Here is a 144,179-nt window from a genome sequence, read left to right as displayed (position 1 = left end):
TCAGAGGTGCAGCTCTCAGCCTACACCACAGCCGCAGTAACGCGCAGCTCATGGCAATGCTGGATCCTTAACCCATTGAGCGAGGCCAGGGATCAAGCACACAGCCTCATGGATACTAGTTGGATTCATTTCTGCCCTGTCACAACAGAACTTCTGAGAAAACTTTATTGCTCCAGTTACTAACAGACAGAAAAATGAATAGATGAGGATTGGGGCACATTTATCAAAAGAAAATTATTGTTACAATGTTAGCACATGAAGTTCTGCATTTATACTTTCATCAGTAAGACACAGAGAGGAGTTCTCATTATGACTCAGAAGGTTAATATTTTTCTTTTCACTTTCACATTTCTCCCTTTATGCTACTGCTCAAAAGTAGTCAGACTCCTTAGAAAGTGGGCACCATTTTGTAACTATATTCAAGGTTCTTGCTGCACTAAGCAAAGGTGACTCTATTTTTCCTGGAGCTGGGCCAGTGGTAATAGTCTATTCTGTTCTGAAAGGAAAAAGAAAAATCAGATAAAATCATTATTCAAAGCATTTATTATTGAAAATTCAGGAGCATTAAATCATCTCAGCATTTTTTTTTATTTCTGCTAGAAAATGAAATCTGAGACTAATACTTTCTGAATTATTTTTCCCTTGTACCTTCGGATTTCTTTTCTACATGTAATGAGTAATTTTGTGTGAGCCTTTATTGTTAACAAGGCAGTCAAATAGCCACATAGAATTGATTCAAACAGAGATGCATTCTTCTGCTCACATTCCTATTTTGAAGACAGAAAACTGTGTAAAGAAAGTGTCTTTTCCATTACTCCTTCTTTTGATAAGCCAGTATGAACATATGTTGGGAATGGAAACTCATATTGTATCAAAATCAGCATATCTGCTGTTTGATTATTAAATTTGTTAGAATTTTTAACGTGTCAGTAACAACGTCAGGTCTCAGAGTATGGTCTGGGCATGGATTTGAAAACTGAAAATATATAAACACAGTAGGAAAGTTGTAGAGGTACAGTAAAGAGAGGCCTGGATTCTAAGGAAAAACAGTCAACTTCTAAACCTGTAATATACTAATCACATGAGAAAGGGCTATTTTTTTTTACTTTTTACTGGATTCTGGAGGTAGTGAATAACTATATAATATCATTTATATAATATCATTTTTACTATTGTTTATTTCCACTTCCATCTATATAGGTATTTTATTGTTTTATTTTTTTAATTTTTACCAAAACATTGTCTCCAATTTCTGCTCCATGAGGAAAGGATGTCTTGGCTCCTTTTCTCATCACCGTCAGTGGGAACTCTGAGAAACCAGTAGCTCTCAGACGTTAGTCTGCCTAAGAACAACATGGGGTGGGAGGCTTCAGAAAATGGAGCTTCCAAGGCCAAGCCAGAGATTTCCATCAGGAGGAGGCCTGAGCCACACCCTGGGATGTGCTTGTTGACAAACTGCATTAGGCACCCCTGATTCAGGGGGTTTGCAGAGCACAAAACAATGCTGGCATCCCCCTTTTACAGATGAGGCAATATGGAAAGCTGGAATGGTTAGAACTCGTGATTAAAAGAAACGCAGTTGGGGTCCTCATAGAGGCTCAGCAGTGACAAACCCGACTGGTACCCTTGAGGATGTGGGTTCAATCCCCTGTCTCCCTCAGTGGGTTAAGGGTCCAGAGGGCCCAGTGATGTCATGAGCTGTGGTGTAGGCTACAGACACAGCTTGGTGTAGGCCAGCAGCTCCAATTCTGATTTGACCCCTAGCCTGGGAACTTCCATATGCCATGGGTGCAGCCCTAAAAAGACTAAAAGAAAAAAAAAGGAACACAGTTAGTTTTTTTTTTTCTTTTTATGGCCACACCTGTGGATTATGAAAGTTTCCAGGCCAGGGATCAAATAGGAGCTGCAGCTATAGGCCTACGCCACATCAGCACCAGATGCGAGCCACATCTGTGTCTGTGATCTGTACCACAGCTTGCAGTAATGCCAGATGCTTAACCTACTGAGCAAGGCCAGGATCCAACCCAACATTGCATCCTTAACCTGCTGAGCCATAGCTGGAACTCCCAGTTAATTATTTAAAGGTTAAAATAATTCCTTGCAAAACTACAAATGTTATTAGAAATCCAGTTCTGTCCATGGGACCAGGATCATGGGTCCAGCTTAAAACTTCCCCAAGTAGCCTCTCACCTTTATACAGGATCCAAGCCGTGTCTGTGACCTACACCACAACTCACAGCAATGCCAGATCCTTAACCCACTGAGCAAGGCCAGGGATCGAACCCACGACCTCATGGTTCCTAGTGGGATTCTTTAACCACTGAGCCACGACGGGAACTCCTGTTTTTTTTTTTTTTTTAATTAAAGTATAGTTGGTTTACAGTGTTGTGCCAGTTTCTGCTGTACAGCATAGTGTGTGTGTATGTATGTATATACATACATATTCTTTTTCTCATGCTATCTCCCATCATGATCTACTTACTCTGAGGAACCTTATTTTGTGTATATCAATTCACTTCAGCAAATATTTACTAAACACCTGTAATGTGCAGGGTGCTAAACCTAAAGCATCTACTTATTTTGTCATCTCTCTTTACACTTTCACGAAAATATTTTTCTTTGGCTATTTGTATTTTGTCTTCATCTACAAATGAGGGAATTATAGCTTATCAATTTTGTTATTAAAAATGACTAGTTATTTAATCACACTTCACATTGAACAATCTTTGTACTTTTCAATCAACTCAGTAAATTAATTAGCTACTTAGGCGATATAAAACCTTAATGTGAGGAGTTATGAATTTTTAATACAGCAATTTTTCTGTTCATGATTATAATATGCCTCTGGCAATAAGTTTTGCAGTTCAGAACATTTGTACCTAATTTCTCTGGTGCTGTTCTGCTCTAAATTTAGAAATAATATTTTGAATCCAAATTTCTAAAATAAGCTGGGCTTGTGGACATAATAAGCAAAAATCACAATCAAATGTATTGCTCAGAAAAAAAATTGAATATAATATATGGTGTGAAAATAAAGATGATATTACCTGCCATCTCTGCTGGCAGGTACATTCACCCTGAGGCACATTCATATGCCACTAATGGTTATAATGGACTAGCAGCACAATTACTTTGTAGGCAGTCTTGGGCATAGTAAGGATGTCAATTAATATGCCTTCTTTATCTGTTAATAGGAGCTGGCACATTGGACGTTTTCTGTATGCCAGACTTTGCTAGCACTTCAAGTGAGTTACTATCATTTAATTTTAACAATAAACCTATCATTACCTTCATTTATCAATAGGAAGCCTGAAAGTTGGAAAAGTAAATTTTCTTAAGGTGACACAGCCAGTTAGGGGCAAAGATGGCATTTGAGTTGAAGTGTCTGACTCTAGAATTTGCACTTTTAACCACAATGCTTAAAGGTTCTGATACTTTGAACTTCAACTCATTTAGAGGAATGAATGTTTAATTGGATAGATGATATATGTGCCTCAAGCTTAAAGCAGGATTGAATTTCAAGAAGGGTTTTCCATACTTCCCTTCTGTTCTCTTAAATAATTTTTCTCCTGGGAGTTCCCATCGTGGCTCGGCGGGTTACCAACACAACTGCAGTCTCCCTGAGGATGTTGATTTGATTTTTGACCTCACTCAGTGGGCTAAGGATCCAGCATTTCTACAAGCTACAGGGTAGGTCACAGATGCTGCTCTGATCCGGTATTGCTGTGGTTGTGGCATAGGCTACAGCTGCAGCTCTGATTGGACCCCTCGCCTGGGAATTTCCATGTGCTGTAGGTGTAGCCCTAAAAAGAAAAAAAAAAAACTGCAAAAAAAAAGAATATCTTCCATTACTTATAGTCTAAATACATTTGGGCAACAATTAATATAATCAACAAATGAATAAAAGAGTTGGTAATATCATAACTTTTCTTACCAGCCTCCTCAAACTCTACTGCTATGTCTCTCTATTTTTTGTGGGTTTTTTTTTTTTTTTGCCTTTTTTTAGGGCCATACCCACAGCATATGGAAGTTCCCAGTCTAGGGGTCTAATCGGAGCTGTAGCTGCCAGCCTACACCAGAGCCACAGCAACATAGGATCTGAGCCACGACTACTACCAATGCCACAGCTCAGGGCAATGCTGGATCCTTATCCCACTGAGCGAAGCCAAGGATTGAACCCACATCCTCATGGATCATAGGTTCATTAACCAGAGCCACAAAGGAAACTCCTCTCATATATTTATTGAAAAAAAAAAAAAAACCAAGTGACTTTATTACTTTATATCACGAATCTCTCCATTTGGCTTTCAACAAAATATTTCAAATGAAGGAGTTCCCGTCATGGCTCAGTGGTTAACAAACCCCACTAGTAACCATGAGTTTGCAGGCTGGATCCCCAGCTTCACTCAGTGGGTTAAGGATCTGGCGTTACCATGAGCTGTGGATGTGGTCACAGACGCAGCTCAGATCCCACGTTGCTGTTGCTGTTGCTGTGGTGTAGGCCAGCATCTACAGTTCTAATTAGCCCCCTAGCCTTCGAACTTCCACATGCTTTGGGTGTGGCCCTAAAAAAAAAAAAAAATTCAAGTGGAAATTAGATTTTTTAAAAGACAACTCTTATTTGGAGCAACACATTGAAACATTAATATCTGCACAGATTTGGTTTTAAAAGAAGTTTTTAGTTCTAAGACACATGTATAAAGATTTCAAGGAATATTTTTTTCTGTGTTTTATTTCACTCATCTCTAGAGAAGCTGGAGTTAGGATGTACAATAAGGATCACAGCCAGGGCTGATACCCCAGGACCCTCAGAACCACAGAAACCATTATGGATGGCAGAGGCTTCTCCTCATAACACGCAAAGATATGGCAACTCTAGGAAGTGTGAGGACAGAATGGTTTATAAATTAAGTTTGAGCTCTTCCAAAAACATTTTCACACTGTTGCTGCCTCTGTACCATTAATATGTCCTATCAAATCAAGAAGCAAACAAAAGAAGAGGAATTCCTTGAGGATGGATTGAAGCTCGAGTAAGAAAAAGATGAAGACAAGAAGCCCCTTATCAGTTTAATGTGGAGGCAAACACTCACCTCCAGCTGTGATTTTAAAATTTATTTATCTGGATAAGGCATTATTAGATCGTATAAAAAGCGATCCTCAATAGGGTAGCATTTCTAAAAGATAATCCAGTGGTGAAATCAGTGAAGACAAAGAGTTTTAGTTCTGATAGTGGATCTCAACATACAGTATCAGACCTTCAGTTTTAACTCTTAAAATGAAATAGTATTTTTGAACAAAAGCAACTAATTTTCAGCCTAAGGAGTACAACTCAAAAGGACAGATAAGAATTAGAATAAATAAGAATGCTATAATTTCTGAAAAGCATAAAAAGTTTAATAAATGCAACATATTGCTTTTTCAGTAGATAAGCAATGAGATCCTGCTGTATAGCACAGGGAACTATGTCTAATCACTTGAAATGAAACATGATGGAGGATAATTGAGAAAAAGTATGTGGTCACTTTGTTGCATAGTAGCAATTGACAGGACATTGTAAATCAACTATAATGGGAAAAAGTTAAAATCTTGTATATGAAAAAAGGGCCAAAGATCTTTTCACAATAAATAAGTGGAGGGGGCTTTAGCAGCAGTGAGTTTAGTAGTAGGTAAGAGAATGAGCTTTTCAGCTATTATTAATCTACCAGCACAGCTCAGTTTATTTTGATAATATCTATCAGGGGTATATACTGGAAAGTGTTTTTGTTTGTTGGAAAGAGATAGCAATGAAAATTACCAATAGATATACCTTGATGCACAGCCAGGTACACTAGACACCATTATGCCTGGGATCTGAGATTGGGCATATTTTCTTCCCCCCAAACACTATTTATATTCCCTTGACATAACTACTTGTCATCAGAATTCACTCCTGACATTGCCTCGTCTACAAAGCCACCTCTAACTCCCTCTCCCTGAGTCTGGCATCCATTCCCGAATTTCCCCTGGCAGCCAGTGGTGATCATCATTGAAACTCAAGCTGCGCTATGATGCTTGTTAACTGTCTGTGTTCCCTGGGGACACTGCAAGTTCCTTAGAAATAGAATTTCTTCATTGTTTGTCCAGGGTTTTGCATAACGCCTCACAGGTGTCCAGTCAGTGTCCCACCATGGGCCACGAAGAAATGAATACAGGATTTTCAATGTCTCCTCATGGCCCAACAGTTTCATGTTATATATTCCAGGAGTAGCTTTTGTAAATGATAAACCAAACACTTGAGGATTAGTAACAAATTGAATGCACTGAAATTCAATTCACAATGAGCATTATACATTTATCAAAATGTTTTCTTAATAAGGTCATATGAGACAAATTTTAAATGGAATACAGAAATACTTTCCTTTTTTTCTAGAAAAATAGAGTGGGAAAGATAGAGGTTATGGAGAAGGATAAAATTGCAATTTCAGAATGTGAAAATTAGTAATGTGGTCTAGGCACAATTACAATTTCAGGGCCAAGAGGAATTTTTGAGGTCATCTTGCCCAAATCCGTATTCTATGGAGAGGTAAAGAGATTTTTCCAGGGTCACAGTGCAATAAATAGCAGAATACAGATTAAATCCCAGGTGCTCTAACTTTAAATCCACTGCCTTTTTCAGGATATTACAGACCTCAACAGTGAAAGTAGAAACTGTGTTTCTGACTCCAATTCTGCAAGAGGAGCAACACATGTTTATGGCTTTGTATAATGTAAGCCAGGAAGAAAATGTCTGTTGCCATTTGTGATGCAAATTCCTTCTGCTGTAATCAGGCAGTGCCGTTGAAATCAAATGAATAACTCTTTCTACAAGATCATTTGCTAGCTAACTAGCAGAATACACAAGAATCTGGTTTTAGGGTAGAGTTAGCCTCAGAGTTTGTCAGGGGAGACAACCGTGTTTCACTTGACCCTGAAGGTGGATCATCAGGAAGTCTGGCCTGAATTAAATCTTTGGCCACAGTCAACAAATCTCAGTGTGTGTGTGTGTGTGTGTGTGTGTGTGTGTATGTTTGTGGGGGGGAAGGCAGGGGGGTTGGGGAGAGCTGAAGGGGCATTTGCTTTAGCTGGAAGAAAAGGACGATTAGAAGAATGTCTGAAATGGGTCAGAATCTTGGTTCTGCTAATGAAAATGCTGACTGGGAATTTTACTTGCTTTCTCCCATTTTTGTTTTGTTTTGTTTTGTTTTGTTTTAGGGCTGAACCGAGGTATGTAAGTTCCTGGGATGGGGGTCAAATAGGAACTACAGTTACTGGCCTACACCACAGCCACAGCAACACGGGATCTCCAACCCACTGAGCAAGGCCAGGGATCAAACCTGCATCCTCATGGACTAGTCGGGTTCATTTCCACTGGGCCACAACAGGAACTCCCTCTGATTTGTTAACGGAGGAAAAATAAAACAGGAATACTTGTCTTCTGGAATTGTGAGCTTTACATGAGAAGAGGCATGCAAAGTTCTTAGCAAAGAGTGAGGCATTGATAAGCAATCGATATTGTTGTTACTTGTTTCTGTGTTCATATTTCAGATTTGCAATTTAACCCAGCCTTGGCTGAGGTCTGTAACCAAATAAATACCTAACAAACAGAAGCTGAAGCAGAGAATAATATAAAAATTTGTCATCAACAAATCATAACTGTGTAGATTCTTTTCTTTCTCTTCTCTTGGGCTGCATGTCATAGAAAGAAACTGATACTGTTGGTCATGTAAACTTCTCTCTGAGTAAAGCTGGATTTTACATGATTTTAACCCAGCTCTTTAACATTTACATTTTGAGGATGCTATGAATAGGGTTATTTTGGGTAGTTGTAATGTCTTTTTAATTTCTACTGCACCTTTCTATAATAAACCTTATTTTTTTCCATTTTTTTAAAAGTTGTATTGAAGTATAGTTGATTTACAAGGTTAAGATAGTTTCTGCTGTACAACAGAGTGATTCAGTTATACATATACACATGTCCATTCTCTTTAAACCTTGGTTTAAAAGACGTGCTGAATGGCAATGGTTTTACATGTGATTTTTCGAAGGCTCAATGCATAGGAAACTGGTTAGGGAAAGTTTACAGGAAGAGTGTGATCCTTTAGGAGGTCTAGATTTACTTGCAAATTCTTGTTAGCTGAGGATAAAAGGAATTGAGGATTTTCCTATGAAGAGTAGTGGTTATACTCATTTGCTGATGGGCAGAGAAATACAGCGATATGAATTACAGTAATCTATTTACTTTTGTGTTTAGGGCTGCTAAAAAATCTGTATGCCAGGGAGGGAGGAATTCAGGCAATAACAATAATTGCTAATATTTATGTAAAACAGTGCATGCTAAAGACTGAACTGCTATGTATGAATTATATCATTTAATATGACTGTGATTGTCCTCATTTCCATTTTACAGATTAGGAAACTGAAATTTTATTCAAGTTATCCTGGGTCACTTGCTACTAAGAGGCAAAACTAGGAACTGAGGAGTTCCTATCATGGCTCAGTGGAATGAATCTGACTAGTATCCATGAGGACCCAGGTTCGATTCCTCAGTGGATTAAGGATCCAACGTTGCCATGAGCTCAGTGGATTAAGGATCCAGCGTTGCCATGAGCTGTGGTGTAGGTCACAGACGCAACTTGGATCTGGCATTGTTGCGGCTGTGGTGTAGGCTCGCAGCTACAGCTCTGATTCGACCCCTAGCCTGGGAACTTCCATATGCCACAGGTGTGGCCCTAAAAGACAAAAAAGAAACCCAAAAAACAAAAACAAAAAAACCCTGGGAACTGAAACTTTAGTTTAGACTTCAAACTCTTAGTTCAGAGCCATGTCCATAGATGCTAATTGTCGTATCAATTAAAAAAAAAAAGACAAATTTATCTTATGGATAAAACAGATGTGTTACTAGATAAAATATAAGATATGGACTTTATTCCTCGGGATTTTAAATGTTTATTTGTTTTTGGCCATGCTTGCAGCTTGTGGAAGTTCCCTGACTAGGACTCTAACCCAAGCCACAGCAGCAACCAGCACTGCAGCAATGAGAACAGCAGATCCTTAACCCACTGAGCAACCTAGAACTTCTTCCTCAGTATTTTTAATACCTATTTTTCTGACTCCTTAGGCAGTTTTCATTTCCCACAGCAGCATCTACATAGACTCACACCCTTCCATTAGTATATTTGCCATTATTCTGCTTTTAATTTTCCTTGAATATGATTTTCTTTCAGATAATCTTAATGTACCTTTCTCAAACATAATATTTTACCCAGACCGCTTTACACAGATTAATATATAGGTTACTAAAGAAGACAAAAATATCGTCACTCTAAAATGTTCCCCTTATTAAACGTAATTTTGTTTGCATTTTTTGACCTTACCAGAATTCATTTTGAATGTTTCTTGATATTTCTGCCTAATTCCCGTATTTCTTTCCTATAACATGAATGCTTTAAAAGTACAGTACATCTTTTTCATAGCACCTATTTTTCCTTAATTTTGTTAGCATTTTTATTTTTCAGAAAGTCACGAGGAATCCAAAGTAACTGAGCAGTCTGCACTTCTGCAATCTCTTTCATTTCCACAGAAAGCTTTCTACATATAGTGTATCTAAAGTCTCTTTCCACATTTTTTTTTTGGTCTTTGTCCACTTTAGGGCCGCGCGCATAGCATATGGAGGTTCCCAGGCTAGGGGTCCAATCCGAACTGCAGCTGCCAGCCTATACCACAGCCACGGCAATGCTGGACCCAAGCCATGTCTGCAACCTGCACCACTGCTCAAGGCAATGCTGGATCCTTAACCCACTGAGCAAGGCCAGGGATCAAACCTGGGTCCTTATGGATACTAGTCGGTTTCATTAACCACTGAGCCACGACAGGAACTCCCCTTTATACTGCTAACATACCTAAGTGATTTCCAAGATCAGCTCCATCTTCTTACATGGCTTGAATCTGGTATGACTGTGGCTGTGGAGTAGGCTTGCAGCTGCAGCTCTCATTGGACCTCTATCCTGGGAACTTCTATATGCCGGAGGTTCAGCCCCGAAAAGCAAAACAAAACAAAACAAAAAACCCAAAATTCTATGTAACTTCAAAATATAACTTTCCTATGAAATACTTTAATTTTCTCCTCAAATACAAATATTTAGGTAAAATAACACCCTTTGAGGAATAATTTTTATTATTTTATTATTACATATTTTTACAGTATGTAGTTTAAGGTATATTAAAAAGAGAGGTAACTCATAGTTACAAATCTTCCGTGTTCTCGATCTTCCCACTTTTCTAGAATGCTAAACTTTGAGATGTAAAACTAAGTGCTTTTAAAATATACTTCTTGGAGTTCCTGGTGTAGCTCAGCAGGTTAAAGATCCAGTGTTGTCTCTGTCATGGGTTTGATACCTGGCTCAGTATAGTGGGTTAAGGATCTGGTGTTGCTACAGCTGCAGCTGTGGTCTAGGCTACAGCTGGAGCTTGGATTCAATCCTTGGCCTGGGAACTCTATATGTTGTTGAGTGGGGCCAAAAACAACAACAGCATATACTTCTTATTTTTTTATACATTTAATGTAGCTTAATGGTCTTAAACACTTGGAAACTTTTATGGATTTCACTCTTCTTAAAGAAAAGATACCAGCCCTATTGACAAAAGTTGGAGAAAAGTGATAAAATGTCATCTGGACTATGCTAATAATTATGCAAACGGTATAAATTACTTAATTTGTATTAACAGTAATTCAACTATTAAAGATAAAGGTATTAGGGAGTTCCTGTCATGGCTCAGTGGTTAACGAATCAGACTAGGTACCATGAGGTTGCGAGTTGGATCCCTGGCCTTACTCAGTGGGTTAAGGATCCAGCGTTGCCGTGAGCTGTGGTGTGGGTCACAGACGTGGCTCAGATCCTGCATTGCTGTGGCTGTGGTGTAGGCTGGCAGCTATAGCTCTGATTAGACCCCTAGCCTGGGAACCTCCATATGCCACGGGAGCAGCCCTAGAAAAGGCAAAAAGACAAAAAAAAAAAGATAAATGTATTAGGAGTCTGTGGAATAAAGTCAATTGTAATGACCATGAGATCATCATCTGCTGAAAATTATGTTAGGCTGTTAGATCAATTGGATGAAAATATGGGCAATGGAATAGTGAGTGATGACAAATACAGATATGAAATCAAAGCCAGTATGAAAGTTATCAGGTAAAAGTCTAACCAAGAGACCTAGGTCTGAGAAGTCTGATAAACAGTTTAAAGCACTGTAGAGCTCACTGCCTTAGATTCTACTGAGAATATTAAGATACTGTTGGATGGAAAACCTTGCATAGGGACTGGAGTTAAAAGACAGCAGCTCAAGAGAGACCTAGCTGGCTTCCTGGATGTGCTAGAGTGAAGGGATTTAGTTTCTGCACTTTGGAGTAAGTTGGAGTGGGGTGGGAGTCCTAGCTTCACCATTTTCTATCCAGATGTCCATGGATGATGTAACCAATCTAATTTTTAGTTTCTTCATTGTAAAATAAGGCTGCAAAACAGTACTTGGCCTCTAAAAATTTTATAACAATTAAGCAAAACAAATAATCTACGATTATCTGAGTGTGCTCAGTTTTCCCTAGTTTATTATTATCTTTTTTTCTTTTTCTTTTCACAGCCACACTTGCAGCATATGGAAGTTCCTGGGCTAGGGACTGAATTAGAGCTGCAGCTGCAGGTCACTGCCACAGGTTGCAATGACACCTGAGAGAGGCCAGGGATCGAACCCACATCCTCACAGACACTATGTTGGGTTTATAACTTGCTGAACCACAAGGGGAACTCCAGTTATTATTATTTTGATGGTAAAATTTGACTCCTGTACCACACAGCAAGATCATTGAGGACAAGGAGTTTCTCATTTATTCTTAGTCCCTAACAAAATAAATCTTTTCTTGAACTACTGAATTGAACCCAAAACTAATAATTTTGATAATTTTCCCCTGCGTAAATGGATGCTGGCCTAGGGATTATTGATGAAGTTTCTGTTTCTTGATGGAATAGTTTACTACCATTTCTGCAATTTTTTAATTAAAATAATGCAATCTTTTTTTGTTTGTTTGTCTTTTTAGGGCCACATCCATGACACATGGAGGTGCCCAGGCTAGGGGTTCAATCAGAGCTGTAGCTGCCGGCCTACACCAGAGCCACAGCAACATGGGATCTGAGTCATGTCTGCGACCTTCACCAGAGCTCAGGGCACTGCCGGATTCTTAACCCACTGAGCAAGGCCAAGGATTGAACCTGTGTCCTCACGGATAGTAGTCGGGTTCGTCAACCACTAAGCCATGATGCGAAATCCACAAATCTTTTTTTAAACAAATAACATTTTTAATAATGAGGCTTTTAAAAATATAATTTATATTTTCATTTGACATTTTACCAGATATTCTACTCTCTGCTCTTTGTGGTTAAATAACTAATCTAAAATTAGTATTGTTTCTTGATTACATTTTTGCACTTATTTTGTTTTATTTATTTATTATTTATCAGCTGTACCTGTGGCTTGAGGAAGCTGAACCCAAACCGTAGCAGTAACAGTGCTGATTCCTTACCTATTAGGCTATCAGGGAGCTCCTATTTTCCTCATTTTAGATTTACATTACACTGGCTAATCATAACTTGGTATTCTTCTCCATCTAGGGTTTTATATTTTGCAAGGAGGTAAACTATTTTTGTTATTATTTGGACCCTTTAAATTTATAGACACCATTAACAATGAACAATTTATATATAGAGAGATTGGTAATGGATGAATTTGCAGGCTTAAAACTTGACAGATGTATGAGTTCTAAGACACTCTATTCTACTCAAGCCTCCTCTCAAATATGTAACAAACAAGAAGAGCTAAGAGAATGTAGGTGCATCTCTGCACATTTTCACCTGATTTTGGTCTTTATAAACTTCTTTAGAAAAGTTGTGAGGGCCCTGATACACACAGCCAGATCATGATATTTTTAGAAAAGTAGTTTCTAAAAGGGAAAAATTAAATATTTTAAGATCCTGGGAATCCAAATTTCTTTATTCAACAAACATTTATTGATCACTTATATGCTCCCATTAGGGATGTTTAAGGCAAAAACTATGAAAATTTGTACAATTTTCATGAAAGTTTTTTCCGTTACACATTTTTGTAAAAATCCAGAATTACTCCATTTTCAGAAGCTCAAATAAAACTGTAAATGTTACTCAGATTAATAGATATTTACCTAAGGTTTGATGAAAAAGAGTAAGATTTTAAAACTGACGTTGCAGTTTTCCAATACGATTTCACTGCTTGCACTGTATTTCAATAGCTCCTTTACTCATTTGTTTTAATTACCAGACTATGCAGTTGTAAAGGGCAATGATCATGCCTCACTTAGTGCCTGGCAAATAGGAGTTCAATCTAATTTGCATAATGAATGAATGAGCAGAATTGAAATGAACTTCACATGTAGCAATACTGACAATTTTGCAACATTTTTCCATTAGTTCTGAGATTATCTCTGTCATCAATGAACTATGATTAGATTTTATGTTTCTCAAAAATAGCAAATACAGTAAGCTATTAATCTAATGTTCCTTGATTTGGGTAAGATAATTCAGTCTTGGTTTACCTGAAATGTACAATTTGCCTCTTCAGGATTAATGAAGAATGAGATATTAAACAAATTACAATAGATTTAAAACCATTGATTCTCTTTAACGCGCAGATGGCTAGAGCAATGGTGCTTAACATTTTAAAGAAATTTGCAATAGCGGATTGGATGCAGATGGATGTCTTAATAAAGAAGGTTCATTCATTTAGTAAAATAAGCCAAATACATCTCCATGTAGAAATGCTCCACATTTTATTGTATAAATATATGTTGAGAGTTCTACCCAAGAGCAACCAAATACTGTGCTTAAGAAGCCTACAGGCGATCTGCAGTCAGATTGCTAGGAATCCAGTTGGGATTCTAAAGGATGAAAGAATTTTAGAACAAATTTTAAAAAAGATAATAATAATAATGATAAAAATACGATGTGCAAGGTGAAAAGTGAGCACACTCTAGAATAATCACATACAAGTCGTTTTGGAATTCGTCTTTTCTTCGCCAAGTTGTCCCCTCCCCCGCTAGAATCGAAGCATCTCTTTACAGGAAGACTCTCCCCAAGGCCTTTTTTTTTCCTTTTTCTTCTGTTTCTTCAAGGCCTGGGTTTCACCTTCGGGGTTTAAGGACGAGGGGGCGCCCTCCCCAGGAAAGCAACGCTGCTTTTCCTCTTCCTCCGTTCTCGCGGCGCCTTCCTGGAGCGGAGACCCGGGCGCACATGCACCCACGCCGGCGGGCGGCGCTCTCCCGGCCGCCGCTCAGCCCCGCAGCCCCGCAGCCCCGCAGCCACCCGCGCCGACGGCCGAGCGCGCCGCGGGGCCTTGTGGGCGCGTGGCCGCGGGTCCGCCCCGCGCGCTGCCAGTTCCCTGAGGGCGGAAGGCAGGTTTGGCTCTGGGCCCGCGCTCCCCTCCCGCCTGCATGGACTCCCAGCCAAGCGCACCCTCCATTCTTAGCTGGAGCACAGAAGGTAGGTGGGGAGGAGCCCTGCCCCCTATCTCTCCCTACTCCTCCTTTTCCTCCTCTCCGCCTTTCCTTCCCCTTCCCCACCGCGCCCCGTGTTCCTGCCTGCTGCGCGAGTGGCCTGGGTTCCCACGGATTTCGTGCCCTTCGCACCGCTGCGTGGAGCTCCGAACGTGCTGTCAGTGGGCATCTATACCTGTTTGCTATTAAATCGATTGCACCTGTGCGAGAGCTTCTGGAAGTTAGAAGGGGGCCTTGGCCCAGGAGTTGGTGGGTTTCTCCCGTGTTCCTGATTCCGGGCAGGTTCCAGCCTGTCCTGACCAACAGCACGGTTCCTTCCTAGAGAAGGATAGGATAGGCCTGTGCCTATTGAGGCCATCGGTGGGGTTGGATGTGTTCATTGAGCAGATGTTTTATGGAGCCCTCCATTGCACTGGAGAAACTGGGTGAAGTGCTGTAAGTGTCAGGGATGGGACACGTGCCACCTTCTCCCTCCAGGACCTCACAGGCCCGGGCTAGAGATGTATGTGGAGATACTAGGAAACACGCCAGGAAAGGGCAAGCTTGCGGGAGGGGGATCTGATAAAATGCTGTGGGACAGAGAAGCTTCATGGAGAAGGTGGCCCGTATGGAGGCATAAATGCCAAATATTTGAGGAGTAGGGGCAGAAGCTGGAATACTTTACAGATGAAAATAGCAAGAGTAAAGGTGAGAACCCAGAACTCTGGAGGAAACAATGTTTTAGTGGACTAGAATGTCTAGTGGCAGGAAACAAGACCAAGGAAGCGGTTTGGATTGAATTATGAAAGGCTTTGAATAGCCTTGTAATCTGGAAGTGCAGAAATGCATTTTGGACTTGAATTCCGGTTTGGATTGACTTATGAAAGGCTTTGAATAGCCTTGTAATCTGGAAGTTCAGAAATGCATTTTGGACTTGAACTCCATCAGGATCCGTAGATTATAAAGACATATACTATTGTTTAGTATTTATAAAGTGCTCATAATATAGAAAAACTCCATAGTAACACACTGACTTTATGAATAGGACGTATTTTTTTCAGGTGCAATATTCGTGGCCACTCATGCACACATCAGTCACTTTCTTGGGATTGCTTGCATTGCCTTTTTTCTTTTTAAGATCCAGGGATTTGCAGTGTATCATGTGGCTGCCATGAGACTCAGTCACTTGGCAGAGGTTTCTGTGTTGTTATCTACTATTTTACTTGTTTTTACTTGGGAAGAGTGACTGCTCTAGAAGGGTCGTTGATTAAATGGAATGAAGAGTGTGTATAATTTGGAACATGCATAATCTGGATGACTTGTAGAGCAAATGACAAAATACTGAGATACAACTTGGGGATGAAGGTCAGGAGCACACATTGATGACTCTGAGTAAGATTTTTATTCTTTTTTTTTTTTTTTTCGTGAATGATGGTGAGAATACCAGTATTTGGAACCAGTTTTCCAAAACAAGTATTTCAGAAGCCTTGTTAAGGTTTAGAAAATGGTACCTTAAATATGTTTTAACATATAAATATGTTAGGAGTCTGCTGAATATTGTGGTGAGGATCAGACAGAATACTTCTGGATTTTTAATGGGACGTGTGTATGTCAAGTGTACCTTAAGCTCTGCTGTGCAAAGGCACTTGAAGCTGAGGGTCAGAGTCACAATTTAAATTACTTTGGAGCATTACTGACTGAGGTGAACATGTGACTTCAGTGTGAAGAATGGATTGAAGGGGCTTCAAGGGCTGTCAGAAGGCTGGTACAGTCCTAAAGACAAGTAGTGTTAATGGTTTGGGGGAAAACTGGACATATTTTTAGATATATTAGGTTGTAGGAGTGAGAGACATGGCGTAGAAAGGTAATCAGGAATAGAGGCAACAAAGTCCGAGATCCAGGGTTTTTAAGAATAGAAGAGTGGTCATTTGGGTCAGGTGTTCAGAGAAGTGTAATGAGAATTTCCAAGTATGCATCAGGTTTGGTAAGTATGATGTCATTTTCAACTTTAGTAAGAACAGCTGGGGGTGGGCTTGATGGGGTAGTTTGTTTTTTTTTTTTTTACATCTGGGACCAACCTGAGCATGATGATATATTGAGAGAGAGAAGTCAGGACAGAGGAGAGATGGAAAGAGAAGAGAGGAGATGGTTGGTGGCAAAGCTTGCAGGAGCTGGTGTGAAATTATTGCATATTCCTAGAGTTTAACTCATGGTCTATAAGGACAGGAAGGCACTGGCCATTAGTTTTGAGGAGCATATCACAGAAGGACCAGGGCTTTCTTATATGCTAGCAGGGGGCCCAGGATCCAGCTTGCTTACTTGTCCATTCATTTGTCAGTTCAGTCAGCTAATATTTTTTTTTTCAGTGCTCATCCTGTGTTTGCAGTTGGATTTCTGCTCTGCAGAGATAGGTCGTGAGCTCAGTGGAGTTCTCTTGACACTGCAGACCATCAACATCAAATGACTGATGAAATAAGGAATTATACAGCTCTATCCATTGTGATGCAAGAGTATGAACATTAGAGCATATGTATTACAGGGAACTGACATGGTCTCAGGGTATAAAGGAAGGTGTTTCTAATGATAGAATGTTTAAGCTTGTACCTAACAGAAGCCTCTCTTGTTACCATATTATCTGTCGCTTCCCTATACTGCCTCCTGTCATCATCTCATTCCTGGTTCTCTATTCATTGTTGGGCTCAGTCTTTTCTCTTGAGCATTTGAAGTGTATAGTATCAGTGGTTAGTGGGGTGGGAAAATGTTCATGAACCAAGGCTTGGCAGGGATCTTTCTCAAGCCTGCTATTGCTTCATTGTAGAGACTGCATAGGAACTAAATGGCCGTTTAATTTTATTCATGCTACAGTGATTCCCATTAGGGAACGAAAAGGGTTTTGGGAATGGCAGATCGATGGTCAGCCACAGCCACAACTGATTTAGCCTCTTAACATCCTTTGGTGGAAACCACAAGCAGCCCAGATCCTGTCACTTCTTATTAGGAATTTTTGGTAACAGCCAATGAAAGCTAGTTGTTTTTTTTTTTTTTTTCTTTCATTTAAAATTTTAATACTGTCTGGGTCAAGTGATTGGGGAATAAACATCCACTCATGTTTCCATCTGCAGGGAAGTGAAGGTACTGTTGCTGCTATGATTTTGCATTTATATAGCACTTGAGTGTTGGCTAAGTGCTTTTACAATCGATTTTATTGTTCAGTTTAAAAGATAGCCTAAAATCACCCATGTCAGAATTTGTTTGATATGATTCAGTGAAAAGGTCCTTTGAAAAAAATGGACCTTATGTTATGTGGAAGAACTCTGATTAGTCAAAAGACTAGATATATGACAACATGAACGTCATCTAGGAGTTCCCATTGTGGTGTAGTGGAAACAAATCCAACTAGTGTCCATGAAGATGTGGGTTTGATCCCTGGCCTTGCTCAGTGGGTTAAGGATCCGGCATTGCCATGAGGTGTAGTGTAGTGTGTAGGTCACAGACTAGGCTCGGATCTGGCATTGCTGTGGCTGTGGTGTAGGCTGGCAGCTGTAATTCATCCCCTAACCTGGGAACTTCCATATGCCCTGGGTGTGACCCTAAAAAAAAAAAAGGCTAGACAATATGAACATCATCTGAAGAGACTTAGCTGTTGATAGAAGACATTAACCACATGATACATTTTTTACTGTCTGTCTTTACAGTGAAAGGTGATTAAAAAAAAAACAACAACAACTTAGAGCAGTAGAAGTGCAACCCTGCAGGAAGCCAACCCCCATCATGGCTTGGTTTGTGACCAGGGCACACAGGGATGCTTTATGAGTGACAGTATGTGTCCTTTAATATATTTATCCTCAAAGCCTTAGCTTTTATTGAGAGCAAGCACTGGCAGAATTTATCTGTACAAGACCAATTAGTAATATATCAGGTTTTGAGGGTCCTGCTCTTTCTTTAGCAACTATGCAACTCTGAAGTTGTAGCACTGTAGTAGCTATGGACAATACATAGGCTAAAGGACATGGCTCTTCAGTAAAAAAAAAAGTGGTTTTGGGGAGAAGGCCACCCAGATTTGGCTTGTGTGCCACAGTTTGCCAATGTCTGACCCACAGTACTTCTGAGATTCCTTTACTGAACAGAGGGTGTTTCAGAAGGCAGTGCTTAGCAGTCAGCTGATAGCTCTATGAAACCAGAGATGGACTTGTCTTGCTAACCGTTGCGGCTCCAGGTCTAACACAGCACCTGTCAGGAGATAATTAAGCATCTCTGTTGAATAAAGGAATGAGTAGCACGGATCTCAGATGGAGAATTACCTGACGAAAGGAGGATGGTTGCATAAACAGATTTTCAGGTTCTATAGCATGTATTCTATGGTGCTACCATGTAAGGTAGAGCAATTCTATGTCAGCAGAGAGCTTAGTTCAGAGAACACACACGGGGGCCATCTGAAGAATGAGAAAGGGCCAGTGCTGTAAATGCATAATGAAGAACAGAGACCTATGATGCCCCAGGGGCTGGATGGAAAAGGCAGTCCAGCCTCTTCCCCAGCCTGGGGCTTTCCTGTTTGTCCCATTTTCCGTGGTTTCACTCGCATTTGTGCTGGATGGTTCCCTGTTGGCCTTTGGGATCTTTTTCTGTCCCTCCGCCTCTCAGGTTCACACCGGTCCCTGCTCCCTCTGTGGTCCTGAAGGTGATCCTGGAGAATGGAAGGTCACAGCTCCTGCCACCCCGTCCTCTGCTTTCAGGGGTCTCTCTCTGTTCCAGTCCCTGCTTCTTCTTCTCATCCCTTAAGGCCCAGGGAAGTGAAAGACACCCTGGCCCATTCTGGTGTTACTGGCCCCCAGCACATTGTCTTACCCCCCTTGGGTTTCAGACGCCTTTAAAATTAGTCTCTTTATTAAACTCTCCTCACATTACCCAAATTGAGGTACCAAGAGCTTTCTTCCTTCAGCCTGATGAATAGAGTATCCTTAACATTTTTTCAAAGACGCCTATTGGAATTCCCATCGTGGCTCAGTGGTTAACAAATCCGACTAGGAACCATGAGGTTGCGGGTTTGATCCCTAGCCTTGCTCAGTGGGTTAAGGATCCGGCATTGCCGTGAGCTGTGGTGTAGGTTGCAGATGCTGCTCAGATCCTGTGTTGCTGTGGCTCTGGCGTACGCCGGTGGCTACAGCTCTGATTCAACCCCTGGCCTGGGAACCTCCATATGCTGCAGGGGCAGCCCAAGAAATGGCAAAAAGTCCCAAAAAAACCCCTCCAAATCAAAGACACCTATTGTATGTCACTGTGACTGAATGATGTTTAAGTCCCCTGAAGTCAGTGGCTATGGCTTCTGTTTCTTAGCATCACAAAATCTCAGGAAGCAAGTTATTCTGGAAGGTGATCTAACTCTTCAGAGTTTGGGTGTGTTCTGCTCCATGTCTTTCATTTTTCACTCTACTTGAATACCTTCTACAGCAGGGAACTCAGTACTCCTAAACTTCCCTCACAGGTCTTCAGCCACATCTGCCTGATAGAATGGTAGAATATGTAGACACAACTTCCACCCTCTGCCCTCATCCTGTCCCCCAGGGTTTCATGAAACAAGTCCAATTTGCATTTCACTTCTCTATTCTTCAGAGGGCAGGGTTTTGAGTTCCTTTACCAGCTCAATCTATTTAAAAGCTGGGTGCCTGGAGCAGAAGCTCTTTTCCTCTGCATTGTCCGATCATGCTGAGTGAGCACTGGCATGGTAACTACTCAGAAGGCTTACTGCCCTCATGATTTTGAGAAGATCCGTACTTCCTCCTTTCTCGCTTGGAAATGCAAGGGGAACAGGTCTGACCCCACTCTAGTCCCTCCCCACCTCCGCTGATTATTTTTTCTATATTTTTAAATTATTTCTTTGTGGCCACCCCTTTGGCATATGGTAGTTCTTGGGCCAGGGATCAAATCAGAGCTGCAGCTGCAACCTATGCTGGATCCTTTGACCCACTCCACTGGGCCAGGGATTAAACCTCCCTGGATTGAGCCTCCACACTGACCTGAGCCGCTGCAGTGGGATTCTTAATCCATTCTGCCACAGCAGGAACTCCTTATCTCCATTGACTTAAGCATCACTTGTATGAACAGTTGCTTTTGATGATGGCTAAATTTTTTCCCTGAATTGGATTTATCTATACCTACAAGCTATCCTCAAGGGAGTAAAGTAGTTTATAAATTACAGATCTTTAGAGGGCTAGGTCTACCATCTGGTTTTCTTTTGTTTTTCCTCAGATTTTAAGAGTACGTTTATTTTCCTTTAAGTACTTTTGGGGCACTATTTAAAGTATTTGGCTGAATTTTTTATTGAGGTTTTAAATCTGAACATCAGATATAAGCAGACTCATAGGTTTTTTAGTATTTTGTTTGTTTTATTTTGGGGATGTTTACTATGTATATGCCATTACTGTACCTCTTGCATTTTGGAAATATAAAAAAAATATTGAAATGCAATATTTTGGGACTGATAATCAAGTTGACTTTAAGGAAATATTCTGAAGTAGGTTCTTAAGTGTATCATTCAAGTCCATTTTTATAATGAAAGTCCAATTTCTTTTTTAATAAGCCTTCAAAGTATCTGTCAGCTTCTTTAATTCTTCCTTCCAATTTATTCAGTGAGCTCATGCCCCATTTGGTTTTTGATTAGATTGCTTTCACCACAGAAGAATTCTGGAAAATAAATCCTTTTGTACTTAATGTGTGACTTGGTTTAATCTGGGTGAATACAACAATGAAAACAACCCATTAAAAAATAATTTTGATTTCTGGAGAGAGAGATGTGGCTTTCTTAATCTTTAATAATTGCTAGGAATTATATGCTGGGGATCTTTGCTGATGGCTCCTTTTCCTATGCCTTCCTTCTACTTTCATGAATTTTTTTCTTGCAAGATTAAAAAACAAAACAAAACATACTTAAGATTCTTTACAATGACTTCTCCATTGGTTTGTAATAGCTGATGGTTTATGATCTTTTTCTTTTCAACTCTTTTTTTTTTAAGTGAAATTGAGTTGAAATTTTGGTTACTTCTGAGGTGAAATGCCTGCTTCTTCTTCTTCCTTTCTTTTTTTTTTTTTTTTTTGTCTTTTCTAGGGCCACACTGGCGGCATATGGAGGTTCCCAGGCTAGGGAGTCTAATCTGAGCTGTAGCCGCCGGCCTATGCCAGAGCCACAGCAATACGGGATCCTCAAACCACTGAGCGAGGCCAGGGATCAAACTTTACTATTAGTTTACTTTATCCCAAGTTCTGTTATTCATGCATTAGTTGGCATTTTATTTATTTTCTTATTTGTTGGCTTCACCTGGTAGGAAAAAAAAACTAACAAACAAAAGATCATCCCTATTTACAGTGCCTGGCATAGCCAATAAATGATGTTGTATATTTGTTGGGAATGTACAGAATGTAAGTTTCTCATGACAATCTGCCTTTTTGTGACAGTGCTCAAAACTTTTATGTAGTCCCCAAGAAGTTGCTGCTTTCTGAAAAAAATCCATTTTTACAAATATGATGCCTAAAGCATCTATTCTTATAAGATTTCCTTGCCTTTTAACTGAAAAAATTCATCTACCATCTGTCATCCGTCTATTTATTTGATAATTACCAAGCACAATTTTATCTATATAGAATCTATAGATTTTTTAAATGACTTATGTTACCAATAAACTCTCTTCATCAAACTCAGTTTCCCCAAACCCAAATCATAGTGATTTAAAAAGAACTGTACAATTAACTATAATAGAGAAACTAAAAATCTTAAAATGATAAAATAAAATAAAAAGAGATGAATGCACTTAGGCAAGTAACTATAGCATCATTGGAGGTAGGGAGTGAAGCAGTGTTTCAGCTCAAAGTGAATGCCCCAAAGGGACATTTCATACTACATCGCTGATGCAGAATTCTTTAGTAATAAATAATAGACCAATTCCCCGTTTCCCAGCAAATTCCAAAAATATGGCGCCTGGATAAGATCACTGAGAAAGGCATTGATTCAAACTACTTGGCAGGAAGCTGGCTTCTTTAATTATTAATGTGCTTACCTCCTTTTCATCACTCATTGATAAAAAATGAAGATTCGGTAAAGAATTAAGGAAATAATTTCTGAGAATAGTTCCAGTGGTTTGAGTAAATATTTTATCAGTGTAATTTTGTACATTTTGATACTTTCCAGTGATTTTAGATGAGTTTCTGATTGGGGTCCGTCACGCCCTGGCCTAGTATCAGAATCACATTCGAGACTCTTCACTTTTTCCGAATCTGGCAGCAAGCCCAACCATTTCACAAACATTTTTGGATATCTTGTATTCTCTGGGCACACTTGAGTGTCCTAGCCTGCCTCTCCTTCTAGCCCTTATTTACAGTGTGGTGTCAACAGTCCTTGATCTCCTTCCCACCCAGTAGCATCCTCTTTCTAAACCACTCCCTTTCTCAGGCCATTGCTCTCCACTGCTCTGAAGACCACACCTGTTTCGAGCCCTCAGTGACAGCAAGTTCAGATGCCTCTGACCTTCATGATCTCAACCTTCCTGTCCTGTATTATTTCCCTTTCTTCCCCCAAATACCTTATTGATTCTTTCGTCAAGGTGACTGATGCACACTTGCACAAATATGCTCGCCTTTATCTGCTATCTGCTGTACTCTCCACCCAGCCCCCTCTTTGTCTCTCTGAGTTTTCTCATCCTTCAGATTTCCAAGGCTGGCTTCAGAGGTCCTGGCTCATCCTGATTCTGTCAGCCCACACAGCTCTCTTTCTCCAAGCTCCTACTCCACTTAGGAGACAGTGGGCCAAAGATGGACTCCTGACCACCTGCTGGTCTCAAGTCTTGCATCAAATGTTCACTGTGTGCCCGATAGAGTTCATAGGGATCACCTGCCTCAGTCACTTGACAAGTTGAGTTCTCTTTTGATTCCTACTTTACGGATTATCAAACTGAGGCACAGAGAGGTCCAGAAACCTAAAATCACATAGCTAGTAAAGGGCAGTGCTTGGAAGCCTGGCTCCTGACCCTGTTCTACTGTTCCTTCTGTTATTCTTTCCTCCTAAGGCATATTTGAAATGATTTCTGATGGTGTTTTTCAGCATTGATTTACATGAGGTATTGCTCTTTTCTGTCTCACCAGGCCATTTTGGTGGGTACAGATCCCTTATCTGGCAGTTCTTATGGAGTTGGCATGCCTGCCAGTGTGTGTGTGTGTGTGTGTGTGTGTGTGCATGCGCACGTGTGCACACGTGTGCGCGTGTGTCTGCTTTGGTGATCGATAAGCTGACATGCTCATCCAGGCAGACACAAGATAACCACAGGATGGTTGCAGGAAGCCTGTATCTAGGTGACATGCAATTACTACTCCCAGGCATAGGCACCATGTTGCAGAAAGAATGTGTGCAAAGAGATGATTATTAAAAAGTAGAGTTCTACCAATGGTTACCTGGATAGCCTGGAGAAAGTTCCCTCTGAACCTCAGTCTCCTTAGTCCCAAATAGTGCTACTATATTCTCCATCACAGAATTTGAAAGAGGTGATGACATGAGGCCCTGGAGCTAAAGTGAACACATCGTGTCTGGTGTGCAGAGGTGTTCACACTTCCTTCTGAGGCTTCACGCACCAGCCAGGCTGAGGCTTTCTCACCCCCTGCCCTTGCCTTATCCTTTCTCCATATATCCACACCGGCCCTCAATTCCGTTTTGTTAAGTCTCCTTCACATCTCCTGTCTTAGCTTGAATCCATCTCTCTCTCTGTGAGCTATTTCACTTCCTCTCCTTTCTGCAGTCATTCCTGTACAGCGTGGCCTAATCTTTGCCATGGAGCCCAGTGCTAGAAGTGATGGAAGATTAAGGCAGAGTCCAGTCTGATGATCTCACTCTGTCTGTTGGGGAGAGGGACCCCCGAATGGCTATAGATCCTACCTTGTTATTTATTTTATTTTATTTTTTGCTTTTTAGGGCCACACTCATGGCACTTGGAGGTTCCCAGGCTAGGGATCTAATCAGAGCTGCAGCTGCTGGCCTACACAACAGCCACAGCAACACAGGATCCGAGCCGTGTCTGTGACCTACGCCACAGGTCATGGCAACACTGGATCCTTAATCCACTGAGCAAGGCCAGGGATCAAACCCCCCAACCTCCTGGTTCCTAGTCGGATTTGTTTTTGCTGTGCCACAATGGGAAATCCTCGATCCTACTTTGTGATGGGAGCAAGTTTCTGGTGTGCTATGGAAGTGAGATAATGGAGTGGGGGATGGAGCCAGGATGAGAGAGGAAGGAAGCTGAGACCAGACAGCTGAAGAAGGCTTCAAAGGCTGGGAAGAGAGCCTGCAGGCCTAGGCTCAGGGCAGGGAGGTTCTGTCAGCAAACTTCGTGGATCACGGAGGCTCACGTTCCCGAGAATGTGTGGTCCATTTGGAGAGAGGTCGAGTTTTGGGTGCTCAGTAGAACTGGTCCTGTCAGTAGAAATCAGGCTTAAAAGCAGTTTTGGAAAAGAGATTTTAATTGTTTTTCCATGATGCCCATCTGAGCTGTAACTGAGACTTGAGGATTCAACAACTTAGTACCATCTTGGGTGGCTTTAAGAGGAAGGTTCAAGGGTCATAGCTGATTATATTCATCCTGGAATTGGAGGTTTAGTGCTGGGTTCATGAGGAGGGATTTTGACAAGTCAGAGAACAACTAGAAGATTCTGCCAGAATGGAAAAAGGCCTAATGTTATGATGTTATGAGAAATGGGTCTGGGGTGCTTTACGGTGAGGGAGAGAGTACTTGCTCATTTCAGATCCTTGGTGGGTGATTCAGGAAAGTGGACTTTATATTGTTTTGCTCTAGGGCTTGACCTGGATTAATATAAGCAGAAATTATGAGTGTCTGGCAGGAGTTCCTAAGGACTGATGGTTAGGTAATCACATTATTTTTCTTTGCTTTTTAGGGCTGTACCCACACATATGCAAGTTCCCAGGCTAGGGGTTGAATTGGAGCTACAACTGTCAGCCTACACCACAGCTACAGCAATGCAGGATCCAAGCTGCATCTGCAATGCCAGACCCCCAACCCACTGAGTGAGGCCATGGATCGAAGCCACATTCTCATGGATACTAAACGGATTAGTACCATAGTGGGAATTCACCATAGTGGGAATTCTGGGAATTAACATTTTCAGTGCTAGAATGTCCGGAGAGACTGCTTGCATTCCTGATGCTGTCTTTGGGTGACAGACTGGGTCTGACACCACACTCGCAAGAATCCATGACAAATATTCAATGACGTTTTGGGGCTAAATACATTTTACTATACTTAAAATCTATTAACGTAGGTTATCTTTACCAAAATATGCTAATTTAATGTGCCCGCATGGCCAACTATACAGAAAGATGAAAGGTTTTAGGGTAAAAGTGACTGCTTAATGTGTGGCTTTGAGCTAATTACTCCCTGAGCCCCCTGTTCATATACTGATGGAACAAGGATAATAGTAGTTATATCACAGGGTTCCTAGGGGATCAATGGATTTAAATCCATTCATATACTCTTGTATGGTAAAAAAAAAAATACTATTATTGGAAATATTTTTTCTTTCTGTAATGTGTCATAGTGTGACATCTAAAAGCGTTGAGCACCCTATGCAGAAGTAAAATACAGTGACATCACCTGAGTTCTTTCTAATGTGGATGCCTCCTTTTACCAGTCAGGTCCATTCTTGAATGTTTTTTCAATGAATAATAAATGTCAGTTTATCCAGAGTGACAAAAGAGTGATGGCAGATTAATCTCAAATTGTAACTTACTCTCCACCACCTGAAAGCATCTCTAGATGCTCTAGAATGCATGCACGTGCAACACTCTTGGGTTATTTCTCCTTTGTTTTCTGTGAATACACACATAGGTATAAAATACTTGACCCTGATAAGAAATACCTGGAATCATTTTGCTTATTAAGAAGCAACCTAGGCGTTTCCGCTGTGACACAGTGGGTTAAGAATCCAACTACAGCAGCCCAGGTCACTGCAGAGGTGTGGATTCCATCCCTGGCCCTGCTCAGTGGGTTAAGGAGCCCATGTTGCTGCACCTGCCATGTAGGTCGTAGTTGTGGCTCAGATTCAGTCTCTGGCCTAGGAACTTCCATGTGCCACACAGGTACAACCATAAAATTTAAAAAAAATTAAAAAATATTTAAAACAATTTAAAAAGGCTAATTTAAGAAGTAATTTAAAAGTAACCATGGGCTTAGTAGTTTATAATTTTGAAATAGAAAGCATGTGTAAAAGATGTGTGTGCAGGAGTTCTCATCGTGGTGCAGTAGGAAACGAATCTGACTGGGAACCATGAGGTTGTGGGTTCGGTCTCTGGCCTTGCGCAGTGGGTTAGGGATCTGGCTTTGCTGTGAGCCATGGTGTGGGTCGCAGAGTCATCTTGGATCTGACATTTGGCTCTGGTGTAGGCGGGTGGCAACAGCTCCAATTGGACCCTTAGCCTGGGAACCTCCACGTGCTGTGGGTGTGGCCCTAAAAAGACAAAAGACTAAAAGTAAAAAAAAAAAAAAAAAAATTTAAAAGTTGTGTATGTGTGTATGTGTATGCATGCACTTGTACACTCCAGTATTTGCACATAAATGTACAGTAAGTGCAGGTGCAGGTTGTCAGGAATTCCTTCTTAGGCTGAAAGACTGAATTTTTAATAGTTGTTTCATTTAAGAAAATGTTTCCTTTCATAAGTTTTAAATTGGCACTTCAGATGTTTAAAAGAGGAACTTTTCTGTACAGTTCTTGGTAATTAAAAGACATATAATATGAAATGATTGCACTGAGAAGTGGTTTAATTGCTTTGGTGAGTATTATCATGCTGTTATTTACTACACTGTAAAAATCCAGCTCTGGACATTCAAATTTTCTTATCACTGGGTATGAGTGAAAACAGAGATAGAAAAACACATTTGCACACTTTATATATGTGTATGTGTGTGTGTATATATGTATATAACATACATTATAAATATGTGTATATTTATTTTATGACATGCTCCCAAATACACATGCCTGTATAAGCTAATCTTTACTGACCTTTGACTGTGTACCAGGCACAGTGTTAAGTCCTTGTGCATGGATTAATATCAGTTCTCACAAGTACCAGTATGATGTAGTTTATATTATGTGCCTCCTTTTTCAGAGCACATGGAGGATTATAGAGGTTAACTGGGCAGAGCTTATAAGTGGTGGAGACTAGATTTTTCACCAGGCTGTCTGACTTCACAGCTACAACTTTTGCCTGCCACACTGCACTGGCACTTGTGCAATCAAGGACTCAGAATTGGAAAAGTCATTGGTCAGTCTGCATAGTCTTCACATCAGTGCTAAACTCTGTCTTCATCTCAGGCAGATGGCTGTTCAGCTTCTGCTTGAGTAATTCTAGTAATTGGAGTTTCTTTTTATTTTTTTGGTCTTTTTAGGGCTGCACCTGTGGCATATGGAGAGTCACAGGCTAGGAGTTGAATCAGAGCTGCAGCTGCCGGCTCATGCTATAACCACAGCAATGCCAGATCTGAGCTGCATCTTCTACCCACACCACAGCTCATGGCAATGCCGGATCCTTGACCCACTGAGCGAGGCCAGGGATTGAACCTGTGTCCTCATGGATCCCAGTCAGATTCATTTCCACTGACCCATGATGGGAACTCCCTGGTAACTGGAGTTTCATAGCTTCACAAGTCAGCCCCTGCCACCCTTGGACAGCTCCTTTTGCTAGATACTTTATTCATCTATTTATCAGAAATTTGTGCCCCTGTAATTTCCATGTTTGGGGCCCTGTTCTGCCTTCTGGAGAAATGTTGGATGCTTCTCTCTCCTTGTCTGGCAGCCTTTCAGATGCTGTGCTCCTCTGAGGCTTCTTTCTTTAGCAGTTCCACATGTTGTCTCCAGAGCCCTCATCATTTCAATTTCCCTTTTTGACAGTCTAGTTTAATGGGTTTTTTTCTGACAAGTTGCAGTGTACAGAGCTGGATATGGTAACGTGGCCATCGGTGCAGTAGAGAAACTTCTGGACTGAGCTTTAACACCTAGGTTAAGGTGCCAGCATTGCTGCATCCTGTGTGACCTTGGGCAGGCATTGACATGGCTGAGCCTCATACCCGAATCTGTGACACAGGCATAATGACTGCCCTAACAGCGCTATTCTGGAGAGGGGGCAGGTAGGATGGTGTTGGCGCGACTCTGTGTACCTTAGACCCTGTCCTCCTTGGCCCACTCTTTCATGCTCTCCTGCTCTCTGTAAGCATTCTGAGCTCCATCACCTCCCTCTGCATCTTTTCTCAATCAATAGTTATCTGCTGATGGAGGCCTTTCTGGACCACTGTATCTTCAATGGCAGCTCATCCCTTACCTGTGTTCTCCATCTTACCTGAAATAGTTTCCTCAACTGTGTTCATCATTTGACATGTATTTGACATTTATTTTTGTCGTGACCCCAGGAGAATGCCAAAAAAAAAAAATTCATCTATTTTAGAAGTTCCCATTATGACTCAATGGGTTAAAGGACCTAATATTGTCTCTCTGAGGATGTGGGTTCCATCCCTGGCCTTGCTTAGTGAGTTAGGTCACTGCAAGCTGTGGTGTAGCTGCAGCTCTGATTTGACTCCTAGGAACATCCATATACTGCATTAAAAAAATGTGGCCATAAAAAAAATTCATCTATTTTCATCACTGGGCAGAACAGGTCATCAAAAAAAAAAATACTTGGTGAATAAATGAATAAGTTACCATCAAGTTTATGTTTCTGATGTGGTCTCACCATCCACAAGTCCAGTGAGATGCTTCTCCGTATTTTCTTTTTAGCAGAAGAGAAGTACCTCTGGTGAATTTATGAATTGGTCTTTTAATATTTCAATTTCATAAATTAATTTGTCAGTTAATTTCCTTGTGCTTCAGGGGTATTTTCTCACAGAACAGTTATTTGAGCTGGGCTCCAGGAGTGAAATATTAAAACTCTTTTAAAAATGCTACTGAAAATGAAGAAGGTGTAGTTTGTCATAGGCTTCAATTTCTTACAATTCAGGGGCACAGTTTGGTGGGTAAATGCATACAAATTTTGACCTTTTTTTGCTTATTTATTTATTGATTTTTAAATTTAATTTAATTTTGGGGGGACTATACTTGCGGCATGTGGAGGTTCGCAGGCCAGGGGTTGAATCGGAGCTACAGCTGCCAGCCACACAACACCAGATTCAAGCCACATCTGTGACCTACACCACAACTCATGGCAACACCAGATCTTTAATCCACTGAGCAAGGCCAGGGATGGAACCTCCAACCACACGGTTCCTAGTCAGATTCATTTCTTCTGCACCATGATGGGAACTCCTAATTTTAAAGTCATATCAAACCACTAAATTTCTTGATATATGTGCTCACCGTGGCTGCTCGTCGTCCCAGTTTATGATTTCTGATGGTCAATGTATCTTACAGCTACAAGACCTTTGTCTCAAGATGATCACAGCCCCCACTCATTGGCTGTTTCTGTGTTAATGTGGTTTTTGGAGTTACTGGATGAAGGGGACTTAACAGGGAAGGGGAGGCAGACATGCAAATGCATTAGGTCCCCCAGTTAGGGCCAGCATCAGGGCTCGGGTCCCAGCTTACTTCCCTCCATGAACAGAGTAGAAACTGCCTGGGTAGAGTTCTCAGGGTTGGGTTGGGAAAACCTCATTCATCTTTGTGAAAGAAGTAATGGGGTTACAGTTCCTAGGAATGCAGGACTTGGCACATTTCCAGATTCATTGCTTCTTTTGTGGTTTAGAGACTTGCACATCGAGCTCCCTGGCTGCTCATAGACCAGCTCGCTGGTCATCATAGACCTACATCTGATTGTAGCAGGTGATCTGACTACTGGAAGGCTGAAGAGGGAAGAATTTCCTCACAGGAAAAAAAAAGTCCTGGGATCTACAGAAAAAAGTAAAAAGATCCACTTTCCTTCCCCAAGGGAATTGACTCTAAACCTATGAATTATTGACACATGCTTTTTGGTTGTTGAACGCTTGCACGTCTACCCAGATGAAATAATGCTGTCAGCAGTTTGTGCCAGGTCAAACTGTTCTGCATTTAAATCTGCAGAATCATGTTTGGTTGGAGTGCCTGAAAAATCCCATAGCTGCTTTTTTCAACTAATTTTTAATTTGCTCCTCAGTGTATTTTAATCACTGAGGAGGTTTCAGAAGAATGCTATAAATCTATCACTGCTAAATACCAAAGCATTGAAAATATGAATGGCATGGGGGAATAATGACTAAATGAATGAATTGTTTATTTACATTCTATTTTAAATGGGAAGGGGAATATATTATAGAAAAATACTTATTCGTGGTAGATGCATGAAAATGTCTATATAATTTTTTAATATATATTGTAATTAAAATAATTTCACAAGGGCCGTTATGAACACATGCTCAGTATAAACTTGAATTAATGATTGCAATCATAATAGAAGCTTTTGTTAAGTAAACAAATACCCAGTCTAGGGAAGTGAAAATTTGGGTACAGAATTGAATAATTGTTTTTTCTAGTTATACCTAAATTGCATTTGAATTCAGGCTAACTAATTAGGCATCAAGGAAGACACTGATCGATGTAATGGTTAAGTAAAATTGTGTAGGAGAGCACAAAATTAGGAGTTATGTGGTTTCAAGACTCACTTCTGCCCTCCACATAAATAGTAGTATGGTAGCAAAGTTCTGATAGTAGTACTAATTAGTACTAGTAGCGATAGAAATAACTAACATTCTTGAGTCCTACCATGTGTTTATTGTACTTTCTTTTTTTTTGGTCTTTTTGTCTTTTTAGGGTTGTACCCATGGCATGTGGAGGTTCCCAGGGTAGGGGCTGAATTGGAGCTATAGATGCTGGCCTAAGCCACAGCCACAGCAACGCTGGATCTGAGTCTCATCTGTGACCTACATCATAGCTCACAGCAACCCTGGATCTGAGTCTCATCTGTGACCTACATCATAGCTCACAGCATCCCTGGATCCTTAACCCACTGAGCAAGGCCAGGGATCGAACCTGCATCCTCATGGATACTAGTCAGGTTCATTAACCACTGAGCCATGATGGGAACTCCCTTATTGTGCTTTTCAACTTTGATTTGCTTTAGTCTTTAGAACAGTCTTGTGAGAATGTTACTAATACTAATTTCGTTTTATGGCTGCAGTGAGCTTCAGAAGTTACTGTCTTTAAGAGAGCAGAGGGCAGAGCTGCAGGCCCTCTGATTCTGCTGTCTGGCCCTTAGTCCCTATGTTATCTTACTCATTTGAGAAATAGGTACCCTCTTATTCAGACCTTCTCTGAAGTGTTGGCAGAGGAGGGAAGAAAGAGAAGTCAGCGTGGTCCCTGACCCCCAGAGAACTTGATCTGACCAGAGACAAAAGACAAGCAGATGGTTATTGATTCAGAGTCAGAATCAGTGGCTCAGGTGCTGATACTCCAACAGTTGTTGAGAAAAGGGAAAATGACTGTGGGCTGAAAAGATTTGGGAAGGCTTCCTGGAAGAGGTGGATTTGGCTTATCTCTTAAGAGCTGAGTAAGATTTTGTTTTAATGGTTTTGGTTTTGTTTGTTTTTTGCCATGACACATTGTAACCTTTAATGTTCAGGTTCTGTTTAAAATTTTATGAATTGTACCCTAATAGAAGGCTAGCCTTGTTTTTCTTTAAACAGGTTTTGGACACTTTTACAGAATAGCTCAAATGTGTATATGTTTGATGGTGCAGTTCATTTGTGAAAATGGGTATAATTTATTGCTTGTGCCTTCTAAAATGTGGGAACAGATAATATTAGCTTATTAATAGTGTCTTCTGTATAGATGTGGAAGAAGGAGAATTCAGAGAGGTGTTTAGGAAGAATGGAAAGACAGTTGTAAGGCTGCAATAGAGAATAGTACTTTACAAAGACAACTTTCCACGTTTCCTGGTAACACCCACAATAGATGCTTCCTTCCTTTAACAGTTGGGTTGATCTTGACTATATTAACTCCTTGAATTCTTTATTCAAATCTCATCTTTGAATCTTTGTTTTTAAATCACATGTAAGGTCATTCAGTTATTCCAACAGAAAATAAAATCTTTAAATTACATATAACCTTTTAAAGATATACTAAAAAAGCATAAAGAATTATATAAATGCCACTGCACTCAACTTCCGACTTAAAAAACTAGATCTTTGCAAGGCAGAAAAAGACCCCTTCCTCTTCCTGGTTTCACCTTTCCTTCCTCTGAAGAAGCAGACATAGTTCTACATTGGGGATGTATTGCCCTATGCATTTCTTTGTATTTTTCCAACATGTGATTATATTTCTGAGCAATGTAGGATATCCTTTTTATTAATTCTACCATACTATATGCATTTTTAGTCCCTGTTTTTTCTTTTAACTACATCATTCATTTTGATGTGAATTGGTTTAGGTCATTTGTTTTTTATTGCTTAAAAATATTTGATTGCATAAGTAAATCACAATTTATTTTTATATTAATAGATACCTAATTGGTAGTTTTTTATCACAGTGAAGTTATGAATAGTTTTGAACATGTGTCTTTGTGTATATACGTGATAGCCTTTCATATGTTTGCACACCATTTTCTTACCTTTTTTGTGACTTTTTTCAACTCTCGCCCATTTTTTCTAATGTCATCTTTTTTTTTAATTGGTTTAGACATTTTATATATTTTGAATATTCCCCCTTTATTGACTATATGTATTGAAAATATCTTTGTCTAGTTTGTATTTTTGGAAAAATACAAAGAACTTTTTGCTTTTTTGTGGTGCCTTTTGATGAACAGACTTAAAGTTTTCATGTAGTCAAATTTGTCTTTTTCTCTTTTATCATTTATACCATATGTGTTTAGTTTAAGAAGTCTTCCATATTGAGAGAATTAAACTTAATTTATGAGTGCCTATCATGGCTTTGCAGAAGTGAATCTGACTAGCATCCATGAGGATGCAGGTTTGATCCCTGGCCTCGCTTAGTGGGTTAAGGATCCGGCGTTGCCATGAGCTGTGGTGTAGGTCACAGATGTGTCTCAGATACTGAGTTGTTGTGGCTGTGGCATAGGCTGGAAGCTGCAGCTCTGATTTAACACCTAGCCTGGGAACCTCCATTTGCCATGGGTGCAGCCCTAAAATAAAAAAAAATAATTAAAAGATAAATTTAATTAAAATTACTCTTAAAATATAAAGATGAAAAGCATGATATTTTTACAAAGTTGAAAATCAAAATTGATTCACATGCAGTTATCTTTTATTAATACCAGTCTACTCAAAACAGAGCCCACTATTTTGCTGTAACTACCTATATGTACATCGTCTATTCAGACTCAGTAATTCAGTTTATAAAGTGAGAGTTTAGGGAGGGGAAGCTATGGATAAAATGTGAATATTTACAGAATTATCGGTGTATTTAAAAGTTAAAAAAAATTCATTTATAGTAAGGTATTCTTTCACACACGTGTATATTCCTTTCTGTACAGAAAGCTCAGAATGACCAATTCTGTTGGACCACTGCTAGCCGTAATGAAAGACGAGGCTCTGGATACGGTTTCAGTGGAGTGACCCTGAGGTGTTTTATTCTTATGGCTGTTCAGGCTTTTCTCCTTGATTGTCATCATCTTTTTTGGTAAGTTTGATCTAGCTGCATGATGATTTAATGGTCAGTGTCCAGAATTCCTGGAGTCTTGTCTTCCCTGAAACCACTCATAAGTGTAAGATCTTATAAGGCAAGATCTTCATAAAACCCCTTGGCTTATCTTTCAGTGTGTCTTAATTTATCTATCATCATGCCTCAATTATTTATTTCCTTTTTTTATCATCAGCAGTCATCATAGCCACAGTTTAGCTATGAAATGGTTGTAATTATTATAATGATTTACCATTAATAATAACAGTTAAACTACCTCTAATTTCAGAAGAGGATGAAAACCCCCAATAACGTCCTTAGTAAGATTCCCACATGATCTTGGCATGTTTTGTCATAAAGCAGTGATGCCGTTAGATGTTGGCTGCAGTATTCTGGGCATTCTCTTTTTTAGAGACCCACTGAGGATGAGTTTAAGAGCTTTTGTGTGGGGAGCCTGGAGGTTAGAATGACCTCATGGGTATTATCCTTTGTTCTCTGACTTTGATTAAATCTCTTAGATTAAATTTTGCTTTACTGTCTCTCCCTCTGACCCCTCACCCCCCCCAAAAAAATGCCCCACACATTATTACGAACTTTAAAAAAAACATAGAATAGGAGTTCTGATTGCGGCACGGTGGAAATGAATCTGACTAGTAACCATGAGGTTTCAGGTTCGATCCCTGGCTTCTCTCAGTGGGTTAAGTATCTGGTGTTGCCATGAGCTGTGGTGAAGGTCACAGACATGGCTTGGATCCCAAGTTGCTGTGGCTATGGCCGTGGCGTAGGCTGGCAGCTGTAGCTCCAATCTGGCCCTTAGCCTGGGAACCTCCAGTGTTACAGGTGTGGCCCCAAAAAGCATTAAAAGGAAAGAATACATATAATTCCTCTTTGATCAAATTCTAATGCACTTTTGGCCCTGAGTATTGTATACACTTACAATATATTCTTTTTTCACAATATATTTGTGAAACTGAATTGCTCTTAATTGAATTGCAACACAGAATGGTTATTAGAACGTTAATCGCATGCTTAGTCTTTGTGGCTAAAAATATAAGGTTAATGGCCTTGACAGTGGCAGATTGTTTGGGCTCATGATTAAGACCTTTGCATTGTTTCAGTTCACTTGCCTGAGAAAACTCCATGAGAAATATTATGAGGTTTATTTTAAGACTACTGTTGATTCTGGGGATGTAATGTACAACATGGTGACTCTAGTTTAAATTATTGTGGTGTATATTTGATAGTTGCTAAGAAACATGTAGGAAATGGGCATTAGATATTGGCTATTATCAGTTCTTGGGATGGGAGGAGTAAAAGTCTGCTTAACATGGGTGTTTAAGAAGTTGTGCATTGTGGGCTGTGATGGAGTCTCTCCTGCCATTCTAGTAGTTTAGTAAAATATGTATCATTCTAATACAAAGTGGAATTTGGACTTTTTGATATAATGGAGTACCTCTAGGTGCAGCCTGCATAGGAGGCTTGGTACTTGGGGATTTCAGGGGGTAACAGCCAGATACATAGGAAAAAACACGTGTTTTGATAGCAGATGGACTGTAGGATTAAGGATGAGTTCTTAAAAATATCTCTGAATTCTAGATTCTGTTCTAATGGAAAATAATATAGTAGAGAGAAGTGGAAGGTATAATTATTTTCAAGGTTATTGTGAGATGAACTCTGAAATTTCCTAAAATGGGACTTTTTTTATTGTTTGTTTTGTTCTTGTTTTGGACCTATGAGTCAATGCAGATTTGGAATGGACCATTGCTTAGAGGAAGTATTTATGGACTTTTGAAAGTGGTTTTATTCCCTGGATAGAGTATGGTAGAGATGCTCAAAGTGTAGTCCTCAGACCAGCAGCATCACTGTTACCTCGGACCAGGTAAGAAATGCAGATGATCAGGCCAACTGCAGACCTGTTACATCAGGAGCTGTGGTGATCCCAGGCATCTGTGTTGTAGGAGGCTCTCAGGTCATTCCAAGGCAGATTCAAGTGTGAGCACTACTGAAGTAGGATAGAGGAGGGGGAAGCACCAGTTCTGTTGTTTTGGGGACTTCTTTGCATTTGTGGCATGTCCATGGATTGCTTTTGCATCTATTGCCTTTTCTTGCTCTTCCTTTTCTCAGATGTTTTGCCCACTGTGATGGCCACATGTGGTCAGACTGGAGTGCAAGTGGTTAAGTTTTTGTCCAGCCATTCCTCCTGTTCTTCCCTGGAAGGATCTGCCTTTGATCCTTCCTGCCAGGTGGAGAAACTACTGGATGTTGAGGAGTTTGCTTTCTCACAGGTACCTAGCAGCAGATTTTCTCTGTCTCTGGAGCTCCCTCCTCTGTGGGACTGGCTCTGGCTTCTGAAGTCCAACCTCTGTCTTCTCAGTTCTCTGAAATACTCAGGCTATGTTTGAGTTCCAGCTCCTTGTCTTGTGGCCTGGAAACTGCCTTCAGGCAAGAAGCTAGTGGCAGCACCTTGTTGGTTTCTCTCCTCTAGAAAATTAGAATACTTTGTGCTTTCTGCCCAGTGTTTGAGAACTGTTGTTTTATGGGTTTTTTTGTTTGTTTGTTTGTTTTGCTGTCTAGTTGCTTAAGATGGAAGGTAAATTTGGTCCTTTTAACCTCCATCTTTGCTAGAAATCCCCTATTTTATGGAGGTAAAATTTAAATACAATGAAATGGAACATTATGAGTGTACCATTGGTGGCTCTGACACATTAACACACCTGGATATCCCACCTCATTTCAAGAGACAAAACATGACTTTGACCCTGGAAAATCCCATCATTCTTTCCAGTTAATCCCCTTTCCCATCTCCTGGAGGAAACAGTGTTATTTTCTCCACCATTGAGAAGCTTTTTCTAGAACTTCATTTACATGGAAACTTAAAGTATGTATACCTCTGTGGATCTGTGTATGTTTTTATTATTCATGCAGTATAGTGTTTTGAGATTCATTCATAATGGTGAGTTCATCTGTAGTTCTTCTACTTTTTTTTTTTAATGGCTGCACCCATGGCATACGGAAGCTGGCATATGCAAGTATGGCAGCTACTACCTACACCACAGCCACGGTGACACTGGATCCTTAACCCACTGCACTGGGCTGGGGATTGAACCTGAACACTTGCAGAGACAAAAATGGATCCTTAACCTTCTGTGCCATAGTAGAAACTCCTCTATTTCTTTTTATTATATGACTGATATCTCATTGTATGGATATACCATTCGGATACTAATGAATGCATGAGCTGTATTCATTTTTTTGCTATTAATATTATTATTTTTCTCTTTTTAGGGCTGCACCCATAGCATAAGGAAGTTCCCAGGCTAGGGGGTGAATCAGAGCTGCAGCTGCAGGCCTGCACTGCAGCCACAGCAAAGAGGGATCTGAGCCCTGTCTTTGACCTATACCACACCTCATGGCAACCCTGGATCTTTAACCCACTGAGCGAGGCCAGGGATTGAACCTACATCCTCAAGGATCTTTGTTGGGTTCGTTAACCACTGAGCCATGACACAAACTCCCTAATACCACATTGTTGGGATTGCTTTGTCTATATATTGTGCTGCAGTTAAGCAGTTTGATTAGTCCAGCTTTGTTCTCTTTCAAGATTATTTTGGTTATTCTAGATTTTTTAATTTCAGTATAAAATTTAGAATTAATTTATCAAATTCTACAATGAAGGTGATTAGAAGTTTGATTTAGGATTGTTTATTGTCAATTTGAGGATAATTAAGATTTTAATAATATTAAATCTTTCAATCCATAGATATAGTATATCTCTTGATTTGGTCTTTAATTTTACTGGACAGTGTTTTATAGTTTTCAAGGTAGAAGTCTTTCACATCCACTGTTAAATTTATTTATTATTATTATTTTTATTATTATAGCTTAAATGGATTTTTGCATATTGAACTTGTGTCCTGAGACCTAGTTAAATTCATTCATAAATTCTAGTAAATCTTTGTTCTCAGATTTCTGAGGGTTTTCTGTATATATGTATATATTTATTAATTTTTTTTTTGGTAGGGGGGCTTTCACCCATGGCATATGGAGGTTCCTGGGCCAGGGATTGAATCTGAGCCACAGCTGCAACAATGCCAGTCCTTAACTCACTGGACCTGGCTGGGGATTGAACCCGTGCTGCCACAGAGACAATGTCAGACCCTTAATCTACTGCACCACAGTGGGAAGTCCTCATGCTATACATTAATAAGTAGAATTTTACTTCTTTATTTCCAATCTATGTGTCTTCTTATTTCCTTCTGTGTTCCACTGCCTTTTATTCCCTAGTATTTAATAGAATTGAGAAGAGAAGATGTCCTTGTTGTATTTCTAGTCTTAGTGCTAAAGAATTCAGTGTTTCATCAAGTATAATATTTCCTGGGGATTTTTGTAGATCTTCATCACAGTAAGTTCTCTTCTGTTCTTTTGTTTGTTTATGAAGTTTCTTTTTTTTTTTCATTTTTTTAAAATCATGTATAAGTTGGAATTTTTAAAATGTTTCTTATGAGACTATTAATGATCCTATGTGGCATTGAAATTTGTTAATATGTTGAATGACAGTGATTGATTTTTAAATGTTAAAGCAATCTGCCATCGTTAGAAAAATTTTTCCTTGGTGATGATGATTACTCTCTTTATATGTGGCTGAGTTTAATTTGCTAGTATTGTGTAAAGGTTTTTTGAATCCGTGTTTTTTGCATATTTTGATTGGTGGTTTTTTATCCTTGGAAATATTTTTATAATTTTAATATAAGGGTTATACCAATGTACATATCAAATTATAAAACAAGGGGAGTTCCCGTCGTGGCGCAGTGGTTAATGAATCCGACTAGGAACAATGAGGTTGCAAGTTCGATCCCTGCCCTTCCTCAGTGGGTTAACGATCCAGCGTTGCCGTGAGCTGTAGTGTAGGTCGCAGACGCAGACGCGGCTGGGATCCCGAGTTGCTGTGGCTCTGGTGTAGGCTGGCAGCTACAGCTCCGATTGGACCGCTACCCTGGGAACCTCCCATATGCCTCGGGAGCTGCCCTAGAAACGGCAAAAAGACAAAACAAACAAACAAGCAAACAAAAAACAAATTATAAAACAAGGTGTGGTGTTTTCTCTTTCTTCTGTTTTTCACAAAAAGAGTTCGTGAAGTTTGTTCTACTCTCCTTCCTTTAGTTTTTGAAGGTTTTCGTATATACATGGTACAATTTCTTCTTTCATTGTTAACTAGAATCCAGTTGTGAAGCTGTTTGAATATGGGATTTTTGTATGAATGTTGGTGAGGTTTTTTTAAAAAATTGACTTTCTTTAATAGATGTAGAGCTACCCAGAGTTCTTTGTCTTCTTTTGCCAGTGTTGGTCAGTATATCTTTTCAAGAAATATATAATAAGTTATTAAATTTATTAAATTAAATTGTTCATAATTTTACTGTATTATTATATTTTGCTTTTTAGGGCTGCACGTGTGGCATACAGCAGTTCCTAGGCTAGGGGTCGAATCAGAGCTGCAGCTGGCAACCTGCCCCACAGCCACAACAACGCCTGATTGTTAACCTACTGAGCGAGGGCAGTGATTGAACCAGCATCTTCGTGGATACTAGTCAGGTTTGTTACAGCTGAGCCACTACAGGAACTCCCTAGAACCTTAATAACTTATTTAAAAAAATAAATTTCTCTTGATAAATTGTTTTAGCTTCCTCCTTCGAATTTTGATGTTATGATTTCATTATCATTCAGTTTGAAATATATTCTAATTCTATTTATAATTTTTGTCCCATATTTTATTTAGAAATGTATTGTTTGTTTTCCATCTGTTTGAAAGATTTTCTAGAAAATTTCTAATTTTTTTTCTTGTGTTTAGTAAACATATTGTATAAGATTTCTGTCTTGAAATTTAATGAGAATTGTTTTGTCTCAGCATATGAGCTGTCTTGCTGAATGTCCCATGTGAACTTGAAAAGAATATGCTTGCATCTGCAATTATTAGTTGTAATGTTACATAAATGCTAGTGAGTTCAAGATGGTAGGTAGTATTTTTAAAATCTTTTATATAATCTTCATTTTACTCAAGGTCTAACTATTCTACCAATTACTGAAAGAAGTATGCTAAAAACTTCAGGTATGGTTGTGGATTTGGCTATCTCTGCCTTGGGTTCTTACACTTTTTGCTTCATATATTTGCAATTTCTATTATTGTTTTTATGTGCATACAGATTTAGGATTGTTAATCTTCATGATTAATTGACGTTTTTAAAATAATTATGAAATGTTCCTCTGCACCTCTGATAATATTTTCTTGTCATAGTGTTTCTTTTGTGTGATAGTAACATATCCATTCCAGATCTTTTATGTTTACTCTTTGCATTTTTAGTTCCTTTCAACCTTTGTCTGAAGATAGTTAATCACTTTAACTTTCAGTTTAGCCCTTCAGACACAAATCAAAGAACTTAGGTAGAGTATCTAGATAAAAAGTTTTCTTCTGAGATAAATTGCCAAGTATGTATGTAAATTAGTGGTCTTCCTTTATTTTCTCTATTTCAGTAAAAATAGTATGGGAATGAAACCCAAATCTTACAATTTCCTTGAGTAATTGAAAGAACAAATGGCTTTAGACAGAGAAGCCATGATGAGTTAAAGATTGGGATTTCTTTCACAGCCTGAGCTACACTGAGAAATTCTTTTGGTTTTATTAAACAAATGATTTTAATTGATTACCCTGGAGTAAGACTGAACCTTTGATGTAGCTAAGTCTAACCTCTGTTGTTGGAATATTCCATTTATAAGATGAAATAGATTGATATTATTTTCTCTAAAAGACCTCTTTCACGGACATGGCATAGCTTGATAAGAAAAGGTTCTGATAATTCTTAGTACACATGGAATTACTCAGGAAAAAAAAAAAAAAGATACCCATGCTACTGCTCTTCTGCTTGTACTCTCCATGGACACCAAGGTTGGGACCTGGCCATGCTGTCATCATGAGGCTAATTTGTAGCCATCATGACATCGTTTGGGTTGGTTTTCTCAGGTTAGTCAGGTGTAAATTTTAAGGAGTTCTGGTGCATAGAATAAACAGGAAGTTTGGAAAGCTTGGTGTAGTTGCCTGGGAAAATTAGACAACAGTTGTTAGGCCACATGACTGCTGATGCTTTTGACCTTGAATGGTTCCTATTAATGAGTGGAGGTAGGCATTTTTTATTTAATTTAATTAATTAATTAATTTATTTATTTATTTTTTGCTTTTTAGGGCCACACCCGAGGCATATGGAGGTCCCCAGGCTAGAAGTCCAGTTGGAGCTATAGCTGCCAGCACAGCCATAGCAACATCGGATCCAAGCTGCGTCTGTGACCTACACCACAGCTCACGGCAACACCAGATCCTTAACCCACTGAGTGAGGCCAGGTATTGAACCCACATCCTCATGGTTCCTAGTTGGATTCATTTCTGCTGCATCTCAACGGTAACTCCTGGAGGTAAGTATTGATTGCAATGATGAGAGGAAGGCCAAGGACCAGTTCCTGCTCCATTCCCTCACCTGGCACCCAGAGACATGTGCTTTATACCATCTTTTATTCCCTTGGAAGGTACAAGCATGCTGATCTTTTGGAATGTTTCCTTGGTTGGTGAAGGGTTACAGTAGAATTCAAAGGGAGGGGGGGTAGGTAGCAGGGATCCTGAAAATTGATAGGTTCTTGGTAGAGAAAGATAGCCTCTGTGGTGTGAAAGTCAGTGTGCCTGTCACTGCCTGATTTTTGAGGATGCAAAGTAGGGAGAGTGTCTGGGCAGGAGCCAATGGGAACATAAAGTTGTAGAGGAAAGCATGAGGGCCAGTCTTGAGTCCAGCAATAGCTGTATTTCCTCTGTGTTTGTTGCCTTCAGCAGGTTGAAAGGCTGGGTTTAAAGGGACAGAAGTGCAGGGAATACCTTGTGCTAGAAGATGTCTAGAATCGAAGTGCTCAATATCTGTGAACCATTCCCCACTTTGGAGGTCATTTTAGGCTAGTAAAAATTTAGAACTCTAATCTATTTTAAATGCAAATCTAAGTCGAAAGTAGAACTACCAGTAACTTCTACTTAGTAAAGTATTTACTTGTGAAATGAAGCCTTATGAGAAGCCACGAAACCTTTTCCATTGCTTTCTGAAATCTGTGGTAGTCTCCTCAGTGAGATATGAATGAGGCAGATGAGAATGGGTTACTTCTTCAGAGTCCAAAATGAGCCTTAAAAAAAATGTTTCTGTGCCGCCACTTGTGCCTCCTTGAATTTCCATCTCAAGGCTATTCAGTAGTGAAGTCCAAGATGGCATAACATAATAATAGTTTGAAAACCCATCTTATTCTTAGTATGTCATTTACAAAAAAGGGCATCTTTGGATAGTCCTGTTTACCTTGTCCAGGGTACTCTGTGCCTCACCATGTCCTTTCGTCTTCTGTCTTCCTTGAAGCTCAGGCCCTGGCTTGGCTGGTCCCAGCTGTCCTTCTCCTCCTCCTGGGATTGGCTGAACCTCTCTGAGCTGCTTCTTCTGGTGGTTTCCTTGGTTTCTGGCTTCACCTTGTAGTCTTCCTCATTTTATGACATGTAACTTTTACCAGTTCCAGAGTATAGCCTTACAGGGATTCCAGATGTGTGGGGTTTGTGGATTTGAGTGATGTAAAGTGTCAGACTTTTTATAGAGGGACATGTTTGTTTTTGTGATAAGGATTATGGCTTTATCAGTGTGTGAAATACCTGTATAACTAAGCAATACCGATGATTCTTCCAATTTACTTTTTTAAAATAGCTGTTAACAGTAGTAGCAATTTGCCTTTCCTTCTCTGGCTTCACATCCTGGAAGATGATTACTGATTATGCTGAATGTGCATGACTCCACATTTCTGAATCAGTGTACTTTTTGCTGACTTTTAAAATGTGTGTGATGCAATTTTTTTCCATGTGAAATTCTGCAGTATTCTTTGCCAGAATCTAGAGAAAATCTTCCTTGGGACAAAAAAAGAGGCATTGAGGGGGCGTTCCCGTTGTGGCTCAGTGATAACAAAACTGACTAGCACCCATGAGGACATGGGCTTGATCCCTGGCATCGCCTAGTAGGTTGAGGATCTGGCATTGCTGTGAGCTGTGGTGTAGGTTGCAGACGTGACTCAGATCTGGCATTGTTGTGGCTATGGCATTGGCTAGTGGCTACAACTCCGATCAGACCCCTAGCCTAGAAACCTCCATGTGCTTTGGGTGCGGCCCTAAAAAGACAAAAAAAAAAAAAGATATATTGAGGAATCAAAAGGTGAGAGGTGGGAGGTTGCATTGAAAGAAAACAGTGTTAAGAAACTTTGTAGATAGTTAAAATCTATGTTTAGTTAACTTTTCCAACAAGGAGAAAATTATGGTATTTGGCCTGTTACGACGGGAATAAAAACAGAAAGAAAAAAGCGCAAGTATCCTTTTATCTTTCTAAGCTTCTTCTTCTGCATAGGTTCTTTTCTGGGAAGGCTTTTCAAGGTCCCCTTAATAATTAAAGTGAGAGATTGGAAATCTTGAGGAACTCTTGATTCTTTTATGTAAAATTTCACGTGATATTAATCTCCTGAAGTCTTCACAGTACAGTATGTGCTGAAACTATGCCATAATTAGTGAGTCAGCTGGATCTGATGTAAAAATTGCATGTTAGGCCTTGTCCAGACTCTACTGAAACCATCTAACAAGTCTTGTAATGTCTTATGGCCCTGGTAGTGCCTGAGCTCTGCTGTCCCAGGACTGGTATTTGATAAGTGCAAATTCCGCTATGGTCCTTGCCTTCTTCCTCCTGCATTTAGGCCTGGTCTTGCCATATTCAACTCAGTCATTTAGGAAATATTAAGCCAAAATTTTTCTTTCATTATAGGAGTCACATGAAATAAAATTTGGTATTTTCCCTTATAGCTTATCCTTTAACCTAAACATGTGTGTGAAATATGTGTGTGTGTGTGTATATATATATATATATATATATATATATATATATATATATATTTTATGGTCATTTTGTCTTTTTTTTTAGGGCCACACCCATGGCATTTGTGGGTTCTCAGGCTAGGGGTCCAGTTGGAGCTGTAGCCACTGGCCTACACCACAGCCACAGCAATGCAAGATCCTTAACCCACTGAGCGAGGCCAGGGGTCGAACCCATGTCCTCATGGATGCTAGTCAGATTCGCTAACCACTGAGCCATGACAGGAGCTCTGTGAAATATATGTTTTATTTCTTTTACTTAAGAATTATTTTGGTGAAAGTCTAAGGGTGTGCTGGAGAAAGGGAGTGTACTTATTGGAGGTAGTCGAGGAAAGATGTGTCATAAAGTGAAGAGCAACAGATGTGACCCTGAGAATAGCTAATGAAGTTCGCCTGATCCAGTCTCCCTCCAGCACCAGTCTCCCTAGTGTGTAATTGACAAAGACTTCCTGAGAACCAGGGATAAGGGCTGGCTAAGCAGCCCTGTGTTTAGCTGGGCCTGTATTGGTATATTCATTCACACACTCTCACTCATTCAAATACTTAGTAGGATGCCTGTATGAGCCGGTCAGCGATCATGGCATTGGGGAGACAGTGGCTAGTAGCTTGCTGCTTATCATGCTGGTAAGTTGTTCTGCCCTTTATTCCAAAATCCACTGTGTCTTTTTATTTTTTATTTTTTTAATAGCTGCACCTGCAGCATATGGAGCTTCCCAGGCCAGGGATCAAATCTGAGTCACAGCTGCAACCTATGCCACAGCTGTGATGGCAGATCCTTAACCCACGGTGGCACAATGGGAACTCCTCCTTTTTTGGTTTATCATTTTTTAAAGTTTCATCGATGTGTAGTTGATTTACAATGTTGTGATAATTTCTGCTGTTCCGCAAAGTGTTTCAGTTATACAAGTATACACATCCTTTCTCTTTCAAACTCTTTTCCACATCGATTATCACAGACTATTGGGTAGATTCCTCTGTGCTATATAGCAGGTCCCCAATGGCCATTCATTCCATGTACTGCACCGTGCATATGCCAATCCCAAACCCCCAGTCCATCCCGCCCCGACTCCACCTCTCCCCACTGGTAACCATAAGTTTTTCAAAATCTGTGTATGAGTCTGTTTCTTTTTTTCTTTTTTGTCTTTTTAGGGACTCACCCATGGCGTATGGTTTCCCAGGCTAGGGGTCATATCAGAGCTGTAGCTGCCAGCCTATACTGCCAGCCAGATCCTAGCAGCATCTGCAACCTACACTACAGCTCAGAGCAATGACAGATCCTTAACCCACTGAGTGAGGCCAGGGATCAAACCTGCATCCTCATGGATACTAGTGAGATTCGTTTCTGCTGAGCCATGATGGGAACTCTGAGTCTGTTTCTGTTCTGCAAATAATTTTATTTGTATCCTTTTTTAAAAATTTCATGTATGAGGGATATCATATGATGTTTGTCTTTCATTGTCTAATTTCACTTAGTATGATAATCTCTAGGTGCATTCATGTGGCTGCAAATGGCATTATGTCATTCTCTTTGATGGCTGAGTCCACTGTGTCTTTTGAATTAGAAGAAACACCAAAAATGTCTAATGAAGGGGCATGCGTCTGCTTCTGGACATGAAGAAATACGAAGTCCACAGGCTTGGTGTTACCAAACTGACCTTAGGTCCACTCAGCTGAAGTGAGGCAAAGCCGGTCTACTCACCTCAGGTTGTGGTGGAGGAGACTGCAGTGCTGATTGCAGGGTGCCAGGCAAAGGAGTGGGAGACAAGCCTCAGATCCTCAACAACTTGGTCTTTGAGTTAGGGATTTTTTTAAAGGGTAAGAACAAAAAAGCTGAAATTAATCATGATTGTATGACATTTTTGTGACATTTCTTAATCCTTAGTTGTAGTTTCGGGGGTCAGGGTGTCTCTGGGTTATGATTCTCTGGCCGAGTGGTTCATAGCTTTGGGGCCTGTTAGGAGAAACAACCTGAGTTTGTACATTAATGATGATACCTACAATAGCAGTTTTATTACCTTAATGATTTTATAGGTAACAGCAATCTTAGTCATCTGACTCTGATTGGTTAATGTTCAGTTAGCACAGGCTTGAGGTCATGGGATAAGAAAGGGACTAAAGATTTGGATAAAAGTATTAATCATAAACTTGGTAAAGGAACTCAGTTTTAGGGCAGTTCATTGTCATTAGTGCGGGGCAGGCTGATCAGGAAGGGAGATTAGAAACCCTAGGAGGCAGAATTCTCATCCCATTGGCTGTGCTTCCTCAGTTCTGAAAGCATCTGGACAGTCAGGCCTTTCTGAGTCTGTTGAATGTGCTGTTTTTCATTCCTGTCCTCTTCCTCCTCTCCTTAGCTGTCAATTAATCAATGGTGTGTCCTATAGTCTCAGGTGATGCTGTCAATGAACCGATGGTGTATTGTACAGTCACAGGTGATGCAGAAAAGGGGTTTGGGATCCAGGGTCTGCAGCTTCTCACATCAGTCATGAGGTGATGGGTGCAGAGCTCCGGGTCTTCACACAATACCTGTCTTGATTTTTCCCATAATCTCTGCTTTGAAGAAAGTAGAATGGGGAATATTTCTGGAGAATTAAGACTTTTTTCCCTACCTTATATAGTATGTTTTGTGATGTCTATTATGGAGAACTTGGAAACTGTAGAAACATATAAATAAAAAATTAAATCAGACATCCTCAGCTCATAGTCAATGTATTGTTTGCATTTTGGAGAATAACAGTAGTTGGTCTGTATCCCTCCTGCTTTCCCCCTTTCTTTTCTTCCCTTCCCTCTCTCCCTCCCTCCTCTATCTCTAAATCTATCAGAAATCAGTCTCTATCAGTAGACCTTTTTTCTGATTTTACTGTTTTTTTAACTTTAAAGCTATTTATTTTTATATAATTTTAAAGATTACACTTTCTATAAATTTTTGTGCATGTCTTACACCCAATAGTTTGTACCTCCCACTCCCCTACCCATGTGGTGCCCCCCCCCCCCCCCGCAACTGGTAACTGCTGGTTTGTTCTCTGCATCTGTGTCTACTTCTTTTTTGTTAAATTCTCTAGTTTGTTATATGTTTTAGATTTCATGTATGAGTGATGTCATACAGTATTTGTCTCTGACTTATTTCACTTAGCCCTCCAAGTCCATCTGTGTTTCTGCAAATGGCAAAAATTCATTCTTTTTTATGGCTGAGTAGTATTCTAGTATGTATATATTACCACATCTTTATCCTTTCATCTGTTGATAGACACATAGGTAGCTTCTGTGTCTTGGAAATTGTGAATAATGCTGCTATGAATATTGGGAGTACGTAATTTTTTTCAAATTTTTGGGCAGAGATTTTTTTTTTTTGGCTACATTTCAGGAGTAGGACTACTGGATTGTATGGTAGTTCTATTTTTAGTTTTCTGAGAAACTACCATACTGTTTTCCACAGTGGCTGCACCAATTTACATTCCTGTTAACAGTGTACAAGGATTCTTTTTTCTCTACATCCTTGCCATCATTTGTTGTTTGTGTTCTTTTGGATAATAGCCATTCTGACAGGTGTGAGATGATAATATCATTGTGGTTTTGCATTTACTGTTTTATGTTTTATTCTGTAGTTAACATGATATAGGAAGTATTTTCTCATACTTTAAAATATTTTCAAAAACATTTCCAATTCAATTATGTGACAATTTAATTAATGCCTTTCTATTGTTATTCAAACTGGTGACAGGGTTTTTTTTTTTTTTTTGTCATTTCTTGAAGATGAAATCTTAGAACTTGTATTGTTGGGCCAAAATGGGATAGATATTTTGAAGGTGTTAGGTACATGTTAGGAAAATAGTCTCCTGAATGGTTATTTAATTTAAATTTTCATTACTCTTATATATGAGTGATCTGGGGCTCGTTACTTCATGGAATTTTCATCGGATCATGGAGATGAACTAATTTCAAAATTCAGAATTATAGTTCAAAACAGTTTTGACAGTACAGAGAATTGGTTGGTTGACAACAGATTTAAGTGAAATAGGGGAAAATGAGGATAGCAGAAATAGGGTAGATAAAAATGACCAAAATACGATTTGCTGAGTAGCTGTTTCTGCAGGCATGCCTAAAGGAGAATAGTGGTCAGAGAGAATATGACTAGATTTTTCCATAGCCTGTGGGGACTTTGCCATGGTAAGAGCTGTTCCTAAATGAAAAAAAAAAAAAAAAAAAGACTCATTTGATCAAATGCACCATTCTAAAGACTATTACAATTTTATATTTTAAGCTATTAAGAATGCAAAGACACTAAATACCTTCTAGGGGAACATTAAATGTTCATTTTAATTATTTACTATAATTATTCCAATATAAATTGAATTTGAAAAATAATTTTTGAAAGTTATTACAGATTTTTTTTCTCAGTTAAGCAGAGAATATGTCTAGGAGGATCATATTTTTTGCCATGAAATTTTAGGGGAAACAGAATTGTCTTAATTTGCAAATGGCACTTTGAGGATAGGGATTTTATGCTAAAATAAAGAAGGTATATATTTATAATACACTCATTGAAAAAAAGCATGAGGAACGAATTTAAAAGCCTGTTCTGTTTAGGTGTAGGTTGTAGTTCTGTGTGTGTTTTGAGTAGGATTTATACCATAGAAGTCTGTACCAAAGACATCTGCTAGCAAACCAAGTTACCTCCTGGCTCAGCCTTTTAAGGACTTCACGTTATCACTGCAGTGGCTCTGGTTAGAGCTGTGGCTTGGGTTCTATTCCTGGCTGAGGAACTTCTACATGCTGTGGGCACAGCCAAAAACAAACAAACAAACAAACAAAAAAGCAATAGTATTCTGTTTATTTCTGATATATTTCTTTTTGATTCAGTGTTAGAAAAGTGACACTGGGATAGTTACGATCCAGAAGGACTTTATAATTTGATCTTTCTTCTGTTGACTGATACCATGGTTTTAAGACTATTAACAAGTAACATATGATGACTTAAAAGTGAGAACCTTTCTATCACAATTTGGGATGAGTAAATGCAAACTATTACATTTAGAATAGTCAAGCCATGAATCCTGCTGTATAGCACAGGGAACTATATCCAGTCTCTTGAAATTTGAGATAGACCATGACAGAAGATAATATGAGAAAAAGAATATGTGTCTATATGTATGTATGTATGTATGTATGTATGTATGTATGTATGTATGACTGGGTACTTTGCTGTACAGCAGAAATTGGCACAACATTGTAAATCAACTTGACTTTAATTTTAAAAAATCAGAACCTTTAATTAATCAGCTTGCTTAAGTCAGTTAATTCAATATCTCTACAACAAGACAGGGAGTGTGCTTTGTTTTTATTGTCCAGAAAACTCTGTCCTCTTATGATAATAAACTATTTTCTTATTTTCGTCTATTTTTTTTTAAAGCCAGGATTCCCACCATTCATAATTGAATGTCATATTCTTTTCTAACAGGATCGTTTTAAATAGGTTTCTTCTTATAATTATTACTCTTCCTGTCATTATCCATGGTCAACACTGTTGTGTGTAAGTGTAAGATTCTCTAGGGGAAGCCATCCATGTCTCTGTGCTCCCAGCACACAGTGTGCTCTCTGCCCTGCTCACAGGGTGTCTGTGCTCCCAGCACACAGTGTGCCCTCTGCTCTGAGCACAGATGGTGTCTGGCTCCCTGTCTCCCACACAGCAGATGGAAGCTCAACCAGCCAAGTGAAATGGTTGCTGCAAAAGCTGAAATAAGTGGAGCTATCTCTCTAATTAGTTTTTACATTTTAACAGCATCTAGTCCTTGGTGTTTTCTACAGATGTGAAGGGGTAAAAAAAATGGCAGCCATATTCACTTTTAGAAATCTACTTTTATAATTTTTTCTGAGTATAATTTGATATATAATCAACGTAGAAAATTGGGAAAATTTAGAGAAATATGAGAAAACATCAATAATGCTATAGTAGACTTACTTCCTGTTTACATTTTTTGTATTTCATATTTTTTTACATATTTGGGATCCTTTTATACAGATAATTTAATAAAATCACTGTTTTTCTCCTTGGCATGTCATTAACACTGCCCCAAGCAAATAAAAGTATCTCTGAAAATGCAGTGCTTAATGAACATGTAACTATCATTTGTACACTGGTTACTTAACCATTTGATTGTTGGTCTGAGTTTTTTACAAATAATCTTTTTATTTATTTATTTATTTTTATTTTAATGATTTTTATTTTCTTCCATTATAGCTAGTTTACAGTGTTCTGTCAGTTTTCTACTGTACAGCAAGGTGACTCAGTCACACATAAATATATACATTCTTGTCACATTATCCTCCATCATGTTCCATCAAAAGTGATATAGTTCCCTGTGCTATACAGCAGGATCTCATTGTTTATCCATTCTGAAGGCAATGGTTTTCATCTTTTAACCCCAAATTCCCAGTCCATCCCACTCTCTCCCTCTCCCCTTTGGCAACCACAAGTCTGTTCTCCAAGTCCATGAGTTTTTTTTCTGTGGAAAGGTTCATTTGTACCATATATTAGATTCCAGATATAAGTGATATCATGTGGTATTTCTCTTTCTCTTTCTGACTTACTTTACTTAGTATGAGAGTCTCTAGTTCCATCCATGTTGCTGCAAATGGCATTATTTTGTTCTTTTTTATGGCTGAGTATATATACCACATCTTACTAATCCAATCATCTGTCGACAGACATTTGGGTCGTTTCCATGTCTTGGCTCTTGAGAATAGTGCTGCAGTGAACATAGTGGTGCATGTGTCTTTTTCAAGGAAAGTTTTGTCCAGATGTATGCTCAAGAGTGGGGTTGCTGGGTAATATGGTAGTTCTACATAGTTTTCTAAGGTACCTCCGTACTGTTCTCCACAGTGGTTGTACCAGTTTACCCACAAACAGTGCAGGGGGGGTTTCTTTTCTCCACACCATCTCTAGAATTTGTTATTTGTGACTTATTAATGATGTCCATCCTGACTGGTATGAGGTGGTATTTCATGGTAGTTTTGATTTGCATTTCTCTAATAATCAGTGATGTTGAGCATTTTTTCATTTGCTTGTTGGCCATCTGTATATCTTCTTTGGAGCAATATCTATTCACATTTTTTGCCCATTTTTCAATTAGGTTGTTGGTTTTTTTCCTGTTAAGTTGTATACATTGTTTATATATTTTAGAGATTAAACCCTTGTCAGATGCCTCATTTGAAACTATTTTCTCCCATTCTGCAAGTTGTCTTTTTTTTTTTTTAATGGTTTTATTTGCTGTGCGAAAGCAAAAGCTTGTCAGTTTGATTAGGTCCCATTTGTTTATTTTTGCATTTATTTCTGTTGCCTTGGGAGACTGGCCTGAGAAAACATTTGTAAGATTGATGTTAGAGAATGTTTGCCTATGTTCTCTTCTAGGAATTTGATTGTGTCTTGTCTTATGTTTAAGTCTTTAAGCCATTTTGAGTTTATCTTTGTGCATGGTGTAAGGATGTGTTCTAGTTTCATTGATTTTACATGTGGCTGTCCAGTTTGCCCAGCACCACTTACTGAAAAGACTGTCTTTTTCCCATTTTATATCCTTGCCTTCTTTGTCAAAGATTAATTAACCAAAGGTGTCTGGGTTTACTTCTGGGTTCTCTATTCTGTTCCATTGGTCTGTATGTCTGTTTTGGTATCAGATAAATAATCTTGTAAAGAATATTTGTACATATATTCTTGTGTTCATGGATTATAATGAAGCAGAAATATGCTGCCTGTTAGATTGTATATGTTCAGGCAGAAAGTATAGGATATCTGATATGTACTCATGTAGAGTGTGGAAACACATCAGATAATATATAATACTGTGGTGTAGAAGGTCTATGGCGTAGGCCTTGGCAGCTAGAAGAAAATCAGGTGTCCCAACTGGGGAAATGTCAGGAGCAGAGATGTGAATGGGAAAAACTTAGCACTGTTTACATCTATTTTTTTTCTTGCTTTTTAGGGCCACTACCATGGCATATGGAGGTTCCCAGGCTAAGGGTTGAACAGAAGCTTCACCTGCCGGCCGAAACCACAGCCATCATGGGATCTCTGCTGCATCTGCGACCTACACCACAGCTCACAGAGACACCGGATCCTTAACCCACCAAGCAGGGACAGGTTTTGAACCCGCATCCTCATGGATGCTAGTTGGATTCGTTTCTGCTTTACCATGACTGGAACTCCTGTGTAGTCTATTTGTATGTGTGCGATCCAACCAGAGTGGGAGAATAGCCTTGATAAACTGAATGAAATCAAGTTTGAAATGTGGAATTGGAAATTGTGGGGAGATGTGGCGCCTGAAGGTCCTGAATTTTCTGCACCGTTATACTTCTTTTTTTTTTTTTTTTTTTTTTTTTCTCTTTAGGGCAGCACATGTGGCATATGGAAGTTCCCAGGCTAGGGATCGAATCAGAACTGTAGTTGCTGGCCTACACCACAGCCACAGCAACACCAGATCTGAGCCACATCAGTGACCTACACCACAGCTCACAGCATTGCGCTGGATCCTTAACCCACTGAGCAAGGCCAGGGATCAAACCCCAGTCCTCATGGATGCTAGTCAGGTTCGTTAACTGCTGAGCCAAGTTATGCAGTAATGGAACTCCTTCACTATTATACTTTTAACCATTCATAAAAACTGTCTGCATGGCACATTTTGTGTGCAAAGCCCCCCAATTCAGGGAAGCCTGGTGGAGGCCCTAAGGGGCTCATACCTCAGGAGGGGTGATGGTTTTAAGCCAGTGCAGGCAGTGGCCTATCATGTTGTCCTCGTAGTTGTCAGACTGCAGTGCAGTGTAGGTTTGGAAAGGTATGGTCCTACTGGCAGTTGGAAATCTTTGCCGGTGCTGCTTCAGAGAAGAATCACAGCTTAAATCATGCAAATATTTAAAATTTTGTTCTCAGTATAGATTGGAGGGGCCTGGTTAGAGGCATGAATAGTGGGTAAATTTCCACTAAGGTATGCAGGATTGGAAAGCTCAGGCTCCAGGACTTAGTAGAATGGATTAAAGGTGGAGAGGGGCTAAATATAAATGAAAAATTTAATGTAGTGGTTCTGAGTACACATTAAACACTTTACAAGGTATAAAAACCTCAGGCCTACCCTAGATTTGCTGAATAGAACTTTGGAGGAGTGAGCCTATATATATATATATATATATATATATATATATATATAAAAGCTCCCTAAGAGATTCTAATGTGTGTCTCTAATGTGAACCACTAAATGGGAGTTCCTGTCATGGCTTAGTGGTTAATGAACCTGACTAGTATCCATGAGGATGTGGATTTTATCCCTGACCTCTCTCAGTGGGTTAAGGATCTGGCGTTGCTGTGAGCTGTGGTGAAAGTTGCAGATGCGGCTTGGATCCTGAACAACCAGCAGGCAGCTGTAGTTCTGGGAACCTCCATGTGCTTAAGGTGCGGCCCTAAAAAAAAAAAAGAAAAAAAACAAAAAAAACCCCAAAAAACAAAAACAAAGAAACCATTAAATGCATTAATGTGTGCTTTTAGTATTCCACAAATTTGTTAGATTGTCGGAACCTACTTTTTGAATCTTAATTGCACTCAGTGTGCACATGTTTGCGTTTTCCTTCTGCATATTTTTTTTTTCACACTCTCTTCAGTTCCTGAGAATTTTTTTTCCACTCTTTGGCCTCAAGTTGTAAACTTATTAATTAGTGTTACTCTGCAAAATCAATTGTGAGCAAATGAAATGTACTGCACAGGCTAAAAGGAATTTCTCTGAACTTTCTCCTCTTGTTAACTGATAGGGAAAAAAGCCAGGATGGATGATCAAGCATGGTTTTTGAGAACTTCAAAGCTGGCCTTGGCTTTGGCAATTATCCGCTCGAAACCAGCAGACCAAAGCAGCAGAGAATACACGGAGCATCTCGCCAGGGTGGTGTCAGGGCAAGAAGCAAAGTGGAGATCAAAAGTCGAAGCCTTGGAAGCCGAGGTCCTGCAGTTACGTCAAAAACTTCTTCTGAGCAGGATTTGTTCAGGACCCATTAAGACTGGTGAGTGGATGAAACTGCCTGTTGGGAATATATCAGTCTATTTTATTTCAGCTTCCCAGTTACTTATAAATTTATTAACCAAAACAACAAATTGTTTAGTTTTCTAAAATTAGACTTCTTGTCTTGTCCATATCTTTTACTTCTAGTCATTCAGTAAAAAGCTCATTGCCACTTTCTAATGAATGGGGCTACACTAGACATGGGCGATGGAGTTGGAGAATGAAGACTGTCTACATGTGGAGGCAGATTGTTTTAAGCTTACTAGAGAAAATAATTTTAAAATCTCATTGTTCATCCATATGATTTGACTCTGTATTTTATGTTGCTCTTATAGTAACATAATTCCTCCTGCAGTCCTTTATCCAGTACCTGCTGTGGACCAGGCACCTGGTGGTGGGTAAGGACCCAGAAACAAGTGGGAGGAGATGCTGCCTTTACCATTAAGTGCGTACATTCTATTAGGGAAAGCAGACCTGGAGGCAGTTAGCTCAGATGTGATGAGCGTTATTGTAGAAAAGCTGACAGAGTTCAGAGGAGGAAGCCGTTCTTCCTGTCTGGTTTCTGGAAAGGTTTCTCAGGGTCTCTGCACTGGTAGGGAGATGGTCAGAGCTTGCAGCATCTGTGAGCTAGGGTAGCAGAATACCGTCCCATTCAGCAAGCTAGAGGGACCAGAACAGCACAAGGTGGAGATCCGATGGGGGAGGGGAAGAGAGGTGAGTTAGGACCAGGTTCAGAAGGGCTTTGGATGTCAAACCAAGGAAAATCAATCCCCATCAGTGAGTTGACCAAATGACATGTAGTCTCCATAGGACCCATAAGAGAAAGAAATGGGGACCACAGTAATTACGAGTAACAGGGAAAACCAGGACCCACTTGGACAGACTGGAGCCTAGGTGCACCTCATTCGTTTAGGAGGTGTTCAGCTTTTTGACTTAGAGCACTGGCCCTTCTGTCATGATTGTGAAGCATGTTCCTGGTGATGTGTTAAAGATAAGTATCAGATCATCTTACTCCTTTGCCTAAAACCTTCCCCAACTTCCCATGGAGCCTCAGGCTGGATTCCCACTTGTGAGGCTGTGGTGATTTCACCTCCACTCCCTGGATGCAGGTTCCCTCCCTCCAGGCATCATCCCCTTTGGCTTCTTTCAGCCTCTGCGGGCTCCTCCTCCCTCGTCTTGGCAGTGCACCTCCCATTGACTCTGTGGAATAGAGTGACCAGGTGTCACTGACCCCTGCACGCACCCAGAACCCCACAGTAATTGTTTACCCAAGTACCCACTATGGGTCATGCATTTACTGTCTTACTTGGCTGCTGCCTTATCCCCTGAGCTGGAATCTGGGTGTGCCGAGGAGAGCATCTGTGCTTTGCTCAGCACTTTCTACCTGTACCCACCCAGAGTCTGACTTGCAGAAGGTGCTCAGTGCATATTTGTCGAATGAAGTGGAGCACTGAGATGTCCTGGCAGTGAAAGGAGACAAGGAGGCAGGTTCTAAAACAGTTTACCAAAGCTCAGGTGAAGAGTGATGAGTTGGAACTAGGTCTGTGATGGGGAGAACTAGAAAGAATGACTCCAGAGTAAACATTTCAGACATCTGTGGGTGAGTTCAGAGGCGGGTAAAGGGAGTGAGAGGCATCTAGGATAATTGAGGTTTCTAGTCCTAGTTTATTAAGTTGATTGTGATAATGCTTGGAATCCAGATGGTGAGCACAGAGATAAGCTTCTCAGATAAAAGGTGGGGTCCGGGTTTGTCTGAATGTGGGCTAATCCCTGAGTTTACAGGTACTACCTAAAAGGAAGGTAGAAGTATGGTCCAAAAACTCAAAGAGGCAGAACTGGCTGGAAATATAGACCCAGAGTAAGGATTCACTGGTATTTAAGAAATAGTAACGTTATCACTGTCAAGGAGGCTCTCGGGGTGGATGACGCATTAATGAGGAGGGTGCAGGTTCTGACATCCCAGGGTTGGGCAGAGGAACCTGAGCCACTGGAAGGAGTGCAGCTGTCATGTTAGGGTAGGCAGGTGTTGGGGACCCAGGCCTGCCTTGGGATACACACTAACGTTAGGAAATCTCAACAGCCTGATTCCCAGCTGTGACTAAAACCTCATGATTGTGTGATCAAAATAGTGTCACATGATATAAGGCCACACTTGCCTCTCTGGAGGCTTTCCAGGAAATGGCCTCTTTGAGAATACCTGTGGGTGGCAAAAGAAATCAATTTTTCTTAATTTTTCTGTGCAGTCATATGATCAATATAACCACACCCATGTAAAAATGCCCAGTATTATTGAACTGTGACTGTCCCAAACAACCCTGATCCCCAAGCAGTTTTGGGCCATTATGGGTCTGTTTACATCCCTGATACTGTGGGGTAAGTGATTTGTTTGGGATGTGTGTACCTAACAGTGAGAACCTTGCTAATAACTTGCTCTTACACTGAAATTGTGCATTCCTAGTGCCTGTGAGAGACATTTTCAGATATCAGGTAATTAAAAGCTCTTTTACTCACAGTGGGGTTGCAGGTAAAGTGTTTCATTGCAGATGTTTGAAAGTAATCTGCATCTGCATCTGTTAGCTTACACTTAAACAATGAGGACTGCAGGGGTAGCTAAATGGAGTCACTGTTAAAGGGGAAAGAAAAGACCTAAGAAAGGGGGTATTCAATTGATAGGAAGAAAAAAGAGAAACATAAATGGCATTTAAAGATGGATCAGGAGTTCCTGTCGTGGTTCAGTGGTTAACAAATCTGACTAGGAACCATGAAGTTGCGGGTTCAATCCCTGGCCTTGCTCAGTGGGTTAAGGATCCGACGTTGCCATGAGCTGTGGTGTAGGTTGCAGACTCAGCTCAGATCCCATGTTTCTGGAGCCCTGGCATAGGCTTGGCAGCTACAGCTCCGATTAGACTCCTAGCCTGGGAACCTCCATGTGCCGCAGGTGCGGCCCTAGAAAAGACAAAAAGACAAAAATGATAATAATAATAATAAAGATGGATCATTTGAAAGATTGACACGCTTTGCTCTAAGGAAACTCCATCCCTGAAAGTCAAACTATTTTATAGATGTGTTTATATTATTAGAAGTTTCTTTCTGGAATTTTCACGCTTTTTTAACACATGCAGCTAGTTTCCATTGTTCAGAGATCACTGGCCTTCAATAAATGGTGACCAGAATGCTTCCTGACAGATTGAAATGCTAGGGAACTTAATTTACAGCATCAACTATCCATTGAAGCAGCAGAGCAACCCATAATTAAATAAAGCAGAATTTAAATTAAAAGTAAACAAATAAGGAAGTATTATATGGTTTATATAGCACTTCAAGAATTCCATTATTTCTTTATTCTGATTTATTTTTCCACAGCTTCTTAAAGAGAAATATTCTTCTTTATTGTATTTATTAAAGAGGGTCTAGATTATGCAGAGAAATGATAAATAGAACTTGTTTTTAGAATTATGCCACATTTTAATTTCACCTAAATGTTCCTTAGTAGAGGAAAGAAGAAAGGAGGGAAGTAGGGGAGGAAGGAAGGAAAGAAAGAAGAGGAGGGAGGGAGGGAGGGAAGGAAGGGAGGAAAGAAGGAAAGAAAGGAAAGGAGGAAGGGAAGGAGGGATGGGAGAAGGGCAAGAAGAAGGTTGGATCAAAGAAGCCCATATATTCAGTGCCACATGTCTCAAAACCTTCTTGGTGATCTGTGGCAAACAGGTTAGTTTTCTACTCAGTAGTCAGCTTCTTTCTTCCTTAGTAAAGGCACTCCAGTTTTGTTTTGGTAGACATGTGCCCATACCCAATGAGTTAATCCATTGAAAGGCTTAGACTTGTTTTGCTAGTATTTTTCTAAGGTTGGGCAGGGATCAATGAAAGATGCAAAGGAAACTTCAGAGCTTTTAATAAAAAGCGCCTTTTTGTGTCAAGAGATTGAAACCCATGAAGGCAATTTAAAAATGTTTTTGCTTCAGCCACTTCTTTGCTGTATGGGTGCTGCCACATGAAGATGTGATGCCTGGAACTGCAGTAGCCATTTTGCAGCCATGAGGCAGTATTGAAATATTAATGTCAACATACTAAGGATGATGAAGGAGGAGGATGAAAAGAACCTTGGTCAACCTTAACATTGCTGAGCAGCCAAAGCAATGCTAGGATTACTTTATGAAGAATTTTTACAAGATAAACAATGATCTATGCCATTGTTATCTACAAATTCTCTTCCTTCTATATGAGCACATCCTAACTTAAAGAATGGGGAAGTGGTGGGAATAATGAATAAATTATAGAGCTCCTTTTTCTCCCAAGAATCTACTTGATCTATAAGGGAGAACGTAAGAGAGAAAGGAAAAATACTATGTTCTTTTATCTAGCACAACTTCCTGTCAAATGATTGCCTTATAATGTTGGTGAGGATTAAGCTGGGGTCTGAGTGGTTTCCTGAGGGAGATCTAGAGTGCACAGATTGGCCAGGAAGACATTATTGGCTGTTCTTAAATGTTGACTAGGGTTTGAATGGGATATGATGATGACAAGTCCAGAGCCTTGTCAGTGGGGAAAATGGCCCAGGACTTCAGGAAGCAGATTGAGGGTCTAAGACTTGAGTTTGTGTGTATGTGTGAGTATAGGGCAGATGGGGGGAATCTGGACAATAGCTTTGATACTTACATAGTACTTTGGCTTTCACAGGAGGAGTGGAGGTATATGCTTTTCCCTACAATTTAAGCACTCAGTATCTGCATAAATGAGCAACTGGCCGAAGTGAAAAGAAAGTAAGAGCAAATCAAACCAAATCAAGTGATTGATTTACCTGTTTATTGAGTAAATGCACATTGAATCAGGGGCTCAGGAGTTGCACTGCAGGCCTGGAGTCGGGGGACATGATGGGCAGAACAGCTGTCAGTTTAGGTTGAACTTAGTTCTTTCTAGTTTGGGGTCCTGGGGAACAACAGCCTGACCAGAGGGCTGTGGAAGCTCCCCTGTCCTTCTAGCTGACTTGCTCAAGTTTGTCTGCACTCCTCTGCTATTCTTTTTACTGTTTCATAACCTGAGGAGCAAACTCTCACCACTCTGCTGCCCACCTGAGGCCCTGCTAATCTTTCCTGTAAGTCTACATTTGGGAAAAGCTTCTAGATTTTCTAACTAGACTGGTGTTGATGACGTGCAGGAGCAGGGCTGCATGTCATGGTGGTCCTGTGTGTAACTGTAGCACCCAGCCTGGAGCTGGTATTGGCTCCTGGCTCTCACAATTCTGGTCCCTGCTTCTCAGCTTCTGTCCCATTCCTTCCTTCTCAGCTGTTTTAGACCACATATGAGGAGACATTGCAAATACTAGACTTGTATTTGGTCTCTAGTGAAAGGCTATATAGTAATTTAAAGTAAACATATAATTGTACATTGAAAATGCTGGAGTTCACATTGTGGTGCAGCACAGTCCCGGAGCTCAGCATTTATATGCTGGGACCTTATCTGTTTTACAAATGCTGAAAGAACATGGAAAATGAATTCATAACACTTCCTTCTTCACCTAAGCTTCTATAGTATCAATTGTCAAATATAATAATAATGGAAATTTGACTAAAATTGCAGTTGAATTAAAGCATACATGCATAATGTATATAAACATGAGAGAGCATGTCCTTAATTTCATATGATCTCTAGTGAAAGGCTATATAGTAATTTAAAGTAAACATATAATTGTACATTAAAAATGCTGGAGTTCCCATTGTGGTGCAGCAGAAATGAATCTGATGAATATCCATGAGGACACAGGTTTGATCCCTGGACTCACTCAATGGGTTAAGGATCTGGCATTGCCTTGAGCTGTGGTGTAGGCTGAAGACATGGCTCAGACCCTCTGTTGCTGTAGCTGTGCTATAGCCAGCAGGTACAGCTCCAATTTGACCCCTAGCCTGGGAACTTCCACATACTGTGGGTGCAGCCCTAAAAAGCAAAAAACAAAACAAATAAAACAAATAAAAAATGCTTTACTTGTTATGTATAAAAATTGAATGAAACTTTTGACATGAGAGACCATCAAAGAAATTGAAGTTAAGGCTGAAAAAGCTCAGAATATCAGATGGTTGGTAATGATGAGGCAATAATTTAAAAATATAAACACATTGATTATGCTCACAGGAACTGGCTCTGGTAGGAATGGTGAAGATAAGGAGTAAGGAGGGCCAAATCGGGCCTGGCACAGAGATGAATCCTGGAACTTCAGAGGATGGGCTTGGGCAAGGCAGCCGAATGTTCCATGGAGTGTTCCAGATGGAAATCATCCATCTTTCCCATCTCCTCCTGCACCAGGCCCCGCATCTCACTGCACGAGATAACCCACACTGGGTTTCAGGACATATCTGCATGTCAGATCATGCCCCACTTGTGGGTATCGCTGGATTCCCACCACCTCTCTGCATTCCCAGTACCATTGCCTTGGCCTTGTCTGAAAAATTCCACCTAAACTTCACATCAATAGCTGTAGCCTTGCTGTGTTCAAATAAAAACAGCAGTCCAGACTCAGGTCTTCTCACTTACCTTAGGCTGAAGTCCCCCATCCTTAACACGGGCTCCCAGCCTCTCCCCCTCGTGGTACTTGCTCCCCTCTGCAGCCCAGCCTCTCACCACTATGTCCTCCACATTCTACTCTATGACACACAGTCTCTTCCACTTCCTTGAATTTGCTCCAGGCTTTCACACGTTGTTCCTTCTGGAGGGTATGTTTTCCCTTTCCTTGGGTCTAGCTGGGCACTGTCCTTTTCTTCTAATGTTATTTAAAATCCCTCCTTTCAGTGACTGGCCCCCACCCCAACTGGATTTAGATTCTCCTGCTGGGGGTCCCCATAATAGTCTATGCTGTTCACAGCACTTGAGCTAAATTACAAGTGTTTAACCAGCCAGTCTTACTCATGGGACTTATACTCCAAGCTTGTAGGGTCTGCATCTTTTCTCATCACCACTGTATTTCTAGAATAGCATGGTGTCCCACCATGGAGGGGTTTTTTTGGTGATATTTACTGACTGAATAAGTTTAGATAAGGCTTATGTGAGTGTTAATACATGGAACAAAGTGGTCTTGTCAAACTCTTGTTTCTGGAGACCTACCAAACCCCTTAGTGATGAAAGAAGGATCAGAGAGCAAGACCCAACATCCTGGGAAAGGGGACCCACTCATTTGGGTCAGTTACCAGGGCCCCTCCATCGAGGGAGGCAGGCAGACACTTAGCAGTGGAAATCAGAACAGAGTAAAGGAAGAACATCAGTGTTGACCTCCCCTCTGCAGAACAAAAGCCAAAACTTCCCAGAGTACTTGGGTGTTCCTAGGTCTTTGCTCATTGTGACTTTCTTTTGAATAGTTTAACCTGTAGTGAATTTTAATCTAGTCCTTACATTTAAGATTTATTTATTTTTTGCAGAGTTTTTTTGTTTTGTTTTGTTTTGTTCTTCTTTTTGGCTGCACCTTTGGTACATGGAATTTCCCAGGCCAGGGATCAGATCTGAACCATAGATGCAGCAACACTGGATGCATTAACCCACAGTGCTGGACCAGGGATTAAATCCACACCTCTGCAGTGACCCAAGCCACAGCAGAAACAATGCTGGATTCTTAATGTGCTGCCCTAAAGCAGAAGCTGTCTATTTTTTGCAGGTTTTCTTTGTGTTTTTAAATACAAAGAAAACCTGCAAAACCTACAGCTGTTGGTGTTCAAATTTTAAGATTCAATTGGGAATTTGAAGGTACCTTGAGGATTCTGGCTTTCCTATTTTCATCCTAAACATTCTCAGTTTTCTCTTTTTAGGTAACATTGTGCAGTGAATAGAATCCAGGTAGATAGCTGTAGACAGTAGCTGAGAGTTGGAAAATTAATGGAATGACGTCACTTCCGTGATCCAAGCTAGGGAATGGGCCGATGAGGATAGGCCTGAGAGTCTGCATTTCTGATAAGCCCTCAGGTGATGTCTGTGGTGTGGTCTGAAGACCACGATGTGAGGAACAGACACTGGGGACTCGTGTGTGTGTGGTGGGGGGGGTGTCTGTGAAGGAAGGAAAAGTGATAGGTTGGTAGTTGGGAGGGTACAGGTGGAGGAGAAGTTTTCTCATTGTTAAGATGGAAAAGACACCAGTGCCCTGGTACTTTGGTGGAAGGGATTAGCAGAGAGAGGAAAGGGGGAGATACAGAGGGAAGAGGAGAATAGCAGAATCAGAGGTGAGCAGAAAGAGCAGAAAGTACAGAGCATGAGGGAGAGATGGGCCCTGGGCCCTGAGAAAGAGGGAAGAGGTTACCTTAATCTGTGTTCTTGTGAGCTCATTCCTACAGTTCTTCCAGGAGCTTGCCTTTAAAGCTCTCCCCCAACCCACTGTCCCTTCTTCCTAACTCTGTCTTCTGGTTCTTTTGTTTCTCTTTCAAACTGCTTTAGGATTTTCTTAAACTGTTTTTTTCTTTTTCTTTTTATGGCCACACCTGCGGCACATGGAAGTTCCTGGGTTAGGGGTGTAATCAGAGCTGCAGCTACCGGCCTGTGCCACAGCCACAGCAATACCAGATCTAAGCTGCATCTGCAGTGTACACTGCAGCTTACAGCAATGCTAGATCCTTAACCCACTCAGTGAGGTCAGGGATTGAACCCACATCCTCAGAGACTACTCGGGTTCTTAAACCACTGAGCCACAACGGGAACTCCTGGATTTTCATTCTTTCATTTCTTTCCCTGCTGTTTCATCTGGTCTAAGTCACTCCTGCCTCTTGGCCTTGGTTCTAAAGGTAATGGCATGAGGAAAGCAAGTTAACTAACTTGCCCGAGGATAAAAGCGTCATAAATGGAGGGAGAAGCATGTAGAATCCTTATACAATGCCTGCCTGGTACTTCACAGTGTTTTCTTTAACCAGTGGTTCTCAAACTATGGTCCCCAGACCAGCTGCATCAGCATCAGGTAAGGATGTGGCCCTTACTGGAGTCAGAAACCCTGGGGGTGGCGCCAGCAACTTGGGTCTTACCCAGTCCCCCAGTGATTCTGATGAGAACTGAAGTCTGAGAACCACTGATTTAAACACATAAACATGAAATATATGTTCAGGGAATGTAATGAGATGGCTCCAGAAAAGGCTCAGTAAAAACGTATTCATCGCCTGTCCAAGCTGTCTGACTATAATAAATCAGGAGGGATTCGTGGGCACGCCTCTGAAAGATTCCTTCATACCAACCGATACCAAAGGATTGAGAACATTTATAGCCTGATTAGGCTGAGGCTGGTAGTAGAACTTACTAGCAAACGAATGAACAAATGAATAAAATAGTAGTGTTGATATCAACATGACTGTTAACTACCATGTTTGATTCTGTTCCATACTGTTCATTCTGTTCAGTGAAATATGTACATAAACGTAACAGGCATCCAGGGATTGGGTGTACTGTGGGGTCTTGTTCTAGGAGAGCTTCTCTCTCTCCCTGCTTCCCCCCACCGCTTCACTCTATCCTGCTTCCCTCATCTCTTCCTAACAAGCATCCTGTGTGCACTCATAGAGGATTCTGAATACATGCCATATTTTCTGTATATAATATATGTAGAGTAAGGCAGCTCCCCTTTTTTGTCAGGGAAAACATTTCTTTCTTTTTTTTTTTTTTTTGTCTTTTTAGGGCCTTCCCTATGGCATATGGAGATTCCCAGGCTAGGGGTCGAATTGGAGCTGTAACTGCAAGCCTATACCACAGCCAGAGCAACACCAGATTCCAGCCACATCTACAACCCACACCACAGCTCACGGCAACGCTGGATCCTTAACCCACTGAGCGAGGCCAGGGATCGAACCTGCGTCCTCATGGATGCTAGTCAGATTTATTTCTGCTGAGCCACGATGGAAACTCCAGGAAAGCATTTCTTATATCTATTTCAGGCCATGTTAGAGATATATTGTAGGGGAAAATACTGCATAGGAAAAGCAGTATACTGTAGTGTAGATTCTAGTAGAAAACCTTAAATTCTGATTATGTAATACCAATCCTTAAAAAAGTATATAATGTAGCACAGCCAAAAAGAAATAGATTGCTGTCAATGAATGCTAGCATGTTGCAGGCAACAAGATAAAAAACATGGTCACACATGTCTAACATTGCATTATATTCCAGGTGATTCTAAGAGTCAGAGTGGCTAACCTGGATAGCAAATGAATTCGGATGAATTCCTAGATGGAATATGAAGACAAAGGACTCATTCAGAAGGAAGGGCATTTTTACCCATTTCTTATTCTGCATGTAAATGGTCTTTTCAGTTAAATCTCCTGTTTAGGAGACCTCATTTGTGTGGTTTTTAAAAATTAAATTGCTTGTAATCCTTTCTTAGAGTTGGTGTAAAAGTTAAATCCTGAGTTCCTGTTGTGATTCAGTGGTTAACAAACCCGACCAGTATCCATGAGGACGCAGTTTCTATCTCTGGCCTCGCTCAGTGGGTTAAGGATCCAGTGTTGCCGTAAACTGTACATAGGACACAGACGTGGCTCAGACCTGGCATTGTCGTGGCTGTGGTGTAGGCCTGCAGCTGTAGTGCCAATTGGACCCCTAGCCTGGGAACATCCATATGCCACAGATGCGACCGTAAAAAGACAAAAGACAAAAAAAAAGTTAAATCCATTGGAAGGTACTTCGCTTGGGTATTGTGCTAAGGCTAGAGCTTCCTGCAGACACAAAGCAGAGCCATTCTTTCACACCATCAATTATTTCATAGTAAGTGCACAATAATTTTTCTTGTTTTTGGTCTATCCTATTTCCAAGTCAGAGAGAAATATTGCTTATGTGCTTTTAATTCATTCAGGCCATGTTTGCCAGCTTTTGCACTTTGAAATAAACAAGAAATAAGATTGCTTCCAGAGAAAGCTGCTCCTTATGCTTTCAAAGGAAACATTTTTAAATGCTTTCAGCTTTAAGCATTTCTTATTACTTTTTTAATTAGAAAGTCACATGAAGGAGTTCCCACTGTGGTGCAGTGGGTTAAGAGTCTGACTGCAGCAGCTCAGGTCACTGCAGAGGTGGTGGTTTAATCCCCAGCAGGGCACAGTGGGTTAATGCTTCCAGTGGTGCTGTGGGGTAGGTCACAGCTGTTGGTCAGCTTCAGTCCCTGGCCTAGGAACTTCCATATGCTGTGGGTGCAGCTGGAAAAGAAAAAAAAAAGTCGCATGAACAATGAAAACTAAACTGTTTTTTCGTCCTCCCTCAGTGCTTGATTCAGTGCAGTCTTACACACAGTAGTGTTTCTTGTTTCTTCTTAAATTATCACTTTAAATTATTGCCCCTGACTAGGCTTAAAAATATGTGTAGCAGAAATAATTTTTGAACTAAGGTGAGATTTTCTCTGTAAAATATAATACAGACAAAATGCTAACATTTTAATTTAATGCTGAAAAAGTAACTGGTAGAAAATTAAATAATGCTTTGATCTTTCCACATACTTTTAATTGTATTGGGAGTTTCTTCTAGTTTAACAATAAAACAGAATGTGCAGAGTTTAAGCATCTTTCCTCTTTCCCTTGTTATGCTAATAAATGATATTTTTTTCCCCTGGAATTTAGTATAATTTGTCCACTTTTTCTCTAAAATAATGTTTTTGATTGAATTTATCCTTCAACCCAGGTCATACAAATGAGGTGACATTTTGCATAAAGTCCTACTTTTATTAATTGTTGTGCCTTTAGTGACTCTGCTGTTATTTCTACCTCTGTATCTCATGAAATGTTTATCCTCATCTGATGTTCTTTTCCCCTTGTGAATCATAGGGCATCTCCTCCTATCTGTCATTTCCAAGCAGGAATCAGTCCAAAGTAGGCCAGGTCCTTGCTGGTGGGCTGCTTCATGCGGCCGCACAGTTCTCTGAAGTCTGACAGGGTGAGAGATACAGCAGGAACTGGCCTTAGGGCTCTGGGCCTCAGGGGTTTGTACGTTTCCAGTCCCTGTGAAACTTCTCTTTAAAGAAGTGCTTTGCCTGTGCTCAGGCAACAGTGATAGCAAACATAGGTTCTCAAATTTTTGTAAGCTATTGCCGTGTGCAGCTAAGCCTTGTGTATCCACAGGTCCCTGTGAAAAAGAAAAGTGCTTTTAATCAGATGTTCAACTGACAATTTTAAAACTTTATTTTTAATTAAAAACTTTTTTTTTTCTTTTTCTTTAGGGCCACACCTGCGGCATATGGAAGTTCCAGCCTAGGGGTGGAATCAGAGCTGCAGCCAAGGTTCTACGCTACAGCCATAGCAACACCAGATCGAAGCCATGCCTGCAGCCTACACCATAGCCCATGGCAATGCCAGATCCTTAACCCACTGAGTGAGGCCAGGGATCAAACTCACATCCTCATGGATACTAGTTGTATTCTTAACCCGCTGAGCCACAATGGGAACTCACAGTTTTTGTTTTTGAAATGACTTTCTGAAAGGCTTTTTCTCTTCAGTGCCGAGAGATCTAAGGCTCAGCTGTTAAAGATCTTGATGCCTGGGCAGCACCACAGACCAGTGACATTAGAGACTTGTGGTTGCCAGGGGGGAGAGGGGGAGTGGGATGGACTGGGCATCTGTTGTTAATAGATGCAAACTATTACCTTTGGAGTGGATGAGCATTGAGATCCTACTATATAGCACTGGGAACTATATCTAGTCACTTATAATGGAGCATGATGGAGGATAATGTGAGAAAATGAATGTATATATATGTGTGTGACTAGGTCACTTTGCTGTACAATAAAAAATTGACAGAAGAGTGCAAACCAGCTATAATGGAAAAAATAAATATCATTCAAAAAAAAAAAAAAAAAGAATCTCTGGGGTCCATATGCTTTCACAATCCCTAGGTTATTCTAAAGAGCAGCCAAGATTGAGAAACTCTGATTTAAGGCCAGCTTTTATTTTCTATGTTCAGCCTACATGCCCTTTGTTCCAGTTTTCATTGCTAAGCCCACCTAGTTTCACCACCCTTATCTTATTGTAGGTGCTGCATTTATTTATTAGAAAGAGTAGAACTCACTGATATTGGCCCTTTGGAGGAGATTTCATCCACACTAATTTTCTCTCATTATGTGATCTGGGAGCTTGGGTGACACTGGTGATCAGGGACGGTGGGTGTGGGGGCAGCTGGGGGAAGGGCCATTCCCTTGTCTGTGTGCATTTTTGCATTGCTACTGGCCTTGGGGGGCCATTGGAGTGGGACCCTTGGGGAACAGTCTTCTGGGTGAATAGTGAGCAAGTATAAAATGAAATGGCATTTTTCCATCTTTTTTTTTTTTTTTTTTGTAAGGGTGAAAAGTAGTGGTGGACAGCTTTTCCCAGCCTCTAAAAGAAGTAGCACAAGAATGTCATTTTTAAAATTAGGGCATACTTGTATTTCTCCTTTTCCTTCAGTATTATTTGTTTACTTTGCTGTATGTAGCTTATTGAACAGTTTCTGGTATGCTTTTGAAATGAATCTGCTTAGGTTATTGCTGTAATTATTACACCGTCCAGGGTCCTTGAATTAGCAGTAATACTCAGGGGTCCAGGATGAGTTAAGATACCTCTTTGGAAAGAATCAAGTATCATTCCTTCTTTTGGCTTATATTTGCAGGTGAAATCTTATTGCCAATGCTGTGGCATATTTCTGAGAAACCTGAGACCAGTTGATGCAGAGATATTTTCTATTGCATGATTTATAAGTAAATATTTAATTAACAGAGTACTTAATATATATATATATACCCACATATGTATGTGTGTACATATATATGTATGTGTGTATATATGTGTGTGTATATATATATATATATACTTAAAAAATATACACAACTTGGGAGTTCCCGTAGTGGCGCAGTGGTTAATGAATCCGACTAGGAACTATGAAGTTGCAGGTTCGATCCCTGCTCTTGCTCAGTGGGTTAATGATCCGGCGTTGCTGTGAGCTGTAGTGTAGGTTGCAGACGTGGCTCAGATCCTTCGTTGCTGTGGCTCTGGCATAGGCTGGCAGCTACAGCTCCGATTAGACCCCTAGCCTGGAACCTCCAAATGCTGTGGGAGCGGCCCAAGAAATGGCAAAAAGACAAATATATATATATATATATATGTATATATATATATATATACACACACACAACTTGAAAGTTGAGAATTAAGTTTTATTTGAGGCAAAATGAGGACTGTAGCCTAGGAGGCAGCATTTCAGATAGCTCTTAAATACCATTCCAAAGAGGCAAAGAGCAAGGGGGGAAGGTCAGTAAACATGTGATTTTGGTGAAGTAGGAGGTAAGTTCAGTCATGCACAGATTTTGCAGAAGTTGCTGCTAGTCTCCTGAAAGTTACAGTTAGTCACCAGGAGGAGATGACTAATGCCCTGAAGGATTGTCATGCTTTTCTAGATATGAGGAGATGCAAGAATTGGTCTCATAATAGCTTCTCCTTGAAAATAACTATCTGAAGACCTGTTCTGGCAGTTTTCCCAGACCACAGAGTGCCTCATTCCTGGTCCCCACCTGAACCCTTTTGGGGGGTTGAGGTTCAGCAGCTGCAGTGGCTCATGATTCAGTCTGTGTAGAGGCAGATGGCAAGTCCTGGTCTCTAGTCCACATATATATTCACACAACTACATAAATAACACTTTAGTTAAAATTTCACTAAACATTTTCTGGGAGCATAGTCTTACTTCATGTATTCTGCTTTTGATGCTGTTAACAACTTTACCAAGAATTCTAAGCGACTAAAATTATATAAATAATTAGAATATTACCTTTTAGATAGTTCTAAAATAAATGCTCCCCCCCCCCACCCCGTCCCAACCAACCAGCTAAAATCTTCAGTATTTACTAGAAGGTAGTAGACACTGAGTTTGAATGGCTTGAGTATTATGATTTCTGTTTACCAGAAGGTATCTTGAAAGTGAGTGGAAGTGATGTGATTTTAACATTCAATTCTAACAGGTTTGAACAAGGAAAAGGACAATGCCTCGAGCACCATGCTTAGTAGAAAACACTTGAATTCACTAATGAGTGGTTGTTATCAGTATCTAGCACCCTGTAGCTGCTCAGTGATTAATTGATGAATGAACATGCATAAATAAGTGAAAAAAGAACAAAGGGAGAGGAGGTACTATTGATGGGGGGAAGGGCTGCTGAGGGCAAATTCTGGAGGAAGAGAAAGTATTGGAAAGAGCGTGGAGTTGGATGAATCCTGATTGAATCCCAACTCTCTGGGCATTCGCTCAGTTCCTTTAGGCAAGTCGTTTACCTGCTATGAGGCTCAGTTTCCTCCTCTGTAAAATGAGGAGGAGGAGGGAGGATAATGATGGGCCATGGCTTGGTCCCAGGCTTCCTGACACACAGACAGAAAATAAATAGTAGTTTTCTTCCTTGGCTTGATAGTCTCATGGGAATTGTCATTGATTCCTTGACACCAGAAGACTTAATGTTTCTTGTGTTTTGTTTTGTTCTGACATTAGTTTTATAGTTTAATTATGCCTCGCAAAGACCAGGAGCTAGCAGATTATTCTAATGCGAAAGGAAAGCACAAAGTTGTAAGGATGCATGTATGTTTTTGTTGCTAGTAGTGGAGTTGAGTGATTGGTATCGTTGCCGTGTTCTCAGTTCAGTCCAGTAGCAAAAGCGGATGCTCCTTGGTGTGCTGGAGGCCTGACAGTATGATTTCATTAGCAGCTTAGAAAATTCTGTAGGAATTTAGCTGTTATCCTGTTTAATTATTTCAGGAGTTCCATTAATGGAAGTAGATTTTTGTTCTCTGTCCTGTCTCTATATTGTTGTAAAGAAATTCTCATCCTCTTTCTATTCTTTTGTTCTGATTTCTCAATCATATAATTTTCAGTGTTCTCCTTCCATAACAAACTGTGTGAGTTGTCTCTGTCTTCTGTAAAACATTATGTCTCCTTGACTATTTTAGGAGCATCCTAGAGGTCAACTGCCACCCGTTTTTGCCTCGGCAGTGTTTTCTAAGCTACAGTTCAGATGAGGTTTTCAGCAGTGGTAGCACCCATTGTCTGGGAACAGATCGCATTCAGTCCTTTCCCTGTCATGAACCCAGAATTTCTCCCCAGTCCTCTGTGCTCTTCCCTCTGTGCCTCCTCCTCCGGGCTCCAGCTCTACCTTCTCAGGCACCTGCCTCTGTGCCATTGTCTGTGCTTCTTCTGTGTGTAGAAGACTCCTTAGTGAAAGCTCTGTGGTCCCTTGACACGCCTACTATGTGAGTCTTTCTGGCTTTTCCTTAGTTCAGATTGATTCCTGTAGCATCATTTGCATCAGCTAAGACACGCATGCATTTGGCTGTGCGGGAGTGCGCATTGTTGGCCTGCCTTTTTCTCCTTCTCTGATGGCAGGAGGCCATGCCTTATTTACCACTTGAGCCCCCTCACCCCTTATCCCAGTGTCTTTCCCTTGTGGTACCCAACATGTGTTGGATGAATTAAATTGAACACAACATAAGCTCTGTAAAATCATCTCAGCTGGCAATGCAGGTTGTACTTAGTTTGGTTTATTTTCTCCCTGAAAAGTGTGCATTAACTCATTTTTTAATGGTAAGAGATTATGCTGCTCTTTCAGTCAAGTTTATTTAATTTCCTAGATTACTGATTTTTACAATGAGCGATGGATGGATGAACCATAATGCTAAAGCTATGCTGTACAGCCTTGCAAGTCAGGAAAACCAGAACCGCAGAGAGTGGACTTTATTTTCAAGAGTATCACAATAGTAAAAGTCAGGGGAAATTGAGTTCTGCTTGGTTAGCAATGAGGGGTCTGCAGAAAACTGACTTTGAGCTTTCCTTTTTACCTCTCAATATATTTTAATCATAATTGACAGTGTAATTGACTATTTGAGCTCTCCATGGTTATGCCTCTTTTAGCAGAATTAAGACTATTTTTATTCTATCTTCTTATACTAGAGAACAGGCTCTACAGAATTAAGTAATGTGACTTTTGGCCATATCCATATGTTCTTACAGAGTTGTCATTTGGGGCTTTGCTGGCAGATAGGCTGAACTTAAAAAAGACTGTAAGCTCTGGAGATGCATACGTCTCCAGACTGTGGCGTGTGAGTGACTCTTGGTCTTCCTAACAAGCCTATAATTAGTTCACATACTTCAGGCATGTGATGAGCTATTATGTCATCTGTCAAATGTTTTATTCCTTGGTGAAATGCAAGGCATCTAATTCTTAGATTTAAAATTGGCCAATTACAATATTTTTTTTTTTCTATTCCTGGATTGTCTGGCAGTGTAGGGGTGTTGTCAGTGGTTTCAGGTAGCCTTGGAGTTTTGAAAGGCTCATTTATGTGATTCCACAGTGAGATAATCTTTTCACCACTGAGCTTTCATAACCCTTGTTTTGCGCTGCTGTTTAACATTCATGTAGCAGGAACCTCTGAGCACCCGCCTTGCACCTGGCACTGGGGTGAGTGTTTGGGATGCAGTGGTGAGACTGAGGTTGGAGTTTACAGTCAAAGAGAGAAGACATAACATATTATGGCAGATTCGTGGGAGTCCATTTCAGAGGTGTCTGATCTGATCTAAGCATCATAGAAGGCCTTCCTAAGGAGGAACATCTAAATAACATCTGAAAATTGGGCAGTAGTCAGTCAGAATAGATGGGTTTAGAAGGAGTAGGAGAATATTCTCAATAAAACTGAAAGAAAACAAAGTGTGGAGGCGACTGTAGCCAGAGGAGTAGTTTTCAACCTTGGCTACACATTAGAATCACCCAAAAAGTTTGAGAAAATTCCAGGCTTTGGCCCCATTCGGAGAGACTTTTGGATGCTTTGAAAGCTATAAGTGAGATATTTTAGTGGGTGAGTAATATGATACAGTTGTGGTTGAGATTGTCACTGGGTTTCAGCCTGAGGCAGATTGGAAAGGCTGATGCTGGCTGGGAAGAGACCCAGAGAGACACTGCAGTGAACCAGTCAGCAGTGGGAAGGAGCCTGGACGATGCTGCAGTCAATTGGGATGATGAACCATGATGGGAATAAAGGCGATTTTGTGGTCTGTTCAGGCTGTTATAACAAAGTATCAAACCCTGGGTGGCTGGTAAACAGACATTGATTTCTCACACTTCTGGAGACTCAGAATTCCCAGATCAAGGCTCAGGCAAATGGTGCCTGAGGTGGGCTTGCTGCCTGAATCATGGATGGGACCTTCTCCCTGTGTCCTCCCATGGTGGAAGGGGCAAGGGAGCCCTCCAGGGCGTCTTCAGGAGGCACTGATTCCATTCTTGAGGGCCACACTCTCACAACCTCATCACCTCCAATGGCCCTGCCTCCTAAACCACATCACCTCAGGGGTTAGGATTTCAGACTGTGGATTTTGGAGGAGACATGAACATTCAAACCACAGAAGTGGGCAAAAGGAAGAGAGAAAAATGGCTAGTTAGTTAGGAGAAGATCCCAAGTTAGTGTCATATAAGCCAAATGAAGAGAGTTATTTGAGGAGGAAATGCATGAGGTAAGAGATCATTCAAGGTGGGAACTGATGACTGTCCATTTATTCAAGTGACCAGGAGATTCTTTGTCCAGTAGCAGCTTTGCTGAGTGAATTAGAGTGTGTATGGAAGACCATCCACAGGCAGTAGTGACCAGGAGTGTGGTTAGGAAACACGCGAGGGAAGAGATGGCCTGCATGTGAGCCTGAAGGACACCTCAGAAAGTGGGTGTCCACGGCCCAGGAGGGGAAGAGCACCTGAGGTTTGAGTGTCCAGGCTCAGAAGAAAAGGTCTCTTATGAAATTTGGGCTTTATTTTCCAATAATGAGGAGATAGTAAAAGGTTATATACTAAGACTGGTGTTAACTGTTAACTCAACAGCAAGATGTTGATTGCAGGTGAGTAGAGGAAACCAGGAAGCAGGAAAGCCTGATAGGAGCAGATGGTGGTGTGCTAAGCAGAGGATGAGGAGGGCATGGGCTAGGGTGCTGACAGGAGAAGGAAGAGGTGCCAGGTGATGCATTTTGAAACAATTAAAAATAGTGCTGCTTATGAATAACCGCTGTAGGGAGAGGAGAAAAAGAGAGTGTTCAATCTTGAGTTTAAGATTTTGAATTTGGTGGTTTGAAGAAATAACTCCTTCCCTGATGACAGTGACTTATGTAAGTGCTGTTTATTGATACAGTTGATCATGAGGTCAGAATTATTTCACATTTGGTGAGGGAAACCCAGAACATGTATTTAAAGAACTAGTAGTTATTTATCTATTTATTATAGTTGATTTACACTGTTCTGTCAATTTATGCCATATAACAAAGTGACCCAGTCATATATATATATATATATATATATATATATATATATATATATGAACTTTTTTTCACACTATCCTCCATCATGTTCCATCACAAGTGACTGGATGTAATTCCCTGTGCTATACAGCAGGATCTCATTGCTTATCCGCTCCAAATGCAATAGTATGCATCTACTAACCCCAAACTCCCAGCCCTCCTCCTAGTCTGTTCTCCATGTCCATGAGGTTTTTTTTTTTTTTTTTTCTGTAGAAAGGTTCATTTGTGCCACATTTCATTTTAGATTCCAAATATGTGATATCCTATGGTATTTGTCTTTCTCTTCCTGCCTTACTTCACCTTAGTATGAGACTCTCTAGTTCCATCCCTGTTGCTGCAAATGGCATTATTTTTTTCTATTTTATAGCTGTGTAGTATTCCTATATGTGTGTGTATATATATACCGCATCTTTGTAATCCATTCTCCTGTCCATGGACATTTAGGTTGTTTCCAAGTCTTGGCTATTGTGAGCAGTGCTACAATGAACATAGTGGTGTATGTATCTTTTTCAGTGAAAGTTTTGTCCAGATGTATGCCTAGGAGTGGGATCGCTGGATCATATGGTAGTTCCATATTTAGTTTTATAAGGTATTTCCAAACCATTTTCCATAGTGGTTGTACCAATCTACATTCCCACCAGCAGTGCAGGAGGGTACCCTTTTGTCCACACCCTCCCCAGCATTTGTTATTTGTAGACTTACTAATGATGGCCATTCTGACCATTGTGAGGTGGTGTAGTTTTGATCAGCATTACTTGGATAATTAGTGATGTTGAACATTTTTTCATGTGCCTGTTGGCCATCTATATGTCCTGTTTGGAAAAATGTCTGTTCAGGTCTCTGCACATTTTTCAGTTGGGTTGTTTGGCTTTTTTTTTTTTTTTTTGGCTGTTGAGTTATATGAGTTATTTGTATATTTTGGAGACTAGGCCCTTGTTAGTTGCATCACTTGGGCCTAATCTCCAGCATTTATTTTATTTTTTTTCTTCCCCATTACAGCCACACTTGTGGCATATAATGGTACCTAGGCCAGGGGTTAAGTTGGAGATACACCTGCAGGCCTATGCCACAGCCACAGCAACACTGAATCTTTAACCCACTGAGAAAGATCATGGATTGAACCCGTATCCTTGCAGAACTTATGTTGGGTACTTAACCCACTGAGCCACAGGGGAATTCCTGACCTAGCATTTGAAAGTGTCTTTTTGGTACCAGCAAGATCCGTTGTTAAGACTCCTGTTGGAGTGTCACCTCCATGTGAAAGGGAGAAAGGACATCTAGAATGTGAGTGGTGATTTCTGAGCCCTGCAGGGTCAGAGAGGGTCTTGGAGCAGAGTCTACCAACCTGGGTCAACAGAATTTATGGGAACTCTCAGAACTAGGACACACTAGGTAAACATATCAAGGCTCTGAAAGTCACTAGTAGGATAACCGGTGTGTTATGGCTCATATAATAGTTCCTCCACTTGGGAAAAGCATTATATTCAGTCATCAGAACTGAAGATTAAAGGGGATTTTATAAATGTTTTGTATATCCTAGGACCATGAGATCATTTCCTTGGAGAAGCCTGAGTTATTTGAAGATATAACAGTTACTTGGGGCAGACTGAACCGATCCTGATTCAGAAATAAATAAGAGGGGATATTGGAAGGTAGTATTTCCCACTATGGTCATAAAGAAAATTATATTTTAAGTAATCCTAGCAAAATTGCTTGCATTTTGTGGTATTTTTTCTTCCTTCTGTTTCACTGAAAGCAATTTCCTTAGTATCTGTGATTATCAGTAAGGTTTTAGAAAATAAATTGATTATAATCTTGCCCCCTAAGTTTTTGATGGCTTCTTAACAAAGTCTGAATTTCACAGACTGCTTTTGATTTGTAACATAGACACTAATAAGTGTACTACCATCTTGAAACCAGAACTGATAACTAGGAGCCTAAGGCAAGCTTTCAGAGATGTCCTAGGCTGAGGAAGGCCTTATTACTGGGGAGTAGCACAGATTTGGACGTGGAGCAGCCCCGAAGCAGTTTCCTGGCCAAGGTCTCTCTCTGTTTGATCTGAATAGGTTCATGTCAGTTAGACAGAAACTGACTCCATACTAAGATACTTGGCTCAGTATCAAGCGGATCCACTGCCACATCCAGACAAAGCTGCAATGACAGATTCACTAGTTGCTCAATTCCTGATAAGATGGGTGCCATTTATCTTTTGTTTGTTTGTTTTAGGGCTGCACCTGTGGCATATGGAGGTTCCCAGGCTAGGGGTCAAATCAGAGCTGTAGCCACTGGCCAACACCACAGCCATAGCAATGCTGGATCAGAGCCATGTCTGCAACCCACACCACAGCTCACAGCAGTACCAGATCCTTAACCCACTGAGCGAGGCCAGGGATCGAACCTGTGTCCTCATGGATACCAATCAGGTTCATTACCGCTGAGCCACAATGGGAACTCCAAGATGGATGCAACTTAGAGAGTGGGATTGGAGGTAAAAACATTGGAAGATGAATTAAAATTGGAGACTTCTTTGTGTGTTTGCTCAGGTATGATATATTAAACACACAATTTAGGTGGATGTTTAGTGGTTGCAGATTACAGGTAACTGAAAGTTGGTGAAAAGACCCACAGATCTGTTTGTATACAACACTGAGCCTCTCATAAAATAGCCAAAATAATCAAGTGCATACTTAACCCTATGATATTTGTTCAGTACTGTGCTGGATTTTCAAGGCTGGCAAAGGAGAAAAAGTTTACCTGCTGCCCATTGCAGTTGAGGGTCTGATTGGAGAGGTAAATGCTCCTGAGAGAGTCACATGTGAAGATGCTGCCCCTGATATACATTTGTTTTAGGTTAAATTTATTCACATTTATTCATTGATTGATTAATGATATACTTCCTTATTCCATTAAAAAAAAAAACTTGATTTCTAGCATGGTGATGAAAACAAATGAAACAGAATTAATATTCCTATGGGGGCATCAGACAATAACAATAAGCAAGAAAAAGTCTGGGAGTGTTCAAAGTCCTGGAGACTAACCTAAGCCTTGTGGATAAGACTGAATGCCTGGGGTGGGGCTGCCCACTTAGACAGGAGTCAAGGCAGCCTCCTGCAAAGGTAATGTTAGCACTGACTCCTGAAGGGCAGGCTCAGCCCAGTGGCCCTGAGGCAGGAAGTAGCCAGTGTGCTCAGTGAGCAACACTGGCCAATGTGGGGAGCATGAGTGAGGAATAGAGGGTGGAGGGGGTGGGGGAGGCGTGGTCAGGGAATGATGTCGGGTTTGTGGGTGGGGTTTGAAGTACATCAGGGAACCTCTCATCAGCATTGAGCAGGGCATTTTCAACTTCTCGCTCGGGCTCCCAAAAGGCATTTTTGGGAGCCTGGAAGGGGAGAGTGGTGTGGCCTGTGTGCTCAGGGCTCACTTCCCTGCTATCCAAAGAAAGAAAAACAGGCACAAATCAACCCAAGGGGGGAGCCCTGATGCTGGAATCACCAGTGGGGCTGGGGCAGGGGGGCTTTAAAAATATGGCTCTCTGGTCCCCACCCCTGGGATCTGGATGTACTTAGTGTAGGGTGTGGTCTGGTACATCACTGAGTCCACTGGGCAGGCAAGATGGAAACCACCGATGTAAGGCCTTCAGTGTAACTTCTTAGAACTAGGAGACTGAGCCCAGCAATGCTAATGAAGCAGGCTGAATGTATGATTTGGGATTAGAGCAAAGAGGTGCTTGTGAGATTTGCTCAACTATGGGAATCCTCTGAGATGTTTATGTAAAGCACAGGCCCCTGGAACAATTCCAGAGAGACAGCGATTACCTGGGCCTAAGAATACGTGCATTTGCCATGTTCTCTTTATGGTAATGTAGGTTGTGGAAACACCAAACTGGATAAAAAAGCTCAGTGCTTCTACTATCTGATAAAGGGAGTGAAGTGGACACATCTGGTGGAAGGAATGTAAACCTCTGTTGTCTGGCAAGGTAGCTCAGGGACCAACCTGGCTTCAGAGCTTCATCTCAGGAGTGTACCTGTCAGCAGGTGGAACCCTGTGGCCAAGGGCTGAAGTCAAAGCAGCTCCTTCAGTGGGTCATTGGAAGACATGTTCAGGCAGATCCTTTTGGGAAGAGGCTTGGTCATGGAGATATCAGAGGAGTGTGGGATCTCCACAGGAAAGTCAGCGGAGGAGACTGTAGGGAGCTTGGCATTCACAGGATGGGGAGGCCAGTGAATGTAGTATATTGCTGAGGTCAGTCATTTTATTCTTTTTGCCAATTCCTCACAGTGTTCCTAACAGCACACACTGATGAATGGAAATGATGCAGATGCAGTCACCGGCTCACATGATAGCGGGTTGTGTTTTCATGGTTTTGATCTTATTCTGTGGGGCTGTGATCTTGGCATCAGTAGGTGTGTCCACCATCTCTCAGCCTTGTGTTTCCCATTTGTTAGGAAGTAGAATGAGCACTCTGCATCTTACCTATACTGCACCTCTTTGCCTCCTAAATGAATGCCTTTGGAGAGAAGTTACTGCTTCTTACAGGCTCCTAATTTTTTCCTGGTACCTCTCTTCCCACTAACTCCTTTTCTTCCTTGTGTTCATTTATTCAGACCCCTTTTTATTCATTAGTTAGCTCTCCGGTCTGAACAGTGTGAAGATTACAGAGTGCTGAGGTCTGAGCCCTGCCCAGGGGATCATGCAGCCTGTTGGGAGCAGAATGTATCACTGTTGCACCCAGTGAGACTCTATGGTCTGAGGGAGATGCTAATGTTCACAGGAGAGACACAGAAAGTGATTACTTTGCCTTAGAGAACCAGGCCCTTTAATAGTCTTTTTGGAGGAAGTTGCTGACCTTGAAGGATGGGTAGAATTTAGAAAACTATGGATACTCGAGTATTTCAGGCAAGAAGGAACAGCGTAAATCAGGGACACAAGAATCTACTGGCAAAAGGTTTAATTTGACATACAGAGCATGAAGAGGTATTCTGGAAAAAAGACGAAAAACGAGGGTCAGAGTCTATTAAGAAGACATGCGACAGCCAGTGGAAAACATACTTTATTCTGTAGGCAGGAAGGGGCCTTTGGAGATTTTTCCAGCAGGAGAGTAGAAGGAAACTAACATTTATCGGGCATGTACTATGCATGTGCCAAGCAGTGTACTTTCTGAAAGTGATTCCTTTAGGTTATCTGAAGAGTGAGACTCTTCAGGCAGCATAACTGAGCTGCTGTGTTTAGAATTGTTGGAGGAGAGAGGAGGCTGGAGACAGGGACATCACTGTCATAGCCCAGGTCTTTTATGTAATTATTTTGGCATAGAAATGAGGAGGTGATATAAGAGACTTTTTTACTAAGTAATATTTATTGAGCTCTGGGAAATAGCAGTAAACCAGGCAGTCCAAGATACTCGTAGAGCCCTGATTCTTGGGGATGAGACAGATTTTACTCACAGGAAATGATCAGGTGGGGACTGGTGAGATTTAGATGTGACAGCTACTGACCTGGTGACTTCTGTAGACTGCATAGGTGAGGGGAGCCCTCCCTGAAGAAGTGACATTCAAACAGACACTTGAATGATAATGAGGAACTAGCCTTGAGAAAATTGGGGTTGGGATGGTGGGAGCGCAACCTGGGCAGAAGGAACATTTAATAGAAAGACCCTAAAAAGGGAACAAACTTAGTGATTCCAAGGAACATGAAGGTAAGGCAAGGTCAGTATGGTTTGCCAGTGAAATGTAAAAGGGGGGGGGGGATGGTCAAGGAAGACATCAACATTGACTCTTAGGGTTCAAACCTTGGAGATGGGAGGGTAAGTAGCATCATTATTTGGATATTAGAGCAAGTGGAAGTGAAGGTGAAGATTTGTTTTGAAATAACACGGTTTCATGTGCTGAGGTCAAGTCATAATTTCATAAAGTCATAGCCTAGGGTCTTGAGCTTGGTGAAGGGGTAGCATTAGAGATAGAGATCTGAGAATCATTCTTTAGAATTCTATGAGGCTGTAGCAAACGTGAGGTATCCAGGAAGCTATCATGGGGAAAGAAAGCCAAAGGCACAACTAGAAGGATTGGTTTACACTGGGAACTAGAAGATGTTAGAAGAGAGAGTTGGAAATAACCAGGAAGTCCAGAGTTTGAGCATCTGAAGGCAAGAAGAATTGTACTGTCAAGTAATCCTGAACTGATGTGACACACAATGTACTGTTTGATTTTGTGAATCTCATGCAGTGAAGACAATTCAGCTAAGACATTTCATTAGTTTATAATTTCATGCATTTGATATTACTGTCTGATGCAGGCTTCAGGAGTGGGATTAAACAAAATTGCAGCCTTTTCTTGGTCAGAATTTCTCAAACATCTTTTGCAAAGTGCTAAAATATATCCTTCCCGAGGTAGAAGTTATTTACTTTAAAGTGAAAACTGTTCATTAGAAGATGAACTGTGAGATATTTTTACTAGCATTTCCAAATTGACCACCAGGTGGCGAAAATATTACTTTTTCATCATTCAGTGCATCAGAAACTGTGAGTGATTATTAACGTTTTAAGTATTATGGTAGGGACAGACCATATATACCTATGATGACATTTAAGTGCATTTGAAGAGATACTATTTGATTTCAGTTTTTAGTTTTCTTTTTTTAAGTAAATTTTTCAGAGTATAGTTGACATAGTTGTGTTTCAGTTGTACAGCAAAGTAAATCATATATATATATGATTATATATATTATATTATACAATATATTAAGATATTATTATAACATATAATATATTATATTAAATCATATATATGTACACACAATTTTTCAGATGCTTTTCCCATATAGGTTATTACACAGTTTTGAGTAGCCTACCCTGTGCTATATAGTTAGGTCCTTGTCACCTATGCATTTTATATATAATAGTGTATATATACGAATCCCTAATGTTTCCCCTTTGCTATCTATAAATTTAGTTTCAAAATATTTGAGTCTGTTTCTGTCTTATAAGTTCTTTTGTTTCATTTTTATTAGATTCTACATATTAGTGACCTCATGTTTCTCTTTCTTTGACTTACTTCACTTAGTATGATAATTTCTATATCCATTCATGTTGTTGCAAATGGCATCATTTCATCCTTTTTTATGGCTGAGAAGCATTCCATTGTATATCTGTACCACATCTTCTTTATCCATTCCTCTGTTGATGGACATTTGTTTTGCTTCCATATCTTAGCTGTTGTAAATAGTACTGCAGTGAATATTGAGGTGCATGTATCTTTTTGAATTATGGTTTTCTCTGGATAGATGCCCAGGAGTTGGATTGCTGCATCATATTGTAGTTGTAGTTTTAGCTTTTTAAGGAAGCTGCACACTGCTCTCCACAGGGGTTACATCAACTTATATCCCCACCAACAGTGTAAGAAGGTTCCCTTTTCTCCACACCTTCTCCAGCATTTATTGTTTGTAGACTTTCTGATGATGGGCATTCTGACTGATGTGAGATGATACCTCATTGTTTTGATTTTCATTTCTCTAATCCAAATGGTGATGTTGAACATGTTTTCATGTGCTTTTTGGCCAACTTTGGTCTTCTTTGGAGAAATGTCTGTTTAGCTCTTCTGACCATTTTTTTTAAATTGGATTACTTGTTTTTGTGGAATAAAGCAGTATAGAAGTTTGTATATTTTGGAAATTAATCCTTTGTTGGTCATGTTAATATTTTTCCCATTCTGTGGGTTGTCTTTTTGTTTTGCTTATGGTTTCCTTTCCTGTGCAATGGCTTTTAAGTTTATTTAAGACCCTTTTATTTTTGTTTTGATTTTCATTATTCTAGGAGGTAGATCTGAAAAGATATTGGTGCAGTTTATGTCAAAGAGGATTCTACCTATGATTTCCTCTAAGAGTTTTATTGTATCTGGTTTTACATTTAGATCTTTAATCCATTTTGAATTTATTTTTGTGTATGGTGTTAGAGAATGTTCTAATTTCATTCTTTTGCATATAGCTACCCAGTTTTCCTAGTACTACTGATTGAAGAGACTGTCTTTCCTCCATTATATATTCTTCCCTCCTTTGTCCTAGATTACTTGAGCATGGGTTTATTTATGGGCTTCCTATCCTGCCCCAGTGATCTATATTTCTGTTTTTATGCCAATATGTAGTATTTTGATGACTGTGCTTTGTAATATAGTCTGAAGTCAGGGAGCCTGATTACTCCAGTTCCATTTTTCTTATTCAGTATTGCTTTGGCTACTTGGGTCTTTTGTGTTTTAGCATAAATTTTAATTTTTTGGTTCTAGTTCTGTGAAAAATACTATTGATAGTTTGATAAGGATTGTGTTCAATCTATAGATTGCCTTGGGTAGTATAGTCATTTTGACAATATTGATTCTTCCAATCCAAGAACATGGTATATCTTTCTATTTGTGTCATCTTCAGTTACCTTCATCAGTGTCTTGCAATTCTTAGAATATAGATCCTTTGTCTTTTCAGGTAGGTCTATTCCTAGGTATTTTATTCTCTTTGTTGTGATGGTAAATGGGCTTGTTTCCTTAATTTCTCTTTCTGATTTTTCATTGTTGGTATATAAGAATGCAAGAGATTTATGTGTATTATATTAATTTTATAGCCTGCAACAATACCAAATTCATTGATGAGCTCTAATAGTTTTCTGGTAGTATCTTTAGAATTTTCTGTGTATGGTATTATATCCTCTATGAACAGTGACAGTTTAACATTTTCTTTTCCAATTTGGATTCCTTTTATTTCTTTTTTTTTTCTCTGATTATTGTGGCTAGGACTTCCAAAACTGTGTTGAATAAAATGGTGAGAGTGGACATCCTTGTCTTCTTCCTGATGTTAGCGGGAAAGCTTTCATCTTTTCACCATTGAGAATGATGTAAGTTGTGGGTTTGTCATATATGGCCTTTATTATGTTGAGGTAGGTTCCTCTATGCCCACTTTCTAGAGAATTTTTATCAAAGATGGGTGTGATCTCACTTTTTTATATCCAGCAGGTATTCAGACTCCTAACAATGTAGGCGGGCAGGCATCAGTCAACAGGAATACCCAGATTGGTAAGCTCCTAGTGTTCACGGGCCTCATCTCAGCTGTTGAACTCCTGAGAAGACCATAAAGGCCAAGGAAGAGAGAATTCCTTCTGCCTGACTGGCTTGGAGCTGGGATGTTTCTATTTCTTGTCTTTGGACTTGAGCTGAAACTTTGGCTCCTCTTGGGTCTGGATACTGCTGAGTTTCAGACGAGACAGACACCATCCGCTCTCCTGGTCCCCAGCCTTTGTAGCTGGACTGGAACGATGCCATTGCTGTGCTGGGCTGCCAGCTTGCTGGCTCAGATCTTGGAGATTCTCAGCTTCTGTCATCACACGAGCAAATGCCTCCTAATGAATTGATTTCTTTGCCTCTCTGTCTGTTCTACTGGTTCTGTTTCTCTGGATTGTCCTGTCTAAATCAGGTGCAGAAGGCAGAACCAGCATAACACATTTCCCTGATGGAGAGGACAGAAGAGAGAAGGGAGCAAGGACGAGCCCTCTCCCCAGGCTTGGTGACTGGAGGGAAGGCCCTGCTGTCAGCTGGGATGGGCAGCCTGTAGGACAAACATGGGCTGTGTGTTGTATGCATGAAGATGACTTGCTCAGCTTTAGAAACATAAAGTTCATGGAGCTTGCAAGGTGTATATTAAACACCTGGTCCTAGAGGTCTACTTTTATAAATGATGTAGCAACTGTGGAAATGGATGTGAAACACATGAAGAATTGATGTGGATATACATGTTGGGGGGGGTAGAAAGTATATTTAATGTTCAGGGTTGGACATTTCTAGGGCAGGATGTGGGGCAGGGGGCACTGGATCTATTTTGTTAAGTGGGCTTGAGATCTACTCTGAAATGGTGAGTGGGGTTAAATGGAAATTATCAGCTGAGAGAAAATGGAAGACCTAAGGGCCAGTAAAGTGAAATAGATGGTCTCTGAGGTCCAGTGTATGGGAGAGACTATAGAATATTCTAGACAGAAATGTAATTTTTTGTTTTTTTTTGTTTGTTTTTTTCTTTTCCCACTGTACAGCAAGGGGATCAAGTTATCCTTACATGTATACATTACAATTACATTTTTTCCCCTCCCTTTGTTCTGTTGCAACATGAGTATCTAGACAAAGTTCTCAATGCTACTCAGCAGGATCTCCTTGTAAATCTATTCTAAGTTGTGTCTGATAAGCCCGAGCTCCTGAGAGAACCCTCCTGCACTGTTGGTGGGAATGTAAACTGGTACAGCCACTGTGGAGAACAGTTTGGAGACACCTTAGAAATCTATACTTAGAACTTCCATATGACCCTGCAATCCCACTCTTGGGCATCTATCCGGACAAAACTCTACTTAAAAGAGACACATGCACCCACATGTTCATTGCAACACTATTCACAATAGCCAGGACATGGAAACAACCCAAATGTCCATCGACAGATGATTGGATTCGGAAGATGTGGTATATATACACAATGGAATACTACTCATCCATAAAAAAGAATGACATAATGTCATTTGCAGAAATGTAGTTTTAATTAACATCTTACCTCATGTGCTTTTGTATATGATGTCATACTTCAGCATAATTAATATTCTTGATATCTACAATCATTTGATAATAAAAGCTGCTATTTATTTGCATTCCATAGGTACTAGACTGTTCTTGATCAGCTTTTTGTGTGTGTATAGTTTATTATCTCTTTTAAATCTCATAGCATGCATGCTAATTAGATCATATGCAGTGACTTGGAGGGAAATTACAGTCCTCAGTCCCTCCAGCCCAATAAGAAATTGAGAAAGAAATGTCATTTGACTTCTGCTGTACCTTAATCCCTCCTGGAAAAACAGGAATTAGAGAAAGTTGCAGGAGCATGGTTTCATTTTCTCTCCTCTCCTTTGGGTACAATGCTTTGTTAGCCACGCTTTGAGATTTATGTTGAGAAAAGTCAACTGAGCAAATGAGTGGAATCTGATTGTAGTTATGTTAAGATTCATTTAAAGAGACAGGAGTCTTTTCTGATTCCTTGCTTTGTGTTACCCAGATAAGGATGGGTATTTTAAAATCTTGTTTTTATGAGTAAATACCTTATTTATGACTATTGTGAGATTATAGTGTTATAATACTCAGTATCACTGAAAATGTTTAATCCTAAGGAAGCTTCCCCCCATTTGTATAGTCTTTTCCATTCTATACAAATATATACAATAGTAACATTTTCCCACTATTATTTATTTATTAGGTAATGATTGGTTTCCAGCATGGAAGTATTGGTTTCCAATGCAGATGCTCCTTGCTTTCTTCAAAGTTTCATCATTAGGACAAAGGGGGGAGGAAATAAATTGGTTATTAGTTACAAGAGGCTATAAGAATATATAATTAGTTTTGTTAGTAAGTACTCTGAGACATCGTTAGTTGTTATTGCAGTAATCATATTATTTTTGTCTACTCTGTCTGATCTCTCTTAGTGATGTATGTAATTGTTGTGGTTTGTTCTAAGTTGTCAAGTTGACCTGACTCATTATGGATATTTAAGGATAAGAGATCTTCCTTAGCCAGCAGCAAGGTGTCCCACTTAGCATTTCCCTGATAAGGTGTCTTCTACAGATGGTAGCATCATTTAGTAAGAGGACCACAAAGATGACATGAGACAAGGCTTCTGCCCTTGGAGAGCCCATAAACAAATGGACGACATGTAGAAATTGATTAATGCTCTTATGGAAATGTGCAGGAGCTGGTATGGAAGACCTTAGGACTGAAGGGTTGGTTTTTCTTGCTCACTTTGTGGCTTTTCTCCCGCTTAATCTAGTCAAGCCTGTATTTATTCCCTTCTTGGTAAATTAGGAATAATAACATATCCGCCAGGGTGAACAATCGAATTATTCCATGAAACCACTTAAGTGAAATATGAGATTCTTTTCTTCAACTTGATAGCATGACTTAGTACCGGGAGCCATGTGGCAGAACAGCTTGGTGTGGTCTTCTCTCTGGAGCCACACATTCATTTAGGATGCTGAGAGGAGGTTTCTATGTGTTTTGCACATCGGCATCCTCACCACACACCCTCATCATGTTTTCTGAGGGCACAGAAGCAAAACCAGATGGGAAGAATGATAGGTAGTTTTGTGTCTTCCCATCCCCAGAGCACAGGTCTGGCTAGAACTGCTCCCTTCAAATTTACACCTGTTAGCACCCGGATATGAGGCTGAGTGTTTGACTTGCCAAAAGACACACCACTGAGGGGGAAGTGAGAAGCAGACACAGGAAAGCAGCTTTTGCTTCCGTCTAGTTGTTGGGAGAATTATTTCATGAGTCTTCCCTGAAATCATCACCCATAGAGTACAGCTTACTTTGATGGAAAAATGAGTAGGTTAATGAAGTATTTGAACTTAGGTCCACTTTCTTAGTGGAGACCCTTTTGAATTCCATAAAAGAAATACCTGAATAACCATCCTAGCACTCCCTGCTTTACTTCTGTGAGAAGTGAGATGGGTGTTTAGAGAGGTTGTTTCAAATATTTATCCTGGCTCTGAGGAAAGAGAAAGTGGCTGTTGGCTTAAAATGAACGTGTTGCCTGCCTGTTTTAATGCAGAAGTAGATGCATGCAGTTAAACACATTGCTGACAGTCCACTGCTCTGGGTTACCACCTCATTTATGAGTTTACTGCATTGCCTTCCTAACTTGGAATGCAGATATTGTAGTGATAATTAGCAAACGCATATTTGCACATTTGTTGTGGTAATTGTACACACTGTTAGATGAATGAACTCTAAGTTAAAGCCTGATCCTCCCATTCAACCTTAACAGCTTCTTCTTTTGCTGAAAGAAACAAAAGAGCAATAAATTAGACATTTCAAATAAATGGTGGGGAAGGGAGGAGGTGCTGCTTTTGCCATTGTTCTTCTTTTTATCTAGTGTCTCCTGCCTCCAACTTTGTAAAGAAATAGGGCTGTTGGTTGAGGTCTTCCTTAACTTCCTGTGTGCCGGAGGCATTTTTTTACATACCTGTACATTCTCATCTGGTTTCCTTCAGCATCTAAGGAAAAATTTGCATCCAGTTCAGTAAGCAGAACCCATCCACTGGTCTTCGACCATTCTTCTCCCCCACCTCCAGGGCCACGTCCTGCCTGCATTTGTTATGTTCCCATTCCCTCTATCACCACCCTTTGCTTCTCCAGCTTTTTTCCTTCATTATCTATAATTGCTTTAGTTTCTCCCAATGTGTCCTGCCAAGTTTGCCTGCAGCTGCTGGCCATGAGAAGGTCTCCCCATCTAGGTCCTCAGGACCTTCGCTTTCTTCGTTACTTTTTGGTCCACCCTGCAGTCCACTGCACCCTGGCCTCTGGCCACCACCTTGGCTAACGACATCTGTCTTGGACATGATCATGGTGGTTTTCTAGTTGGTAATTCTGACATATGTGTCAGCTCTTCATTTTGTTGGATTTTCCTCTTGTGGGTAATTCTCCCTAAAATGATTTCCTTGTTTTTCACTACACTGTCGTTTTCCTTCTTCTTGAACCACTCTTGCTGCTCCTTCTTGGTCTCCTTAATTGTTCTGTCTCTACTCAGCCCTCAAGTTGATACTCCTTGGGTCCCTCTTGGACCCCATGCTCAGGTCACTGCTCATGCCCCTACCCGGAGTGATCAGATCTCATCTATACCCATATGGCTTCTAAAATGTACTTTTAGTAGAGACCTCTTCCCCTTTCCCCATCCCTTGGCTCATGTGGCAAATTTCCAGGTGAATATCTTTGCCTAGATGTCCTCTGGTTCCTTTGGAGTTTACGTGAGTGAGACTAACTCTCACTGTCCCAACTAAGCTGCTTTTCTGTCCCTGTTTTTACTGAGCAGTTGATAGCACCATCATCTGCCCAGTTGCTTAAGTCAGAATTAGGGATGCAGGTGTGCCTGCTTCACTCTGCTTCCTGAATCCGCTCAGTCAGCTGCCTTCACCTGTGCTTCGTCCTTCCATCAGCCCCTCCTTCCTGGCCCTGCACTGCTGCTGCAGGGTGTCTCACCACCTGACACCAGCACTTGTGGAGGCAGCTCTGCCTGATCTTTCCACATCTCCCTGTGTCCTCCTCCAATACCCATCATTGAGCCCAGAGAGTGATCTGTGAAGTGACAGCACCACCTTCCACTTTCCTGCGTGACACTGTTTATTGTCCCATCCCTGCTTCCACTGCTGATATCAGTGTCTTAGGCAATGCATGTGCTGTAGAAAGTTCAATGAGTTTTTCAATTTTGGGTTTACAATTTACTGATAATCATCTTAAAACCAACGACAACCTTGTTTGTGTTTGTGGGGGCATATCTGTCAAAGAACGACCTAAATTTACTATGATAAGCCTTAACAGCAGTATATCTCAGCCAGGATCAGCAGGTTCTGATGGCTATAGAGATAGTTTCAAGGATCGATGACATATATACACACACACACAAACATACATACACCCATCTCTCTCTCTCTCTCTCACACACACACACACACACACATATATTTTATGTCTATACTTATCTATCTATATGTATCTATGGCTCTATGTGTGTATATGTAACACATAAAAACACATATACAGACCCAAAGATACAGATAGATATACTGGAATAATTATAATAAGTACACATATATATATATATATATATATATATATATATACTATGCTTATATATATATATGTATTCATTTCTATATAGTAGGTATATGTGTAGGTATGTGCATAATTTCTTTTTTTTTTTTGCTTTTTAGGGCCACACCCATGGCATATGGGGGTTATCAGTCTGGGGGTTGAATCAGAGCTGCAGCTACCAGCCTACACCACAGCCATATCAATGCAGGATCCAAGCCACGTCTGTGACCTACACCACAGGTCACAGCAATGCCAGACCCTAACCCACTGAGCAAGGCCAGGGATCAAACCTGAAACCTCATGGATCCCTAGTCAGGTTCACTAACCACTAAGCCATGAAGGGAACTCTGGCATGTGCATATTTTTTCCAAATTATGCTCACTCTACATTCTACATATAAATTCTACCTTAGTATCTCTTTTAAGATCTTTTATGACCTATTTTCTACATATATTACCAACTTAATCTCTTGCCTTGTATTTTCTGTGAAAGGAGCATGAAACTGTTTGCAGGTCCTTCTATACACAGTGCTTTTCTTTTCCCTCTTAGGTGTGTGCTTTTGTGCTTACCATTTGGAATGGTAATTCTTGTCTTCCTCCATTCCCCTAACTTTTAACCTGGAACTCCTCCTATGCCCCATAAATTTGTTCTATCATCACCTCTTCCAGGATGCAATGACCTGACCGGGTAGGCTGTTCAGTGGTCTTCCTCTTTTCATAGAGCCCTGAGCATATCTCTGTCTTAGATCCATCTATTGTTTTGCAGTTATCTCTTGGTACCATTCAGTCACCTCCTCCAGGTATTATGGTTTCTCCTCTGTATCTTTCAAGCATGGCCTTGAATGGAAGGTCATGACCTGACAAATACAGGGGTGAATCACCTATGGTTTCTATCAGAGAAGATAAAGACCTTTTTCTAGTCAGCCTAGGCAATGCCATTCACAATTTCTCCTCTATCCAGTTTTTTCACTACTGCTTCTCAAAAGCTGAATATGTATTTCATGCTTCATTTAGTGTTTTGAGTTAGAAAAATCAATGTCTAATTTTTATATGAAGAAATTTCAGCTATAAAAAGATAACACATCTGTTCCTGTCTATTTTAGGAGACCCATCTTCCCAGTTGCAGCCTCAGGAACGGAGAAGTTCTGAAAACACACCAGATCTGCTGGAAGATTCTGGGTGTGATTTATCAAGTGAGCAGAGAATTGAACCTTCAGAGATGCCCCCATGGTTTGTGGAGAGCTGCCTCCCCACCCCCTTTCCACCACTGCCCATTGTGGACAGATGTCACCTTGCACCAGAAAACCCTCTGTCTTCTCACATGCAGTTCTTGCAACATCTGCTTGAACTGAAGAACTTGACAGAGTCAGGGAGTCTGAAAACAGACTTGAGCCACTTTGAAAACGACTCTTCCACAGTATACGAATCTGCTTTTCGGTTGCTGGATGGCCTGATCACTTTTTACCAAGAACCCAAACTTCCTTGTTCAAGCTTTTGGACAGAAGCTGTGGGTACCTTAGCTAAACTGATCAGTGATAGTAACTTATCTAATCATATTCTCAAAAAGTGTTCGAAGAAGTTGGAAGAATTTGAGAAGACCCTGCTGCAGGTTATTTTAAAGAACAGCCATATAAATCGGGTGAGTAATAAATCTCTTCTGTAGATGAAATCACATGTCAGTGATTTTGGTGAGGATGCCCACTAGGTGATGTCTCACGCTATCCTTTAGCCTTGCGGCTCCATGTCCAGACCTTCTTTTGCAGCCATCTGCATCTCTAACCCATCCTCAGGTAGACAGCTTTGTTCCCTACCTAGATGCCTGTGCTTCAAGCTTGTGCTTCTCTGAGTTGCCCCGCTGTGTTTTTATTGGTATACCTGGCTACTTCTTTCTTTTGTTTTCTCCTGCCTACATTTACTTCCTATTGTTCAGACAGTTTCAACACTTTTCAGAAAACCACTGACACTTTTAGGTTTTCTAGTCGGTAACATCCATGAGTGTTAAATTCCTCAGGATGGATTATCTGTTCTCTGTTGAGTTTGTTCTTTTTCTGGCATTGACTAGTAAATGCCTGGAGGTCAAAGAATATTTTTCTCTTCTTTTAAAATTTCCCTTGTGACTTAATACCACGGGGGGGCTGCTGCAGATACAGGTTAATTGAGTAAATTGGCTGAGGAACACATGATATGTGGCTTTATTATGTTTTCTGCTTTTCTTTTATTTAACATGGCTTAGAAAGGTTGAGTCAGAGATTCTTTTCTTACAAGTGACACTGAGGTCACCTGGAATTGTTTTGTTGTTTGAGACATAATGGAGGGTTTTCTTTTTGTGTATGTCTTTTCTATCTTCCTTACTATCACTATCTGATCCTTTGTTTGAGAGGTTTTTAAATGCCTTCACATTTTAATCCTTTTTAAATTGAATTCTAAATATGTCAAAGGGGAGACTAAAAGGACCATCCAACTTATTTACTATATTTCACTGTAGGAAGGTTTTTTGGACCTTGTTTATTTTGATACCTCTCTATCTAGTGTTAGTCCGCAGTGTTGGTTTTTGTTCTGAATAGGCTAAACTTGAATGTTCAAATCACAGACAAAATTGAACTAAGAAGCCAGTTTTATTCTTTTCTTCCCTATTCAGGTATGATTTGATCAATATTATAGAAAACTTTACCATTAAGCTTTTGACATTTTGAAAGGTACTGAGTTTTTCTGAGAAACTGGATTTTTTTTTCTACCTGATATAGTCAATCAGGAATAAAGTTATCAGATTTTCCATGGTATGTATCTGAGATATATACTTTGTGTCTTAACCTGAAATATCTCAAATACTTAATACTCCCTAATCTGCTTTTTGCATGTTTTTACTTTCTTCTTTTAAAACTACTTTAAACAGGTTTTATGTGACTTGGAACCTTCCAGATATTGGCATTTATATTCCTTATCAGTTACCAGATGATGCAAATAGTTTTTCATACTAATCTTTCTCTCACTTAAGGATTGGCCTACTTAAGAGTAGCCTTGGGAACTGTACCGTAGAACAAGTATGTGATGGTATGGATGGGTCTGAAGTAGATTTTCACACCATTTGTCCTTGTAGAAGCCATTGTTGCATTGTCAGTTGGCAGTGAAAGCATGAGTGAATTAAGGGCTTTGCTGTTTAGCCAGTATCTGTTATCTTAGTCCTAACTAGGATGAGGGAGGCTTAACTAGGGTCGAGCTGTCCTCTGCTTGGAATTACCTCTGTTTTTCTTGGAAAGGTAAGTGTTGCCATTTAGAGAAAGCAGGATCGTAAAATTGCACACTTCATTCAGTTAGGGTGCAGGGTCATAAATAAGTCTCAAGGATGTTATCTCTCTGTTTTTTTTTTTCTTCCTAGTGAAAGCATCTTAGACTAGATTATTCAAACTTTTGTTGTGTTACTACCACTCTCATCATTATTACCATTATTGTCTTCTTCCAGATGTATTCACAAAAATTCTTTATTAGAAAAATTGATTGGAGTTCCCATTATGGCTCAGCAATAATGAACCTGACTAGTATTCATGAGGGCACGGGTTCGATCCTTGGCCTTTCTCAGTGGGTTAAGGATCCAGTGTTGCCATGAGCTGTGGTGTTGGTCACAGACTCGACTTGGATCCTGCGTTGCTGTGGCTGTGGTGTAGGCTGGCAGCTGTAGCTCCGATTTGACCCCTAGCCTGGGAAACTCCATATGCCACAAATGCAGCCCTAAAAAGACAATAAATAAATTAAATAAATGGGAACCTTGTGTGTGGGTGGGAAGCAGAATAATGGTCCCCAGAGAGGTCCTGCCCTGATCCCTGGAACATGTTACCTTACATGACCTTGGGTGGGTGGAGGTCACAGTTGGTGATCCACTGACCTCAGGGTGAGGTTATCTAGGATCCTTCCCTGATTCCTGGAACCTGTGCACGGTTATCTTACATGTTTGTGGGTGGGTGGGGATCACGGTTGGTGATCTGCTGACCTTGGGGTGAGGTTATCCAGGATTATTCATGTGGGCCCTTGTGAGGAAAAGAGGGAGAAAATTAGGAAATGCTTGGGTGCTTGCTTTCAGGGTGCAGGAGGGACTGTGAGCCAAGGAACATGGGCTGGAAAAGGCCAGGGAAGGCCTCCTGCCAACACCTGCGAGACCCCTTCAGACTTCTGACCCCCAGAACTGTACGTGAATAGGTGTTTATTGTTTTAAGCCACTAAGTGAGTGGCAGTTTTATCCAGTAGTAACAGGATGCCATTTTTGGGGTGTTTTCACACCCATTATCTCATTATCCATTACACAGTAACTCTGTGAGATGGGCATGGTTGCCATTCTTATTCCCATTTGTTAGATAAGAAAAATGAGGTCCAGAAACTGTTGCCTATGGCCATGGCTGCAAAGCTAGTTAGGGGCACCATGACCACAAGCCCCTGGTATGGGATAGAACAGGCTGTGCTTTCACTTTTCTCTCTCCTTACAGTCCTGGTAAAAGGGATCCAGCTGGTAGGATCTAGGCAGGCCTCAGTTGCAGGGCTCTCCCAGCTCCTTCAGGGTCCTTGTGCTCGTCCCCTCCTATTGGATTCCTGCCTCCTGATCCTCTCTGAGCTTTTCCCCTTCTGGATGTTTGTGAGAAGGCACATTCTTCTCTGAGGGCCCATCAGCCTCTTTGGCCTTACCTTCCTCCCTTCTGTCCTAAACCCTCCGTCAGACACTGGTTTGCGGTTCCCAGGTCCTTCCCTTTTGCCCCTCCCTCCAGGCCCCCCCCAGGCAGTCCCTTCCCCTGTCCCTCCAGTCCTAGGGCCTTACAGACTGAGCTAGGGGGTGAGTTCCTGGGGGAACCCATCCCTGATGCCCTGAATCCCCTTCCCTTTCCCTTTGCTAATTAGACATCCAACCTGTGAATCCAGCACCACCCAGGCCACACTGCAGGAGCTCCTCATTGCTGTGTCCTCCATCTGACCCCAGGATCTCTGGGCCACCTGCCTGGCCTGACACTCTCCTCCATGCAGTGCCTGGTGGTGGGGTTGGGGTCTCATGGTAGCTGGGAGGGTGGAGTCTAGGCTCCTCATGTGGCTTTGATCCCCTAAAGGGGCTGGCTCGGGTGGCTGACCGCTTTAGAGTGGTCATCTTTTAAAGCTTTCCCCCTTGCTAGGATGCCCTTTTGGTCCTTTGACCAGGACAGCAGGCCTTGGCGGTGTTGGCAGTTTTTTTTTTTTTTCTTTTTTTGTCCAGGCCATTGGCCTCTCTGGGTGATTGTTTTTCTAGCTCCAAATCTGGGATACAGGGAGGCCTAAAGGAAGCCAGAGGCCAAAAGGAAGCCAGAGCACTCACCACCTAGTCCTTCCTTTGGTTCTAAGATCCAAAGCCTATTCACCTGTCCATCTTCCTAGGTGTATTTTAAATATAAAGCCTCAGGTTTTTGGTTGTGCTTAGGGAAAAGGGGAGAGATACACAGGTCCCCTTCCCAGAAGTGGAAACGTGTGCAAGTATGTTTACAGTACCTCCTGTTCTGAACAACAAGGGCAAAGAGCTAGTCCTGCTGGCTAGCCCAGCTCCTCCACTCCACCCCCGGGACCCCACCCCTGGGACCCACCACCAGCCCTGTGATCCCTTTCTGCTGACCCATCAGTGCTTTCACATAAAAGCCTTATGCTGCCTTTCTTGGGTTATTTTCTTTTTTTATCTGCTCACTTCATGTCATAGAAGACAAAGATTTATGTCTTGTCTGGCTGCCTTCTTCTAATCATATGACCCAATCATAGTTTAAGTTGTGGTTAAATCAGTATTACATATTTATATTATTATCAATGTGGACTGTGTTTTCGTACTGAAACATGTAATATATAGTGACTTCATTTCCTTTTTGTACAGCTTTTCCTTTTTTTCCTTAGAACATTTTCTCCCATTTGCTTAGTTTTGTGCATACCTGTAATTGATGTGCCTTTCAGATACTCTGACAGGGCTGTAAACATCCTCTTAGGTTGGCCAAAGAAGTTAAGTCATTTATCAGTTCCATCTTATATTTATGTATTTTTGAGACACAGCTTCTGGAGCCCTTCATCTTCTGGGTCTAATCTGGGCTGAGCTTTCTGGGTCCCTGCTCAGCTTTATTCCAGGGGCTCTTTATTTATTTTTTACTTTTTTTTTGTCTTTTGTCTTTTTTGGGCTATACCTCTGGCATATGGAAGTTCCCAGGCTAGGGGTCAAATCAGAGCTATAGCTACCGTCCTCTACCATAACCACAGCAACTTGGGATCCGAGCCGCATCTGCAACCTGCACCACAGCTCATGGCAATGCTGGATCTTTAACCCACTGAACAAGGCCAGGTATCTAACCTGTGTCCTCATGGATGCTAGTCAGATTGTTTCCACTGAGCCATGACAGGAGCTCCCAGGGGCTCTTTTTAATCAGCACCCTGAGAATTCCCCTTGCTGCTTTCCTTCCTGTGCTGTATCTCAGAGTCCCTGGATTTCTTCTGTTTCTTTCCTTATGTTATATCCTCATTTAGGTGATGATGTACATTCTTTATGTGCTTACTTAGAGTGGATTTCTGTGATATAAACTTAAAAAATATTTGCTTACGATATTTTATTCCAACTTTAAATTTTATTGGTGGATGAAGAGAGATATTTTTGGCTCAAAATCATCTGTTCTCTAAAATTTAAAACATTTTCGACTGACTTCCAGATTTCTGTGTTGTGCATGAGATTCCTAATGTCATTCTGACTTGAATTCCTTCATAAGTCTGTCTACCAGCCTCGCATACCCACAGCAGCACTTGAGGTCTCTCTTCTTCCTCTTGTTTTATAAATACAGGGTGCTGTACCTTGCTTGATATGAGTCTTCTAAAATTCCTTTAATGAGCCCTTGGTGGGTATTTGAATTTTGGATTTCTGATATGTTTTTGGAATAATTGTTCTCATTTATTTCTGCCTTTTATCATCTCCGTGCCCTTATTTCTAGAACAGTCCATGATCTGATCCTCTAGATTTCTTAACACTCACAACCACACAGACCAATGCAACACAGGAAACACTCGCAACCTCAAAACACTCACTACTGCACAACCCGCAACACACACAGTCTATGCAACTCACAGCACACATACGCACACCACACACTGACCACAAACACACACGCACACAACCCAAAGTTCAGTCACAACCACAACCCCCCCCCCCAACCATCCACACCACACAAATTTTTTTCTTGCACTGTTTATTGGTTTTATATTTGTTTTTCCTGGGAGATTGCTTCAACTTTTTCTTTTAGCCATTCTATTGAATTTTTGTTACTGCTGAAATATTTTTAGTTTCTGAGTTTTTATTATCTTGATTGTTCCATGTTATAGCTCCCAGTTATTGTTTTATATACAATAATATATGAAAAGTTTATATATATTTTTTGGCCATGCCCACAGCGTGTAGAGGTTTCTGGGCCAGGGATCAAATCCAAGCCACAGCAGTAACAATGTCAGATCCTTAACTGGCTAAGCCACCAGGGAACTCCAAAAAATGTTTATATTTTCTTTGTTCCCTTCTTTGCCTCTCTTTTATCCTGGTCTTAATTTTCCCCCTCCCATTTCATCACTATTTTTTGTATTTTCGCCTTTCCAGTGCCTTGAAAGATGGGGAAGATGTAGGACGGCCCCTGCCTGATAAGTGGGAGAGGTATGCAGGCTGCTTGCCCAGAGGCACTGAGTCAGGAGGGACCCTGGAGAGCCCTGGAACTGCCACAGTGTTGGGGGGTGTTGGTTGGGAGGCAGTGGGGCTTAGCAGGACATGGCCCTAATGTGATGGAGAAGGACCAGGTGAGGAAGGTTCTGGCATATTTTGTGAAATAATTGTTTCCTCTGCAGCCCAGAGATACGAAGCATACAGTTTAAAATTGCACATTTGTGTGTGTAGGAGCCTGTGCTTTCTTTCCTAAAAGTGGTTGTGGTGTTCATGTGATTCTGAAATGACACCATGATGGCCCAAAGTAAACAACGTCTGGGAGATCATTAAGACTGATTTGCACACTCCGCCCAAACACATACCTTCCCATCCACATTCCACCCACTTTTCAAAACATGCTTCAAAACTCATAATTTCTTTTTATCGATTTTATCCTGAAATGAGCTCCTCTTCAGAACTTGTGTAGTGATTATTATCCATATAATTATTTCTCAGTGTGCCATATGCTGTCTTATTTCAGCTTATCTAGAATGGCTAGGATTTTTTAAATATTTTAAGCCTGCCAGGTGCTTTTATCGCAGAGATTAATAGCTTAAGTTAACATCCTCAAACTTTTATTTACTTGCACTGGCCATAGAGAAGGTAACTAATCTCAAGTTCCACATCTATAAAATGGAGACAGCAGCTGTGATACCTCATAGAGTGGTTAGGAATCGTCAATGAGCAGATGCAAATTAAGTGCTTAGCATAAAATCTGGTATTACATAGTGTTCAGAGGAAGAGGCCATATCCTGTTTTTCTCCACTATTCCTAATATAATGCTGAGCTCATTTGAGGAGCAAAATGAAGTCTTTTCTGAATTGAAAATAAGACAGTGAAAATAAATAACAAGTTAAACTTCATAGGCCGCATACCCTTAAGTACTGTTTTCTATCTTTGGATCAGATTTTTTGTGCATAAAACCTTACCCAGCAGCAGCTCTGTCTTCCTGACCTTGTAATGACTTTCCTGAAGCACCTCCATGTCCCAGGCAGCTGGGTATCATCTCATTGTGTCACTAACCATCCTTCCCACTAACTGCTGAGCTTATTAGCAGGCATTGTGGATTTTTTCCTGTTTTCATTAGAAAAAAATCCACTATAAATGAATTACTTGAGTGTTAGGGCTTCATTTACTCTTTGCCCCATCTCTTCATCTAGAGCTGGGTCACATCTGTGGAATGGGATCAGATAACTGTTAACTCCCCCATTCTTTCATTTTTGCTTAGATCACCAATGATGTGGCCTTCAGGCATTTTATGGATAAATCTAAAAGATAATGTTCATGAAATTAAATGTCCTTTTTCACTAGCGTGTGCTGCTTAGTTGTATCTTAAACTCAGTCATGCCATAATCATACCGACCAGTACAGCATATTAACTTGTTAATGCAGTTCTGTCCAGAGAGCAGCATTTGCTAATACCTTTTTCTGCTGTGAATTAGGGCATCATTGTAGTAGTGATGTGCACTTTTGCTCCTGTACTGACTTTCCAAAAATGCTTATGCTCAGCTGTCTTTCTATTTTGTCCTAGGTATTCATCAGTTTCTTAAAGTTTGCCTAAAGGAATTTCTTTTTTTTTTTGCTTTTTTTTTTTTTTTTTTGCTTTTTAGGGCCACACCCATGGCATATGGAAGTTCCCAGGCTATGGGTCAAATTAGAGCTACAGAGGCCAGCCTACACCACAGCCACAGCAGCACGGGGTATGAGCCACGTCTGTGACCTACACCATAGCTCACAGCAAAGCCAGATCCTTGATCCACTGAGCAAGATCAGGGATCAAACCTGCAACCTCGTGGTTGCTAGTCAGATTTGTTTCTGCTGCACCACAACAGTACCTCCTGCCTGAAGGATTTTTTAAGGCTACCCCCAGTCTGCTTTGTTTAAGGATATTCCTGGGGAAACGGAGGTTGCATCTAAGGTTAATGCTTCATGCCCAATTTCATCCTGTGCAGAGCTATATTTTAAAAAGATAAATCCATATTTATCTTGTGGCACAGTGGGTTATGGACCCAGCCTTGTCACTGCAGTGGCTCAGGTCACCACTATGGTGTGGGTTTGATCCCTGGCTTGGGAACTTCTACATGCTGTGGGCATAGCCAAAAAAACCCAACCAACCAACCATCCCACAAAGAAAACAGCAAACATCTGGGCTGATGTTTCTGTGGTTGCACTTTAATTTAATAAGCATCTACTGAAACAAGTATCAAAAACTAAAATCTTAATATTCATGTGATCACTAAACCACTGTATCAGTCAGACATTACTTGGATTTTCAAAGCAGTGTTTAACTTGCAGTGCTCATGCAGAGGAAAGAGGAACAGACAGAATAATCTGTTACTTTCAAGGTGTATTTTTACCTTCTAATATCTATTCTTAAGATAAGTAACAGCAGTCTGCCATCATATTTTACTATATAGCTTGTGAAGCACTTTGACCTGGAGTTTATCATCTGTTCTGACAACAACTCTGTGTTGTGGTTGTTAGTACTATCTTCAATTTAGAGATGAAAAAATATGAGGCTGGGCAAGTTAAAGGACTCACTGAAGTTACTTAATTAACTAGTCATAGAAGACCTGGCTCTCAAACCTATATGTATGACCACAAATTCTTCCTCTCTTTCTACTACATCTTATTTACATCATTAATTTTTAAGAAGTTCCCTGGTGGCCTAACATGTTGGGGATCTGGCTTTCTCACTGCTGTGGTATGGGTTTGATCCCTAGCCCAGGAACGTCCTCAGGCAGTGGATGGAGCCAAAAATATTTTAAAAATAAAATGTAATATCAGTCTTCCATCATATTGTATTTGGAAAAAAAAAATCCGTACATTTTTGTCCTAAATGTAAAAGAAGTAAACTGACTTCAGTTGATTGGTTAAAAAAATCCATTGGAGTGCTTGCTTAAGCAGCACATATAATAAAAAAATTCTTTGGAAATCAAATACCTTAGCAATATTTTTCTCAATTTTAGAAGAAGAATATTCATGGTTTGCTTGAGCAAGTTGCTTCATTTTACTCTGTGCAAAGGTTTGTGTTTGTAGAAAGCAACAAAAGGGGAAGAAAAGCACTGCTTCATGTTACACTATACAGTCACTTGTTCCTTTTTTCTTTATTGGCTGTAAATAACAGTATGTTGGAAACTTTATAATTGCATGTAACCCTAGTCTTGTAACCCTAGCTTCTAACTGAATATAAGCTACATGGTTTTGCTTGTGTCTACATAAAAATTAAAATATCTTCCTGTTTTAATGTTTTATGAAATTAAAATTTTTATTTTATAAATTTATAAATAGGAATTTGAAGCTCTGTCTTTTTTTAGTTTATTTTTCTCATTGAGTTCATAATCTATTTGACATTGTTATCCATACTGGTAAGTGTTGAAAAAGCTTAAATCATAGCTGTCAAATGTATGATTTGGAAAAATCAAACCATTCTGAGAACATTAAATTGCTTCCCCTTTATTTACAGGCAATAATGATTTTGAAGCAGAACATTCTACTTGAGCATCTAATTAACCAATAACCCATTTGCTTGTTTTCCCCATGGTATTTCCCCAGTGCTGGGTCTCTTGCATGAAACTTGGGGCTCCTCTCAGGGGCTGGGTACTGTCATGGATACTGGATAGACCGTGGTAGGCAGGTGAGACACAGTCCCTGACTTAGCCATACACCATCAAATAACCTAAGAGGTATGCACAAAATGACATAAACAGGGCACAGTGGGAGAGAATAAAAGGGAAGCCCTAATTTAAATTGCTGGGCCATGCAAGGCCTCATGGAGGAAGTAGCTTGTAAATAGGATGGAGTAGTCTGTTGAGACAGTGGTCGTACGTGAGTCCAACACAAGGATGGGTGCAGGTGATTAGGAGGCAGGCTATTCCATTTGAGGGTGGGAAGGACAGAGAGCTACACCACTTTGGGAAACCATGGCCTTTCCTGGATTGGTAGGCCACCTATGTATCAGTTTCCTAGGGCTGCTTAAACAAATTGCTATAGTCTCCAAGGCCTAACAACAGAAATTTAGTATCCTAGAGTTCTGGTGGACAGAAGCCTGAGATAAAGCTGTTTTCTTCTAGAGATGCTAGGGGAGCATCTGGTCCTTGCCTCTTATAGCTTCTTGTGGCTACTTGCATCTCTGGGTTGCAGCCTCCTCCCTCTCTGTTCCATCTTCATGCTGCCTTCTTCGCTGTGAGTCCACGCTCCCTACAGCTGTTAATCATAAGGATGCTGCCCATGGCATTTAGGGATGTTCCAAAGAAGCCAGGGTTCTCTCTTCATTTCAGAATCCTCCACTTAATCATTTCATCAAAGACCCTTTTTTTTTTTTAAGTGAAAGGGTGACCTTCACAGTTTACAGGGACCTGATGTAGGTATCTTCTGAGGACCATTTTTTTAGCCTACCACACCCACCTGGTCATTTTCATTTACCCTTTGATTTTATTAAAATATCTATCCCTGTCTCCATGTAGGTCATGCATGTGTCATATGCACACATAACTCCTTGATCTAAGGATACTTCTAATCTCACCTCCCTTCCAGCAATAGCACAGGCATGTCAGACCAGAGAGGTGCCAGGATAAGCTTTGTCTGGGCTTTTGGGGAAGTTTCTTCTTCTCTGGGAGGTTCCTAGAATCAATTCTCTTCTTCCTCTAGCTACTGTCTTGTAGAATATAAAACTGCAGTTCCTACAGTCATCCTGCTATCAGCTGAAGGGCAGAGCATCTCCGTAATGGAGGATAATGTCCGAAGAGTCACAGGAAATCCCCAGAGCTAACCAACCCCATAGCCTCTTCAGCCTCTGGATTTCCATTCGTAACAGTCAGTGCATCTTGTTAGCATTTAGAGTGATTTAATTTGGGTTTTCTGCTACTTGCAGCCCAGAGGATCATTGGGAGAGGCTGTGGCATGAGCTTTGATTTTAATTGCTGTGTAGTGGAGGTCATTGATTTCGATTTTGAAACCTCACTTTGGACACCCCTGGGATAATTGCTTAGAGAGAGACTAGAGGCACTATTGCAGCCGTGTTGCCATCCAGGTGGATGATGGCTTGGATCGTGGAGATGGATGATGGCTTAAACTACGTGGTGGGGATAGAAATGAAAATAATTACACAGATTTGAAGTGTATACTGGAGAAAAAAAATATGCTGGAGGATTTCTCATTAAAGTTGGTAAGTGGAGGACAGACATCTAATTTGGCTTCTACCTTGATTAAAGCAATAGTAAATGACTTTTTTAAGGCATAAATATATAGGGGAAATGAGAAACTAGACAAGAGCAACAAAAATTAGAAACTAGAAAAGACTTAAACAATTGGTGAATACCTTAGAAGACTTAAGAAAACAGAATCATAAAGGAGCATTTGAAAAAGTTATTTTCCAAACTAATTCACACAATAGCCTTGTCAGAAATTCATAAATGTGGTCTACTGTTAGCTCTGGAAGAGGAAATGGAGGCCAGGTGCTGGACATTGGTCAGACGTGTGCTCTGGAAAATACTAGAAGTACTGGATCCCCTCCCCAGCCTCACAGGGAGGTGCCACTTCCACAACTGAAAAAAGACTGGGGATTTATTCTCTGGAAACAGTGATAATAATAATAAGTTAGTTATCTTACTGGGGAGGTAGAGTTGACAGTGAAGGTACTGTGTTTTTTAAATGGAGGTTAAACATGCATGTAGAGTTGCTGATGCTTCTTCAAATGTCTTCTCTCATTTGGCTCCAGAACACTGGCAACAAGACCTTCAACTCCCAGACAGCAGATAAGAAATCTCTTCTGGCAAAAGTGAACATCCCAAGAGGAGAAACTCGAATGGCCTGCCATCAGAGTTTCCTTAAAGGAAACAGAGCAGCCAAATCACCCTGCACTAAAGTTTCTAGGGCCCTAGCCCCACCCACAAACGAGAGCTTTTGGTCAGCTTCCAGGACTGGCTCTTATAAGGCAGAATGAACAACTTCATGAGGAAAGTGTCTAATATGAAAGTGATATCCTAGAGTTCCTGCTGCAAAGCAGTGGGTTAAGAATCCAGTTTGTCTCTGAAGCAGCACAGAGTCTATCCCTCCCAGTGCAGTGTTGCCACTGCTGTGGAGGAGGTGGCAACTGTGGCTCGGATTCAACCTGACAACAACAAAAAAAGTGAGATCCTGAAGACAATTTAGTGAATTCAGAGAGTAAGCAGAGAGGCAAAACTTAAACTAAATATATATATATTAAATATATATATTTAGAGAGGCAAAACTTAAACTATATATATTAAATATATATATTTAGAGAGGCAAAACTTAAACTAAATATATATATTTAGTATACATATATATGTGTGTGTACATGTGTATACATATTCAGGTATACACGTGTGTGTGTGTGTATTTGTTTATTCTTGGGTAAAAGCATCTTTTGCAGCCATTAACAAAGAAAAAGGTGCTTTAAAATAAAATTTTCAGGGAATAAAAAATACTTACAATTATGTGAAAACATAAGTAAAGGGGTGGAACTTTAGGTAGGGAAAAATCCCCCCAGAAAGTAGAAGAAAAAGGAAGTTAGAAGAAAAGGGAGCAAAAGAAAGGAAACTCGCAGGTCAATTTTTTGGAGCCCTACATTTGAATAATAGAGTTCCTGAAAGAGAGAATAGGAGAAAATAAGATGAAATCATTGAAGATACAATTTAAGAAATTTCATAAAAGTGAAAAACCCATATTTCTAGATTGAAAGCCCACCAAGTGCCTTGTTCCTTGGATGAAAATAGACTTAAAGTAAGGCTGTAACTGTGCAATTTCAGAATATTAGTTCAGAGAAAAGATCTGCTTCTAGAGAGAAGAGGGAAAAAAGTACACTTTTTAAGCCAAATACCAAGAATACACATATTTCAGATTTTTCAAAAGCAAAACAGTGGAAGAATTCAAGATAATGAATCTTCCCAAATATTTTTCTAGGAAATGTATTTCCAACTCAATTTGGTACCTAATCAGAAGCTCAATCAAGAGTAAATTAAGGAGTTCCCATCATGGCGCAGCAGAAACAAATCCAACTAGGAACCATGAGGTTGCAGGTTCAATCCCTGGCTTCGCTCAGTGGGTTAATCTGGCCTTGCTGTGGGCTGTGGTGTAGCTCGCAGATGCAGCTCGCATCTGGTGTTGCTGTGGCTCCGGCATAAGCTGGTGGCTACAGCTCCGATTAGACCCCTAGCATGGGAACCTCCATAAGCTGTGGTTGCAGCCCTAAAAAGACAAAAGTCAAAAAAAAAAAAAAAGTAAATTAAGACTTCTTTTTCAGGCATATTAGATTTCAAAGTATACCGCCCATGTGTATACTCTTTCTCGGGACACTTTTGGGTGACATTCTCTCACGGAATGTGCTAGTAAACCAAGGATAAAAAGCATGAGATACAGGAAACTGAAGGGCAGCATGTGATAGATGCTACTGAAGGAAACTGCAGGATGACAGCCTGGCACAAGGCCTGGAGAGCAACCCTGTGGACTGGAGGCAGGCAGGGATTCCTGGAGAGAGACCTCAAGAAAGTGAAACCGACAGAACTCAGGGTATGTAGGAACATCTTCAGGGCAGATTAGGACATTAAGATAATTGAAGAGCGTGGGGGTTAATTTTTATTAAGTACCTAAAACAATGAAGCAATGAATAAACCAAGACTGTTATTGTGGGATGAATGTGCAGAAAAAATATACATATAGTAATCTACTTGGCTTGGCCAAACATAAAGATCTATCCAAAATCATGGTTGAAAAGTGTGTATGTATATGTGAGTGAGAGAGAGACAGAGATAGAGACAGAGAGAGGGAGAGACATAAACAGAGAAAGAGACAGAGAGAGAAACAGACAAAAGAATGGAGGTGAGTGCAAAGCAAAGGAAGGTAGTCACTTCCATGGCAAAAAATATCGATATTTTTCAGAAGTATGTTATTTGTAATAAAGGTAAATACCAAAAGAATCAACTGGAAGAATTTCAGATGATGATGGTAGACGTGGCTAGTGTACCACCATCTTTGGGATAAATGCTGTATAAGTATAAAACAGTATACGCTTGAGACACTAATAAAAACTGGAGAAACGAGTGTGTTAAAGGGAGAGTCTACAGGGTTTGGCTCTGGCTTTAAGGTGGAGGTTGAGGGAGAAGTAGGCATCTCACGGTTTTCTTAGGTTTCTGGTTATTAACACCTTGGTGAATGGATGTGCCATTTACAGATTCTGAAGGACAGACAGAAGGAAGGACCTGCTAAGGCTGGGCCGGGAGGACCAAGTGCTCTTTCAGACATGCCAAGTGTTGTGGTGACTTACAGTGTGCATGGCACTGCAGTTGGCTTTATCTCAAAGGAGAGAAATGGCTTGGAGGTCACTGAGTCTTCAGCATCCAGAGGTCATTTAAAGCTCAGGAAGACAGATCACAGGCAGAAAGAGGGGAGGGCCCAGGATGAGTCCTGAGGACCAAGGGTTGGGACGTTGGGCAGTGTGGTAGCTGAGAAGGAGCTGGAAAAGGAGAGTAAAGACCTAGGGGACTGAGAGGGAAGAGGAAAGTTAGCAAATATTATCATGGGAGTGGAGAGAAGAGTGTCTTTCAAAGAGAAGCGGAGTAGTCCATCTTGCTGCAGGATGCTCTGGGCTCTTGAGAGGCTGGAAGCTGTCCATCCTGACTCTTGAGGATGCTTTTATGTGACTGTGGTACTGGGTCACCCACTTGTCCATTTACTGAGGATGCTCCCAGATGTCAGTGTGCTGGTGTCACAGAGACATTGCACATAGACAGCTTACTTGGTGGGTTTTATGCTGGGGAAACATAGTATAAATAATCCAAAATAATAATTTACTGGCATGTTGTATTCTTTTAAACTATTTTGTTATGTTTGGCTCTCACTTTTGGCAGGCTTTTGACAGGAGCTTTTTGATTGTCCTTCCTGTGACTGTGTGGAAGGATGTTTTATAACATTCATCACAACTGTTTTCTTGTGCTTTTAATTGTCCACTTTCTGGATTTGCCATCGTGGCTCAGCGAAAGTGAATCTGAGTAGTATCCATGAGGGCACAGGTTCCATCCCTGGTTTGATCACCATACAGGGTTGTGTCCTGGAAAACAGCAGGCATTCTCAGGAGCTTGTGAGGAATGGAGACACTTCAGCTCAGCCTGAGGAGAAGCAGGATATTGTCAGGATGAGGGCAGACTGGCCTTGACACGCTGGCCCAGGCAGCTACGGGAATGAAGTCAGTTTGTGTGAGTGTGAATCTATTGATTTGCTTCCTTAGCCCCTGAATGATTTTTAGCTTACTATTTATTTCTTCTCTGTATCATGACCTTTCAGCTCTCCTATGCTTGAAATTATGTTGAGATCCATGCATTCTCCCTAGCATATTATAGTCTATTTGAATTAAATGATTCTAATATAGTCTTATTGAATTGAATAATTGAACTAATGAGTAGCTAATGTTCCTTTTGTTAAAAGTTTATATCGAGACCATCGTGCCAAAATCACCAAATGCGCTCAAAAAGCCTCACATGTGGGAGTTCCCTTCATGGCTTAGCAGTTAACAAACCCAACTAGGATCCTTGAGCATGTGGGTTCGATCCCTGGCCTTACTCAGTGGGTTAAGGATCTAGCATTGTCGTGAACTCTGGTGTAGGTCACAGCTGCATTTCTGTGGCTGTGGTGTGGGCTGGCAGCTGCAGCTCTGACGATCCTAGTCTGGGAACTTCCATGTGCTGCAAGTGAAGCCCTAAGAAGCAAAAAAAAAAAAAAAAAAAAAAAAAAAAAAAAAAAAAAAAAGAGCCTCACACATGAAGAATATTTGTATGTAGAGTGTATTCTTGGGTAAATCCAGGTAGAATATTACTGATACTGTGTTGTATGATAATTCAAGTTTTATTTTAGAGAACTGATCAGACCTTTCCTTCCCTTTTCTGTTATTTTTCTAATGCCTATGATCTGTTCATGTCAGTGCAGTGAGATTTCCCAGATCTTGTACACTCTTCTCCCCCATAGCACATGAATGCTTGCTCCTAAATGCATTGAACCCTCACCCCTCAAATTGTGGTCCAGGGACAAGCCATGGTGACATCATTTGGGGGCTCGTTAGATACACACAATCTCTACCCCCCTCCCAGATCCCCAGAATCTGATTTTGCCTTTTAACAAGATTCCCAGGTAATTCAGATACATATTAAAGTTTGAGGAGCGCCGCATTTCAAAACACATTTTGATTCTGATCCCTTAGGAATTAAGGCCTATATCCACTTAATCCTTATCACAACACAGGAAAAGTATTTTATTATCCTTATTTTACAGTTGAGAAATTGAGGCATAAAGAGGTTCAGGCCCAGGGATGTATATTATATATATTTATATATATTTAAGTATATATGTAAAATATATATTGTATATAATAAAAATACATACAATATATAATATATATTTATAAATATAGAATAAAATTATAATATATTTACAAATATATAAAAATTATACACTATATATTATATATAAATATATAATACATATGAATATATATGATATATAATATATATATCATATTTAAATATATATTTACTAGTGCTGAAGCCCATGCCAGACCCATTGAAATAAAATCTTTGGGCATCTGATGTTTTTACAGGTTTCAAAGATGATGCTAGTGCTCAGTTTGATGGAGAACCACTGAATTGGGGGGGTGGTCTATTTACAAAAACATAATGCATTGCCCAGGCACACACATGCATGTGTGCACAAGCCATTTAGTAACTGATCATATTTTTTTTTTTGGATGATTTGGTGTGGATCTTGAAGTTTTCAGGTGCTGAAATGAACACTAATCTCTCAATGTTGTGTTTGTGTGTCAGCTAGTTTAGCTGTTACCAAGCAGACACTGACACACCTCATGCTGGCTGTTTTTGGCCAACTGTAAGGTTGACATAACCTGACTTAGCAACCAGGAGAGATTTTCTCTTCATGGACAAATGCTATTTAAAAATATATTAATGTATCTCCTTGATGCATTTCAAATCTATGAACATGAGGCTTCATTCTCCACGATTTAATTAAATACTGAGGGAATTAATACTGAAGAAATACTGTACATTCTTGGGTGCAAGAGTGTCAATTAAAACTGGCAGAACAACAATTCAATCACAAGAGTTATTAAGAAGCTCTTTTAAAATTTGCAGTCTGGTAAGTAATAGCAAATGACTTGATGCTGAGCATTGTTGAATATAAATGTCAAATTAAATTGACTTGCCCTAGGTTGTTTTTCCAGAATACCATATCTGCATGCATTATTTCTCCCTTTATATCCTATGATAAATAGAAGAGGAAATATAACCAACCACCTGGGTCTTGTTCAGTTGTCATCCTAGGCAACTCCTATACATCTTACTTCTTCCCCTTAGTTTCTAATGAGCTAATCATCCAGAGTTTCCAAGAAGTCAGTAGCAAGGCACATTGCTGAGTCAGGATTGAGGCTTCTTAGAAATTGTTCATGCTTTTTCCTTCTATCCTAGTTACCTTTATGAATAACTCCCTGGCCTTAAAATTCCTCCATCAGGAGTTCCCGTCATGACACAGCGGAAACGATTCCAACTAGGAACCATGAGGTTGTGGGTTCGATCCCTGGCCTCTCTCAGTGGGTTAAGGATCTGGCGTTGCCGTGAGCTGTGGTGTAGGTCGCAGACGAGGCTTGGATCTGGTGTTGCTGTGGCTGTGGCGTAACACCAGCAACTGTAGCTCTGATTAGACCTCTAGCCTGGGAACCTCCATATGCCATGAGTGTGGCCCCAAAAAGCAGAAAAAAAAAATTCCTCCATCAGATAAACATTTGGGTTGAGCTAGTATAGAATATAGGAAATCACTAAGGATTTGAAAGGGAAAATGAGAGAGTTTTTCACTTGCCAGAAAATTGCATAACCTCTGTGCCATTGCACTTTATCACTTGAAAGTGGATTAAGGAAGGATAAAATGGTGTTTTTGGAGGCACTTTATAAGTTTTTGAAGCTTTATGCAAATTCTATTATTTTATCATTGAATGCAGCTCTCCCTAGAGTGAGAGAAGATACATAAAAGCCAATTCATCATTAAAATCCTTGTGAGGATTTGTTTCAAAGCAAATCACAACTACAGATCATAGCTTGGGGATAATAGGACTAAGTTGGTATCCAGAGGTATCATACTTTACATATTTGCAATAAACCCTTGGGAATTAGGGAAGGCATAGTAAATAGAATAAGAGGCCTTATAGAAGGGAAATGGTAGGACACAGACTAGAAATTTCTCACATTTCATTATTCCTTCCTCTGTTCTTACCTTATTCTGGGACATGATTCTATAAAGGAGTTAGCTAGAATGAACAAGCAAAAGCAAGACATTATGTCAGAGATTGTATATACATGTGCCACTGGACATTTGCTAGTTTATTTTTGTGAGAAGGTGGGAGAAATTATTGGCATCGTATTTTGGAGGTGGGAGAGGCAAGTAGAGATTTTACTTTACTTTTCTTTATAAAGAAGTGCCTTTGGCCCTGGGGTAAAAAATAAGGAAATGAAAGCTTGGAGGAGAGCATGGAGGAAATGGATTAGGAAAAAGTAGAGAAATAAGCAGCTAGATAGAAAGCAGGAAGTTGAGCAAGGAGCTGTTTTTCTTCCTGTAGTTGATGTAAGTTGCCATCAGCTTTGTTGGTTTTCCCAGAGATCCCCGGTTCTCACTAGACATCAGAATCACCCTTATAGGTCCCATGAGATTTACAGTTTTAGAATGTTGGGACCTGTGGCATATTTATTTTTCTGTTTTTCAATGAGGGGCACAAAAGCATCTGATGTACGGCCAGTGTTTCATCCTGTTTAGGTCACTGACATCTCTTGCCTTGTAAACTGAAATGTCTCTTCAGGTATCCACTATTTTGGTTTCAAAGTAGGAAAAAAAAGAAACAGAAAAAATATAGCATGAGGATTGTTTGGTTAAACTGTTTCATTGATAAATCAGCTATATTAATAAACTCTCTAATATTGCTACAAGTAGAGGTACTAGATAATTAATTTCAAATATTTCTGTTTTAAAATAAATAGTATAAGGATGTCAGGTATCATGGTTCAATACATCATCTCCCTGGAGCTTCTAGGTAAAGTATTAAGATAAGAAAAGGAAATATGTATTAAGGATTAGAAGGAAAGAAGTAAAAAAAAAAAAGAAAGAAAAGAAAAGGAGTTCCCGTCGTGGCGCGCAGTGGTTAACGAATCCGACTAGGAACCATGAGGTTGCGGGTTTGATCCCTAGCCTTGCTCAGTGGGTTGACGATCTGGCGTTGCCGTGAGCTGTGGTGTAGGTTGCAGACGCGGCTCGGATCCCGCGTTGCTGTGGCTCTGGCATAGGCCGGTGGCTACAGCTCCGATTCAACCCCTAGCCTGGGAACCTCCATATGCCGAGGGAGCGGCCCAAGAAATAGCAACAACAACAACAACAACAACAACAACAAAAAAGACAAAAAGACAAAAAAAAAAGGAAAGAAGTAAAACTGTCAATATTTGTAGTTAATATGATTAATCCATGTAGTAAACACAAGAAAATCTACAGATTAGAGATTATAGAATTTTAAAAGGTTTTTATGGGTAAAGTCAGAATTTAACAGGATTTTTATATGTAAGTCATTATTCAAATTCAGAGCTTTTTGTACCAGTAATGACTGGTTAGCAAATTGGATAGGAAAAAAGTCCATTACTATAGCAACCAAAAATATACAAGAAGAAACCCAGAAGAGATATGTGAGATCGCTATGGGAAAAAATTTTTTAAGCGCTTTAACAGAGGATGTAAAATAATTAAGTAGACACCTAAACCATATTCATAAATGAAAAAAAGCAATATGGTAAGGATGTCAGTTCTCTCCAGTTGATTTGTAAGTATATATATATATATATATATATATATATATATATTACATTGCACGTGTTATATATTTATATATACAGTGAAATTTATTTCACTACATAAATATAGTGAAAACTTATGTTCTGTAAACTAGATGATTTAATTCATAAATGATTTCAGTCAAAATTTGGGGGACTACTGCTTACTTCTGGTAATGGAAGCTCTCTGTAGAAAATAGGTCAAAATTTGATGAAATAACTTTAACTTACATATTGAAGAATATCTGTGAATCTTAAATAGGATAAGTACACATAGAAACATACCTAGACACAGTAAAACTACCGACAGCAAAGTCAATGAGAGAAGTATTTAAAGCAGTAAGAGAAGAAAGACATAATGACATGATGAACATCTGGCTTTTCATCAAAAACAAGAGGCACAAATGATCAAACAACCCCTCTCCTGGGCATATACCCAGAAAAAACTATAATTTGAAAAGATACACTCACCCCTATGTTTGTAGCAGCACTATTTACAGTAGCCAAGATATGGAAATCCATGTACCCATCAATAGACACCTAAAACTAACACAGTTGACATTGCTTCAGTTAAAAAAAAAAAAATTACTAAAGGAAATTCTTCAGTCTGAAAGGAAATGGTTACAGATGCTAACTTGGATCCTAGAAGGAATTAAGGAATTAATACTGGAAGTGACAAATATGTGAGGAAATGTATTTTCTTCTGTTAATTTATTCTTTTGATTAGTAAAGTAAAAATTATAGGCACACACTTACATAAAAGATACTATCTTATTTGTTTATAACATAAATAAATATGGATATTTTAACAATAGTACAAAAAGGCGGAAATGCTGCCAAACCAGAGTAAGCTTACTGTATTTTATTGGAAATAAGTCAGTACTAACTTGAAGGAGATCATGGTAAGGTAAAGATGCATGTTATAATACTCAGTATGATACTAAAAGCTAACAAAAGTGCCACTAAAAAATTGACAGGTAAATAAAACACTATACATTTGACACAAAAAAAGGCAAAGGCAGTAAAGAAGGAATGTTTGTTAGAACAGAAAAAGATGAGACAAATGTAAATCAAAAAGCAAATTTCAACATGCAAATAGTTAATTAATATTAAATCCCAACATAATTAAATGATACTTTATTTTATATATTTAATATTTAACATACAAAATTATTAAATATTAGCTAAAAATAATTTTAAATACATTAAATATGAAGGACTAAACATCCTAATTGAAAGACAGTGACTGTCAAGATTGGACAAAAATGTTAAGATTCAACTCTATGTGATCTTTAAAAAGACACTTTAAATTCATGGAATTCCTGTCATGGCTCAGTGGTTAACAAATCTAACTAGGAACCATGAGGTTACGGGTTCGATCCCTGGCCTCGCTCAGTAGGTTAAGGAACTGGCGTTGCTGTGAGCTGTGGTGTATGTAGGTCGCAGATGCAGCTTGGAGCCCACATTGCTGTGGCTGTGGTGTAGGCCGGTGGCTACAGCTCTGATTAGACCACTAGCCTGGGAACCTCCATATGCCATGGGTGCAGCCCTAGAAAAGACCAAAAAAAAAAAATTTCAAAGTCATAAGCAGGTTGTAAGTAAAGATTTAACAAAAATAGTCTATGCCAATAGTAAACATAAAAGAGTTGCAGTGGGTACATTAATGTCGGATAAAATAAACTTCAAGGAAAAAGTAATACTAGAGGAAAAAAAGGACATTTAATGATAAAAGTGTCAGTACATAAGGAAAACATTTATAAATGTACATGTACCTAATAACAGAACCACAAAACTTACAGGATTGAAAGGAGTAAAACAAGTTACTCCTTCTGCAGTGAATGTGGCATAAATTCATTAGGCATAAAATCAGTAAACATATCTGACACCAGCTGAATTGACCTGATTTACATAGAAAACTCTAGCCAACAACAGCAGAATTCCTGCACTTTTTAAGTACACATGAAGCATTCATGAACATAGGCTACATGCTAGACCATAGAAGCACTTGCTTGTGAACTTTTGTAACAGCTCTGAATGGATAAAGCAAAAATATACATTAGCTTCTCAATGAACAATCAAGTTATGGTATAGCCACACAATGAAATACTATTAAACAATATGAAGGTATAAACTACTTGTGTGTTACAACATAAATAAATCTTAAAAATATCATCTTAAGTGAAAAATACCAGATGAAAAAGACTACATATTGTATGATTCCATTTATACGAAATTTCTAGAAAAGAAAGGCAAAACTGTAGTGACAGAAAGTCTGGTCATTACCTGGGGCTGGTGGTGAGGAAGTGTGGATTGGATGTTTTAAACGTTCAACAGAACGTTTTAGAATAAGAATGATCATTTTGATACTAAAACTGATAGTTTTATAAAATAGCCTTGCATGTCAGTGGAGACTAGTCTTATTGATTTGCTCCAACCCCTCTCCTCAACTTTAGTCTATGATTAACTTACCATATTCATGCCTTTTCATTTTGGATCAAGTTTGTACAAATAAATATTTAATATTTTAGTAGTAGTATTTTGTTTTCATTTCTGACATAGTTAATGCTATGTACCAAATTCTAAATAGCAAGATATCACTCACATTGTTAAAAAGAAAATTCAGCTCAATGGAGTTCCCGCTGAAGCACAGTGGGATCAGTGGCATCTTGAAAGCACTGGTATGCAGGGTTGATTCCAGGCCTGGCACAGTGGGTTAAATATCTAGCATTGCCATAGCTGCCCCTTCGGTCACAACTGTAGCTCAGATCTGATCCCTGGTCTGGGAACTCCATGAGCCACGGGGCAGCCAAAAAAAGGAAAAAAAAATTCAGCTAAAAATATACTTCTTATATATTTATGAAAAGATTACTTTAGGAGTTCCCATCAAGACTCAGTGGTTAATGAACCCAACTAGTAACCTTAAGTTTGTGGGTTCAGTCCCTGGCCTTGCTCAGTGGGCTAAGGATCCAGCATTATCATGAGCTGTGGTGTAGGTTGCAGATGCGGCTTGGATCCTGTGTTGCTGCTATGGTGTAGGCCAGAAGCTACAGCTCCGATTCTACCCCTAGCCTGGGAACCTCCATATGCTGCAGGTGTGGCCCTTTAAGAAAAAAAAAAAAAAAAGATTACTATATCAAGTAATAATCAAAATCACTTATCTCCTAAGTTGTTTCATTTTACCACTCTAAGTATATAGGTTATACGTTAACTTTTCCATACTTTGAATTATTCACTAGGGATCTATAGATTTTGACACTAACTTTTAGTAATAGTAATCCTATTTACCTGTTATTGATGAAATCAAGTTGGCATGTTAATACTGAGATCAAGTTTCTGAAAATTATTGTGAATCTAAGAGGGGGGAGGGGTAAAACATGGGTAGGGGACTCAGAGGTACAAACTGCCATGTTTAAGATAAATAAGCCGCAAGAATATATGGTACAGCCCAGGGAATATAGCCAGTGTTGTATTATAAGTTTAAATGGTGTATAATCTAAAAAAAATTTTGACTCATTATGTTGTATGGCTAAAACTATATAATACTATAAATAAACTCTCTGTCAGTAAAAAAAAAAAAAGAAATATGGAGATGGTAAAAATTCCATCCAGTATTTCCAAAGCTATAAAATGACTTGAAAGTGGGATATGAGCATCTGTTATATACCCTCGTTTGAGATATATAAAAACAAAACTTCTGATTTTTAGCACAGATTTAAGAGAATAGTTTGACATTGGCATTCTCGTTGCATAAATGTAGCAGTGGCTTGTGATTCTTTGGGAAAAAATATGATGAGTCCTGAGAAGACTGTTAAATAATATGACTGCTTATTTCCTAGCTATTATTTTAGATGCTGTGTTTTTACTTAAAGCTATCTTATGCAGTTTTTATTTAAAGCTCACAAACACCAAAAAGCTCTATTTTTTCAGGAAAAAATTTAAGCCAAGATAGGAGGTAGTCATGCTGATTACATGTCCTGTCAGGAACATTGACGATGAATTGGACAGTTGTTTGGCCATAACTCTCAGGATATCTACACAAAAAAATCAGGAATTGATCATATCTAGAACAGGCATTTAACACAGATTATTTTATCATGTTCTAGTATGGTAGCTAAAACTGAAAATGAAGAAAATAAATGTGGGTACCTCTGTACAATGTAGAAGACCTACAATACAGTAAAATACTAATGCCTGGATAATAGGACAGGGTTCCAGCACTGTTCCATTTGAATTTTCTGCAGTGATGGAAATATTCTGTTATTGGGGCTGTCAGTATGACAACTTGAGCATTACTGCAGCTGGTTTACAAAAATCACAGCCATTCTGGTTTCACCCCAGCTTTATTGGACTAGATTTTATGCAAGAATTAGGAGTATGATAAGAACATAAGCAGAGGAGATAAAAGCCAAAGACCTAAGACCATTGACTCTTTGGAATACTTAACCACAGATGGACCAATTAGGAGCACTGAGGTTGGAGCTTGCGAACTTCAAATTGATTATACGTATTGTGCACTATGAGTTTTAGAGACATATAATAAATAGCAAAATTTGGCAAAGTAGACAGACCTTCTCAGGGTCAACCAGTATATTCACAATGGAAAACAGTCCTTATTCTGGTTAACCTCTCTAATATCATTTAAGGAAATCTTTCCCTATGCACATATCATGTTGATGGATGGGTTTCTATGGCCATGTTTGCACCTGCTTCCTCCTAATAAGTTTATCAGGAAAGAGTGCTTAATTCAAGTGAGGAAAGACAGGTTTGCTCTCCCAGAAATTTAGAATTAGAACAAGATCCTGAAGTCAGCTGATGGTGAACACAAGAGCTCTAGGGTTCTATAATCCAAGGACAGATCAGAATGTTGAGTTGTAGGAATATGGGAGAATCCAGATTTTCTGGAGGAGAATAGAATAAATAGAAAAGTAGAAACAATAAAGGAAGTGGTTCCCAACAGAGACAGAAACTAGCCATTGAAGACTATTTCTCTTGGGCCTGCCTGTTCAGCAAACTGTCCCTGCCTGCCAAACCATTTTTTTCTTCTTTCTTTTTTTCTTTTCTCTCTTTCCTTCCTTTTTTCATTTTTTATATAATGCTCACTTTATTGTGTAGCTCCATCTGGTTCACATTCCTTGCTGTGTATTAGAATTATTTGGGCATATTTAAACATTCTATGTCCTGGATGCATCTCAGACAAATCAAAATAGCTGGGTGATGTGGTTCAGGTATCAATCTTTTTTTTTTTTTTCTTCAGTCTATGATCATGGCATATGAAAGTTCTCAGGCTAGGGGTTGAATCAGAGCTGCAGCTGCTGGCCTGCACCACAGCCACAGCAACACTGGATCCTTTACCCACTGAGCAAGGCCAGGGATTGAACCCACATCTTCATAGATACCAGTTGGGTTCGTAACCCACTGAGCCACAATGGGAACTCCCTCATTCTAGTTTTTAAATCTTCCCACGTGATTCTGAAGTATATCCAGGCTGGAGAGGCACTGATTTGTACATGACAGTTTTCTAGTCTTCTAAGATAAGAATCATCTGTCAGTTTTATTTCGTAGAGTTTTTCTCACATATGTGCTTATAGATCTTAATGTTGGTACAATATGCCAATCAGATGTATTTTATGGGACATTGTTTTTTGGTCAGCAAGTTTTATATGTACTTTCAGTATCACTATTTAGGCATATGATATTTTAACCATAAAACACTTTGAAATCCTATTGAGCAGTGTGTTGTTTGTAATTTTTGTTATTTTATAATAAAGTACAATAAAACAATAGAAGATATTTTTACCTTTGATGAGAAAGATAAAGAAAATGTCTTTAGGTTGGAAAAGTAAAGAATCAGTAGTAAAAAATGATAAAACCTAGGCACAAATAAGAATTTCTTCCTTCCATCATCCCTCAGCCTTTTGATTATATCAAACCATGATGCCTTGAATATGAACGAAAGGTATTCTGTGAACTGTCACCATTCCTACTATGTTTTTCTTATTCAGGGTGGATCATTACTGTTTCATGAGCTTTCAAATCTCGTACTTTAGATAATGCCATGTTCATTTATTTTTCAGTTAGATATTACAGCGGGAAAATAAATAAATTTGTAAAAGAAAAAAATGGATATTAGAAGAATCTTCTCAGATTAAAAAAAAATTTGTTGGAAGAATGTTATTGCTTGGAGGTTAAGCAAAAGATAGGAGGTAAATTTTAAATTAAAATTTGTAAAATTACACTTAAATAATAATTAGAACTGATGAATAATTATTATTTTTATAAAAGGTGGGGAAAGAACGCCAGTATAAACTGTTACTTAGTAAGGAAAATAAATATTCACAGTTAAGTTGCAACACCTTGCTGTTTGAAGCCAGGGTTATTGCTTCAAGAAATGAAAAATTTAAAAGGATGAGGGCAGATAGATTAGGGATAATTTCACACAGCTTTTAAACATATTCAGGTCTGTAATGCAGGTAATGTAAGCTGTTTTCCATCTCCTCCAAGAATAGAGCAAGAAAAAATCATTTCATTCTGTAGCATAAGGGATTTAAGAAGATTGTTTTCTGACAGCAAAATTTGTTAAGCATTAGAACAGATTACCAGGGGAGGCTCTAAACTCGCTTTCTCATGAGATCCCTAAAAATAGCATCATTTCTCCTTTTCTTAGTATGTTAGGAATGCTTCTTTATAAGAGAAGAGGGATGAATAACCTGACCTCTAACTGTCCCTTTCATCTGGCCTGTTTCAGGCTGCTGTGTGTGAGCAGAAAACATGGTTAGAAACCTCACTAGGGTTTTGGTTGAGAAAAAAAAAAAAAAAAAAAAAGGAGGAATTCGGCTGTGACACGGGGGTCAAGAATCTGAGTGCAGCTGCATGGGTTGCTGCGGAGACCTGGGTTCCATCCCTAGCCCAACACAGCGGGTTATGGATCCAACATGGCCCCATCTGTGTTGTAAGTCACACCTGCAGCTAAGATTCAGTCTCTGGCCCAGAGAACTTCCATATGCCGCAAGTAATGCCATTTAAAAAAAAAAAAAAAAAAAAAGAGGGATTAGGAATGGTTTTAGAAAACATATGCCTAAAGTCCACATGAGTCATGCTGTTAATTTCTATGAAGTCCTATTTCTGCACATTTTTGTTGCTTTGGACTTTAAGAAAGAGAAATGAGGCTCAATTTTATCAGTCCCATTTGGTCGTCTTTTCCTGGAAGAAGTACAGTTCTTACTATGAGAGCCTGGGGTAGTAGTGTCCACAATTCTATGTTCACTGGTGGTTTAGAGCAACAGAAATGCCCTCTGTAGGTAGACCCTCTGATTGCCCATTAGCAGGGGCATTGATGGTGGGGATAGGAACTGAGAGAATCTATAGTAGTAATTTATATGTACATTTATGAGGTAGTGGTAACACTCCCAAAATTCAAGGTACACATGGAATATAGAGGAAGCTTCACCTGGACAGTTATATTTGTTCTGGGTGTTGGGGCATTAATACATATTAATATGTGCTCAACCAAAAATTTACCAAGCCTGTGGCAACCCAAAAAGTCATGGAAGAGCTTCCAGACAGGGGGTTGTAGTAGGAAATACAACTATAAGGGTGGTTTTGGGTCCTGGTCATGAAGTACCTTGTATTACTATTTTAAAAGACTTTGGTTGTTTAATAAAGGTCAGTAGTTAGAAAACTATGCTGGTGGGTCAAATCCAGCCTGTCAGTTTGTTTTCTTGAAACACATTGACACCTTTGTTTATGTATTATCTGTGGCTGTTTTTGCATTATTATGGCAGAATTGGGTACTTTCAACAGAGACTTTATGACCTACAAAGCCTAACATATTTATTATCTGACCCTTTATGGAAAAGGTTTGCCCACCACTTCCATAGATGTTTTCTTTTCCCTGGGAAAATCCTTGATGAGATTTAGAACTTACAAAACTAGCTTTGGTGTCATTGGAAGGATGGTAGCTTCTTGTCTGTCATCTCCTAGTTCTTTGCAAATTAATGTGCTGCTTCATAAAGGCATTTTGAAAAATGAATGTATGAATGAATGAATATATTCCTTACAGGATTTCAGAATGAGTTAAAAAGTAACCAAAGGGGAAAAAGGTGGTATATATATATATATATATATATATATATATAGGCAAAACCAGGCACTAGTCCATGTGATCAGTGCTGCTAAATCTCCTAATACTCTCCCGGAAGATCCTGGTACACAATCGGTGTTAGTGCATTTGCTCATTTAACTTAAAGAGTGGCTGAAGCAGTGCCTGACAGAGGGTAGTCCCATGGTTCTCACCCTGGGAAGGTTTTCCAGAATGCACATGCCTGGGCCTGTCCCCAGACATTTTGATTTTGTGGTTCTGGAAAGGCCCTATCTTCATGCATTTTGTAAATGTCTCAGCGGTGATGCAGAAGAGCACCAAAGGCTGTGAGTCACCAGCTTAGTTAAATATCATGGCTCCATGAGATATCTTATCTTTATGGGTTTCACATATAACATGTAGTTGCCACATTTTTGACTACTCCGTTGTGTGGGACCTAAATCGGTATGAAGGCTATGACCATTAAGACATGAAAAGTGGCTGTAGGCATTGTGTAAATTCAGAAAGTTTGAGGAGTTCCTGTAGTGGTGCAGCAGAAACAAATCCAACTAGGAACTATGAGGTTGTGGGTTTGATCCCTGGTCTCGCTCAGTAGGTTTAGGATCTGGCATTGCTGTGAGCTGTGGTGTAGGTCACAGATGTAGCTCGGATCCACATTGCTGTGGCTGTGGTGTAGGCTGGCAGCTACCGTTCCAATTTGACCCCTAGCCTGGGAATCTCCATATGCCACAGGGGCAGCCCTAAAAAGCCAAAAAAAAAAAAAAAGAAAGAAAGTTTGAACACAGTGCAATGCAGTGGACACTGTATATATAGAATGAACATATGCATCTGATTGCCTGGGCTACTTCTATTATTGTCTGTTGTCCTGAAGCAATTGTGACTAGCACTCTGTGTCACTCTCAGAGGCATCCCAGTTTAAGTAATTATGAATATGATCGAATTGAGTGTTTACTGCTATGAAAAGTATTCAGCCTACTTTTAGACCATGGAAAATAATTTGAATTTCTATCTGAAAATACAGTGGAAAACTGCTGAAGCAGAAGAATACTGTGGTTCGATTCATGTTTTTAAAGGGTCAACGGCCAGCATGCGAAGAATTGATCAAAAGGCAACAAGGGTGCCCTGCTTCCTGATGGTAACCCTAAATGGTGATGCCATTCAGATGAACTGTTGGCTGTACAGATGAGAGATTCAGAAGAGCAATGTGGATTAGAGATCAGTGTAGGAACCCTTAACATCACAAAATAGAAAACCAGAGGAGACCAACTGAAGAGAGTTTGAAAACAAACACACAAACAAGAGAACTGGGACTGGCACTGGGTCCTTCTAGCACATTGAGGTTGTAAGGGGGGAAAAGAGACAAAGAATGAAAATCTCCCCTGGAAGAGAGTTTCCAAGGGGCAGGTTCATCTCTATTAGATGCTATTGTGAGATGATTGCAAGTTGAATTCTCTAGAAAGCTGGTTGTAGGGAAAAGAAGTGGAATGTGTGAAATGTTTATCCAGGGGGCCTTTGGGATCAAAACCTCTAGGAGGGAAGAGTAGGGAGGAGGATGAACCGAAGAAATGGAACTACCGTGTGGGTCCAGCAGCAACCTTGGCTAACCCCTCAGTGGAACTAGATTGGTCCTTCAGAGCTCTCCCAAGTCCGGCCGGAAGGCCAGGTCCTTGTACTCTCACCAGAGTGTGGGCCCCCCTAAGAAGGGCTGATATGTTGGGTGAGGTGGCCCCCTGAAGCTGGGGCTGGAAGTTGAAGGCCATCTGCAGAGAGCACCCCTAACAGCTGAGGCAAAAACTGTTTCCTTGGACAGGAATCTGGGTATCTGCTTAGTGTCTGCTGCAGGGGACAAGCTAGATGAGGACCAAGTCACTGACCTTGGTTTATTTATTTACTCAACATATTTATTGAACATCTATAGTGTGCCCCAGGTAGTGCGGTAAGTGCTGGCATGACACAGTTTTTATACATTACAAGAAGCTGTAGTGAACTGAATGAAGAGAGATAATAACCTAGCTTTTTTAAGGAGGACTTTGTGCTCTTTAGGATAGACTTTAGTGGTGTGGTTTGGGTTGAAACAGACTGGCATAGTTTGAGCAATGAATGTGATAGTCTCATTTTCAAACAGATACATTGTGATTTCTTTTATGTGAAAAGATAATGTGTCTGGTTTCTTTATTGAAAACATACTGATTAATTAGGACTCATAGATTAAGGTTGTTTTATATTCAATTCTTAGAATTCTTTCACTTACCTACATTTAGTTAATTGTCCACTCTGTAACTGAAAGGAAAAGCATCATTCACTCCATTTTATAAGTAAGGATACTAGAGTTCATAGCGGGGATGTCAGTTAGGAGGAGGTAGATGAGGCTCAGAAGCACATCTTTTGACATAACATACACTAATCTTTCTGTTAAATCGAGCTGATCTACTGACGAGGAGGGCTTATATATCTTTTAGCAAATTCAGATAATCATACTGTAAGTAGAGTTACCCAGTGAAGTATAATATTTGGGATAGACTTATACAAAAAAACCACCAAAACTATTCATTGTTTACTTGAAATTCAAATGAACTGGATTTCCTGTATTAATTTGCTAACCCTGGCAGCTCTAGTTGTATGAGAGAATAAGATTTGCTGCCTTTATAGTCTGTGCTGCAAGAAAAAAAAAGTAAAGGAAGAGAGAGGGAGGGAGGGAAGGAGGGAGAAAAGAGAGAGAGAGAGATGGATGGCTAGCTAGATACGAAACTAACATATGCAATTGCAGGTGGCAACATTAGAAATGTAATACCTGCCAAGTAGAAAACCCATATTGATGGACATGCCTACATGAATATGAGTCAGAGTAAGCTAAATCCATGTATGCTGAGCAAGTCTGGCTTGTATATGTTGCCCACCATCAGATGTGGAATCTCGTTAATGTCCCCCGAATCTCCCCAGGTGAGAAGAGGCATGACAAGATAGTTTTAATGAGCATGAAAGTGTACCTGGCAGATGGTCGGCATTTTTTGTGCCAAGTAGCAGAACTCTGTAGTTAACACTTCAGTGGATCTCCAAATCTTCCTCCAGGCCACCTGTTGGGGACTTTAGCAGCCTTGCTTTGGCCTCAGAGTGGTAAATGTTCTAGAATGAAGGCAATGGAGCAATATGTCCCAGTTCACCAAGGTTAGACACTGATCCCTAGGCCAGCTGCTGCCAGAGAAAATACATTGAAGTGTATGATCACGAAAGTAAAACTGTTTATGAGCCTGACAAGAGCTAAAGAAGGCATCTGCCTGGTGCCGGAGAATGGAAGGTAAAGACCACTTCAGTCAGTACATTTTGCAAGCTTTTGTTTTAACATCACTGTTAATCTAAAGCTTATGCTAAGCTCTTAGGCTATGATTTTTATTATGTAAGAAGTAATTAAAACTCAGACTTTGGGGGCAGTTTTAGTATTTGTCTCCATTAATAGAGTCTTGCTACTATTCAAGAGAAAATGTAAGTCATAGACACCCTGAATTCTGAGTAATCAAAAGTCACAAAATACAGGAGGAAGTGTCCAGATGTTAAGTACTTATTTTCTAGTAAACAAACAGCAGAACCTATCCTTATTTGTATTTTGTACTTTGGATGTTATAACTGGTTTCCTTTTATATTGTAACAATCCATGATGTCTCCAAATGAATGCATTTGAATATATCTCATTGATTAGATCTCTTGCTGTGAGCAGGAAGAGAAAGGAAAAAAATCTATTTACTTAAAATCAGAACTGCCTATATTGAAATTGATTGCATGATTTGGCTATTCAGGAGTATTTAATTAAAGCTTAGTTGTACTCTAATTTTCTCTTAACAATTGATTAAAGTTGTGTAAATAGATATCAGAGGCATCGTTTCATTGTTTATAGATGCATCTCCAGTATTGTAAAACAAAGTTGTTTCAGCATACATGTGTATTTAGTAGGTTGTCATGTAGTTAAAACAAAACAAAATAAAACAAAACCAGACTCATATCAGATGTTAGATGGTCTGGGTTTGAATTCTGTCTTCACCATTTGTTCACTGTTTGACCTTGGGAAAGTCACTTCACCCCTCTAAACTTCTATTCCTTATTCTTATAAAAGGCAAATAATCATACCTATTCCATAAGGTTGTTATGAGAATTAAATGACCTAATCTAGAGTGGTTACTTCCAGTTCTGTCTAGCATAATTAACTCTGTAAAGTGTATTTTGATGTTATTGTTTGTGATAGGGTTTATAGCTTCTATAGATGATGAGGTAGCTTTAAAATATTCCATGGAAGAACATTTAAAACATGAACATTTAAAACAAGTCACCTTAGGAAGTAAAATTTAATCATGTGTTTTAGCAACAGGAAGATATATTTGGTAAAATGCCCATGTAGTATTTTTAAAATAGTATTTATACATGAAAGAATTAGCTGTTTTTTGCTTATTTTAGACATTCACAATACCTAATGTATGTACTTGATTTCTAAGATCTTTTTGCAGGCAATTAATAAACTCTTAGACTCTGTGAAGTTGTGTATTTTAGGAGCCTGAGAATTGTGTATAGAAATGTATCTTACTCCTGTTCATAAGATGGTATTACATAATGATCACAAGCAACCTTTTTCTGTGAAGTTATGACTAAAACATATTGCTTACAGCTTTTCTTTTTAAATTTATGGAAGTAAATGTTACAGAACAACTTAAGTTACCCAGAGACCTTGTCCAGTGTGGGATTTCAAGATGAATTCTCTAAGGGGGCACAGAGACCACGTTTTGCAGACCCTCAGATGTGCACGTCTAAAATATTCCTCTGGCAGAGTTCCTGTTGTGGCTTAGCAGTTTACAAACCGACTAGCATCTGTGAGGTTTCAAGTTTGATCCCTGGCCTCACTCAGTGGATTAAGGATCTGGTGGTGTTGTGAGCTGTGGTGTAGGTTGCAAAAGCTATTTGGATCCTGCGTTGCTCTGGCTGTGGCATAGGCTGGTAGCTGTAGTTCCATTTGGACCCCTAGCCTGGGAACCTCCATATGCCATGGGTATAGCCCTAAAAAGATTAAAAAAAAAAAAAAAAAGACACACACACAAAAATTCCTCTGGGAAACCATAGCCCAGTGGGGCTGGAAAAGACCCTGAAGGCCCCTACACAGAGCAGCCTCTACTCCAGCACAAAGTCATGTGAATGCCCTACTTGTTTTCCTGAGTAGTTGCTTTTCTGTTTGAGGTTAATATTCTTGAATGATTCTTAAAAAGCACAGCACTGGACTATATAGCAACTCTTGTTAACCATGCAATTACAATTCACTGGGAAATCCACAAAGAAACATTTCCTATATTCCTTAACGATTTAAATACCCAAGCTACTAAGTATTGTTTTTGATTGTAAAATTTGCCCTGATCACTGATGATTAATGTATATAGTTTGGGTGAGAAAAAATGTAAGCAGATAGAACTTTTAGAGAAAATAAAATGATACACAAAACAATATGCTTAAGGTTTATGATCTTAGTAACTTTCCAATATGCAGTTCAGTTTTAATTGTACTTGCCATGCTGTATATTATATCCCTGTAATTTATTGTGTAGCTGGCACTTTGTACTTTTCAATTCCCTGTACCCGTCTTTGCCCAAGGCCCACCCTTCACGTCTGGCAACACTAATATGTTCTCTGTGTCTCTTGAGCTTAGGTTTTATTTTACTTTATTTTCAGATGCCACATGTGAGATTATACGGTATTTATCTTTCTCTGATTACTTCAAACTTAACATAATGCTCTCAAGGTTTACGCATGTTGTTGTAAATGTAAGAATTTACTTCATTTTAAATAGCTGAATAATGTGCCTTGGCTTGTTTGTGTGTATGAACAGATAAAGAAAATGTATAATCACATTTTCTTTGTCTGTTCACTTAGGTTGTTTCCACAAGATGGCAGTTGTATATAATGCTGCAGTGAACATAGATGTGTATCTTCTCAAGTTAGTATTTTCCTTTTCTTTGGATAAATACTCAAAAGTCGATTTGCTGGATCATATGATATATATATATATATTTTTGAGAACACTCCATACTCTTTTTCCATAATGGCTGTACCAATTTACGTTCTCATCTGTAGTGTATAGCAGTTCCCTTTACCCATATCCTCACCAACACTTAACTTCCTGTCTTTTTAATCATAGCCCTTCTGACTAGATGTGAGGTAATATCTCAGTGTGGTTTTGATTTGCATCCTCTGATGATTAGTGATGTTGAGCATCTTTCCATGTATCTCTTGGCCTTCTGTGTGTCTTCTTTGGAAGAATTTCTTTTCAGATCCTTTGCCCATTTTTAATTGAATTTGTATGTGTTGAGCTGTATGAGTTCTTAACATATTTTGCATATATAACTTCTAATATATGATGTGCAAATATTTTCTACCACTCAGTAAGTTACTTTTTCATTTTGTTGATAGTTTCCTTTGCTATGTAAAAGCTTTTTAGTTTGATATAGTGTACTTGCGGATGGCTCTTATTTGGTCTGAAATTTTGTTTTACTATTCTAATAACAGAATCAAATTGTTTGGGATTGAATTGGATATTGCTTTGCTTAATGTTGTGTCTGTACGATTCAATCATACTATTGAATGATTCTGTAATTCATCCTGTATTTGTTGCCAAAAGACACTAGTATGTGTATGTGTGAGTGAGTATGCGCTTGCTTGATTTTTTTTTTTTTTTCTATTTCTTTGGGCCGCTTCCGCGGCATATGGAGGTTCCCAGGCTAGGGGTCAAATCGGAGCTGTAGCCGCAGGCCTACGCCAGAGCCACAGCAACGCGCGATCCGAGCCACATCTGCAACCTACACCACAGCTCACGGCAATGCCGGATCCTTAACCCACTGAGCAAGGACAGGGACCAAACCCGCAACCTCATGGTTTCTAGTCGGATTCGTTAACCACTGCGCCACGATGGGAACTCCTGATTTTACTTCCTAAAATATTCTTGCTTTACAGCATTTTATCTGTAGCTCAGTTTTATTCTTACTATGTGCACATTATCCTCGGTATAACTCAGATACTGAAAAAATATACATAAGCAGTAAAGACAGCACATCTCCAACTCTACGGGTTCAATTCAGAGAACTCCCTGAAAAGCAGAAACTTGTCAAAAGCTTTCCTTCTTACCATTCTTATGCATCCTTCTGAAAGATGCAGCCCTTTGTGAGGACAGAATGGTAAGGGTCCCTGAAGGATGAGGAGCATTTTTAAGATTAGGGTCCCTATATTTCATTTCTTCTGACAAGGGTGACCTTAGCTGCCTGATACTGAATTCTCATCAGAGTTGCCTTTCTGTTTGCACCTCTGCAGAACTGAGTTCTGATAGTGACTAGTGGCCAGTCCATTTGTCTCTGAACTTGGGCTTCTCTGTCTTCATTCCCCATAAACCTGTACCATGTTGAAGGAAGTTTGCCATGTGCGACATTCAAAACAATGATTAGCTTAGCCTTTTTATCCTCTCCAACCTGTCCTTATTTCTCTAATCTTACTTTAAGCACCCTGAAAAATTTTTGATTCTTCTTCAATAATTATTTTAGTTTTTCCCGCTTTTTTCTTTTCTTTTCCTTCCTAAGATAGGCCAGAATAATGCAGGCAGATTGGCTTCAGTTCTTAGGTCTCAGGTAACGTGGGAGAGAAATGTCACCTCTACCATGTTCCTGAGGGTTGCAGTGGACAGTGCCCTGTCACTTGGGCAGTGCTGCCTTCCTTCTGCTCACTGGCCTTGTTGTCTTGATAAGGACTTGAACTGCATTGTTCATAAGCTGCAGGGATTTTAGCCAGGATGTAGGAACCTGTTCACCACAAGCTATGAACCAAGTCAGTGAAGCCAACAGAACAAGCCTTTTTCAAATTGTTATTAATTGGAGCTTGTTTTGTTCTCCTTTTTAAAATATATGATTGCTGCCATCCGCTCATTAGTCTGGAAAATTTACTTTGCTGCATGGTCTCTGTATCTGGATTTTCATTGGGTTTTGGAACTTTGTATGTTTACTGCTTTAAGTTTTCACTTAAAAGTAATGTTTGTAATCAGTGTCCCTGGAAAAGTTTATTTTAGAACTAAATTTTCTTTATGTCTTATTTGGGAAACATTAGAGGAACTTTCTCAAAGAGCCTTATTTTCCATATCTTTTCATAAAGGAAAATGAGTGTCTTATTAAGTATATAACAGTATATGGATTACATTTATAACAATCTAATTGATTTCTTAAATTCATGTTTTCTTCAGCTTTTTAAATAAATGTTGACATCATTACAACTCTAAAATTGCATTGAATTAATGGGTTAAGGATCCGGCGTTGCCATGAGCTGTGGTGTAGGTTGCAGATGTGGCTCAGATCTGGCGTTGCTGTGGCTCTGGTGTAGGCCAGCAGCAACAGCTCTGATTATACCCCTCGCCTAGGAACCTCCATGTGCCACAGGTGCAGCCCTAATAAAAAAAGACAAATGACAAAACAAATATGTATATAAATGTAATTTCAGTGTAAAAATACAGTATTTTCATTCAATAATATTATTTTTAATAAGTATAAGGTGATACCTTGTTTTAATTTTAATTTGGTTATTTTGAGGTGTAGAACATTTTTTCATATATATTTACTATTTCTGTTTACTTCTGTATGAATTATATATTAATATTTTTCTGAGTACTGAATAATGTTTTAACTGGTTTAAGTATATTTTGATTAACACCATGGCTCTTTTTTGTCGCACATAATATATTTTTTTTTCCTCACTATTTTTTTCACTTTTGGCTTACTTAATGTTGTGGTCCTTCAATTTAAACTTTTTATATAGATGATTTTTTTTTTGTCTTAAACATTTTGCTGCTCAAAATCTAGAAAAATCATTGCCTGAACAGAATTCCAATGGATGTAAGTATTATTTTCTGGTATTATTCCTAGGATTAAAAAAATAAACCCTTAATCGGCTTTTAATTCAATCTGATGTGGATATTATGACAAAATTTAGATCACCTCAAATTCTTTCCATCCAAAGATTTCTTCACTCAGCTGTTTTTTTCCTACATTGAGTACATGATATAGGAGGTTTTTTTGTTTTTCGTTTTTGTCTTTTTGCCTTTTTCTAGGGCTGCTCCCACAGCACATGGAGGCTCCTAGGCTAGGGATCCAGTCGGAGCTGTAGCCACTGGCCTACGCCAGAGCCACAGCAACGCCAGATCCGAGCCGCTTCTGTGACCCCCACCACAGCCCATGGCAACGCCGGATCCCCAACCCACCGAGCAAGGCCAGGGATCAAACCCGCAGCCTCATGGTCCCCAGTCAGATTCGTCAACCTCTAAGCCACGATGGGAACTCCTAGGTGGTATTTTTAAGTGATGTTGTAGAACTAGAATTTGGCTGGTAGCTTTCCTCTATTAAGGAGATCCAACAACTACCCTAGGAAATAATAAGAGCCTTCCTTTTTAACTGGGATTTGATAGTTCCTAGGTGTATTGTGTTAGTTTCAGAGTATCGATTTTGTTTGGAACCAGAAGTCCTCCTGTTTCCGATGTTTGATCTTTTGCTGGTTCTGTGAAGATTTCCTTACTTTGAGGATTTATTCTGATTTGTTTATTTTCTTCTTCAAGTATGTCTGATTTCTCAGTATCTAACCTTATATATACCTGCTTTTCTTATTTTCTTTTCTTCATTTATTTCTTCTACACACCGATTAAGTTTGAGTTTGCTTTTTATATGAGCTTTCTGAGAGCCTAAACTTTATTGTTTCCCCATTGTTATTCTTTTTCTCACTATGCACTCTGTAGTTTCTTGCCCCTGACACATGTCAGTATTGGGGTAAACTTTCTTTGGATGCAGATTAAAATGAAATATAAAAATAGGTCTAAAAACTCTTTAAAAGAAATAGACATAAGAAAAGAGAAACAGACCTCTTCAGAATACCAAACCAAATGAGATTTCTGGGAACTTTTTTTTTTTCAAGTCCAGCCTTCAGAGGTCCCTCAGCATGGTTCTGTAAATGGTGAACTAATTCATATCTTAATCATTAAAATGTTTATTTTCTCTTTGTTCTTGTAGAATAGTTCTGCTAAGTACACAATTATAGATTACTACATTTTCTAAGTATTTTGAGGATAATATACCAAAGACTATGGCTTTAATTGTTGCTATTAAGGAATTATGTTATTAGTCTAATTGTTATTTTCTGTTAGTAGACCTTATGCTTCCTTTATCTATAAATTCTTATTGTTCCTTATGCCTGTAAAACTTTCTTCCTTTATATTTTCCTATGTTGTTACTTTTCCAAATTTCTCTCTCTAAAAAAAGCAATACTCTATATAAACATACCTTCTCATCCTATCTATTCTGTCTCCTAACATCTATTCATATATTAAACATCTTCCTCTTTTCTATATTGTGCATATTTCTTTATATCCATTTCCAGCTTACTACATTTACCTTTACTGTGAAAACTCTATTTCTTATTCATTGTGTTTTAATTTCAAAATTTTATTTCTCAGCTACAGTTAATTTTTATTTTAAAGTCTCATTAATTAATAGTTATTTTATAGTCTATATTTGATAAGTCTAATTAATATTTAAAGTCTTTGGATATACAAATTTGTTATTTGTTATTGCTGTATAATGGCTGATGGCTTATTTTCAAACTTATTTGGTCAATTTTTACTAGCCTATGTTTGTGTGAATTTAATCTATGGGTATTCTGAAGAACTAAAATGGGGAAATATTTTCTCAAGGGTGTGAATATATATATATATATATTTATATTTACACAATGGTTCCTCTGGTGAATTCTACTAAACTTTTAAAGAGGAATTTGTGCCACTCTATCTCAAAGTCTTCCAAATAAATAAAGAGGATGGAATATTCCCAAACTTATTGTATGAGGAGGGCATTTTTCTGCTACTACAACCAGATAAAAACATGAGAAAAAAAATAAGACTATAGTCCAACATACCTGATAATTATTATGCAGAATTTCTCAGAAAATTATTACCAAGCCAAGTTCAATAACACATGAAAATGGTCATATACATCCACTATACAATTTTTTTTCAGGTTGGTTGCCCAAAAACTATGGGATATAATGAAACTTATAGCTTTTGCACAGCAAAGAAAATCATTAAAAAAATGAAAAGACAACCTAAGAAATGGGAGAAAATAGTTACAAATGATGCAACCAGCCAGGGCTTAATCTCCAAAATATACAGACAACTCAAACAACTCAAAAGAAAAAAAAAAAAAACACTAATTGAAAAATGGGTGGAAGACCTAAATGGACATTTCTCCAGAGAAGACATATGGGTGGCCAACAGGCACATGAAAAAACGTTCAACATCACTAATTATTAGAGAAATGCAAATCAAAACTACAATGAAGTACCACCTCACATTGGTAGGAATGGCCATCATTAATAAGACTACAAATAACAAATGCTGGAGAAGATTTGGAGAAAAGGGAGCCCTCCTAACTGTTGGTGGGAATGTAAATTGGTGCAACTACTATGGAAAACAGTGTGGAGTTTCCTCAGAAAACTGAACATATTACTACCATATGATCTAGCAATCCCACCCCTGGTCAAATATCCAGACAAAACTACAATTCAAAAAGTGCATGCACCCATGTGCTCTTAGCAGCACTATTTACAATAGCCAAGACCTGGAAACAACCTAAATGTCTATTGATAGATGAATGGATTAAGATGTGGTACATATACACAATGGAATACTACTCGGCCATGAAACAGAACAAAATAATGCCATTTACAGCAATGTGGATGCAACTAAGATTCTCATACTAAGTGAGGTGAGAAAAAGAAAAATTCCATATGATATCACTTGTATGTGGAAGTACCACAAAAATGTGACATAAATGAACCTAACTATAAAATAGAGAACAGATGTGTCATTGTCAACGGGGAAGAGGAGGGAGTGGGATGGGCTGGGAGTTTGGGGTTAGTAGATGCAAACTATTCCATTTAAAATTGATAAGCAATGAGGTCCTACTGTACAGCACTGTAAACTATACCCAATGTCTTGGTATATACCATGATGAAAGATAATATGAGATAAAGAATGTATATATATGTATAACAGGGTCCCTTTGCTGTACAGCAAAAATTGACACGGCATTGTAAATCACCTGTACTTTAATTAAAAAGCAATAGCATCAAAACAATAAAATACTTTGGAATAAATAATATAATCAACCAGGTGGAAAATCTGTATGCTGAAAACCGTAAGATATTAATGAGAGAAACCGAAGATACAAATAAATAGAATAGGAGTTCCCGTCATGGCACAGTGGTTAACGAATCCGACTAGGAACCATGAGGTTGTGGGTTGGGTCCCTGCCCTTGCTCAGTGGGTTAACGATCCGGCGTTGCCGTGAGCTGTGGTGTAGGTTGCAGACGCGGCTCGGATCCTGCGTTGCTGTGGCTCTGGCGTAGGCCGGTGGCTACAGCTCCGATTCAACCCCTAGCCTGGGAACCTCCATATGCCGTGGGAGCAGCCCAAGAAATAGCAACAACAACAACAATAACAACAACAAAAGACAAAAAATAAATAAAAATAAATAAATAAAAATAAATAGAATAATATCCCATATGCATGATATCAGAAAAAATTAATATATTTTAAATATCCATTCTACCCCAAATAATCTATAGATGGAATGCCATCCCTATTAAAACTCGAATGACAACTTTCACAGAAATAGAACACACAATCCTGAAATTCATATGGAATGGCAAAAGACCCCAAATAGCCAAAACATCCTGAGAATGAAGATCAGAGCTGGAGACATCTCACTGTTCTAATCCATACTACAAGGCTATAGTAAATAAAACAGTATGGTACTGGTATAAAAAAATAGACACAAAGACCAGTGGAACAGAATTCAGAGCTGAAATAAACCCTCATGTATGTGGTCAAATAATACTTGACAAGGTAGCCAAGAATATTTAGTGGGAAAGGGGTATAGTCTCTTCAACAAATTGTATTGGGAAAACTGGACAGCCACATGTAGAAAAATTAAATCTTACCCCTAGTCCTATCTTATACCATTCACAAAAATTAATTTGAAATGGATTAAAATCTTAAACATAAGAATTTTTTTTTTTTTTTTTTTTGCTTTTTAGGGCTGCTCCCATGGCATATGGAGGTTCCCAGACTAGGGGTTGAATCAGAGCTACAGCTGCCAGCCTATGCCATAGCCACAGCAACACCATATCCAAGCCACATCTGTGACCTACACCACAGCTCATGGCAACACCAGATCCTTAACCCACTGAGCAAGGCCAGGGATTGAACCTGTAACCTCATGAGTCCTAGATGGATTCATTTCCACTGCTCCATGAGGGGAACTCCTAAACATAAGATTTAATACGGTAAAACTCCTAGAAGAAAACAAGGAAGAAGCTTCTTGACTTTGTTCTTGACAGTGAATTTTTTTTGGATATGACACCAAAGCATAAGCAAGAAAAGCAAAATTCAACCAGTGTGACTATATCAAACTACAAAGCTTCTTTCTACAGAGCAAAAGAAATAATCAACAACATGAAAAGACAGCTTCCAGAATGGGAGAAAATAAAGAACTTATATACTCAATAGCAAAAAACCTAAACAACCTGAATAAAAAATGGGCAGAGGAACTAAACAGCATTTTTCCAAAGAAGACCAACACATGGCCAATGAGTACATGAAAAAATGCTCTACATCAAAAATCATCAAGGAAACACAAAACCAGAAAGAGATAGCACGTTATACCTGTTAGCACAGCTGTCCTAAAAAACAGACAAGAGATAACATGTTGGCAAGGATGTAGAGAAAAGTGAACCCTTGGTGTACTGTCAGTGAGAATGCAAACTGTACAGCCAGTATGGAAAATAATATGGAGTTTCCTCAAAAAATTAAAGATAGAACTATGGTCCAATAATTCCACTTCTGGGCATATATCCAAAGGAAATGAAATCTGGGTCTCGAAGAGATATGCATATCCCTGTGTTTATTGAATCATTAGTCATAATGGCCATGATAAGGAAGGAAACACCCTAAGTGTCTGTCTATAGATAAATGGGTAAAGATAATGTTGTGTATATACATACCATGGAATATTATTCAGTCATGAGAAAGGTGGAAGTCCTTCCATTTATGACCCCATGGATGGACCGTGAGAGCATTATACAAAGTGAAATAACTCAAACATAGAAAGACAAACGCTGTGTGATGTCACTTGTAAGTGGATTATAAAATAGCTGAACTCATCCAAACAGGATAAAATGGTGTTTACTGAGGGCTGTTGGGTGGGGGAAAGTGGGAGATGTTGGTCAAAGGGTCAAACCTTTAGCTATAAGATAAACAAGTTCTGGGGATATAATGTATGCCATGCCATGGTGATTATAACTAATCATATTGTGTTATATACTTGAAAGATGCTAAGAGGTTAGACCTTAAATGTTCTTACCACACACAAAAAAGAAAAATAATTTTGTGAAATGATGGAGGTGTTCACTAACCCTGCTGTGGTCATCATTTAACAGTATATAAGGGCATTAAAACATCGTATTGTACAGAGGAAGCTTAGGCAATGATATATGTCAGTTATATCTCAATAACGCTAGAAAAAAAGTGAGTTGTTTTTGTTTTTTTGTGTTTTTGTTTGTTTGTTTGTTTTTTATCTTGCATCTTCTAGTTGCCAGAAGAAGTTAGCTTACTTTCTCATATCCTGGGATTCCTGGCATACTCAGTAGTGTAAATTTGAACTGCAGATCCCTTGTGGACATAGCTGGCTTTGCACATTCTTAGAGGTGACTATTACTAATTCTACCACTGGTACTATTATTACCAGTTTGGAAGTTTCTCTTACTAGTAGTAGATGTTTCCCAGGCCATCTTTCATTAGTACTTTAGCCCTTTAAGCTTAATCTAGGGAATCTTTCCTCATGTAGGAAGTGCCCAATCATTAGTTGAGAATTCTGTGCTGTTTTTACTTGTTTGCTAATAAGGTAACCCTAGCTTATCCATTTCTGAAACTTAATTGTCTGATTTTATCTTATTTCTCTTATTTATTTAATGATTTTTATTTTTCAATTATAGTTGATATACCATGTTCCGTCAATTTCTACTGTAAAGCAAAGTGACCCAGCCATATATATATATACACATACATACATACATATACACATATACCCAGCCATATATACATGTTCATATATATACACACATACTAAACAACATTCTACTAAAAAAGTAATGGGTAAATGAGGAAATTAAGAAGGAAATTAAAAAATACTCAAGGCAAATGGTGATGAAGATACAAGCATTCAAAATCTATGGGATGCCACAAAAGCAGTGCTCAGAGGGAAGTTCATAACAATACAGGCCTTCCTCAAAAAAAAGAAAAATCTCAAATCAACAACTTAACCCACTACCTAAAGGAATTAGAAAAAGAAGAACAAACAAAACCTAAAGTCAGCAGAAGGAAGGAAATCATAAAGATCAAAGAGGAAATTAATAAAATAAAGATTCAAAAAACAATAGAAACAAATCAATAAAACCAAGATCTGGTTGTTTGAAAGGCTAAACAAATTGACAAACCTGTGGCCAGACTCACCAAGAAGAGGAGAGAGAGAACTCAAATAAATAAATTAAGAAATGAAAAAGGAGAAATCTCAATGAACATTGCAGAAATACAACAAATCTTAAGAGAATACTGTGAACAATTATATGCCAACAAATTTGACAAATTAGAAGAAATGGACAACTTTCTAGAGACATACAGCCCACCAAAACTGAATCAAGAATAGATCAACTGAATAGACTAATCACTAGAAAGAAATTGAATATGTCATAAAAACACTCCCTATAAACAAAAGGCTAGAACCAAGGGTCTTCACCAGCAAATTCTACCAAACCTACAAAGAAGAACTTAAAGCATCCTTCTTAAACTTTTCAAAAAGGTTGAACAAGAAGGAACACTCCCAAAGACATTCTACGAAGCCCCATCACCCTAATTCCAAAACCAGACAAAGATATGACCAAAAAAGAAAATTATAGGCCAATTTCTTTGATGAATATAGGAGTAAAAATTTCTCAACAAAATTTTAGCCAACCGAAAGCAACAACATTTGTAAAAGGTCATACACCATGACCAAGTGGGATTCATCCCAGGTTCACAAGGATGGTTCAACATATGCAAATCAATCAATGTCATATACCATATTAACAAAAGAAAAGTCCAGAACTACATGATCATCTCCATAGATGTAGAAGAAGCATTATTTCTCTTTATTTCTTCTTTTACTTTTGCCCTCTGAGGATCTCTCTTTTTTTCTGAAGGCTTGAGAAATGCATTAAAGTATATTGCTATATCTATTATTAAGATATATTATCCAGAGCCTAGAAGTAAGGCAAAAATTAATCATTCTCTCAGCAACATACTATGGTCTAGTGCCCTAGGAGAGTAACCCAAGGATTATTGAAATGTCTGGGAATGTACTTTGTCAGAGTCTTGAATCTATAAATTCTCATACTAACCCATAGATTCCTATCTTATATGTATGTAATGATTTCTGTACAGTTGAAAAGATAAACCCTACTAGGCATAGCCATTTGTGTTAAATGCATAGATCATAAAATCTCTCAAACTTAAAAAAAAAATTAGCCCAGAAGTTTTGGTAGGGTTTATCCTGTATCTACACTAACAGTCTCATTACAATATTCTTTCTTTAAAGCCAATACTAAATGCCACATATTTTCTTTACCATCATTAATGATGTAAATGTACCACTAATGTGTTCAGTTTAGATTTGTATAATCAAGTTTTAAACTTTTGGAAAGTATCCTTTCGTGTCAGGATCAAACTGGACTGCACTTTTAAAGCTTTTTAAATCGTCTTGCTCTCCATAAGCAGAACCAACTACCAAGGCAAAAGTGACCTTATTTTATTCTTCATTGAATTCGAAGATATAATGTGAACTGCCTCAGTGGCTGGCACATAGACCACATTTAGTCAATATTTGCTGTAAGAAAGAAGGAATACATAACCATTTACTATTGACTGTTATAGCTTTAATTTTATTTATTTATTTATTTAGTCTTTTTAGGGCCATACCTGCGACATATGAAAGTTCCCAGGCTAGGGGTCGAATCAGAGCTGTAGCTGCTGGCCTACACCATAGACACAGCAATGCCAGATCTAAGCTGCGTTTGCCACTTATGCTATAGCTCATGGCAGTGCTGGATCCTTAACCCACTGAGAAAGGCCAGGAATTGAACCTTCATCCTCACAGAAGCTCATCAGATTCGTTTCTTCTGAGCCACGATGGGAACTCCTATAACTTTAATTTTGTTGTGTCCTGTTTTTTTAGAATCATGACATTGTCATAATCTCCTACTTCATAGGACATCTTAACACATGCAGTTATTTTTAAACATCATTTTATGTACTTAATTGCAGCAGTACATTTTAAACTATGCAAAATACATATTTTGTAGCTTATGGTTTTTTTTTAATTGAGTGAGAGCCTTTCAAAATTGTTTTCTATGATTTACCTTCAATTCAGTTTGGATTATTAAGTTTCACTCTTGTTGCACTGAAGTTTTAAGATCTTTGTAAAACAGCTTCTTTTCCACAGCGCAGACTGACACTGCTTAGATCCTGGAGAGCCAGGGGAGTGGCAGGACATCAGATGCTGCTGGTTTTCATAAAAGCCTTGTTAGTTAGTTCCAGAGGTCAATTCTCTGGAAATTTCTGCCTCTAAATTGTTCGCCTACTGTGGTCACCTTCATTCTGATAACCCAGATTTATATTAATGGCTATGATTTTATATTGCTGAATATTTTGGTTATTTCAAAACTTTTGTTATAGCTATGATTTGTAGCATTTATGGGAAGAGGGTTTTCATACCTGTTTATTTCCTCAGCTTCCTTAAAGTAACATCCCATAGAATATTTTTTGTTGTTCTAAATAGACTTTGGTTTTCTTGTTTTATACAGTTAATGCATATTGACTGTAAAATAATAGCTCAGAAGTAGGAAACACTTATTAGTGCTTTGCCCACCCAGATTTAGAGCTGTACCATCTGTACTTGTGTATTTGATTTTCTTTTCCTCTACAGTTTGGCTTCTAGTGTTGATCTCTTATCAGAAATTGATGGTCTACAACCCAGACATTGTGTCCTGAATTCAAGTATGGTAATAATTCTTATGAAAATATGACGAGTGATTGTACATTTTCCATGAATGCTCTTGGAGGCTTTTCGACGTGCTCTGCCTCCCTGGGAGAATGGGATGTGATAGCTTTAGTTATACAAAGATTAACAACAAAAGAGAATTCCGATTCTTATATGTATTTGATCTAACTTTGCGCCCCATTACTTAGTCTCTCAACTGAGTCCCTATTATTTAGATTGAGATTATACCTCCTCCTAGGGTTGTGTAGACGATTAAATGATATATAAACACTAAACATTGTACATAATGCAACATTAATAAAGCTTAAACTGTAGTATATTTTTACTGATATTATTTTCTGCTACTCTGTTGCCATGTTATCCTTTAAGTTTTATTTTCCGGGGGCGCAGAGATAATAGGCATTCAAGTTAAAAAAATATCTGAGGAGTTCCCATCGTGGCACGGTGGTTAACAAATCTGACGAGGAACCATGAGGTTGCGGGTTTGATCTTGGCCTTGCTCAGTGGGTTAAGGATCCGGCATTGCCGTGAGCTGTGGTATAGGTCGCAGATGCAGCTCGGATCGTGCATTGTTGTGGCTCTGGTGTAGGCTGGCAGCTACAGCTCTGATTAGACCCCTAGCCTGGGAACCTCCATATGCCACGGGAGCGGCCCAAGAAATGGCAAAAAGGCAAAAAAAAAAAAACCAAAAAAAAAACCACTGGATTTAGAGAGTTCCCATCATGGCGCAGCAGAAACAAATCTGACTAGGAACCATGAGTTTGTGGGTTTGATCCCTGGCCTTGCTCAGTGGGTTAAGGATATGGCATTGCCGTGAGCTGTGGTGTAGGTCACAGGTGCACCTTGGATCTGGTGGCATGGCTGTGTCTGTGGCATAGGCCAGCAGCTACAGCTCTGACTGGACCCTTAGCCTGGGAACCTCCACGTGCCATGAGTGCAGCCCTAAAAAAAAAAGACAAGAAGACAAAAAAAATCTGAATTTATTCCTAGACTCTGCCACTCACTCTGTCACCTTAACATTTTTGAGTCTCAATTGCTACATTTTTCAAATATTTTTAAATATACTGATAATGGGTCAGTATACTAGATGGACTGTCCCAACTCTTTTGCCTAAATTCATAGGCAGAAGAAACCAGCACACTTTTTGTTCTAATGGCCATTTGTAGTTGTTTTAACTTAGTTTCCTTCATTAGTAGAGGTATATAAATAGTTACCATAGAAATAGAAGGCGTGGCTCAGCCTTCTAATGCACATCAGGGCAGTCCCATATAAATAGTCACTGCCCCTTCTTCATTTATTTGGTGATAATCATATCCTTTGATCCTAAAATCTTTTCTTCAGATCTGTTCAAGAGAATTGCATTGTGAACTTGCTAGCACTTACCTGTTTTCTGTTATTCTTTTATGAAGTGTGATACAGTGTACCTTTTTAGCCATGCATGTACATCCTTAAGCACGTCAGTGACTTAAGGATACAAACTGTTTGATTAAAGGGGAAGGCATATGATTTCTCCAGCCCCCACATCATTTTATGCCTATAAAATGCCATGTTTTTATTATTATTTACCTTTGACTTCCATTCAAATGTCACACAGTCCCTGATGTAAAGGAAATGAAATTTTGTTCAGTTAATCTGCTGCCTTTGAGAAGTTGGTCATAAATAAGCAAGATCTGCTTGGCATACAGGCATATGGCTGTTTTTAAGTTTATTCAGTAGGGCCCAAGAATTTTCCAGATTCTCAGTCACAGTAGCTTGAACAAAATGACAAAGTCTAAAAGAAATCACAGTCAGTCCTGTGTCCACGCCTAGATAAAACACCTTCAAAGAAATGTGAAGACCTTAGTGAAGATGCCACTGTTCTCTTGGGGGCTTTGATTCTTCTGGACATTAATTATCCTTAGTTCTGACCTGGAGAAATCCTTAGAAGATTTAAAAATGACGTTTTTAGTGTCCATAATTATAACTCTTATTTTCAACAGGTTGTAAGGATTTAAATAAACATAACTTTCCCTATATCACTATTAAATTTCACTTAATTAGCATGAGTTATTATAGCTTAGAGAGTTCATTTGAATCTTGATTTTGCTGCCACAGCATTAGCTATCTATCATTCTCAGTATTGCATAGTTTTAAATTTTGATTTACAAGCCTTGGTTCACGTTACTAGTTAAAAATATGACCAAAGGGCCAAGTACTGTAGAATGACCTCAGAGGTGCTACCACCATTACAATCCATTTGTGTCTATATTCATCAAAGAAATTGGCCTATAATTTTCTTTTTTGGTTATATCTTTGTCTGGTTTTGGTATCAGGGTGATGGTGGCTTCACCATCTTTGGGAGTGTTCCTTCTTGTTCAACCTTTTGGAAAAGGTTAAAAAGGATGGGTATAAGTTCTTCTTTGTAGGTTTGATAGAATTCACCTGTGAAGACCTCTGGTCCTGGACTCTTGTTTGTAGGTGGTGTTTTTATGACATATTCAATTTTATTTCTAGTGATTGTTCTGTTCAGTTGATCTGTTTTTCTTGATTCAGTTTTGGTGGGCTGTATATCTCTAGAAAGTTGTCCATTTCTTATTTGTCAAATTTGTTAGCATATAATTGTTCACAGTATTCTCTTATGACTTTTTGTATTTCTGCAGTATTCATTGAGATTTCTCCTTTTTCATTTCTTAGTTTATTTATTTGAGTTCTTGCTCTCCTCTTCTTGGTGAGTCTGGCCGGAGGTTTGTCAATTTTCTTTACCCTTTCAAAGAACCAGCTCTTGGTTTTATTGATTTGTTTATATTGTTTTTTTTTTGAATATGTTTTTATTGATTTCCTCTCTGATATACTATTATTATTATTGTTTGCTTTTTAGGGTCACACCTGTGGTATATGGAAGTTCCCAGGTTAGGGGTCAAATCAGAGCTACAGCTGCTGACCTACACCACAGCCACAGCAACCTGGGACCTGAACCACTTCTGCAACTTACACCACAGCTCACAGCAATCCCAGATCCCTGACCCACTGAATGAGGCCAGGGTTTGAACCCCCATCCTCATGGTCCCTTCTGATCTTTATGATTTCCTTCCTTCTGCTGACTTTAGGTTTTGTTTTTTCTTCTTTTTCTAATTCTTTTAGGTAGTGGGTTAAGTTGTAGATTTGAGATTTTTCTTCTTTTTTGAGAAAGGCTTATTTCACTATGAACTTCCCTCTATGCACTGCTTTTGTGGCATCCCATAGATTTTGAATGGTTGTGTTTTCATTATCATTTGCCTTGAGGTATTTTTTAATTTCTCTTTTGATTTCCTCATTGACCAATTGGTTTTTTAGTAACATGTTGTTAAGTCTGCATATAGTCAGTTTTTTCCCATTTATTTTCCTGTGCTTGATTTCTAGTTTCATGCCACTGTCGTCAGAGAAGATACTTGAAAAGTTTCTATATTCTTAAATTTGTTGGAGTTAGTTTTGTGCCCCAGTATGTGTTTAATCCTTGAGAATGTCCCATGTGCACTTGAAAAGAATGTATGTTCTGATCTTTTTAACGTAATGTCCTGAAAATATCAATTAAGACTAACTCTGAGTCTAACTGTTCTATTGTGTCATTTAAGATCTCTTTTGCCTTATTAATGGTCTGTCTAGACAGTCCATCGATATGATTGGGGTGTTAAAGTCCCCTACCTATTATTGTAGTCCCATAAATTTCTCCTTTTATGTCTGTTAGTATTTGTTGTATATATCTGGGTGCTCTTATATTAGGGGCATATATATTGTAACATCCTCTTCTTAAATGGATCTTCTTATCATTAAATAGTGTCATTCTTGGTCTTTCTTTATGCCCTTCATTTTAAAGTCTTTTTGTCTGTATGAGTATTGCATCACCTGATTTCCTGTCTTTTCCATTCGCATGAAATATCTTTTCCCATCCCCTCACTTTCAATTTATATGTGTTCTTTGCCGTAAGGTGAGTCTCTTGTAGACAGCATATTGTAGGCTCTTGCTTTTCTTTTTCTTTTGTTTTGTTTTGTTTTGTTTTTTGTTTTGTTTTTTAGGGCCAAACCTGTGGCATATGGAATTTCCCAGGCTAGGTGTCTAATCAGAGCTGCAACTACCTGCCTTCACCACAGCCACAGCAACTCAGGATCCAAGCCATGTCTGTGACCTACACCACAGCTCACAGCAGTGCCAGATCTTTAACCCACTGAGCAAGGCCAGGAATCGAACCCGTGTCCTCATGGGTACTAGTCGGGTTCACAACCGGCTGAGCCACAGCAGGAGCTCTGGCTCTTGCTTTTTCATCCAGTCTGCCACTCTGTAACTTGATTGGAGCATTCAGGTCCGTAGGCATTTAAGGTAATTATTGATAAATTTGTATTTCCATTTTCAACCTTGTTTTCCAGTTGATACTATGTTTCTCCTTTGTTCCTTTCTTTTTTGGTTGGATGATTTCCTTTTATTTTATGCTTGTGTCCTCTTCTTTTCAGTTTTGTGAACATAATGTTTGATTTTGACTTGTACTTGCCCAGTTTTTTAAGTATGTTAACTGCTTCCTATAGCTGCTTTCTTTAGCCTCATAGTCATATAAGCTCAAATATATTCTAAAAAAAAAGAGTCTGGGTTTTCTTACTTTCTTTCCCCACATTTTATGATTTTTAAGTCCTTTTTTAACATCTTTCCGTGTTTGTAGTTTTTTATTGTTTATCATTGCTTTTACGATAGGTTTTTTTTTTTCCTTTTAGATATGTATACTGGCTTATTTAAGTGATTGCTTTCCAATTATGATTTCTTCCATCCTATTTCTTATTACTTCTTTTTTATTTAGAGGAGCCCTTTAAGCATTTCTTTTAGAATGGTTTTAGAATTACTGTACTCTTAGTTTTTGTTTGTTGGAGAAATTCTTTATTTCCCCTTCTATTTTAAATGATATTCTTGCTGGGTAGAGTATTCTAGCCTGCAGATTTTTTTCCCTTTTAGAACTTTGAATATATCTTGCTGCTTTTTTCTGGCCTGTAGTGTTTCTGTAGAGAAATCAGCTGATAGCCTTTTTGGGGATCCTTATAATTTAGTCTTTCTTTTTTTCTCTTGCTGACTATAGAATCCTCTCTTTATCTTTAATTTTTGCCATTTTTATTATAATATGACTTGGTGTGGGCCTGTTTGGGTTCAAAATATTTGGGGCTCTCTGTGCTTCCTGTATATTGATATCTGTTTCCTTTAGATTTAGAAAATTTTCAGCCATAATTTCTTCAAATATATTTTCAATCCCCTTTTCTTTTTCTTCTTCTTCTGTAATCCCTATTATGCATATATTTATCTGCTTTATATTATCCCATAGATTTCTTATATTGCTTTCATGTTTTCTTGTTTGGTTTTCTATCTGCTGTCCTAACTGGGTAATTTCCATTATTGTATCTTCCAAGTCACTAATATCTTCTGCTACATTATTCATTCTGCTCCTCAGTGCCTTTAACTCAGCTTTCACCTCTGCAAATGAATTTTCTAATTTTTCTTGGCTCCTCCTTATATTTTCTAGTCCCTTTCTAAAGTAATCTGGATTACTGTTCATAACTGCTCTTAATTCCTTCATATTCACTCTTAATTCCTTCAGTTTTTTAACTCTCTCCTTTTTGAACTCAGTGTCTGTTAGACTGCAGAGGTCTGTTTCATTGTTTACTCCTTTAGGTGAATATTCCTGTTCTTTTAATTGGGAGTGGTTCCTGAGCTTCTTCATTTTGTTTATATTTTTCTTATTCTGTGAGTTTAGGGAAAACATCTACTGTAGTCTTGGAGGGCTATTTATTTGTTTATTTGTCTTTTTGTCTTTTTAGAGCCACACCCCTGGCATATATAGGTTCCCAGGCTAGGGGTCTAATTAGAGCTGTAGCCACACAGCCACAGCAACACCAGATCTGAGCCACATCTGCAGTCTACACCATGGCTCATGGCAATGCTGGATCCTTAACCCACTGAGCAAGACCAGGGATCAAACCTGCAACCTCATGGTTCCTAGTCGGATTTGTTTCCGCTGAACCACGAGAAGAACTCCTTGGAGGGCTATTTATATGTACAGGTGCCCCTGGGCATTTTGTGAGAGCTTGCTTTTAATTTTTAGGGTGCTATACATATTTCCAGGGAAATGGAGGCAATGGGCAGGGCTAGTAGCCAGTGCTTGGTTGCTGGGTCCTTGACAGTGGCAAGGACCTGCAGGAAAGTGGCACAGGATGCTCCTAGTTGCAGAGTCCTGGGAAGTGACATTTATCAGGCAGTTGTAGGTGGCACCTGGAGTGTTTTGTAATGGCAGCAGCAGGCCAGATGTATTCCCAGAGGAGTGAGAACAACAGGCAGTGCTTGATTGCAGTGCCCTCTTTGCTAACCTGTGAGGTGACTGGGGCTTCAGTTGGAGCCTTTTCACAGACCCCCTAGTGGTGTCAGGCTACACCCACCTCTGATGTCTGAGATGACTGCTATGCTTTGTCTCCTCTGCCTGTAGATCATGCAGGAGGTGCCATGTTGTGCTTATCCCCCTGCTGCCCTTAGCCCTGACAAAAGGTGAGGAGTGCCACAGCCAAGGGAACCCAGGAGTGTGGGTTCCTTTTCTCTTTCACAGCTCCCTCTTAGGAGTGCTGGTTCTGTCTTGATTCCTGTACTCTCTCTGTCTCTCTTTTTTCTTTTGTTCTACCCAGTTATGCCAAGGGTTTCTTGCCCTTTTTGGAAGTTTAAGGTCTTCTAGAATTCAGTAGATATTCTGTATGAATCGTTCTACATGTAGATGGGTTTTTTTGATATATTTGTGGGAGAAGATGAGCACCACATCTTACTCTTCCACCATCTTGATCCTTCTTCCTCCCTGCCTTTTTGAAGTATTTTATTAAAGTGTAGTTGATTTACAACATTGTGACAGTTTCTACTTTCTATATGTAATTTCACACAAACATTATTTTTTACATTCTTTTGCATCATGGTCTATCCTTATTCATTGGATATAGTTAGTTCCCTGTGGTAGACAGTACCACCTCATTGTTTCTCTTTTCCCAGTACTACCTCATTGTTTCTCCATTCCAAATGTGATAGCTGGCATTTACTAATCCCACACTCCCAACCCCACCCTCCCTTTCCCTTCTCACCTTGGCAGCTGCTATAGAGCTTGGTGTATTCTCTATTCTACTGATTCTTGGCCATACCTTATATCTCCTCAAATTTTCACCTTTTTTTTTTACATTTTTTTTAACCGTGAAGTACTCTTAGTGAAGAGATAGGTTTCCTCTAAGGGTCTCTTATCACCGTGGTCACAAAGAGACAAAGTTGCTGGGAGCCAGAGCCAGATGAGCTGATTCTCTGTGTCTCCACCCAATCTGCCCTTTCCTGGCACATCAGTCCAGAGCCTGGATGAGCCTGCACTTCTCCTCCAGAGAAGCAGTGGAAAGGGGAGGTATTAGTGCCTCATAAAGCTGCAGATGGGGTGGAAGAAAGACATCAGCATACTTCCTCTTTGTTACCTTCTTGGAATGAAAGATAGCTGACCCTCACTGGCTATTACTGTGTGCCCATCACTGTGGTCAGTTCTTCCATGTTTACATTCATCTGTTTTTTAGAATAAGCCTACAAAATTCTTATTCTTATCCCCCTTTTACAGATGAGAAAACTAAATTGAAGAGATGTGCATGTAGGGAGAACATTGTGGAGTCAGGCTTTGAACAAGTGGTCTGGCTTCAGCATCTGAATTTTTAATGACTAAATCATATCACCTCTCAGAGGTGGGGATAGTGCTAATCATAGTTACAGCAGCAAGAGAGAGATAGGCAAGCTACACACAATTATGGAAGCCTCCTGATATGTTATATGATGGAAAATTTAAATTTTTGTTGTTTTATTTTTATTTTTGATTAAAGTGTAGTTGATTTACAGTGTTTCTTCAATTTCTGTTGTACAGCAAAGTGACCCAATCACGCACTGATACCTGTGCTGTACAGTAGGGTCCCATTGCCCATCTATTCCAAATGTAACATTTGCCTCCAAAACCCCCAAACTCCACACTAAAACTACCCAAACTGATAAATTCAGCAAAGTAACAGAATACAAGATTAACATTCAGAAATCATTTGCATTTTTGTATACTAACAATGAAATATTAGAAAAAGAATATTAAAAAGTACATTTTAAAATAACAACCCCCCAAAATTAAATACATAGAAATAAACCTGACCAAGGAAGTG

At 39.5% G+C, this 144,179-nt stretch overlaps 1 protein-coding gene across 1 annotated transcript; it reads left to right on the top strand.

The window, feature by feature from the left end:
• The first annotated feature begins 53,967 nt into the window (after nucleotides 1-53,967).
• On the top strand, nucleotides 53,968-104,245 carry MEI4 (meiotic double-stranded break formation protein 4). Its single transcript, XM_047769147.1, has 6 exons — nucleotides 53,968-54,206; nucleotides 89,207-89,742; nucleotides 93,532-93,584; nucleotides 95,716-95,769; nucleotides 102,513-102,561; nucleotides 104,009-104,245. Exons 1-6 carry the CDS (start codon nucleotides 53,975-53,977, stop codon nucleotides 104,243-104,245), a joined length of 1,161 nt encoding a protein of 386 aa, XP_047625103.1. The 5' UTR covers nucleotides 53,968-53,974.
• Nucleotides 104,246-144,179: the final 39,934 nt, after the last annotated feature.

This window comes from Phacochoerus africanus, chromosome 2, assembly GCF_016906955.1.
Source record: "Phacochoerus africanus isolate WHEZ1 chromosome 2, ROS_Pafr_v1, whole genome shotgun sequence".
Classification (NCBI taxonomy): domain Eukaryota; kingdom Metazoa; phylum Chordata; class Mammalia; order Artiodactyla; family Suidae; genus Phacochoerus; species Phacochoerus africanus.
This window is presented reverse-complemented; position numbering and strand designations above follow the sequence as displayed.

Coding starts and splice junctions, on each gene's coding strand:
- MEI4 (XM_047769147.1), top strand. CDS start 53,975: ATGGATGATCAAGCATGGTTTTTGAGAACTTCAAAGCTGGCCTTGGCT. Junction 54,207..89,206: donor TTCAGGACCCATTAAGACTG/GTGAGTGGATGA, acceptor TGTCTATTTTAG/GAGACCCATCTTCCCAGTTG. Junction 89,743..93,531: donor AGAACAGCCATATAAATCGG/GTGAGTAATAAA, acceptor GGTTGTGCTTAG/GGAAAAGGGGAGAGATACAC.